This window comes from Citrus sinensis, chromosome 5 (assembly GCF_022201045.2).
Source record: "Citrus sinensis cultivar Valencia sweet orange chromosome 5, DVS_A1.0, whole genome shotgun sequence".
Lineage (NCBI taxonomy): Eukaryota > Viridiplantae > Streptophyta > Magnoliopsida > Sapindales > Rutaceae > Citrus > Citrus sinensis.
In genome coordinates, this window is record NC_068560.1 from 4,973,420 (window position 1) to 5,117,598 (window position 144,179).

At 34.1% G+C, this 144,179-nt stretch overlaps 5 protein-coding genes, 1 long non-coding RNA gene, 4 other non-coding genes and 1 pseudogene across 13 annotated transcripts; 6 read left to right on the forward strand and 5 right to left on the reverse strand.

The window, feature by feature from the left end:
• The first annotated feature begins 10,347 nt into the window (after positions 1-10,347).
• On the forward strand, positions 10,348-16,152 carry LOC102630620 (YTH domain-containing protein ECT4-like). Of its 2 annotated transcripts, XM_006471075.4 has the most exons (10): positions 10,348-10,536; positions 11,279-11,345; positions 11,717-11,778; positions 12,389-12,545; positions 12,948-13,012; positions 13,178-13,531; positions 13,901-14,410; positions 14,910-15,122; positions 15,342-15,515; positions 15,691-16,152. In XM_006471075.4, exons 2-10 carry the CDS (start codon positions 11,318-11,320, stop codon positions 15,844-15,846), a joined length of 1,719 nt encoding a protein of 572 aa, XP_006471138.2. In that variant the 5' UTR covers positions 10,348-10,536; positions 11,279-11,317; the 3' UTR covers positions 15,847-16,152. The 2 variants fall into 2 exon arrangements, with proteins under 2 accessions (XP_006471138.2, XP_024952220.2); XM_025096452.2 differs by lacking the exon at positions 11,717-11,778.
• A 1,025-nt stretch (positions 16,153-17,177) lies between these two features.
• On the forward strand, positions 17,178-21,810 carry LOC102631123 (uncharacterized). Of its 3 annotated transcripts, none has more exons than XR_003064692.2 (10): positions 17,178-17,760; positions 18,284-18,340; positions 19,072-19,149; positions 19,400-19,453; positions 19,705-19,787; positions 20,010-20,109; positions 20,201-20,263; positions 20,637-20,855; positions 20,977-21,115; positions 21,210-21,298. XR_003064692.2 is itself a non-coding variant. In XM_006471077.4 (10 exons), exons 1-10 carry the CDS (start codon positions 17,497-17,499, stop codon positions 21,380-21,382), a joined length of 1,152 nt encoding a protein of 383 aa, XP_006471140.2. In that variant the 5' UTR covers positions 17,207-17,496; the 3' UTR covers positions 21,383-21,810. The 3 variants fall into 3 exon arrangements, 2 of the variants coding, with proteins under 2 accessions (XP_006471140.2, XP_006471141.2); XM_006471077.4 differs by having other exon boundaries at positions 17,207-17,760; positions 21,055-21,115; positions 21,210-21,810; XM_006471078.4 differs by having other exon boundaries at positions 17,209-17,760; positions 19,708-19,787; positions 21,055-21,115; positions 21,210-21,810.
• A 2,551-nt stretch (positions 21,811-24,361) lies between these two features.
• LOC102606731 (heat shock 70 kDa protein, mitochondrial) lies at positions 24,362-27,850 on the reverse strand. The gene is made up of 6 exons (XM_006471079.4): positions 27,666-27,850; positions 27,052-27,116; positions 26,878-26,956; positions 26,221-26,787; positions 25,521-26,141; positions 24,362-25,228 (listed from the first exon to the last, which is right to left on the reverse strand). Exons 1-6 carry the CDS (start codon positions 27,738-27,740, stop codon positions 24,605-24,607), a joined length of 2,031 nt encoding a protein of 676 aa, XP_006471142.2. The 5' UTR covers positions 27,741-27,850; the 3' UTR covers positions 24,362-24,604.
• Positions 27,851-29,242: 1,392 nt separating this feature from the next.
• On the reverse strand, positions 29,243-34,907 carry LOC102607030 (uncharacterized). Its single transcript, XM_006471080.3, has 8 exons — positions 34,776-34,907; positions 33,643-34,274; positions 33,408-33,485; positions 32,634-32,877; positions 31,784-31,877; positions 31,151-31,280; positions 29,849-30,265; positions 29,243-29,629 (listed from the first exon to the last, which is right to left on the reverse strand). The coding sequence occupies exons 2-8, from the start codon at positions 34,237-34,239 to the stop codon at positions 29,432-29,434; spliced, it is 1,758 nt and encodes a 585-aa protein (XP_006471143.2). The 5' UTR covers positions 34,240-34,274; positions 34,776-34,907; the 3' UTR covers positions 29,243-29,431.
• A 14,988-nt stretch (positions 34,908-49,895) lies between these two features.
• Positions 49,896-74,031, forward strand: LOC112497964 (uncharacterized; annotated as a pseudogene).
• Positions 50,128-50,236, reverse strand: LOC127902820 (small nucleolar RNA R71). The gene has a single exon (XR_008055458.1). It is a non-coding gene; the product is annotated as a small nucleolar RNA R71 (small nucleolar RNA).
• On the forward strand, positions 61,169-61,272 carry LOC127902838 (small nucleolar RNA R71). The gene has a single exon (XR_008055476.1). It is a non-coding gene; the product is annotated as a small nucleolar RNA R71 (small nucleolar RNA).
• Positions 74,032-100,912: 26,881 nt separating the features above from the next.
• On the forward strand, positions 100,913-101,016 carry LOC127902906 (small nucleolar RNA R71). Its single transcript, XR_008055543.1, has one exon. It is a non-coding gene; the product is annotated as a small nucleolar RNA R71 (small nucleolar RNA).
• Positions 101,017-112,400: 11,384 nt separating this feature from the next.
• On the forward strand, positions 112,401-112,507 carry LOC127902885 (small nucleolar RNA R71). Its single transcript, XR_008055521.1, has one exon. It is a non-coding gene; the product is annotated as a small nucleolar RNA R71 (small nucleolar RNA).
• An 18,079-nt stretch (positions 112,508-130,586) lies between these two features.
• Positions 130,587-131,121, reverse strand: LOC127902743 (uncharacterized). Its single transcript, XR_008055306.1, has 2 exons — positions 131,030-131,121; positions 130,587-130,943 (listed from the first exon to the last, which is right to left on the reverse strand). It is a non-coding gene; the product is annotated as an uncharacterized LOC127902743 (long non-coding RNA).
• A 5,198-nt stretch (positions 131,122-136,319) lies between these two features.
• Positions 136,320-136,832, reverse strand: LOC127902193 (uncharacterized mitochondrial protein AtMg00310-like). Its single transcript, XM_052441012.1, has one exon. The coding sequence runs from the start codon at positions 136,830-136,832 to the stop codon at positions 136,320-136,322; it is 513 nt and encodes a 170-aa protein (XP_052296972.1).
• Positions 136,833-144,179: the final 7,347 nt, after the last annotated feature.

Below are 144,179 nucleotides of genomic sequence, written 5' to 3' on the forward strand. Positions count from 1 at the left end.
CGGGGAATTAGTAGATGTAAGACATGTACTTGACTTAAAAAAGAATTTAATCTCCTTAGGCATACTTTATAAAATGGATTGTCTTGTTAAGTTAGAATCAGGTACCTTAAAGGTGATGAGAGGGTCAATGGTGTTAATGAAGGGAAGTTTAAGTAATGGCCTATATGTACTTCAAAGTACAACTACTACAAGGGATATTGGGGTCTCAAACCAGAACTTAGATAAAACCATGTTGTGGCATTTGAGGTTAGGTCATATGAGTGAAAAAAGGTTGAGAGAATTGTCAAAATAGGGAGTCTTAGGGAATGATAAGATAGAGAATTTGACGTTTTGTGAAGAATGTGTATTAGGCAAGTCTTCAAGAGTAAAATTCAGTACTGGTGTCCATAACTCAAAAGGAACTTTACACTATATCCATGATGATCTGTGGGGGCCTGCATAGACAACATCCTTAGGTGGGGCTAGGTATTTCATGTCTCTTATTGATGATTTTTCAAGGATGGTGTGGGTTTATGTGTTGAAAAACAAAGATGATGTGTCTGAGAAATTCAAAACATGGAAAACTTTGGTTGAAACACAAACCAACAGAAAAGTTAGAAGGTTGAGGACTGACAATGGGTTAGACTTTTGCAATAAAAGGTTTGAGGATTTCTGTGCTGAGTATGGGATGTAAGGCACAAAACAGTGAGACACATCCCTCACCAAAATGGATTAATTGAGAGAATGAACAGAGCTTTGATTGATAAGGTAAGGTGTATGCTTATTCAACAAGGCTGCCTATGTCACTATGGGCAGAGACTCTATTCATTGTCTGTTATATAGTTAATAGGAGTCCATCTTCTGGAATTAATCTTAGAACTCCAATCGAGCTTTGGATAGGCAAACCAGCTGACTATTCAAACATGAGGGTATTTGGATGCCTTGCATATGCTCAGATAAAGCAAGGGAAGTTGGAACCTGGAGCTCTTAAGGATGTGTTTATTAGCTATCCAAAAAGAGTGAAGTGATATAAGCTCTGGTGCACTGATTTCAAGCCACCAAAAGCCATAATCAGCAAGGATGTGGTTTTTAATGAGGCTGAAATGTTCAAACAATTAGAAGCTTCAAAGACTGAATCCAGCCACCACATGAATGAGAATCATAAGTCTCATTTTGAGGTGGAGTCATCAATCCCAGTTGCAAAACAGAAGACCAGTGTTAAATCAGAATCTGAGGCTGGAAGGAACAGGTCAGAATCAGAGGTTGAATCTGAAGATGATCAAGGTGACAGGAGTTATCAACTTGTGAGAGACAGGGAAAATAGGGTAATAAGATCACCTAAGAGATATGCACATGCAAATTTGATTGCATTTGCATTGACAGAAGCACATGAACTTGACTCAGATGAACCAAAAACATACTCAAAAGCTATAAAAGGGAATGAATCAGAGAAGTGAAAGGGTGCTATGGATGAAGAGATGCAGTCACTGTTCAAGAATCACACTTGGACTCTAATTGAAAAACCACCAAGCAGGAGAGTAGTTGGTTGTAAGTGGGTTTACAAGGTTAAAAAAGGAATACCAGAAGTTGAGCCAAAGAGATACAAAGTCAAGCTTGTAGCCAAAAGCTTCACACAAAAGGAAGGTATAGATTATACTAAAATCTTTTCCCCTGTATTGAAGCATAAACTGATGTTGAAATATCTGAAGCTAGCTCAATTCCATACTCAAGTGCAGTAGGGTGTCTAATGCATGCAATAGTTCTGACCAAACCTGATCTGTCTTATGCAATGAGTGTTTTAAGCAGATATATGGAAAATCCAAGGAGAGAACATTGGAAGGCTGTGGTGTGGATTTTAAGGTATCTTAATGGCACTATAAACTATGGTTTGATATATGGAACTGATAAAAGGAATGAAGTCAATGTGGAAGGCTTTGTGGATGCTGACTATGCTGGAGACCTTGATAACATGAGGTCATTGACTGGATATTTGTTTAGACTGAGTGGTTGCACTATAAGCTGGAAAGTTTCCTTACAAAATGTTGTTGCTTTATCAACAACTGAAGCCGAGCACACTGCTGCAGCTGATGCAATAAATGAAGCTATTTGGCTTAGAGGAATGGTGACTGATCTGGGGTATAAACAAAAGCAAATTACAGTCCACTATGATAGTCAGAATGTTATCCGTTTGAGCAAAAATCATATACACCATGAGAAGACTAAACACATTGACATTAAGTTTCATTTTGTCAGGCTGGAAGTGTCAAAAGGAGTGGTAATATTGATGAAGATACACACTAATGACAATGTGGCAGACATGTTAACCAAAGCTTTACCAGGTGCCAAGTTTGAGTTATATGTGAACTCAGCTAGAATCTACAGGATCTAAGTTGCAGAGAGTGAGTGAAGAAGAGAATGAGGAGTAACATATTTGGATTCAAGGTGGAGAATGTTGATAAGTTAATCACAAATCTGGAATTGTGATTAAATATGACATGTTAGTCTTGTGTTTCGAGACTGGATGATATGTCGGTTGTGTGGCACAAGAGAGCTGTATGACAAGTTTGGTTGATCAGCCGAGTGAATAAGTTAAGCACGTGTTGAGGCACATGACTTTACTGATTCTAAACGGCAAAAGAAGGTAGCGTTTTGGATGAAGTTGCTACACGTGTCTTGAGGCTGGTTTAAACGGCTAGTAAAGCTGTTAAAGGAAGCGGGAAAATTATGGGTTTGTTGCCAACAAACCCAGGGCTATTAAGCTGGCTTATGGGGGTTGTTTCTAGAGTAATCTAAGCGTGTATATAAGGCTTCATGGTATCGTATTTGGCTTGCTTAAGTGTGTAACAGTTTCTCAGATTACTTGTATCTTGTAAACGCCAAATCAATAAAAGCTCTTTCTCTTTTTCACAGTGGATGTAGGTCACTTGGTGGCTGAACCACTTAACTCTTTTGTGTTCGTGTGTGATTGTTTCTGCTTTCTTTAAGCTTGTTATCTGTTGATTCGATTTGGTGATTTCACAAAGTTTTAGTTGGTCATAATTAGTTCTTGGATTAAAGCTAAGTCGAGTGAATCTTGGGGGATTAAGATCGGTTCTTTAACTGGTTTTGGTCCAACATTTTGTATATAAGAAGTTGATAAATGCTTTTCCTTTAGAAGTCTTTGTACAAGACTCTTTTGGGTATTATTGTCTAAAATTGAAAAAAAAATTATAATTGCCATTTTCATTTTTTTTATTTAAAATTATTGTAAAAAAGGGCAGTGACAAAACATAATATATACCGTTTGTGAAAGGATTCAGTAGGAGCAAAGTGCCACGAAAATTTATACCATGTCTAAGGCCCTATTTGAGGGGTTCTAAATCAGCCAGTTCCTTAACAATTCATCTTAGTTTAACATATTGATTGAGAAAGTAAGGAGTAGCAGGCCTTAGCGGCAAGTTGTGCACATGTCCGAGGATTACTAAATTAAAAAATTACACGTGCCATTTTCATTTTAGGTTTATCAATCTATTAGACAGGAGGGTGTACCAAGGTTTTTCTTGAAATTGTTATCAAGGTGAATCTACAGTGATGTGTGTATTTAATAATTCTGTTTCGATTGTCATGCATTTTTTCCCTTATGATCAATGTCCTCTGAAGGTTTTTTTTGTTTCTCTGAGTATGTAAGTAATTTGCTCAGTATGATTATGTTATTGCACTTCAAATATTTTTATTTTTATACCACTTTGTATACCATTTAATTTTTGTTTATTACGCATTAATTCTAGTAGGCTTTGCGTGCAGGATGGAAGAAAATAACAATGATGTACAAGAGATAAGGAAAGATGGCTTCAAGGAGGGTGTTCAAGCGTTTAAGATCAAAAGTTTGGGAATCTTTTTTAAGCTACTTGGAGGAGAAAAAGCAAAATGTAACTATTGTAACAATGACTATGGAGGTCATAGGATTAAAGATGGAACTGTTGGCTTGGAAACTCATTTGGACGTGTGTCCTCTGTTTAAAAAAAAAAAAAAATGATGCCTGAAGTTGATGAAAAGCAACGTGCTTTGGCTTGTGAAAAGGGTGTTGGTGATTATTAAAGAGGCTATTATTAAAGTGCATCCTTATTTTTTCCTATGCTTGTTCTTGTAGAGTTTGGTAAATAGGCTTGTAGGAAAGCATTGATAAAGATGATTATTAAAGATGAGTTGCACTTTAGGTTTCTAGAGGCTAAAGGGCTTTTGGAGTTTATGGCTAGCTATTATCAAAAGTTTGATGTGCCATCTTGAAAGACATTTACAAGAGATATTCTTCAATTATTTGAGAATGAAAAGATGATGTTGAAAAATGTGTTTAGTGCAAATCGTCAAAGGTTATGTATCACTATAGATACTTGTGGATTTTAATTCAGATGTCTAACTACACGGTGATAAAAACTTATTTCATTGATAAAAAATGGGAGTTGCATGAGAAAATAATTAATTGTGCCCTTTTTTCTAATCATAAAGGAGAGGTCATTGGGAAGTTCATTGAGAAGTGTATGATTGATTAGGGATTTCAATGGACAATGCAAGTGCCAATGAAAAAGAAATTAATTATTTAAAGAAAACGTTAAGAATTGGAGTAGGAATTTGTTCGTTTTTAAATGATTTTTATTTGCATGCAAGGTGTTCAGCACACATAACCAATTTGATTGTGAAGAATTTGGATGTGGTAGATTTAGTGTTTGTGTGGGTTTTATTCTTGGTATTTGAACTTTTAATTTGAAAAGAATTTAGGGACATTTTTTCTGGGTTTTTCCAGCGGTAGAATACTAATAATCTTTCTAGGTAATATTTTTTTAGAACACTTGATACTTACAATCTCTTAGTTATCTAGGTAGTTAACGCAAATACATATGAACAAGTTGCTAATGGTCAAGCCTTGCTCTGCACTGTTTTAGAAGAATAATATGCCACCAATTCTGAAAAATAAAATTGGCACGGTGTTTACATAAATTCATACAAAAGAGCACAGCAACTAGTAATACTTCATGGAGTGTACATTGCTTGTATTATTAACTGCTGGGTTAAGAAACTGAAACTCTTCGTCCGTAACTCAAACAAATAGAGAATTATTAGGAAACAATTATGCATTTGGTAAAGTAAATAATACACCAAAAGAGATACCCTGTGTGGAATGGGTTGGAATGAGAATTTGAATGAGTTGGAATTAGAATAAAGAATTAAAATAAGAACAAGTTATGTACTTAAACTGTAGTAATCCAAATCGGGATGAACTGCATTCCCATTGATATATTTACTTTATCTTTAAATTGAATGAATTGTTATTATTTACTAAAATACCATTTGTTAATAGTTATCCCTAGTATTATTTGTATATATTATAATAATAAGAATTAAAATAATAATAATAATAGTAATAATATTAATTAAAATAAAAAATTAATAAATTTTAATAATAATAATAAATTAACGACGATGAGGACAACAACAACAATAATAATAATGAAATTAATAATTAATAATGATGATAATAATAATAATTAAAATTAATAAATTAATAAATTTCAATAATAATGATGAAATTAATGACGACGACGAAGAGAACAATAATTAAAAATGATGAAGGACCTATTTGTAAACAATATAAAACTTTTAGGTATTTTCATAAATCTAATGGGACCAAAATGAGAAAAAAATGATAGAACTTGATTGAGGGCAATTTATAAATTATAAAAATTCAATGGGATAAAATGGGTAATTTTAGGAATTGGAGTTTGATTTGCAACCCCCTTAAGAATGAAATCAATGGAAATGATTGTCAAATTTGTGGGTCCTAGATGTTTTCAATTTCGATTCATACCTTTATTTTGTGAAATAAATATTGTAGTAGTTTTGATTTAGTATTCCAGTCCCTAGTCAGAGAAGTAAATAAACCCTTGATATATAATTGGTTGGTGCTTATTGATTGGGGACACGTACTTTTTACCCAAATTTTTAAATGTATTATTATACTTTTTTTTATGAAGACTCATAATTCATTTGTTTTCAGATGATAAAAAACATGACAGAACTAGTATGCATATAGAAAAAAGAAGTCAAAATTATTGATTGTTAGGCCGATTTTAATTCTGGTTGACTTGGCAGTATAAATTAAATATAAATTTAATTTTTTTAAAATCAAATTGAGTAATTCATATTTGATTGTTGAACTTAATTAGTTAATTATCCAATCTTTCTTAGTACTTTCACAATTTAGCTATTTTAGTGAAAAATCATATGGATTCCTTTCTAAACAAGAAGGAAGTTGGAAAACTAAAAACAAAATTAAGATGTTGGATGAAAACAAGACAGGTTACTAATTTTATGTCTATTAAAATCAATATATGCCATTCAGCCCCATGAAAATAATAACAATAATAGTAATAATAGTAATAATAATAATAATAACAGTAAAAAAACAACATTACTAACAGAGGAGTAATAAATAATTTACTCATTCCCATTTTATTTTTCATATTAATAAAATTAAAACCCAAAAATGTGCAAAAAAAACGTTTCTAAAAGAATTGGACATTTTCTCCAAATGTCTTGAGCGAACTTTCAAAAAGCTTTGCAAACTCAGCATATGCAGTGAAGGGGACAAAATCTTACATACAAAAAAAAAAAAAGAAAGATTGAAAGCTTATAGGGTTCCATATTATTAACCAAATGAGCAATTATATTAACATATAGAGAAGTGCTGTTATGCTGCGAGGTACTGCTCAGCTGCATATCCAATGATGGAACCATCTGTGAGACTGAGAGTCTTTCTTTAGTTGTTTTTGACATGATTTAAACACCTGTACTGTGAGTCTTTCTTTAATTAGTTGCTTTTGCAGTAATCAAAATGACTGCTGCGTATCAGATGATCGTTGTTGACTTCTTCTTGTTGTTTTTGCAACGATCCGAATGATTGTCGCTCGTCAGATGACTGTTGTTCCTGTTGTTGCTCTTTCTTTGATGATTGTATAAACTTAATAAATCCAATACCCCGTTGCGAAGCGAACAAGAAGATGAACGAAAAACATGCAAAGAATATTGCATCTTCAAAATCGAAGAAAGAGAAGACTCCTGCTGAGAGTGAGATTGAGGATGAAGAGGTTCAGGATATGAACGCCGCTGCAGAAACAACCACCGAGGCACCGATAAAAAAAAGTGGTGTTTGATTAACGAAATCAGTTATTTACTTGCTTTAATATATCCAGGGCTTTATGTGGTTTTTGTTTTGATTAATAAATCTACTCTTTGTTTAGATTTAAGCGTTTCGTTTTGGGTACATGACATGATTCTGAGTATTTTTCTTTTGTGCGATTAATTATTCATTTTATTTTAAGGAGTGAGTGCTGGAGATTTTTTTTTCCCATTTTTTAATATATCGCATAAGATCGTCTATAATTCAGGAGAGAAGATCTTAATCTCCGAAAATGAGTGTACCAATAATATTATATTTATGTTAAGCTATCAGATTATATATATATTTATTCTCATGTGCCGATGTCTGTATTTTTTAAAATAAAAATTCATTGCATATAGCATGAAGTGTACTAGTTAGTTAAAAAAAAGAAGAAAGCACTGATACAACATTTGGGGTGTGTGTATATAAAATGATGTGATTCTTAATATGCGGAAACCACAAATGCAAGAATGATAAAAGAGCATTGAAGTTAATTATACAATTCATTTCGTTCTGTATTTTCATTGCTGATAAAAAAATTACAGTGTTTTGAACTTGGCAAAGCAATTGTTTGTTGATAAATATGAAAAATCTGCAATTGATTTTTTTTTAAAAAAAAAAATTCTTTTTTCATTTTTTGTAATGATCTTTCTTATTGAAATGTGAATGTTAATTTATTTAAACAAAGTATTCTTCTCGGGTTCATCATATTTTAAGATTCTCTAATACAATAGCGGATGCATTGACAAAATATTTTGTCCATTGTTTGGATTTTTATGTTTGGTTGGAAGAATTTCTACCACGTCTATATTGTTACCTTTGAGAAATTTATGGTCATAATATTAACGAAGATTTCTCTTTAAAAAAGAAATATTTGAATTTCAGCACATGCACACACTGGTTTTCCTTTATCCTCTCATTAATCGAGCATAGTCTAGTAGAAAATGATTCTTTTTAGCCACAAATTAGAGTGAACTTAATTTTATTTATTTGATTGATTATATCTTTTCTATTAAAAAATCATCAATGTAATACAATAATATCCTATCATGCATACGACTTTGAAATATCACTCATGTTAATAGAATGATTCTCTGAATTTTCATGTTTAGTGAAGCACATAATTTGTCCTTTTATTCAATCATTTTGATGGGATCGGAAATTTAGATGATAAAACCACTATTTCAAATATATAAATTAAGCTTGAAAATGATCATCTTCGATATCATATATACAAATTGGATGGGAAATATCACAAGAAAAATTAAAGCCACCCAATTTACGACCGCATTGTTAGAATATTTCTGACTACTAATTATGGAAAATTTGATTATTAGAGATCATCATTAGCAAAAATCAAGAATTCAAAAATTACTGAAATTATTATGACACAATAGCATATGTTTGTTGAACAATTTAGTTATCTCTTCTCAAATATTATGTACTTTACTTTCGTAATCATAGAATAAATTAATTTACAATACTCAACAGATCATAATGAAGAAGTATCAAATATATATATATATAATTTTTTTTTTAATGGTCATGCCAATGATAGATAAAATCTTTAAAAATAAATAGAGAGATTGTGGTGATTTTGAGAAGTTTTGTTCCTTTCAAATAGAATTTATAAGTTCTATATGGCAGATGCTTGGAAAAAAGATAAAAATTATAACAGGGATAAATTTGGGATTAGATGAGGGTATGTTAAGAGATAGATATTAGTTTAAAATTCTAATGGGTTAACTGAAAAGTGGGAATTAATGAAATAAAAGAAAAGGTCAAATATCACAAATTTTAAAACTATGTTAAATCAAATTTTATGGTCAAGACGATCAAGAGACCGCCGTACATTGACACATTGAAGCACTTATTTAGATACTTTAAATTCTCTCTAATATTCAAATGGTGCCTACTCCATTCACATTTCTCCTTGCACTTAATATTGTAAATGCAAGGTTTCTCCCATTAGACCAAAGACCTATTGGTAAATATCTATTAATACTAATTTCATATCTTTAAAACAAATTAAATTGTTAATTTAAGGAAGAAAAATTACTTTAATTTGACTAGTTTTCATATTATCATAAAGTCATAAACCCTCATTTCCTTGCAACTCACTACAAATTTACAAGCGAAATCTCTGTCGGCACAAATTGATACTTGGAAAAAAGATTAAAATTATAAGAAAAATAAATTCGAGATTTAGTGGGGTATGTTAAGAGATAAGTATTATTTTAAAATTTTAATGAGATTAACTGAAAAGTGAGGAGCAATGAGATAAAAGAAAATTTTAAATATCACAAATCTTAAAACTATGTTAAATCAACTTTTATGATCAACATTATCAAGAGACCTCAGTAAAAAAAAAAAAAAAAAAAGAAAAAGAAAAAGATTTTATTGATTCCACCATATTATAATTTGATCAACCGACACATAAGTCGCAAATAATAAAAGTTTGTGAGCATAACTTTATCAGTTTATCCACTCAAATTATTAATGGATCAATTTGTTAAAAGCTGCTACGTATAATAATTCTGACTTTGGGTTTTGAACATGCCAAACTTGCTTCATTGATTTAAATCCGTTAGCATTCTTCTTTTTTTCATGTACTAATATATTATAATTAGAATTTTATTAATATTTATAATAAAATTTTTTTTTCAAACTTATCTTTAATAAGTGTAATATGATATGGTCTAAATTTATACCCTCACATAATATGAGAGAGATATCTATTAATACTAATTTCATATGTTTGAAACAAATTAAATTGTTAATTTTAAGTGACAAAATTTACTTTAATTTGACTAGTTTTCATATTATCATAATTTTCATAAACCCTCATTTTCCTTGCAATTCACTGCAAATTTACAAGCGGAACCTCTGTCGGCACAGCTCGTCAGTGAGGTTCAAGGACCTATATTAATAGATAGGCCAACTGTGTACTAAATTGTAAATTATTAAACGTATAGGGGTCCAAATTTTATTTCACAATAGAGAAGGTCACGTTTTCCAACACGTTGTAGCCTCGTTAGCACTCTCAATTTCGCCATCCGCCTTTTTCTAAACGTTTTCCATCTATCTGATCCAACGGTCACGATCTCATCCTCCAAAAAGCATGAACAAATCCTCTCCGTCCATTCTCTCCTCGATAAACATTAACTCCCGCAGCTCTTCTTCTCTTTCCGCTCCATCCCCTCCCTCTTTTCCTCTCTTTTTCGACCCCAATACTCTGAACGCCTCGCACTCTCTTCTCCGGAGACCGCTTTTCGTTGGACCGGAAGCGGTTCTCCGACCGGTTTTTTCTCCGGTTCGGCCTCCGTGGTTCCAAGCGGTCCCGATCTGTTAATTTATTTCCGGTTTGTAACTTTTTCTTTGTTGTAATAATTTTTTGTTCTTCGTTTTAGTTCGTAAGTCAAAGAAAAGTCAAACTCGCTTTCTGAAGTAACCATCTTCTGACTTTCAATTTTTCCATATATTTTTAATTTCTTGTTGTAGATATAAATTTGAAGTGAAAAAAAAAAGAAGCTTTATTTTTGCTGGATATTATTTGTGTACTTTTTTTGAATTTTTTTATTTTCAATAAAAAAATCTGATTTTTTTTTTTAAATTGAGTTTCAATTCTGTCAGAAATTTGAAAACTTTTAGTTAAATACTCTCAAAGGAGGTATTTTTTATGAACATGGAGGTCAATTTCCAGCTGTATTATTAAATTTTTTTATCCTTTTTGTATTTTTAAAATATATTGAGCAACTAAACGCAGCTTTCTCTTAAAATTAAAAAATCAAAACTTTTGTATTTGTCTGTCGGTGTATTCAAAATATTCGATTTTGCTTTAACAAAAATCTGAATTTTTTATTTTATTTTTTAATTTCTTGAGAATGTTGTAGAGATAATTAATATTAATATTTCAAAAATCATTGTGAGAAATAAAATCTGGTATCTTTTTTTTTAAATATTGAATCGAATCCTTTTCTGGCAGACACACGTTTGGCGCGTGTTATATTGCGCTGTGTGTGTTTTATGTTGCCGCATTTTATTTAGTTATTTTCTTTTGTGAACCTTAAGAGCTAAGCATTTTTTCCTTTTTTGTTTATATAGGATAGGAGTGTAAGTAGGTGCTTAAAGTTCAAGATATAAATGGCTGGCGAAAAGAATATCATAAAAGGTAACCTTTTAATTTGCTGCAAGCTACTGAAGAAATTGACCCATTTGAGCGTTATTGACTATTTGTTTGAAAGTTAGTAGCTTGTATGGTTAAGATGAATTTATTTTGCTTCTGGGTTATTGAATCAATGTCAAAATGTCTGAGCAATATATGGATTTTGAATGTACGAATTTACTTATTTATGTGATTACACTTAATGAGATGAAAAACATTGTGTTTGGAAGTTAGGTCCTGTTGGCGTTTGCATTGAGCCTTGTTATCTGAATCTTTCTAGTGGCATGAGTATCTTGAAGGGTTCTGTTGTTTGACTGCAATGCAATTATCTAATTTGGTTTTTCTTCCCCTCCTCCACCCCACATTACCTAATGCAGATGAGCCTGTGGCAACAGAATTGAAGGGCAATCCCATAAGTAAATCAACTGGGCAAGATGTGGTATTTCCGACTGGCATCCTTTATAAATTTTCTTGTTTGTGGTTTTGTGCTGTTATGTTCTTGAGTGGTGGATGAAGTTTTGCTAAAACTGATCATGTTTTCGGATTGAATGATTGCCACTGTCTTTTGTGCAGACAATACATTCATAGTTTTTACTTGAACTGTTTATTTGGAAGCTGGAGCTTTCTGCTATGCATGTAATCGTCTGTTATGAATTTGAGTATGAATAACTATGTCTATCCTTTGTGAATATTATAGAACATCTATTCATTTATTTGAATTAGCAGGGGGTAGATTGATTGAATTAGCCTTGTTGCATTTATGCTTCCTATGTTAACTATATGCCCGTGTTGTATCAAATTGGCAGTATTTGCTGGTTTGTCCACAAATATAAGGGATACTTGATTATGGCAATATGTAGTCTTTATATCACTCACTATTACAATATTGTTTTATGTCAATGACTGTATGACAAAACTTTTTTCCACCATTATAGAGGATTTACGCTTGTAGGAACTCATGATAGTTGTCAAACTACTATCTGTATCTCCTACTTCTTTTTTGTATCTTTCAACTTTTATGTTGATTTTTTTTTCCTTTTTTGCTGCAGGCCTCTGGAAAAGATGGAGCAGCATCTGATTCAACAGCCTCCATGGCCACTTCAGGGCATGCTGCTTCTGGCATGAAAGGTGAGATTGATCAAGAATCAGTTGGAGAATATGGTGCTCAAAATCCATCTACTGTCCATTACAATTATTACTACCCAGGTAAGATATTGAAACTATTCTTTGCCTGTAGATCTTGGTCTAAATTAGCAGTCTCAAAGTTAGTTGAACTCAGCAGATGCAATTGTTCAAATTAATTAATGCATCTTTAATATTGATCAGAATGTGTACTGTTGATATGGTTAAGCTTTCTGGGAAAAGCCTTTCACATTTATATCATGAAAGAAAAACTGGAAAATGAATTTTTGAACCATGTGGAAGTTGATTGGATGGTAACTTTAGGTTCATTTACTCTTATTTTGAATGCTAGTGTTAAAACTCAAAGTTTGCATCTTTAGTTTGTGAGTTCTAGTACCGTGCAAAATTCTACAGAATTTCTCTTCCTATTTGGGTATTATTGCCTTAATAGTTGAATTTTGATTATTTATGATTGCCCTTTTGCAGGATCTAATGGATCCTTTTCTCAAGTGGATAATAATGGTTATATTCATACAGATGGCTCACACTCAGTAAGTGACATTCAATAATTCATTTGCAAATTTGTACTATACTATGTTTGATTAATATACATTAGAAATTTACAGTTATATTCTATTTGGTTCTTGTATTTATATTGTGGCTTTACTCATTTTAATATGGTGGCCATTGCTCTTTGGGATGGATTTTTGCTCCAGGGTGTCCACTCTGACAATGGTTCACTTCTCTATTACCTGCCTGGCTATGATCCATATTCTACTCTTGTTGGTGTTGATGGGCAATGTGTTGGTCAACAACCGTACTTCTCTTCCTCAGGATATCTTCAACACCCTGTGTCCTATGGTTCAGAAGTCATGCCGTGTTATTCTTGGGATTCAACATATGTGGCGGATATTCAAAATGGGAATGCCGTTGGCTTTGGAAATGAGAAATATGGTGGTTCTACTGCTTTTGCTAAGTCGAATGGCTTGAACAGTGTGAAAAAAAATGGATGTTTTACTAACAAAGTATCCAAGTCTTCATACACACAGTCTACGAAACCAGTGAGCAAGGTACACATATATTAAAGCTATTTCACCAGAATATCATAATCTGTTTAATGTTGCATGTTTTCTGTAGATATGGCGCATCATGTTAGTCTCAATTTTGGTTAAGCTCACTGTTTTAATGAATCTTTACCTATAACTTGGATAACCATTTTCTTTGTGATTAAAAATGGGGATTTGGAAAATGTCTTATTTCTTGTATATTCTATTCTTTTTATTAATGTATTTGATAGAATCATGAACAGCTCTCTTATTGTGTTATATGTTGTCTATTTTTTCGCTTATTTTTTAGAGCGAGTCTAATGTTACTCCTTTGAGTTACAAGGTTGCTGGAGATCAAAAATCCTTACGCTACCATCAACTTTCATGTTGCAGGTGACTCAACTGGATTCTGATTTATCAGCAGGCTTTTTGAAGGGATCCAACCCACTGGGAAATTTCTCGGCATTTTCTAACCAAAAACAAGGCTTTTTCCCAAATATGGTGAACTACAGCACAAATGGGAGAATGTGGAATGGAAATGATAGATATAAATCAAGAGATAAATTCAGTAGAGCTGGAGGTTTGGGAATGCCAACTGAACTAATTCGTGGTCCAAGGGCAGAAAATAAGAGTGCTTCTTTAGAGATTTCTGACAAAAAAGAAGTGCCGAGTCCCACAGTATCTAGAGATCAATATAACCTACCAGATTTTCAAGTTGAGTATGAAAAAGTGAAGTTTTATGTCATCAAGTCCTACAGTGAAGATGACATTCATAAGTGCATTAAATATGATGTATGGTCAAGTACTCCAAATGGCAATAAGAAGCTAGATGCAACTTTCAATGAGGCAGAAGCAAAGGCAGATGAGACTGGCACAAGATGTCCAATCTTCCTCTTCTTTTCGGTAAGCTGAAGACTTTATATTTTTGGCAGAACCCGACTGAATGACATCATGTAAATGGTTCTTAGCTGTAACTCATATAAATTAGCTACTGTTTACTTTGATTTCTTATCGAACATCTTACTTTCTATAAAACCTCATGTAGAAGGTGCATGCAATTATATTTTGGAGTAAATTCAGTACACCGCGCCGGATATTTCGCCTAATTACAGAAGGTCGACATTAGCTTGGAATAGGCAGAGACCTCCGTTGCTCGATAAATTTTTTATTAGCCAGATTATACTTTGAATATTTCCACTAACTATGTTTGTGCTCCATTATTATATGTTCTATTATTGCTACAAATTCCAGAAGTTAAATATCTATTTTCTGCTTTTCATTGTTGCTAACATGTAAGGAGATGGTCCCCTGTTGATCAATTTCTCATCATAATATGTGGTTCACTTTCTTATTACTTTGTTTTTTTAATTTATTATTAATCATCTACTTTAATTAATCTCAGGTCAATGGAAGTGGACAATTTGTCGGCCTAGCTGAGATGATGGGTAAGGTGGACTTCAACAAAGACATGGACTTCTGGCAACTTGACAAGTGGAATGGGTTCTTTCCTGTTAAGTGGCATGTCATAAAAGACGTCCCTAACACTCTGTTGCGGCATATTACCCTTGAAAATAATGAAAATAAGCCTGTCACTCATAGCAGGGACACCCAAGAGGTATTTTTCAGAGTTCAAACTCTATGTATTGCCAGTTATTCAGCTGCATAACTGAAATCTTCTCTTAATGCTTTATTAATGCAAGTTATTCTGCTGCACAACTGAAATCGAATGTAGCTTTGATCCCTCAAAACAAATCGAGTAGAATTGCTCGTGCTGTTTCATTGCATGCACATGTTGTTTTAGGGCGATGATTTTAATATTTTACCTCTGTGGCAGATTGGGTTAAAGCAAGGCTTAGAAATGCTGAAGATCTTTAAAAGTTACTCAGCAAAAACATCATTGTTAGATGATTTTAACTTCTATGAAAATAAAGAGAGGTCTTTCCATGGCAAGAAGAGCAGTAAGCCGGCCACTCTGCAAATGGATATATTTAATGATGATGATTTCACAGTAAGAAATTTTTTTTTCTTTTATATCTTATTTAAAGTATCGTAAATCTTTTAAGGCCATTTTCTTAAAGTTGATCAATTTCTTGCATGCGTATTTATCGTTCATTGCTATATCTGTTGCATTTGCTTCATATTTCTTTCATATTCTGTAATCACATTTTTCCCTTTTCATGCAGAAGCAAATAAAATCTGCCGAGAAGGAATTTGATGAGGACTCAATATCTATCATCAATCTTACAAAAAATCTCTCCCTCAAGCCGTGCACCCAGAAGAAGAGCGAAGCTGTAAAGAATCCAGTAGAGAAGGCAATTCCTTCCGTCATTGCACCTTAGTTTTTTTTCGAGGTCTAAATTAACAGTAGGTCTAGTTTTTCTTTTGTATTGTACTCGCTTCTTCTTCCAGCTGTGGTTTTTTTTTCTCTCTTTGCTGCCTTTTCTTGTTTGTGGTAATTTGGTTTGTAGAGGCCTTTGGTCTCCTTTGGGCTGGTTTAATTTATTTTGCTAGTTAACACATTGAGTGAGATTTAAAAGTTCAGGAGTTCGTGGAATTTTTTATTTTTCAAGTTTCTGTTTTTTTTTAATTAAAAATTTGTTTAGTTGGAGTTTATATATATATTTGAAACCTGCATTTGAATTTTATTTTATTGGTTATTAATGTTTAGAATATCTCTAAAAGACTCTTCAAATAAGATTTTATTATTTATTTAAAGAACTGCATCAACATTTGAATCAACATTTGAAACTCCTAAAGATATTTCAATTAAAATTTTTTAAATAAATTATTCTCTCTTTAATTTTGTAGAGTTTTTTTTCTCTTCAATTATTTTCTTTTTAATTATTATTATTATTTTTTAAAAATAATTATTTGATTAAAATAATATTAATTTATTTTTATATAAAAAGTTTTTTAAAGAATAATATATTTTTTAATTTTTTTTACTACATAGGTAAGTAAATAATTATTTAAAGAGTAAAATTAAGAGTTTTTTAGAGGCACTCTTAGGCGGTAAAAGTCTGATGTGGCATTAATTCATTGGTTGAATTAAATATCTTTTGGTCCATATGATTTGTTTATATTATTTTATATTTTCATTCAACTAATAAATTAACGTTACATCAGTTTGTACAATATAAATTTGTATAAGAATTTATGGTTGTATTATTACTTTTTAATTATATTACATATTTTTTTTGAAATTATCAGTTACCCATAAAAATTACCTAATATTTTTCCACTTAGTATTTTAACTATTATTATTTTACCATCAAAGCCTTAATATCATTAAAAAATTACTGAAGTCACAAATATTTAGAAAATTTTAAAACGGAATCATTATCTTATTTTCATAAATATTTCTTTTATACACAATATAATTATGTATGAAAATTTCTTTAAAATAATAGATGATAATTGATGTTTGGTTAGCTTTTTCGCAAAGGGATAATGGTCACGGTTTGATTTAATTTCTTCACAAAATGAGTTGAATTCGTTGGATTTGGTTCTCTTTAAGTAAGAATCAAAATAAATTAAATTGAATTTGAATAAAAATAGTTCGATTTTCTTAATTTTTCATTTATAGTTTTAGACTTTAGTCAATGATGATATGTTGTATTATTAATTAATTCAATTATTAAAAAATTACGTTTAATCATTATTTTTTCCTTGACAACAAAAGATGGAATTTATAACTTTGTCAAAATTTTTGAATGAATGTTCTCCAAAATTATTAATGAAGTGATTTTAGGGTAGAATTCAAAAGATTAAAGAGACGGGCTGTTTCTCAGTACTTTATTTTCGAAGAAAAGTCTATTGAACTACTCTTCACCCCGTCACAAAAAAGTTGCTTTTATATTATGTATTCTGAATCCGTACAATCCCCAACGCCTGTATAATGGTGGCGCTCTTAGACCCGCCAACGTTATAACATCACTCAGCTCTTTGGGAGCCGAGAAACGGAGAGAAAGTCGAATAACAAGCAAACAATGACCGAGTTTGCAAAGCGCATTTCTGAATGTTCTGAACAAGCTTCGAAAATACCAGAAGAAAAAGAAGAAGATCATCAAAACGACAGCGTTGAGGAAGAAGAAGAGTACCCAGAAGAAGTTCCAGAAACAAGAACAGTTACTGAAGTCATGAGCACGAATAAACGAATTCAACGTTACTTGATAGCCGTTGAGTATATTGGGACTCGCTTCTCGGGGTCCCAGAAGCAGCTCAATTGCCGCACTGTTGTTGGCGTGCTTGAGGTATTTTGCTCTCTTTCTTTGGTGGGTTAGTTACACAAGTCCTTTTTTTTTGTGGTAACAAAAGCGCTTTCGAAATGACTAAAATCGCTTTTCTGGGGGTCTGTTTTGTTGTGCTAGGTTGAAATAAGTAGAAGTGGTTTTCGGGATATAAATGCAATTTATAATGAATTTGAATGTTTGTGAAAGCACTTTTTTTAGTTGGAAATGCACTTATAAGGGCATCTCATTTGTATTTTTTAAAAAAGGTTTTAAGTCTTCGAAGAAATGCTTCTACTGAAAAAATGCTTTATGTGGAAGCATTTGGATTAAATGCTTTCTCAAATGCACCGTTAATCTCATATTCATAATAAGAAAATGATTTTAAGAATTGAGAATCACTTTTCTAGTTCCATATTTTATAATGTTTAGTTGAAATAAACAAAAGCACTTGAGTTGTTATGTTACACTTGAATGATTCAGTAAGAAAGAAAATAAACTACCAAAAACACAATATTTACTTCATTTTATATTTTCATCTGTGCAGGAGGCATTTCATAAATTTATTGGGCAGCCAGTTTCAATCTCTCTCTCCAGTCGAACAGTAAATATATTGTTCTGCTGATTATTAGTTACTGATTTGGTTTTGATCCTGTTTGATTGAGTGTAGGATGTAATTACAACTCATTGGGTGCCGGTTGGTTGAATTTTTTTCCAACTGAGGGGCAGTAGGTTCAGTTCCTCTGGGGGACACCTGCTTGAGATGTTATATACCAGAACTTTCATGATTATTTGAGGTTGTAGGATGTAGCTGTAGTTCCCATTTTTTTATTCACTGCAACAGTGAAAACTTCTGGTTTTTGGAAGAAATAAAAATACTTCTGATAGGATTGTATGGTTTTGTTCAATAAATTTTGAGATGTATGAATGTGCAGAGTGAAGATGTTCTGGTACTTCTCATAAAATTCTACTGCTTTTTGAGATGTATGTGCACATCAGAGTTAGCTATATTGTTGAGACATAGCAACTTAAGTGGAGTTATATTGTTGAGACATAGCTATTTAAGTTGATTACAACTTTTTCATCTTATTGGTGTCATTTGATTGTTCTTAAAGTTAGGTGTTATTGTGTGAGATTTCGTAAACAATAAAGTCTTAACTTGCTGGGTGAAGAAAGCTTAAATTTGTATCAGCTGCCTGTTTCTATCTTTGTTTTCTCTCTTGGTCCCTCTTTGATGCATGTTCATTTATATTCATCAAGAGCTTAGAAGATTGATTCTCTAGCCCCCTCTTGGAGGTTGTGGCATGACATGATTTTTTTCCCTTACTTCTGTAGGATGCTGGAGTACATGCTGCATCAAATGTTTGCCATGTAGACGTTGAACGCATAAGCAAAAGGAAGCCTGGGGAAGTGGTATGTGAGCTACAAGTTACTTCTACTATGTCTTAATGAAAGAGTAAGCCAGTTTGCTTCTTAACAGTTCTAACATATGGTGCTCTCTATCTAGAGCTCGCTTGATCGGGACTCTCAATATTGGCATTTCTAGTTAAAACATTTTACCAGGAGGAATTTCACTTCTTTTGACATTTATGTCTATTGATGATTGATAATAAATATTAAATATATACTTTTAAATAATATCTCCATCTTTTCTGGAATGCAGCTACCACCTCATGACTCTTCTGTGGTTAGGAGAGCAGTGAATCATTTTTTACAGGTACTTCTTCTAACAATCCTAGAAGTTTCAGAATCAAGATAAAAAATTGCGGCTGTTTACCTCTCTATTCTCTCTTTTGTGAACCGCTGAATGCTTAAAAATTTTAATCTGTTATCATCAATCTAACATTTTTCAGATTTCTTGCTAGAACTCTGTCTGAATTTGAAATTTGAATTTGGTCAAATCATATCCAGCTAAGATGCCTCCGCCTCTCTTCTGCAGATTCTGACAATTTTTTTGTTTTTGGTTAGAAGTCTGAAGGAGATATCATGGTTACCGATGTTCGATGTGTTCCATCTGACTTCCATGCAAGATTTAGAGCTCAAGAACGAACGTAGGTATCATGATCTAAGACATGCTAGTAGAAATTGCATCCTCATTGTGTTATATATTTATAGGTTCATGTACCAAGTTAAGTAGGATGATGCACTGCATGGAATGATTATCATTGCCACCCTCGTTTCTTTAATTCCTTTTCGGTTGCTGCCGAACTCCAAATTAAATGTTGAAATATGTTGTCGAAAAGGTCTCCCTTACTTCTAATCTATGTTTTTAGGTACTTTTATCGCATACTGTCTGGGCCAGAGCCTTTGTCTGTTTTTGAGAAAGATAGGGCTTGGCATGTAACTGAGGAGTTAGATCTTCATGCTATGCAGGTTTTCTGACTATTTTGTTTATTTATTGGTCATCATTTTGTTCTATGGTTAGCTTTGCACACATATTTATTCAGTGAAACTCCTGATGCAGGAAGCATGCAAAGTTCTTGTTGGATGTCATGATTTTAGTTCCTTCAGGGCATCAGGTTGCCAGGTTGTTTCTCATCCTTCAATGCTTTGGCATTGATTTTAACTGTTTTTGCTTCTGGTTGGGTCTTTTTCTGATCACAAAGGCAGCTGATAAGCCCATACAAGCAGACCTGAAAATCACCAAATTGCTACCAAGCTCCTAAAGTTAAATTAAAACTTCCAGGAACAATTAAACCTGTATAGAATTCTTTCTGTTTTGGGAGTGCAAAAGGAAACAATTATAGTAATGACAATTTGTGATACATCAACCAAACTATTATACTTTTTTACTTGGAATGGATGTTTGTACATCTGAATTTTATTGGTAACATGTAGCTTTTCTGGTGCTTAGAATTGGCATGAATATGAAATTAAAGCCATTTCTCGATTACCTACAGGCCAACTCCCCAATTAGAACTTTAGATGAGCTGCATGTTTCTGAGGTGGTATCCACTGCACTTTTCTCATCGATTAATCAAGATTCGCCTGTGCTTAGTTCAATTGACAATAGCATTAAATTAGGGATGCCTAATGGTGGAAGTAATGTATTTGGCATAAGGAAAAAACATCGCTCCTACGAGGTTATAGCCCGTGCGCGTTCTTTTCTTTACCACCAGGTTAGAATTATGCCTTTCCATCTCTGATCTTAAATTACCTGTTTTAACTTTGCTACCATACTTGTGGTCAGAATATGTGCTTTTCGATTTTGGTTGATCTGATCTCGGTACTGACTTACAGGGGATACCAAAAACATTAGTGAAAAGGAAAAAGATACTCAAAAAGTGATCATTTTCATTTCTTGTCAACGTTGCACAGGTGAGACTAATTGTCGGGGTTCTAAAAGCTGTGGGCACCGGAGAATTGACCGTTTCTGATGGTGAGGCCGCCTCCTTATTTATCCTGCGTATCTATGTTCGTAGATTCATTGCAAGCTAATCTTTTTGCGTCTTATTCGAAATGATAAATTTCAGTTGAAAGAATCCTAAAAGCAAAGACGGTGACTGCTGCGAGTCCTATGGCCCCTGCATGCGGCCTATCCCTTGGCTTTGTGAAATATGATCTGCCGGAAGATGATCAAACAGATGCTGCGGAATCTTTAGAAACATGTCCGGATCCAGTGAGCAGGAAGAGACGTCTGCAGTAACAGGACACCCTGTGTGGGGGGAGATGGTACTAACCTCTTTAGTTGAATCTAGTATATACCAGCTTTTTGTTAGTGTTGCGAAAGGGTATGTTAATTTAGTAAACGCATCTTATGTATGCTGCTTGTGATGACTTTTAGGAATTTATTTATTTATTTATTTAAAAGTTAGGGACTAGGGAGGTGGGTCAAGCTCACACCATTTTTTAACTGGTCTCCTTTAAGCTTTGATTCCAGTATCCAGTTTATACCAGCATATAACATTAATTGAAAACTATTCGACCTTCCCCTAGGGAAATGACTTTTAGGATTTAGAGAGCTTCTTATCCATGTAGTTTGAGATGGTTGTGCTTTGTTTTTGTATCTAGAGAATGGATCTCTCTCAGAATATAAAAGAGTTTTGATTGCAAATTTGCATCATATTTTTTCGACATGATTCTCGGAGCTATAGTATCCATTAAAATTTATGAAGGAATCTACTTTGTACTCTCGGTATGTTTAAAAATAATTCTAAAATAAATTATTTTAAAAGATTATTACAACTATTTTATTTTAAAAAAAATTCATTAATGCTACAGACACAATTTTTATTATTATTGATGTTGTATCTGCGATTTATTTTCATTTTCAAAACCTTTTTGTCAAATAATTTTTAAAATATATTTTCAAGTGATTCCCAAAAATTACTATAAGTACATTGGATCATAAAAAATCTCATCTACTAGATATCAAACCCGGCCCTTTATTTACTAAATTTTAATTTTAGACAAAAAAAAAACTATTTTTATTTTAAATTCTTTCTATTATCATTTTGTTTAAATTCTTAAAAAAAAAAACCATAAACTCTTGGATTTAAAAATAAAAATTGAGTCGTTGCTAACAAAAACTAATATTTACCAAAGCTATCTGGAACTCTATCACTATTCAAACTCTTAAATCAAAATCTATATAACAGTTTTCTTCTCATTCACTTATTTATTCCTAATCCTCCTCTCGTCCTATTTTACTTATTTAATTCCATTGTTGACATTTCAGGTCGGTACACGAAAGCTCATTATTTTTTATTCTAATTTTTTCTTTAAACGAAATTTCTTTATTAACATCATACTTTTTGGTTAATTTATCTGGGTATTTATTAAATTGGTTATCTTGCATGTGCTTTAACTTTTTATATGCCAATTATGTACATACTTTGCATGTAATTAAATTGGTGTGGTTTTTGGTTTCTGCTTTTGCTTAAAAAAAGAAAAAGAAAAGTCAAATATGGAGATTTGTTTTGCTTATTTTCAGTTTTTGAATCTGTCAAAGCATGTTAGGAATCATTGTAACTATTAAACTATCGGCACTATTAATAATAATAATATTACATATATTGAGATTATATTCAAATTTTAAATTGATGCTGTAGAATTGACGTATCATTATCCCATGATTATATTCAAATTTTACATGGTTATTGTATTTGATTAAGTTTATAGCGATCAAGCCATACTGTTGTTGTATAAACCACCATGTTTAATACGTGTACTAAGTTTATACACACGTGTATATAGATAATGAATGAATAAAAAGCATCCATCTCCAAGGGCATAGCCATCCAAATGCCATTGTAACTCGAAAAATGAAAATAAATAAATAACGGAACGTTGCAGCTAATGAAATTTTTTTTACCGTGTAGTAGTTAATGAATGAATTTTGTGTGATGAAATTGAAAGATCATGAGATGTAGCTTGAAAATGTAGTATAAAAGAGTGAGAAACAATCGCCTTATTTTTTTACAATCTCTCGTAGCAACCACCGAGGGTCCAATCATCTACATCTCTTCTTCAGTTGTTAGTCAAGTTTTATTTTGTATTCTTCGTTACGTTTATTTTAATTTACTTAAGGGAAATTTTTAACCTACCCCAAATAAATTGACATTTTGCACCGCGTTTCCAATAAATTTGAAGTGTTGCACCACGCCCCCAATTCCGTTATTTTCTCAGTTAAGTTTAACGGTGAAGGGGTAAAATTAAAAGTTCATTCCTTAAATTAATTTTAATGGGAATTCTCTTTATTGCAATTGGAATAAAAATCTTTAAAAAATTAAAGGAAAAATAATAGTGGTGACAATGTACATGTAACAAGAAATTTTTTTTATTGCAATTCAAATAAAAATCTTAAAAAAATTAAAGAAAAAATAATAGTGGTGACAAATGTACATGTAACAAAAAATTTTTTTTATTGCAATTGAAAAAAAACCTTAAAAAATTAAATGAGCTAAAAAATTTGTTTTTTTTTTTCATATAGAGGGGTATTTTTGTCATTTAATCAAAAGTTAGATGAAACCGTTAGAAATAACTGAAAAATTAACAAAATTGAGGGCGCGGTGCAACACGTCAATTTTTTTAGGTGCACGGTGCAAAATGTCAATGTCAATTTATTTGGGAGTAGGCTAGAAATTTCCCTTTACTTAAATTAATATTTGTTCTTTTATGCAGTGTGCTTCTGGCTGTATCTATCGTCATGGATAATGCAACTGAGGAAACAGAGGCAACAGAGCCTCAATCTGGCGTTAGGATAGCTGGCGAAGCGGACCTCAAGCTTGCGGAAGAGATTTTTTCAAAAATCACCGACAGCCGCACTAGTGCTGAATTGGAAGAGGCTATCAAGGAGGAGATGAAGCTCTTGAAGAAGCAGAGAAAAGATTGGCAGAAGCAAAGGCAAAATTGCGGGCTAAGGAGGAGGAAGCAAATGAACAATCTGTGTAACTCTCAACTGTCAGTGTGATTTTAATACTAAAAAAAGAGAAGCCTGAATGTTATGTTCTAGTTTGTTGTTCAATGTAAACGAATGATGATTCAAACAGTAATCAAAGTGAAAAGGGATTAAGTCAAATCTAAAGATTGATTAAATTCACAAGTTAAAATCAACTTACTCCTTGGAAAACACGGGAATAAGTGAGCTGTTGGATTGTTTCCTCTCTAACTGACAATGAGGAACTTAGTTATATAGGAGTCATTTAAAAATAGTGAGATTCAACTACAGAGAAGATGAAGTCTAATAAAACACTACTCTGCTATTTTATTCTGTTTTCTTTATTAATATGGGAGATTATCCCAAATAATAAGGAATGACATCCCAAATAATAGGGAATGGCATCAAAATTTATAGAAGCATTGGTTAGTAAATTCCTCATCAGCAGTCTTCGCTAGATCATGTAGTTTGCTGTCTAAATAGCTAAACTCACTTCTTTACCTCCTCATACTCAGCCTCTGGTGCTTGGTCGCCACCCTGCGAACCTCCAGACGCAGAATTATCACTGGAACCACCAGCCATGTGTTGGCCAATCTTCGAGACAGCTTTGTTTGCAGCATCAAGCTTGGCCTTGATTCCATCAATGTCCTCACCGGCCATTGCTTTCCTCAAATCTGACACAGCATCCTCAATCTCTTTAGCGACTTCACCAGGAATCTTCTCCCTATATTCACCCAAGCTCTTTTCGATGCTGTAGATGGTAGTGTCTGCATTGTTTCTGATGTCAATCAGAGTTTTTCTTTCTTGATCTCTTTGAGCATGTAACTCGGCTTCTTTAACCATCTTTTCGATTTCAGATTCTGACAGTCCTCCAGATGAGCGGATGGTGATCTGCTGTTCCTTGCCAGTGGCCTTGTCCTTGGCAGAAACAGTGACAATACCATTAGCATCAATGTCGAATGTGACCTCAATCTGAGGTATGCCTCTAGGAGCTGGTGGAATGCCCATAAGTTCAAACTCTCCTAACGCCTTGTTGTCGGCTGCCATTTCACGCTCTCCTTGAAGTACCTTGATGCCAACCTGAGTCTGGTTGTCAGCTGCTGTTGAGAACACCTGTGATGAGAAGCATCATCAGTCAAAATGAACATATTGGAACACTATAGAGTTGGATAAAAACATTAAGTTGCAACTTACACGTGGATGAAACCTCAAAACTAGAGCAAATGCAAACCCAAACCTCTCAAGCAAATTATCACCGTAGGATAATGACAAGCGGCTAACGTTACTCAAATGCATACCCATTGTACTATTTTGTCAAAATAAAATATTCAAGCACTACATATTTTCAATAAACATGTTGTAAAGATTCATATGCAATGTTGCAATGCCCTAAACAATCACTCACCTGACTCTTCTTTGTTGGGATTGTTGTGTTTCGGTTGATCAGCCTGGTGAAAATACCACCAAGTGTCTCGATACCAAGTGATAATGGTGTAACATCCAGAAGAAGCAACTCTTTGACATCTCCACGAAGGATTCCGCCTTGAATTGCAGCCCCAAGGGCAACTGCCTCATCAGGATTCACTCCTTTGCTGGGGCTCTTTCCGAAGATCTCTGTAACGATTTCTTGTACCTTAGGTACACGGGTCATACCTCCAACAAGAAGAACCTCATCAACATCCTTGATAGTGATATTTGCATCCTTTAAACAGTTCTTGCAAGGAGCCTTGGTTCTCTCAATCAAGTGATTCACCAAAGTTTCAAATTTAGATCTGGTCAGTGTGATATTTAAATGTTTTGCCCCTGATGCATCGGCTGTGATAAATGGAAGATTAATTTCAGTCTGGGATGTTGATGAAAGTTCTATTTTCGCTTTCTCAGCTGACTCACGAAGCCTCTGCAAGGCAAGCTTGTCTTGAGAAAGATCAATTCTCTCAGTCCTCTTGAACTCACTCACCAAGAACTCCAACAATGCATTATCAAAATCCTCTCCTCCCAAGAATGTATCACCATTTGTTGCTTTCACCTGAAGCAGACAATTATAAGCAATGAAACATAATCAATAAATAAATGAACATAGTTTTTCAATTTAGAAAAACTTGTACCTCAAAGACACCATTAGAGATTTCCAATACTGAAACATCAAACGTTCCACCACCAAGATCAAAAACTGCAATGAGACCCTCCTTGTTGTTCATGCCATAGGAAAGTGCAGCAGCAGTAGGCTCATTAATAATTCTTTGAACATCGAGACCGGCAATTCTACCAGCATCCTTCGTTGCTTGCCTCTGAGCATCATTAAAATAAGCTGGTACAGTGATCACTGCTTTAGAAACAGACTTTCCAAGATAAGACTCTGCTGTTTCTTTCATCTTGGTTAGAACGAATGCTCCGATCTGGCTTGGGGAGTACTGTTGCCCATTGGCCTCGACCCAAGCATCTCCGTTTGGAGCATTGACTATCTTGAATGGAACCATTTTCATTTCTTTTTGAGTTTGGGCATCATTGAATCGCCTACCAATCAGACGCTTAGTTCCAAAAAGTGTATTAGCTGGGTTAGTCACAGCCTGACGTTTTGCTGGTGTACCCACAAGCAACTCACCTTTCTGATTGAAGGCCACCACTGACGGCGTGGTCCTCGTGCCTTCAGAATTCTCAATAACTTTAGGATTCTACATAGAACTTCAAAATTCATCAGAAATGATCTTTATACACCAAAAACTTTAAATTAACAGTTAGCAAAATATTCAGAACAGTCCTACCTTTCCTTCCATGACCGCAACACATGAATTGGTGGTTCCCAAATCAACCCCAATAACATCATTCCCTGCTGGTCTCACACTGAAATAAAGAGTATAAACATGAGTTCCAAACAAACAGTAGTCATAACCCAGGTCCCAAACAAAATAAAAGGCGATCAGCCAGACACAGAGTACCTGAAAGGTCTTGCCAAACTCGCCCAATTTGCAGAAGCCCAGGAGGGTTTGACATTGCACGTCAACTGCAAAAGTATTCCAATTTATAAGAACAAGAATTTCTGTACATAATCTGCTCAATCCGAAACTTTTAACTATCAGAAAGCAATCCTTGCAGCTAACTTTAATCAATCACTTGAAGAAACATACACACTAACCAAACACTATAGATTCGCAAGTCTCATCAATCATCACACTAAACAAATTTTGCAAAAAAGCCCTCAACCAATTTCATACCCTTTTCTTTTTCTCAGAATCAAACACAGAAACCAACATCAAATTTCAGATAATGCGCATCATTTGCTTTAGACTTTAGTAAAACCTGGTTGAATTATTACCAGAAGCTAAAACTTAAACCTTTTTGATAAAAAAAAAAAAATTTGGGGCGCTAAAAAAATAAAAGCAACCAAGTTTAAATGGCAAAAACAAAACTAAATACAAATTGCAAAACATGGGCAAGTTTAAAAAGCCACAAATTGCAAAACACAGGCAAGTTTAAAAAAACACAAATTGCAAAACACGGGCAAGTTTAATACAGATTGATTAATAAATAAATAAAGAAAAAGCAGACGTACGGATTTGCAGGCAGAGAGATGGGCGGAGGCGACATCTCGCCGTCGTAAGGAGCGGAGAATACCGGCGATGGCCATTGAGTAAATATCGACTAATCGATTTGCTTTAGCTCTTTTGAAAGCGAGAGAAAGCTTGTAGCGTTTTAGGTTGCTTTTCCAAGGGTTTAGGGTTTTAGCGTTGCAAATTCGGAGGTTTTTTTATATTTTTATATTTATTTTAATTTTATGTCCAAAAACAGATTTATTTTAAGAGAAAATGATAAACACACCCCCCAACGTTTAGGTAAAGGGATAAAAACTTTCCTAACGTTTCAAAAAAAATATTTATATCCCAATTTATTATAATTTTACCATTATACCCTTCTAGCATATAAAAAAAATTATTAAATTATCTAATTTATCTATATATTGTTAATAAAATTATAAATATACCCTCATTGTCTCATTCTTCTATTTAAATTTTTATCAATAACTAATTTTAAAAAAAGACATCTACACACTTAAAAAAAATTGTAAATAAATTATAATTTTAAAAATAAAATTGGTTATTAATACCATAATAAATAACATAGAAAATTAGTTATAAATATACAAATTTAAATGATTGACATGTGGAGAATTGTTAAATATACAAGTTTAAAGTTTAAATAAAATTGGTTATTAATAACCAATTTTATTTTTAAAATTATAATTTATTTATAATTTTTTTAGGTGTATATATATATTTTTTTAAAAATTGGTTATTGATAAAAATTTAAATACAGGAATTGGGCAATGGGGGTATATTTATAATTTTTTTAATAATATCCAACTTGTCTATTTATAATTTTATTAACAATATATAGACAAATTGGATAATCTAATAAATTTTTTTTTATATGCTAGAAGAGTATAATGGTGAAATTATAATAAATTGTGATGTAAATATCTTTTTTGAAACGTTAGGGAGATTTTTGTCCCTTTACCTAAACGTTGGGGGTGTGTTTATCCTTCTCCCTTATTTTAATTTGTCTCTTAGTTTTTGTACACATTTGAGACACACAAATTAAAAAAAAAATTATGTGTCTCAAAACTTATCAAAAAAATTCATAAAAATTATTTACCACTTAACAATCCTATCACCTCATATATGCGATGGATTATTATATGTGACGGAGCCATTTGAGATTGAAATATGTAAAACAACTAAAAAATGACACTCATTAATAGGATTAAAGTTCTCATGCTGTTTTTTTTTTTAAATAAAAATCAAATATTTAGAAGCAGCGCTGGTCGTTATTGTTGATTTCTTTAGTTTATTTTAATTTTTAATTTTTTGTCCATTTTTTAAGACCCGAACCGAACAATAAATCCAATTGATTCAGAATTTTCTGAAACAGAAGAAACAGTTTGGTTCGCAAAAAAGACTTACCTTTAATTAAAATATGTATAGTTTCTTATTGAACCCCGCATCATTGACTGTAATTTACGAACACATTAAAAGTTGAAGAACGTATCTAATGACTAATAAAAGCACCGTCGTAAATTACTAGGTCAAGGAAATTATTTTTAGAAAGAGGAAAAAAAAGGCTTATTCCACATATTGCAAGGGCTTCTGCACTATATTAAAACACTTCTCAAAATAAAGTGCTTCCCTATTGCTTCCGATAACTTAGATTCAAAACTGCCTGAACCAGTGTGTCATAAGAGCAGAAAGAAATTACTATCAACTTGTGTAATTAGCATAATTTAAGTTACATTTGATCCACTTAGCCAAAGTAGCTGAGAGCTTACTGCATGAAACTCTCGATAGCTGCATGAAAGGAATTAGTATGAGCGGAAACCAGACGCTGAACTAGAGAATGAGGTCCACTCCAGACAGACGTATGATCATTGGGGAAGAGCGTTCCGCATAGTCTCAGGAGCATTGGATTTTCAGAATTGAAGATGCTGTACAATTTAGCCTTTTCTGCCCATTCTTGTGAATTCTGTATCCACATCAAACCATTGAATCAAGATAGCAGACGAGATCAGAGAAAGCTTGATATCATATTCACTTAAATTGTTGCATTTTTAAGTGGCAAACTGACCTTCACCCGAAGACCGGGAGGGCATTTATGCATCATCAAATGTTAAGGATTGACAGCAAGTCCTAATATTATTAAGATAAACTGTCGTAGGCGTATGCCATAAATAAATATACAAACCTTGTGTGCTTGCTTCTGAACAGCTACAGCTTCCTCATCGTGCTCGTCAGAATGAGTTTGGATTCCACCAGAGTTCTCTGGTTTTCCTGGTTCAGATTGTCTCATGGACTCCTCCCCTAATCTTTCACCTATCTTTGACTGCGCTAGGCCTTCACCCTCACCTTTCTTTTGCATATCTATCTCATTCTCTTCATCTCCTCCTTCTTCGTCCTCTTCCTCCTCATCCTCCTCATCATCTTCTTCCTCCTCCTGCTCTTCCTCATGCTTAACTTCCATATGGCTGTACTCTTGCTTTGCACTCTCCCCTTTAACCTCCTCTCTTTTCCCTTCCACCTCAGCGTCTGCATCAAGGTTTTGTGATTCACCCATATCTGATGATGAATCATCACCGCGAGCACTTTCTCCAAGAGAAGATTCCTTCAATAGAAATAAAGAAGAAGAATCCATAATCAGAACATAATAGAGAGGTCATATTTTGTACAACAGTGAAAGAAACATAAAAGCAAAAACCATGTCTTTGACAATATTGAACTCTCAAATACATTTACACATGACCAACGCTTTCTAGGAAGCTTTTGTTATGTAGCATTTTGCCAAAGAATTGGACAGCCCACATCTTTTAGTTTGAAATTATTAAGCATATCCTCTTGTTGCCACAAGTACAAATACAAAATTACAATTTTAACAAAGGAATGTAAACACTTTAACAACTGTACAATTAATTCTTATTTTACTATCTCAATCCCTGTTCTCTGCAATTCAAAACAGATCCGTGTAACGTTGGTGCGCAACACCACATACCTTTAAACTGCCACAGTACATACCGTATGAAAATGAACAAAAAGGAGGGTTACTTGCATATCATCATTGGAGGTTCTTACTGCTAAATATTATCGCACAATCAAACAGAAAAGGTGAAACAAAAGCGATGTTTATTTCCAAATGGCAACCAACTTCTAGATTTATTATTACTATTATTATAATTATTTAGTTATATTAAAATACACATATAAATACATCTTAGAGATCTAATATCCAATAGACTCTAAAAGTACAACAATTAGATGGTCTGCCTCTTCTCCTGGCCATTGAAACTCCCACGTTACTTTCAGCACCCAAAAAGAAATAAAGAATAGAAAAATAGAAGAGAGAGGAGCGACGCAGAATTATTGATAGCGACAGTAACAAGCAAATCTCAAATATCAAAATTACTATAAGACTCGCAAGAATATAAAGTGAAAATCAACTATTTTATATCAATACAAGACTGAGTGCAACCATCAATCAAAAAAATTAATGTACCTCTTGGTTTGGTTCTTGAGTCTCAACAACATCAGTCTGGCCTTGAGCAATTCGAGCATTCTCCTCACGCTCCCTTTTACGGCGCTTTAGAACACAAATTGCACATAAACAATCATGTTTATGACGCCTTCTGCAAATGGGGAAAATTATACAGATGAGGGAAAAGAATAGAAGAATATGAAGACTTTTCAGGTGAACTCTTAGGGAGGAAAAACATAGTGCTGTACTATGGTTTTGAAACTCACCATGAACTCCCAAAAACTTATTGTCCATAAAGTCATGGATCATCAAAGTTAAATTAAAAACCAGAGCTTAAACAAATAAAATGAAATTTAATTCCTTATTTTTCTTCATAGTAAAATCCAATGTGCAGAAAGCAAAAGTAAAGAAGTGAATGAAGAATTCTACATGGGAAAATTTTCCCACAGTTGTCGTCTAAGGTAGGTCTAGAGAAACAATAAAAGTGAATTCATTCTATTTATCTCCTAATTTTTCTGGCAGGAAATATAGCCTTTAATCCATATGCAGAAAGACACTCTGAAATTTGAAATAAATAAAATAATTTTCTATATTTAAATAATAACAACAGTTAGAGAAGTCTAACAAAAAGTATGAGGTTTCAGCCTAACGCACCCATGACGCTTTCCTGACTTTTGCTTCGGTTGACCACCTTTCCCTTGTGCTTTCCCCTGACTGGAGTGAGCAGCATCTTGAATGCCTTCAAGACCTAACACAAAGGAAATGAATAATGATAAGGTAGAATAAAAAGCCTATCACCTAAACCAAATATAAGCAAATCATGCATAAACACATAATATACAGTAGCTGTTAGGGCATGCACGCCTAGTGATAGAAACATTGCCTCCTCACCAAGCACTTGGTATTCAGTCATAAAATTCTATCTCATCAACTCTCTAGTCACCTAAGTCATTTGCAATGCACACAGATGTAAGGTTGAACATCAACCTTTAAAATAGACGTCAAAGAGAATTATTCTTCCGGCATCGAGCTCTTTAAAAATTATATTAGATTCTTGATTCTTGAACTTAATATCATAAGATTTGGAGAAGCATATCATAATGTTTTCCCTACATCCATCAGGCATCTTCTTAGACCTTTGAAACTTCTGATATACTCAAAGAACTAGTCAACCAAAATACAAGATGTTACTAATTCTAGTCAGCATTCTCAAATGCCTGGCACTATTTTAAAAGATGTAATCAAGCATATTCTTACGAACATGAGAAGTTCCCAAGAAAAGGAAAAACAAGAAACCAAAAAAAAAGGGCTTTCCATGTTTTCTGCCAATTTAAGACAACAGCTTCTTTATCCTGGCTAATAATACAGAAAAGAATTAAGGTAAGCTTTTATGCCAATTGCCAAATGATGTTATTAACATCTCTCCTTTCACGTTGGTACAGATAAAGCATGTCTTTTTGCTAGTGAATTTCAGTTCAGAGAAGTATAAATATGAAACGCTCACCTGCACTCCCACTTGATTGCTCAGTGTATAACCCAGCTGCCATCCAAAGCTTCATAAAATTTTTCTTCACACGCTTCATAAGATCTAAGATATAGTCACCTTTGCTGTTATACTTGTTACAGTTCTCCCAGATGTACTCTACATCCTTGTAGACATCTTCTGAATTCATATATTTACCACCATTTTCAAGATTGCTGCATATCGTTCCAAAATCCATAGGGGTATCTATAACATCAAAATAATCCTGGTGCCAAATAGGAAGCCCATCCAAATTAAAGAAAGAAAAATCTTATTTAGTATATGTTGTGACATAATGGAGAAATTAAAGGACATCGAAGTATGCACAATGCTCCCAGCCCCTCAACAAGCAGAAAAAAATGAAAGGAGAAGAAATGAAATAAAAAGAAACATCTCCACAGGCTTGACCAGCATTAGAGCACCTAAAACAGAATAACCAATATTGTGTGTGCACTATGATTAAATAAATTAAAATTTTTCCAAACCGGTATATATTATAATTTCATGCACCAAGGAATATATGAGGCTAGTAATGAAGAGAGAACTTCCAAAACAACAAATTGACTCTCAGAGATAATACAATTTACTTGTCCAATTAAACCTTAAAGATGAACGACACCCAAAATCAGGGAAAATACAAGAGCTTCAATCTTCTTTACAACTATCTCAACAGAGCTCCTGATACGAAATTCACAATTTATAGATAAAGGAAAACAGTAGTATCCAGAAGCATTGCACTTAGAATTTTACACTTACTGGTATTCCCAAAGCTTCAGGATTCACAGGGACATTAAAGGGCTCAGCTGCATCCATTTTCATTACCTTCTTAATCACCTGTAAGAGAATAAACAAAGAAAGCATCTATTAAAAATGCATTAATTATGTTTTATTCAGAAATCGGCAGCTGATTTTCAAAAAACACATAGAACAGCTCCATCGAACAACTTCAACAGAAATGTATATGTATCAACACACAAAATTCCCAACATACCGTCAAGGCAGCATCCAGCTCTTCCTTGTTATATTGATGATCCATGCGAGGTGTCTTCAGTTGTTTTTGATGAGAAGTCTCACTCTGTGCTGCCACAGTATCACTGGTTTTACCAACACTTGAACTACCCAAGGCCCTCGACGATTTAATCTTGATGCTCCCAGCTTTCTTTGATGCATTCCCCAAAACACCCAATCTCATTTCAGCCAATGACATGGCACTATCCTCAATTCTCTCACTACTCCCACCTTGTCTCTCGAAACCCAGTTGCGAGCTACTCTTATCAGTATCACTATGTGACGACTCCACCAATTTTGGAGTCTTCAACTTCACTTTCACACGCCCAACTGGTTTTCCCAAAGCCTTATCAAGTGACCCATCAGGATTTATGCTCGCAACATTCAACGGTTGATCAGTCCCAGTCGAAGAAGGTGTATCAACCTCCATTGTTGACTCATATTCATCATTTCCATACTCATCCACATTATTATCATCATCCTCAGTGTTACTTAAACTAACAACTGGTATTGCCTCATTCTTAACTGCCTTGGTGGGCCCTTTTGATTTTCCTTTCTTGTGCCCTCGCTTTCTCTTCATGTTCTAAGTTCCAAGAATTAGTCTATCCTTGTCCACTACAAGGAACATAAATAATTATTCAAGAAAAGGAACTGGTTATGCCTTCATACCGGCTTTTCTCAATTCAAGTACCCAATTTTCAGTATACTTATGTAAACGAAATTTCCATAGAAAAATTTAAACACTTCAAGCCTAGCAAATTCAGCCTCAATATATAACTCATCAATTAAGCCAATTAAAAACCCTAAATCACAAACTTATTATCCCAAAACACACAGAGCTTTAAAATAACTGGGGTTTAAGGAATTAAACGACAAAATTTAAAAAGCCCTAGAGTCAACTGGAAACAAGAGAACAGTCTATAAGAAAAAGATTACAATTTTGAGATCATAAACAAAAAGTTAAATTGATTGTTTCCGTTATCGAATAAAAAAAGACAGTTTTCTTTAAAGCCCAAAAAAAAAATAAAATTAAATGATAACACATAATTTTCACCTTTTTAGAAGTAATTAATTAAAAAATTAAGACAAACAAAGAAAGATATGCGCAAAACGAACCTTTGAAGTTCGATGAATCCGAAAATAGGAGGGAAAGTGATGTGAGTGCTGTTAATGGGCTTCGGAGAGCACAACGTTTTAACTTTTTAGATGCAAATTTAACTGTCTCTGGCATTTTTGTTTTACATTTATCCCCTCAAAGTTAAATGTTTTACATTAACCCCCTTTATGAAGTGGTTTTTAGAACTTGGCACTCAAACTTCACTTCATTAACAGTTTGGCCCCACAAAATTCCAATTTTGGCTCCGCCCTAGACCCCCACTTCATATTTTTCACCCACAATTCAAAATTAAATTTTTTAAAATTAATTTAACAGGTACTCATGTCCATTTTCTAATATTTAAGTTAACATTGCTTCAGAACACAATTTGCACCCTATTTATCATGGTTCACTTATAGATATTTAGTAATAATTTTGTAGCATGCGTCAAATATTCAAATTCATGTTCACGGTGTTTTTTCAATATAAATGGATTTCAAAGTAGAAATTAATAAAATTTTCCTATATTATTAATAACAATAGTGTAATATATTAAACAATGTGAATGCATTACATAGTTATATGCGAACGATACTCTTTCTAATGGTTTATTTTGGCAGTAAAACTCGATAATGACTCATGTATTTTACTATTCATAACATAGTGTCTTGCATGTATGATAATTAATAAAAGGTTATTATAATAGTGAAAAAATTAATTAAATGTGACAATAGTGATAGTAATCATACCTTTTTCAATCATTTTGTTATTCATTTTATTGTAAATATATGGTGCCTCAACTCTCAACCTCTGTTTGGGAGCCGAGAAATTGATAGAAAATAAAATAAACAACAAAAAATGACAGTGTTTGTAAAGCACATTGCTGAATATTACATTTCTGTACAGGCTTCGAAAATCCCAGAAGAATTAATTCCAAAAGTGTTTTTGAAATGAGTAAATTTGTTTTGGTCTGTTTTATTGCCTGCGGTTGAAGCAGAAGTGGTTTTTGAGATTCAAAGTTAGCTAACAATATCTTTAAGAAAATACTTTTCTGTTGTTTGGAAAAGCGCTTAAAAGTACTTGCTAAGAGCAGTCCAGTTCATGTGTGCTTTTCAATAAGCAATTTAAGTGTTTGTAGAAATTCTTTTACTAAAAAAATGCTTTCTGAAGATTCAATTGGGTTCAAAGCATTCGGAAACGCACCCTGAATGCTTATGCTATATGCTAGACAATATTCAGCATGTCGTGTGACTTAAGTTCGAATATATCTTTAATTTCCTCCAATCTTTCAAAGTATTGTTATATGCTTATTGTTAAAAAAAAAAAAATCGAATAACAAAGATGGAGAAAACAAAAATGAGTAAGAAAATATAGCAACGAAATTAATATACAACACACAATGGGGAAACAAATAAAATTTTATCCCTCTGCAAATAAATTCTTTACAGTCCCTCAAATTCATATTTCACCAGCAATTCAAAATTAAAAAAAAAATTAGCTAACAAGTGCTCATGTTCCTTTTTTAATATTCCAATTAACATAACTTCATAACACAATTCGCACACTATTTATCACAGTCCACTTTTAAATATTCAGCATTTGTAAGATGCCTCAAATGTTCATATCCGTATCCTTTCTTTAATATAAATTGATTTCAAAGAAAAAATTAGTAAAGCTTACCCATATTGTTAATAACAATAGGGTTATATTGTGAATAAATTACACATATGAGCGCCTTACATAGTTATAGTATAACGAAACTCTTTCTAACTTAAAACTAGTTTTAGGGTGTGTTTGACACGTTTTATTGTATTATGTTGTATTGCATTATATTTAATGTTGGTGTATTGTATTATGTTGTATTGCATTATCACTGTATTATAACAATGTTGTACAATATTTGGTGTTACACTGTACTGTATTAATATTTAATTATATTATATTTGGTGTTGCACTAAACTGTATTAATTTTTTTGTGATTAATTTAATTTACATATTTAGAAAATAATATTTATTAGAATATAGAAAAATACTAAATATAGAATTTTTAAATTTTAGAAATTTAATAAATTTTTTTAGTGTAAATGTTTAAAAATATAATAATTATTCATAAAGAATGAAGTTTATAGGCTTACATTTTTGGAAGCATAACATTTTTTTTATTATTTTCTAAATATATAACATGTGAAATAAAGATCGAAGCAAATAATTTAATTAAATAATTGATGGTTGTTGAAGCCAGCAAAAATAAATACATACTCTAAATAAATTGTGTATAGTGATTGAGCAGGGTCGTGTCCACAGAGATCGATAATTATTTAAATCCTTTTAAATGTAAAATGCAAAATGGGGGAATCGTTGACAATAATAAAAATCAAATTAAAATAAAAATAATGCAAATTAAAATTGTAATTAAAATTGGGGAAAACTCTGGTTGAAGGAATTAACTCAGCTTGATTCGACTACTGATCATTGATTCAAATATAAATCATTACTACTTATGAATAGACCGATTATAGCTACTGAGACCCTTTAATAGCCAATCTCTTCTTAACTAGTTGATAACCAAGGTACGACCGTTGGTTATTTCCCTAATCAATAGACAACCCTAGATACGATCATAGGATTTAATCAATTGACAGCCTGAAAAACCAGAGAGACCTAAATCCTAATCAACAAACGTATACGATGGTTCATTTAAATTAGATTGTTTATTCTCATAACACAACACACTGCTATGCTATTTGTCACAAACATTAAAATCTTCATACAATGAATCTTTTAATTGATAATAGATTAAGTTGATAATTAAATAGTGGCCAATTATCTAATTAACAAACATAATCATGACAATAATTCAGAGAATAAACAAATATCCAAAAAGTAATAAAACAATTAAAGCATAAGAAAGATCTCACAGTAGTGATGAATCAAAGCTTCATTAACCTTCAACCAGAATAATAGGTTTAGTTCTTCATAGAGAGAAGAGAAAAATTTAGATCTAGGGTTTCTTTTTCTTTTTTTTTCTTTGACAATAGATTCCTCCCTTAAATTTCATTCCCTCTCTTCTCCTCTAAAGTTCTTTTTAAAATAAAATACTAATATCTAAAATATTGTCTAAATATAAAATTCGTAATTACAAAAATAACAAAAAAGACAAAACACGTTAAACTAAAAACTGCAGGTCCGTAGTTGACAGCACGCGCCACGCCTTATCAATAAAGTTCTTTTGAAGCTCATGATTTCTCCAGGAAAACAATCATCCTCAAGCATTATCTTGTAGCTCAATTTTAGCACCAATCAATAGAATTGCACCTACAAAAATAAAACACAAGTAAATCATTATTATTAAGTGCAAAGCATCGATATTAAAGGAAGTAAACAATGCAAAACTAGTGCATAAATTGCACTCTAACAAATTTCCCCACACCAAGATAATGCTTGTCCTCAAGCATATAACTCAAGACTAATCCTAAATCTCCACTCAATTCTCATCTCAACTCATCCAAAAACAATCTTAAGCAAGCATACCTTAAGAATTTAAGTCGATCAACATTCGAGAGACAAGGATTTTAAAGCATAGGATCTCATAAGTTAATATAAAAGAAAAACATTCAACCACCACGAAGATCCATTCAAAATTCAAGTGCAACAAGATTTAATAGCCCTCTCATTGACTTTACTCCATGCACTCAAAGTGTTTAGGGTATCATTTATGCACTCAAATCAAATCAAAGAATGCTATTACCATAAACTTGCTCATATATCACATCTCAATCCACAAAACATGAATTAAATGCAAAAATCTAAGGGTCTTAGAAAGGTTGTAACGGGGTTAAATGGGTTAAATGAAAAAGAAAGGTCTATGAAAGAAAAAGATATCAAAATGAGAAGAACGAACTCATTGAATGAACCTTATGATATCAAAACGCTTATTTCTACTCAAGTCGCCAAGAATGTAAACATTTTTTCCTTTTTTTTGTTTTTTATTTTTTTTAATCAAACAAAAGAAATGAACCTTGCACAATTTAATTCAAGCATAATGCTTGTTGATCTAATTAAGAAACTTTAATTCAAGGTAGCAAGAGCAACAAAGTATATACAAAATCTATCCAAACAATGAGTCCAAAAATCTCCTTAAATTGAGGCTCAAAAAGAAGGAAAATGGGTAAGTAGATGGAGAGAATTAGATGGGTAATGGTTAAGACTCAAACAAAGATAACAAATAAAGGTCTTCGGGTGGAGAAAAAGAAGAAAAATGCGAAAAAAAAATAGAAAGTGGTTTGCCCTTATCATTTTAATGCATAAAATCCCATAATGCGACTTCAACATGCATAACAAAGCAAGTTCTAGAATAAACAAACTAAGATTGATATTCACATAACAAAAATAATTAGAGCAAAGTGGTTGCTCATAGGCTCAAATCCTCACAAAGTTGATAATTTGCCATCAAATAATGTACACTCTTCAAACGAATCAACCATCAATAGTGGTGCAGAATGAGAAGAAAGTATGAGTGATATATAAAAGGAAAGGTAAAAAGGATAAGAAGCGAGAAAGATGTATGTAGTAATATAAAAAGTGAAAGATAAAATGTGAGTGATGAAAGAGTATGATAAAATAAAAATAGATGTAAATAATTTGAGATAGATGGGAAAAGAGTGGTGAGAAAGAAAAGAAAAGGAAAAAAAATTAAAAATAATAAATGAAGCATACTAACTCCAAAATCATTTAAGGATGAGCAGAGTGAAAATAATACTTCCAGACATCAATATTGCAAAAATCTCTCCCCCACACCAAGAACTTACATTGTCCCCAATGTATGATAATCAAAGCTCACATAAAAAAAAAAATAAAGCGTAAGGATAAAAGATTAAAGGCAATACTTCCCTGAATTGTGAGCTTTGATCCACATAACGTCTATGGGCTTGGCAGAAATAGTGGGATAAATCCCACACTCTCGAAGTATGCGGCCAAATTATGCTCTATCTTGTTCAGCTTGTGCTCCATTTTCTCTAACTGGATGCTCAAAGGTGGTGCAGATGCAGAAGGAATAGTTGGTGGGGCAGCAGTTTCGTCGTCAAACTCGTCATCAGAGGTAGCACCACTCCTAGCATAAAGCTTCTTTGGAAGTTGAGTGGGTCCTGGTTCAGTAAATTGAAATCTCCCCTCCTTGAATTCGACCACACTTGTTCTTTCAAACACAGACATATCCAAAAATTCCTTTTTGCAAGCAGGATGCAAATCATTATTGTCAAGATCAAGCACACATAAGTTTATAGCTAACAGAGTAATGTATGGACCAAGAAATAAAGTCTTATACTGTTTAAGCACACTCTGAAATTGATCTGCTAACCAAAAACCTACATTAGGCCTCACACCATTTAACATGCACTAGATAAAATAAAACTCAGTTTTAGAGAAAACTCCTGAGTGATCTTTTTTTCCTAAAAAATTATATACTAAGAATTGATGCACACATTTCAAAACAGGATCACGTAAGAAAGAGCTCTTTGATTTACTCGGGTCATAGGCATTGTGATCAAAAGATAAATTACGCCAAAGACCATAAAGCTCAAAATTTTTGCTAAAGTCACAAGTTGTCCCTAAATATGCATCACTAGAAGAATAATCATCATCAATGAATCCTAAAGCTAGGTTAAAATCTGTGATAGATTATGAAAAATTTCGTCCCATTAACCTAAACTTTATAACATCCGGAGTATGCAAAGTAAAATCATTCGGTATATTAAATTGAAAAGTAGCATAGAACTCCCTAATCAACTCAACATAACCTAAACAATCAACATCAACAAACTTACGCAAACCAATCTTATCTATCAAAGAATTAAAATTATCCTTAACATTCAATTTTTCAAGAGTCGGGTAATGAATATACTTAGCTAGAAGTATTTTTTGCTTGGAAATATCTTTGTACCTGTTGAGTGTTAGAAAATGCATATTTATAAAGGAGAAAACCGTCATTTTACATTTCAAGTCTTACTAACACCTTTACTTTTATGAATTTAACCTTCTTTTGATTTAATTCCGTTTGTTTTATTTTAATTAAGTATTTTATGTATTTTAGGGGCATCATAGTCATTTCACAATAAACGAGAGATCAGATGGCAAAACGGACATCACTTTTGAACTCAGGATGGTCGAAAACCTTAGGAGGAGCATAAAAGAAAAAATGGCACTGTTCACATGTACGGTACTATTCACGTGTACAGTACTGTATACGTTACTGTTCACGACACTGTTCACATAGACGGACGATGATGTGGCATTGACCGATGATGTGGCATTGACTGATGAGGTGTCACGATCCTGTTGGGATAAAATTCTTATGTACTGTTGATGGTGACGTGGCAGCATATCAGTGGACGAAAAATCTCGCGTACGGTACATGCATCACACAGGATTATTTTCAACCAAACCGTGTTACTGTTCATCTGGGTCAAACCGTGTTACTGTTCATACGCGTGGTCAAACCGCGTACTGTTGACTGATGACGTGGCGAAATCCTGAGCGTCCAAACTGTTTTTAATCCGATGGCCATGATTTACTCCATGTATCTATAAAAAAGGGGCCTCCCCCCCTAATTTGATATCTCTGAATCCATTTTTGGGATCCATTTTCTGTAATTCTCTCTCCATCTTGTATTTTCTTTGTATTTTAATAAATTTCCATTTTGCCCCTAGTTCAATTATGAGTAGCTAATTTTCTTTTAAGCTTGGGTTGAAGGTGAAGTCTCAACATGTGTCATGGGCTTAATTTGGTAAATTTATTTTCTCTTCCCCTCTAATTTTTGTGGATGTTTTGACTTCTCGTCGACAAATAATACTAATCTTGTCTAGTACCGCCTTGGTTTCATCGGCCCCCTAGTACAAGGTTATTATTATTTGGCACGATAAACCCTTAGCACCATATTGATTAGAGCGTGGTTCATGAGGTGTGGATTCCCCCCTCATGATTTAATTGGCATTAATAAGGATTATTTAGCCCATGATGCATGTTGATACGGATCCAGATACCCAAGTACGTCATTTCAATATAATTCTCTTCAATTTATTCTCGCCATTTCAATTCCAATTTGAGAATTTATTCTCACCATTTTAATTTAAGTTTTAGCATATTCCAAATCATTTCCACCATAAATCCAATCACCCATTTACAAAATTAATTCTACACAATTAAAATCCACCTCCTCGTGGGATCGACACTCGTCACCATTAATCTATACTACAATAGATTCGTGCGCTTGCGAGTACATTAAAATTTGCACAACAAATTTTTGGCGCCGTTGCCGGGGAGGTAAGTAATTTTAATTCATAGAATTATTTTTTGTGAATAATTTCTTTTATTTGTTTTCTTGTATTTCTTTTATTATAAAAAAAAAGAAAAAAAGAGTGAATCTATATTTAAAGGTTAGTATTTCTTTTATTTTTCTCTTCTTTAAAATTCTGTAATTTAATTTTTAATTTATTTTTCTTTGTAATTTTTTTATGTTATTAATTTATTTTTAGTTAATTTATTTCACGTATTTGTTTTTGTGTATTTTTATAGAAAGGTTGTAATAGCACAATAAGGTTAGTATCGTAATTTCTCCCTCTTCTTTATTTTTATTTGTTTTGTTCTCATCTTTATTTTTATTTTATTTATTTTGCATGCATGGTCGTAGGTCATTATTACCTAATCTTGAACATATAGACCTTGAATTAGAAAAAAACACTTCGCACACACAGGCACATTAAAAATAAATTTGGAATGGATTTACAAGCACCACAGTAGAGGCCATTTAAGGATTATTTCAGTCCTTTAGCTAATTTGAGCACATCATGTATAAGATACCCAAATGTAGCTGCTAGGAGTTTGAACTAAAACCTAGTGTGCTAAATTGTCTCCTCACATTTTATGGCCTAGAAAATGAGGACCCATATAATCATCTGAATGATTTTCATGCCATTTGTCAAACTTTTAAATATGAAAATTTTTCAGACGATGATGTTAAACTCAGATTATTCCCATTTTCTTTAAAGGATAGAGCTCGTTCATGGTTAAATACTTTACCTGCTAATAGCATTTCATCATGGGAACAAATGGTAACTAAATTTTTGAATAAATATTTCCCAGTGCATAAAACCAATGCTATTCGTAGGGAAATCTCGGAGTTTACCCTGAGAGAAGACGAGCAGTTTTTCGAAACATGGGAGCGATTCAATGGGCTACTCTTAAAGTGTCCACATCATGGGTACGAGAAATGACACCAATGCCAATACTTTTTGGAGGGATTATTGCCGAATGTGCAAGAATGGCTAATGGCAACAAGTGGAGGAGAGCTAATGTCAAAAAGTGCATCAGAGATTTGGGAATTCTTCCAGCGACAAGCGGATAATTCCCAACAACGGAGTCGATCACTCAGGAATACTAGAAGAATTAAGGGAGTAAATGAGGTTCACATTGGCGAGTCAACTTCGGGAATCAAAGAAGTCAAGGAGATGGTTGAAGGTCTTGCTCAACAAATAGCATCGTTATCGACTACTAACTCAACAGAACCACATGACAATGGCTCATACTCAGATCAAGGCAATGCCATAGGTATAATGAGAAAGCCATCAAATTACAACCCATACTCCAACACATATAACCCTGGATGGAGAGACCACCCCAATTTTTCATGGTCTCAAGGACTCCAACAGAATGGACTAGCAGCTTCAGCTCCACCAATGCAACCAATTCCTCAAATTCCTCAAGCCTCTCAGCCCCCATTTAGACCATACAATCAGAACCAGAACTACTCTCAACCCAGACCATGGGAGGATTCATTCCAGAATCTCAAGAATCTTACTCACTCCACGATTGAGCAACAGAATCGCACCATTGATGGACTACGAAATGAGTTGAGAGCAGGCTTCAACTCACAAGCTCAATCAGTTTCAAGCCTCGAGAAGATGGTGGGACAACTTGCTTCTTCAGTTCAGACCTTGGCAATGATCGTTGAGAAAGGCAAATTTCCAAGTCAACCAGTGCCTAATCCTAAAGGAGTACATGAAGCAAGTACCAGTTCACCACAGCAGCATGGAGAAGTCAAAGTAGTCATGACCTTGCGAAAAGGAAAAGAAGTCGACAACAAAGTGGAGATGCCGGCGACAAAAGAAAATCAAATTGTACCTGTGAATGTTGAGGACTCATCACCGGAGGAGAAAGAAGAAAGCAACCCACGAGAATATGTTCCTAAAGCTCCATTTCCTCAGAGGTTAGCTAAAGGAAAAAAGGAAAAATCCATAGGTGAGATTCTTGAAATCTTCAAACAGGTAAGTATTAACATCCCTTTGCTTGATGCTATTAAACAAGTTCCATCTTATGCCAAATTTCTTAAAGACATTTGTACTAAAAAAAGAAATATCATGTTCAAAAGAAGGCATTTTTAACAGAAAACGTTAGTTCTATACTCCAACATAAAATTCCTTTAAAATGCAAAGACCCAGGCTCCCTCACTATCTCATGTAGTATAGGGAACCATACAATTGAGAATGCTTTGTGGGATTTAAGAGCTAATGTAAATTTGTTGCCTTATTCAGTATTTGTGAAACTTGAATTGGGAGAATTACACCCAACTCCAGTGGTGTTACAGCTTACAGATCGGTCCACGAAAATACCTCGTGGTATTGTGGAGGACGTGCTTATCCAGGTAGACAAGTTTTATTTTCCTGTTGATTTCATTGTAATTGACACTCAACCAATATAGGATTCGAGGAAGCACATTCCCATTATTCTAGGCTGACCTTTCTTGGCAACTGCGGATGCTCACATTCAATGCAGGACCGGAAATATGCAGTTGTCCTTCGGCAACATGACTATGGAGCTGAACATCTTCAACATTGCAAAACAACCTCACAATGCAGATGATGGAATTGTTGATGTGGATTTAATAGAAACAATAGTTGATAACACTTTTCTTTCAAACCTTAGTGATGATCCTTTATAAACATGTTTAACTCACTTTGGTTTGGATTTTGATATTGACAGATCGGTTGATGAGGTCAACGCCCTGCTTGACTCAGCACCATCCATGGATACTAATAAATGGAAGTCAAGAGTTGAACAACTAGCACCATAAGAGAAGAAACTCATCCCATCATCAGAATCACCACCGAAACTCGAGCTCAAACCATTACCCAACACATTGGAATATGCATTTTTGGGAGAAGAAAGTACTCTACCGGTAATCATCTCAGCATCCCTCAATGACGAACAAAAAGGTAAGTTGTTGGATGTTTTGAAAGAGCACAAAGGGGCATTATGATGGACCATAGCAGACATTAAAGGTATAAACCCAGTAGACTGCATGCATTACATTCACCTTGATGAAAATACTAAAACTACTAGGGAGATGCAACGTCGGTTAAATCCTAACATGAAAGAAGTTGTTAGAACAGAAGTCCTTAAGCTATTAGACGCATGTATCATTTACCCCATTTCTGATAGTTCATGGGTCAGTCCTGTACAAGTTGTCCCCAAAAAATCAGGAGTCACAGTAGTTACCAATGCTGATAATGAATTGATACCCACTAGAGTAACTACAGGATGGCGTGTATGCATTGATTATAGAAAGTTGAATTCTGTCACACGTAAAGACCATTTTCCTTTACCATTTATTGATCAAATGCTTGATAGATTAGCAGGCCATGAATTTTATTGCTTTCTAGATGGCTACTAAGAGGATATAATCAGATTCCCATAGCACCAAAAGATCAGGAGAAAACTACTTTCACTTGCCCTTTTGGCATATTTGCATATAGGAGAATGCCATTTGGATTATGTAATGCATCTGCTACATTTCAACGATGCATGTTGAGCATTTTTTCTGATATGGTTGAACGATTCCTTGAAGTCTTTATGGATGACTTTTCTGTCTTTGGTGATTCGTTTGATCAATGTTTACATCATCTAACACTAGTTCTGCAGAGATGTATCGAGAAGAACTTGGTCTTAAATTGGGAGAAATACCATTTTATGGTAAAACAAGATATTGTTCTCGGTCACATCATTTCGAGCAAAGGTATTGAGGTTGACAAAGCCAAGGTGGATCTCATTTCTAATCTTCCTCCACCCAAAACAGTCAGAGAAGTAAGATCTTTCCTTGGGCATGCTGGTTTCTATAGACGTTTCATTAAAGATTTTAGCAAAGTTTCTAGACCCTTATGCAATCTACTTGCTAAGGATGTACCTTTTATCTTTACTGATTCATGTCTTATGGCGTTTGAAAAACTAAAGCAGTTGTTGACATCATCACCCATCATTCAGGCCCCGAACTGGAGCTTACCATTTGAACTCATGTGTGATGCAGCTGATTATGCAGTAGGAGCAGTATTAGGACAAAGGGTTGATCGAATTCCTCATGTCATTTACTATGCTAGTATGACATTGAATGATGCACAGTTGAACTATTCAACTACTGAAAAAGAAATGCTAGCAGTAGTGTTTGCATTGGAAAAATTTCCTTCGTATCTCATTGGTTGTAAAATAATTATATTCACAGATCATGCTGTTCTTAAATATCTTCTCACAAAGAAAGATGCAAAAGCTAGACTAATTCGTTGGGTGTTACTTTTACAGGAATTTGACTTGGAATTCAAAGATAAGAAAGGGATAGAAAATGTTGTGGCGGACCACCTCTCTCGTCTCCATTTTGACACAATTACAGAGCCATTAATATTGAATGAGTCATTTCCAGATGAACAATTAATGAGTGTGGAAGTATTGCCTTGGTATGCTGATATAGTTAATTATCTTGTTACAGGTAAACTTCCAGAGCATTGGACCAAGCAAGACAAGGCTAAATTCTTTGCAGAGATAAAAAATTTCTTTTGGGATGACCCGTATTTGTTCAAGTATTGTGCTGATCAAATTGTTAGACGATGTGTCCCAGAAAATGAAATTCAGAATATTCTTTCATTCTGCCATGAACAAGCTTGTGGAGGCCATTTCAGTGCTAAGAAAACAGCAACTAAAGTTTTACAATGTGGTTTTTATTGGCCAACTATATTTCGAGATGCTTACACTTTTTGTTCTTCATGTGATAGGTGTCAACGAATGGGGAGCATTACACGAAGGAACATGATGCCATTAAATCCAATTTTAGTGGTTGAGATTTTTTATGTATGGGATATCGACTTCATGGGACCCTTTCCCCCTTCTTTTGGCCATCAATACATATTGGTTGCTGTTGACTATGTATCGAAATGGGTAGAAGCAATTCCATGCAGAACCAATGATCACAAGGTGGTGATAGGATTTTTGAAAAGCAATATTGTCTCACGCTTTGGATTTCCTCGAGCAATAATCAGTGATGGTGGTGCCCACTTTTGTAACAAAGCATTCAAAGCTCTTTTGACAAAGTATTCAATCACTCACAAAGTGGCGACCCCATATCATCCACAAACCAGTGGCCAAGTTGAGATATCCAATCGAGAAATAAAGCACATATTAGAAAAAACGGTGAGGCCAGACAGGAAAGATTGGTCATTAAGACTTGATGATGCATTATGGGCATACAGAACGACTTTCAAGACTCCGATTGGGATGTCACCTGATTAGTATTAAAAATTGTTTAATTATCAAGCGATAATATGTTATTTTATGCTTATGTTATAATTTATATTTGTGTTTATGTAATATATTATGAATTATGAATTATGTTTTAAATATATTTAATTTTGTGTATTTTTATGTGTTTATTAGGAAAATTATTAATTTCACGTACTTCGAGGCTCCAAACAGATAAACGGAAGTCAAATTTGGATTCCGGAGGTCCGAAAACCTTAAGATCAGTCAAGATCGGCTTAAAATTGGGCTTGTGTAAAAAAAGTTGACTTTTCCTGTTGACCGAGAACTGATTGGATGATGAAATGAGCTTACAATAGATATGAGTGCATGAGATAACTGGCAATCTTGACTAAATCTCAACCGTTCATGATTCAATGGCCATGATTGTGCCACGTGGCAATGGTTGGTGAAGCAAGTTAGAGGATCTGAATCTTTGTATTCGGGGCGACCCGATCCACCTATTAATCCGCCAAATCTCAACCGTTCTTTGGGCAAATCGGACGAGTCAAATGATGCCATGTGTGATGTTGACTTTTGAAGTTTGACCAGCCATTGGATCTTGATCTAAGGGTTGTGAGGAGCACATGCATAAAGCCTATGATGGACCGCAAAGCACTGGATTATGAATTTATTTTTCTATAAATAGGACCTCATTTTTATGTTTTAATGATCTCTCTACAACTCTCTTCTTCTCAAATTCTCTCCATCTCCTTGTAATCTTGATTTCCAGGTGTGTTTTTAATATTTTGTATAATTATTGTCATTAATAAAATTAGTTTTATTTCCAATTTTAGTTGTTTTTATTTCTTTTAATTATAAGTAATTCAATTTTACTACTTCTTTTTATTTTAATTATGCTTAACTAAATAATATTAGTTAGGGGAAGGTGAAACTCTTAAGAAATAAATATGATTTAATCAAATTCTATGTTTAATTTTATAAATTAAATTATTTTTTATTTAATTTTATACATGTTTTATATTTTGAAAATTTGATTTATTGTAGACAAACAAATGAATTTGGCACAATAAATTCTTAAGATCTTAATATAAGGCATGGAGAAATGGTATTTTGACTTATTGTAGACAAATTAAATTTTGGCACAATAAATACTTAATCCATCATAAAATTAAAGGGAAAATAATAATAATTTGTATAATTAATCTTTTGGGTAATAAATCTAAAACAAATTGGCAAAAAGAATTTATTAAGTTTTATTTATTTCTAAGAGTGGATCCATAACCCTAACTAGTTCAATTCCATAGTTTCATTTAAATTAAGTTGTTTATATTCAAGTTTTAATTTCAATTTTTAGATAAAATAAAATATACTAATTAAATCTTTTTTCTGTGGATCGACCTCGGACTCACCGAGTTATAATACAACAAGACACTCTTATACTTGGGAGTTAAAAATTACTTTTAAGTTGTGTCAAGTTTTTGGCGCCGTTGCCGGGGAAAAGTTTTTTATTTGGTTTGTTTTTCCGTTTTTTATTTTTCTCTTATATGTAAAATTTCGTTTGCCCCCTTTTCCTTTTCTTAAATTCTCTTTTGTCCCCATATCTTTCATAATTCTCGTTTCACCCCAACAATTTCCGTTTCTAGCCCAATCTTCTGGTAATTACGTTCGGACCCCAACATCTTTCAACTGTTTCACTTTCATCCCAAATTGCTAATTCTAAACTTTTAAAAATTACAGTTTGACCATAAAATTAAAAATAATTTGCAATAAAATCCCTAGACGAAATTCCTCAACATAATCAAGACTTGGACATATTTGGACATACTTTGGACATATTTGGACTTATTTTGAACCAAACTAACTTTAACTACTAACTTTAATTACTAACTCTTAACTTACTAACTGCTAACTCCTAACTTTTATTTAATTTCAGTTATTTAATTTTCTGCATTTATTTTATTTCGTATTTATTTATTTGTTTTTGCTTTATTGGTGGGTTTAACGACCAAACTAACTACTAACTCTTAACTTTTATTTTCAGTTATTTAATTTTTAGTATTTATTTAATTTTGCATTTTTTATTTTTTTAATTGGTGGGTTCAACCACCATTTTTTTATTTTGCATTTATTTATTTATTTATTTTTTACTTTGTTGGTGGGTTCAACCACCATTTTTGTTATTTAATTTTCTTTTGTATACTTATATTATTTGCTTATTTATTTATTTTATTTTATTTTGTTATCAATTTGTGTAAATATTATCTTTATAACATAACCCTTGCATGAGAGATTGGTCTCGATCTTCAAGTGGCAGGTTAATTCATAGATCTCAATCTCCACCACCAATCATGGATGAGAATGAAGGCGAAAATGTTTTGGGCGAACTTAATCCTCAAATTGATCAGGGAGACAACCAATCTCAACATGGGCATGATCAGAATCAACCAAGGACTCTGAGAGACTACATGAATCCAACCAGAACCGGAGCACCGTCATGTATAGTATTTCCTCCAGAAGCATCTCGATTCAACTTTAAACCAGGTATTATCCAACTTTTACCAACATTTCATGGTTTAGAATTTGAGAATCCGTACTTACATCTAAGAGATTTTGAGGAAGTTTGTAATACATACATGGACCAAAATTGTAGCATGAACATAATTAGATTAAAGCTTTTTCCTTTTTCATTAAAAGATAAAGCTAAAACTTGGCTACAAAACCTTAGATCTGGATCAGTAAGAACTTGGAATAACATGCAAGAACAGTTTTTGAAAAAATTCTTTCCACCTCATAGAACAAATTCTTTTAAAAGGAAAATCACTTCTTTCACTCAAAAAAATGGAGAAACATTATACCAATGTTGGGATAGGTTTAAAGAGTTGCTTAACATATGCCCACATCATGGTTTTGAAACTTGGCGATTGGTCACTTATTTCTACGAGGGCTTAATACCCCAAAGTAGACAGGTTGTTGAAATGATGTGTAATGGTGAATTTAGGGATAAAAATCCTGAAGATGCACTAGATTACCTTGACCAATTAGATGAAAATGCACAACATTGGGATACTGTTGGAACTTTTGAATTGACAAATAAGCAACAATCATCTCCATCTAGTGGAGGAATCAATAACCTTAGGGAAGATCATGATTTACAAGCAAAATTTGCATCCCTAGTTAGGAAAGTTGAAGCTTTGGAGCATAAAAAGAGTGATCAAGTAAAATCTGTTCAAGAAATTGCATGTAACATATGTAATTCGAATGATCATTTCACTCAAGAGTGTCCCACTTTGCTTGCACTTAAAGAATGTCTAAATGATCAAGCTAATGTCATTAACACTTTCAATAAACCAAACCCATATTCACAGACTTATAATCCTGGTTGGAGAAATCATTCGAATTTCAGTTGGAGGAATAATAATAATGCACAATCTTCACAAGCACCACCTCCACAAAATTTTCAAAATCCTCAGCCTTAAGCACCATATGTTCCACCACCCTGGAAAAATCTAGAAGACACAATGCATTCATTCATCAGAAAGTAAGATGCTATTAACAATCAAAATGCACAAACTTTTTCTGATTTGAAAGATACGCTTGCTAAAATTGCTTCTGCACTCACCATTCAAGAAAAAGGAAAATTTCCAGCCCAACCACAACCAAATCCTAAAATTCAACAAAATCCACCCACAGACCAAGTCAAGTCAGTTATAACTCTTCGTAGTTGTAAGGTTGTTGATAGATGTTGTGCAAATTTTAATGTACTCGCAAGCGCACGAATCTATTATAGTATAGATTAATGGTGACGAGTGTCGATCCCACGAGGAGGTGGATTTTAATTGTGTAGAATTAATTTTGTGAATGGGTGATTGGATTTGTGGTGGAAATGATTTGGAATATGCTACAACTTAAATTAAAATGGCGAGAATAAATTGAAGAGAATTCTATTGAAATGACGTACTTGGGTATCTGGATCCGTATCAACATGCATCATGGGCTAAATATTCCTTATTAATACCAATTAAATCATGAGGGGGGAATCCACACCTCATGAACCACACTCTAATCAATATGGTGCTAAGGGCTTACCGTGCCAAATAATAATAACCTTATACTAGAGAGCCGGTGTAACTAAGGCGGTACTAGACAAGATTAGTATTATTTGTCGACGAGAAGTCAAAACATCCACAAAAACTAGAGGGGAAGAGAAAATAAATTTACCAAATTAAGCCCATGACACATGTTGAGACTTCACCTTCAACCCAAGCTTGAAAGAAAATTAGCCATTCATAATTGAACTAGGGGCAAAATGGGAATTTATTAAAATACGAAGAAAATACAAGATGGAGAGGGAATTACAGAAAATGGATCCCAAAAATGGATTCAGAGATATCAAATTAGGGGGGAGAGGCCCCCTTTTTATAGATACATAGAGTAAATCATGGCCATCGGATTAAAAATAGTTTGGACGCTCAGGATTGCGCCACGTCATCAGTCAACAGTCCACGGTTTGACCACGCGGATGAACAGTAACACGGTTTGACCCGACTTTGAACAGTAACGCGGTTTGACCCGGATGAACAGTAACGCGGTTTGGTTGAAAATAATCCTGTGTGATGCATGCACCGTACGCGAGATTTTTCGTCCACTGATATGCTGCCACGTCACCATCAACAGTACATAAGAATTTTAGTCCAACAGGATTGTGTCACCTCATCAGTCAATGCCACATCATCAGTCAATGCCACGTCATCATCCGTCTATGTGAACATTGTCGTGAATAGTAACGTATACAGTACCGTACACGTGAATAATACCGTACATGTGAATAGTGCCATTTTTCCTTTTATGCTCCTCCTAAGGTTTTTGACCGTCCTGAGTTCAAAAGTGATGTCCGTTTTGCCGTCTGATTTCTCCTTTATTGTGAAATGACTATAATGCCCCTAAAATACATAAAATACTTAATTAAAATAAAACACATGTAATTAAATCACAAGAAGGTTAAATACATAAAAGTAAGGGTTGTTAGTAAGACTTGAAATGTAAAATGACAGTTTTTTCCTTTATAAATATGCATTTTCTAACACTCAACACACCCCCCAACCAGCTTATTGCTAGTCCCTAGCAAATGAAGCGAAAATAAAATTCAAATTCAAAATGATTTTTTTTTAAATTTAGAAACACTCGTGTTTATTTAATCAGATTAATGATAGCAATCAAATAAAAGTATAAGCATTATCTCCCGTCTAAAGCAACATCACACTCACATCAACCATCCACATGAATTAGCCCAGTAGACTTTGTTATATCTACTTTCAAGAATGACATGTCAAACCCCAAAATCTCACTGGAAGTAGTGACACTCTCACAAATAAATTAAACCCAATAAAAATAGTCACTCCAATGAATGGTAATTGAGAGAGAAAATAATAAAGAAGTGATATCACATGCTCTCACCAAGATGAAATAAATATACCCTCAGCTTAGAAATAATACGATCTCAAGTCAAATAAAATGTAAGTCAACCCAATTTATTTATCTTTTTTTTTTAAATTATGCATCACTACATCTTTTTAGCCCATATAACTAGTTTCTACTTCAAACTATAGTTCCCTAAAATCAAGAAGGACTTTTATTAGGAAGTAACGTAGGCTAGGGACATGGCTAACAAAGAAGGGAAATAAGGAAAACAAAGTGTATGTTTGAGAAAAATGCAGAGAATTTTTTTTTTTTTGAAAGTTGCAAGGTGGATTTCACCTATTATTTTTATTTTTATTCTTTTGAAACAACAACTTTTATTTTTTTTTTCTCTTTTTTTTTTACATAACTTCACTGAACAAAAAATTATTTATATTTTTCTCAAACATAAATAGGTGATGGAACTTATAAGATATCGGGTAATACTCCAAATCGGAGTGGGTCAAGATGATAAGTTGACAAAGAAAAGGTTTTTTTTTTTTTTTTAAAGGCTCAAAAGGGGTAACTATGGATATTTAATAAAAGGGATGGCTAGAAAGGCTCAAACGGACCAAAGATGGCCTTTCCATCGTCTTTAGGGCTCTAAATAATTATCCATGTCTACTAGTTAGATGAGCCTCCTAATGTAGCAACACATTTTTTTTCTCTTTTTTTTTATTTTACAATTTTTTATTTTTAGGGTTAACTCAAAAGAAATTTAGAGATCGTGTATAAAATAATAAACTGCTAAGCTGTATAGAGAATGGGCAAAAGGGTTACTCTCCAAGAAAGTGATAGGCTCAACAACTCACTTGGCATTTATTTATGACATGTTCATTCCTTCAAGCAACTCATATTTGTCTCCGACATCAACATGTAAAGTAGTAAACATAGCGTAACATCACTTAAGACCAAAGATAATACAAATATTAAAATTTGAAATTAATCATGTCATCCAATGTTAAAACAAATCACACAATTTTTTTTTTTAAACAACATTCTACCCCCCAACCTATTCTAAACATGAAAGGAAAGTATGTATGCAGAGATATGAAAATGATGCATAAAAACTAATTAGAAAAGTTACACTTAAAATGATAGAAAACGAAAATGGTTTTTTTTTTTTAACTTAGAAGATGCGTTTCTAGAGGCACTACTCTCCATATTCAGCCATCTTCGACTCAAAAATTGGAAAATGTATATTTATAGAGGAGAAAATAAAAAGAAGAAGAAAAATGAACATCAAAACTTAATAAAGAAAAAAAAATTTTTTTTTCGAACAATGAAGATGCGTTTCTAGAGTAACTACACTCCATATTCAGCCATCTTCAACACAAAAAGTTAGCAACAGTTAGTTTCTACAATAAAAAATTAGTAAAAACTTAACCAAGATTCCACAATTGTCGACTATTCCCTCCCCCCAACCAGAACGAAACATTGTCCTCAATGTTGTAAAGGAAAAAAGTAGAGTTTAGAAGACATCACCTGGGTGGTGCAACACAGAAGAAAATATTTACAGGCGGAGAGTTAAATCTAATTTGTACTTCTTACTGCGGCTACTGTTACCATCATTATTTGGTCACTCCAACACAAAGGTCCAGGGGTCTGGCTCCGGTTTATAAGCTTGTAACATATCAAGTAGCTCAGTAGCAGTGTGAGCACAAATAAAGAGTTTTTTCACATTAGAAGGAATGAAATAGTTTTTTATTGCATGGTTAAGAAATGCGATAAAGCCATCATAAAAGTTATTGACATTTAACAAACCGATGGGTTTCTGGTGAATGTGTAGATGCGCCCAAGATGCTAGTGTCATAAGTGCCTCTAGTGTTGCAAGATCTCCTGGAAGGAAAATAAAAGCATCAGCATAATTAAGCATTTCAGTTATTCTTTCTTGCATACCTGAGACGACTAACTCTTCTCCAGTTGATGAGTCAGACGAACTGCCCAATGGTTTTAGGACTCTTGGGATGATGCCTAACACTTGACTTCCTCTGATAAAAGCTGCTTCTGAGACCATTTTTTATAACCCTCGATTACCTCCTCCATACACCAAGTGTAATTTTCTCGCTGCTATGCTTCGACCAAGATCTATGGCTGCCTCAACGAACTCTTTATGTTTGCCATAGGTAAATCCAGAAAGCACACAAATGTTCTTGAATTGTCTATTTGGAGTAGCTGCCATTGTGATACTTCTCGAAAAATAATTTGTGAGTGCTTGACAAAAAAAATCACATTTAAGAGTCTTGGTGACAGTGGGTCACAGTTGTGTATGAGGTAACATGTCAGTGTCAAATAACGCGTAAAGCACGTGGCTCGCGAGTCAAAAAGGAAACAGTAAAAAGGAAAAAGTAAACAGTAATAAGAAAAAAGCAAACAGTAATAAAATTATTAAGGACAATAATACACACAATAAAACAATAGTGAAATAAAATAACAGTAAAGTGAAAGGATATTTACAGGTAGTTGCGACTGTGGCTCACATCTTCCTCTGTTTTTACGTCCAGAAAACGGCTTGAACGCCCTCTATGGGTCGAGGATAGGCTTCCCATCCAGTTTTCTTATAAACTGGCAAACAAGGTCGTTTATAGTCAGATTCCCGAGACTATATCGTGCATGCTCTTTCTGGAATAATGGCCATAACTGGAGAATCGCTCCTTGCACATATCCACTGGGATGCGTTTCAAGAGACAAAAGGATATCATCCAATGACTCCTTATTCAAGCCATCCCTAATGAATTGAATCTTATCTTCCCTGTTATCAGACACCATTCCTAAAGAACATGGGTTTTTATTGCAACTCATTCTGGCACACTTATGACAAGCAACAGAAATTCTTCGAGCTCGTTGTTTTCTTGCATAATTTCCTTTACCACAACCAGGCATGAATGCAATAAATTTTGGAGGTAACTCACCTGTCGATCGTACTTTCGCCTCAATTAACCAACGGATATCAGCAGGTATGTTATTCCTCATGAGCAATCGCATGCGTTCGGACCAAGCTTTATAGATCGTAAGGAGGGCATTCTGAGGAAATGAAGGGAATCGCTTGTGAAGCTTCGCTAGAATCTCGTTTCTGTCCATACCTTCGCCTCAGAATATCAGTTATTATGGGAAACTGAAGTAACCGACTTGATTGTCACGGAGTACCGTTATCCGCCACTTCACCGGGGTAACAAACTAAAGCACACAAATAGAAAAACAAATTAAAACACACAATTAAAATCGTCCTCTTATTGAATTTACCTCAAGCTCCAACTGGATGTCGTAAACACTTCTCTCAATGTCTCTGAGTTGGCGTTCTAAACCCTCAACATAGGCTACTAACTCTGGTGGTTGTAGAGCCCAAATGCGTTGTGTTTTACAAAATTGAATCTGCCTTTTGAGATGAGTTTTGACACGTTGAAGTGGTTTAAGAATGTTCAGCAGGAACGGTCTAAGTATGAGACTCATGATTAAAAATGATAAGAGAAAACTTAATGGTAAAATAAACACACTTATGCAAAAACAATTTCAATTAGCAAAAGAATAATAATAAAAAGAAAGAAAGAAAAATCAAATCAACGAAAAGAAAAAAAATCAATTCAAATTTGGTGGGTCACTCAAATTTATTTCGGTGTCTTCGTCATGTGGTTGGTACTCTAGATATGGCTTTAATCTTTGACCATTAACTTTAAACGTGACACCTTTCTTTGGGTCCTTAATTTCAATTGCCCCATGTGGAAAAACAATATGAACAATAAAGGGACCAGACCAACGAGAGCGTAACTTACCTGGGAATAGGTGCAAGCGAGAATTGAATAAAAGCACATTCTGACCTGGAGTGAACGATTTTCTCATAATTTGCTTATCATGGAAGACTTTCATTCGTTGCTTGTAAATCTTGGCATTTTCGTATGCATCATTGCGAATTTCTTCAAGTTCTGCCAGCTGTAATCTTCTTTCTGAGCTGGCTTGCTGCATGTCAAAGTTGAATTTCTTGATGGCCCAATACGTACGATGCTCGAGTTCCACAGGTAGGTGGCAAGCTTTTCCATACACTAGCCTGTAGGGTGACATCCCAATCGGGGTCTTGAAAGCCGTTCTATATGCCCATAATGCATCATCAAGTCTTAATGACCAATCTTTCCTGTCTGGCCTCACCGTTTTTTCTAATATGTGCTTTATTTCTCGATTGGATATCTCAACTTGGCCACTGGTTTGCGGATGATACGGAGTTGCCACTTTGTGTGTGATTGAATACTTTGTCAAAAGAGCTTTGAATGCTTTGTTACAAAAGTGGGCACCACCATCACTGATTATCGCTCGAGGGAATCCAAAGCGTGAAACAATGTTGCTTTTCAAAAATGCTATCACCACCTTGTGATCATTGGTCCTACATGGAATTGCTTCTACCCATTTTGATACATAGTCAACAGCAACCAATATGTATGGATGACCAAAAGACGGGGGAAAGGGTCCCATGAAGTCAATACCCCATACGTCAAAAATCTCAACCACTAAAATTGGATTTAGTGGCATCATGTTCCTTCGCGTAATGCTCCCCATTCGTTGACACCTATCACATGAAGAACAGAAAGTGTAAGCATCTCGAAATATAGTTGGCCAATAAAAACCACATTGTAAAATTTTAGTCGCGGTTTTCTTAGCACTGAAATGGCCTCCACTAGCTTGTTCATGGCAGAATGAAAGGATATTCTGAATTTCACTTTCTGGGACACATCGTCTAACAATTTGGTCTGCACAATACTTGAATAAATATGGGTCATCCCAAAAGAAATTCTTTATTTCTGCAAAGAATTTAGCCTTGTCTTGCTTGGTCCAATGCTCTGAAAGTTTACCTGTAACAAGATAATTAACTATATCAGCATACCAAGGTAATAATTCCACACTCATTAATTGTTCATCTGGAAATGACTCATTCAATATTAATGGCTTTGTAATTGAGTCAAAATAGAGACGAGAGAGGTGGTCTGCCACAACATTTTCTGTTCCTTTCTTATCTTTGAATTCCAAGTCAAATTCGTGCAAAAGTAACACCCAACGAATTAGTCTAGCTTTTGCATCTTTCTTTGTGAGAAGATATTTAAGAGCAGCATGATCTGTGAATATAATTATTTTACAACCAATGAGATAAGATCAAAATTTTTCCAATGCAAACACTACTGCTAGCATTTCTTTTTCAGTAGTTGAATAGTTCAACTGTGCATCATTCAATGTCATACTAGCATAGTAAATAACATGAGGAATTCGATCAACCCTTTGTCCTAATACTGCTCCTACTGCATAATCAGATGCATCACACATGAGCTCAAATGGTAAGCTCCAGTTCGGGGGCTGAATGATGGGTGATGATGTCAACAAATGCTTTAATTTTTCAAATGCAACAAGACATGAATCATTAAAGACAAAAGGTACATCCTTAGCAAGTAGATTGCATAAGGGTCTAGAAACTTTGCTAAAATCTTTAATGAAACGTCTATAAAAACCAGCATGCCCAAGGAAAGATCTTACTTCTCTTACTGTTTTAGGTGGAGGAAGATTAGAAATGAGATCCACCTTGGCTTTGTCAACCTCAATACCTTTGCTCGAAATGATATGACCGAGAACAATACCTTGTTTTACCATAAAATGGCATTTCTCCCAATTTAATACCAAATTCTTCTCGATACATCTCTGCAGAACTAGTGTTAGATGATGTAAACATTGATCAAATGAGTCACCAAAGACAGAAAAATCATCCATAAAGACTTCAAGGAATCGTTCAACCATATCAGAAAAAATGCTCAACATGCATCGTTGAAATGTAGCAGGTGCATTACATAATCCAAATGGCATTCTCCTATATGCAAATGTGCCAAAAGGGCAAGTGAAAGTGGTCTTCTCTTGATCTTTTGGTGCTATGGGAATCTGATTGTATCCTGAGTAGCCATCAAGAAAGCAATAAAATTCGTGGCCTGCTAATCTATCAAACATTTGATCAATAAATGGTAAAGGAAAATGGTCTTTACGTGTGACAGAATTCAATTTTCTATAATCAATGCATACACGCCATCCTGTAGTCACTCTAGTGGGTGTCAATTCATTATCAGCATTGGTAACTACTGTGACTCCTGACTTTTTAGGGACAACTTGTACAGGACTGACCCATGAACTATCAGAAATGGGGTAAATGATACCAGCATCTAATAGCTTAAGGACTTCTGTTCTAACAACTTCTTTCATATTAGGATTTAACCGACGTTGCATTTCCCTAGTAGATTTAGCATTTGCATCAAGGTGAATGTAATGCATGCAGTCTACTGGGTTTATACCTTTTATGTCTGCTATGGTCCATCCTAATGCTCCTTTGTGCTCTTTTAAAACATCCAACAACTTACCTTTTTGTTCGTCATTTAGGGATGATGAAATGATTACCGGCAGAGAACTTTCTTCCCTTAAAAATGCATATTCCAAAGTGTTGGGTAATGGTTTGAGCTCGAGTTTCGGTGGTGATTCTGATGATGGGATGAGTTTCTTTTCTGATGGTGCTAGTTGTTCAACTCTTGACTTCCATTTATTAGTGTCCATAGATGGTGCTGAGTCAAGTAGGGCGTTGACCTCTTCGACCGATTTGTCAATATCAAAATCAAAACCAAAGTGAGTTAAGCATGTCTGTAAAGGATCATCACTAAGGTTTGAAACAAAAGTGTCATCAATTAATGCTTCTATTAAATCCACATCAACAATTCCATCATCTGCATTGTGAGGTTGTTTGGCAATGTTGAAAATGTTTAGCTCCATAGTTATGTTGCCGAAGGACAACTGCATATTTCCAGTTCTGCATTGAATGTGAGCATCCGCAGTTGCCAAGAAAGGTCGGCCTAGAATAATGGGGATGTGCTTCCTTGAATCTTGTATTGGTTGAGTGTCAATTACAATGAAATCAACAGGAAAATAAAACTTGTCTACCTGGATAAGCACGTCCTCCACAATACCACGAGGTATTTTCGTAGACCAATCTGCAAGCTGTAACACCACTGGAGTTGGGTGTAATTCTCCAAGTCTAAGTTTCACAAACACTGAATAAGGTAACAGATTTACACTAGCTCCTAAATCCAACAAAGCATTCTCAATTGTGTGGTTCCCTATGCTACATGAGATAGTGGGGGAGCCTGGGTCTTTGCATTTTAGAGGAATTTTATGTTGGAGGATAGAACTAACATTTTCTGTTAAAAATGCCTTCTTTTGAACATGCATATTTCTCTTTTTAGTACAAAGGTCTTTAAGAAACTTGGCATAAGATGAAACTTGTTTAATAGCATCAAGCAAAGGGATGTTAACACTTACCTGTTTGAAGATTTCAAGAATCTCACCTGTGGATTTTCCCTTCTTGCCTTTCGCTAACCTCTGAGGAAATGGAGCTTTCGGAACGTATTCTCGTGGGTTGGTTTCTTCTTTCTCCTCCGGTGATGATTCCTCAACATTCACAGGTACCATTTGATTTTCTTTTGTCACCGGCATCTCCACTTTGTTGTCGACTTCTTTTCCTTTTCTCAAGGTCATGACTGCTTTGACCTCTCCATGCTGCTGCGGTGAACTGGTACTTGCTTCATGTACTCCTTTAGGATTAGGCACTGGTTGACTTGGAAATTTGCCTTTCTCAACAGTCATTGCCAATGTCTGAACTGAAGAAGCAAGTTGTCCCACCATTTTTTCGAGGCTTGAAACTGATTGAGCTTGTGAGTTGAAGCCTGCTCTCAACTCATTTCGTAGTCCATCAATGGTACGGTTCTGTTGCTCAATCGTGGAGTGAGTAACATTCCTGAAATTCTGGAATGCATCCTCCCATGGTCTAGGTTGAGAGTGGTTCTGGTTCTGATTGTATGGTCTAAATGGTGGCTGAGAGGCTTGAGGAACTTGAGGAATTTGTTGCATTGGTGGAGCTGGAGCTGCTGGTCCATTCTGTTGAAATCCTTGAGACCATGAAAAATTGGGGTGGTCTCTCCATCCAGGGTTATATGTGTTGGAGTATGGGTTGTAATTTGATGGCTTTCTCATTACACCTATGGCATTGGCTTGATCTGAGTATGAGTCATGGTCATGTGGTTCTGTTGATTTAGCAGTCGATAACGATGCTATTTGTCGAGCAAGACCTTCAACCATCTCCTTGACTTCTTTGATTCCCGAAGTTGACTCGCCAATTTGAACCTCATTTACTCCCTTAATTCGTCTAGTATTCCTGAGTGATCGACTCCGTTGTTGGGAATTATCCGCTTGTCGCTGGAAGAATTTCCAAATCTCTAATGCACTTTTTGACATTAGCTCTCCTCCACTTGTTGCCATTAGCCATTCTTGCACATTCGGTAATAATCCCTCCAAAAAGTATTGGCATTGGTGCCATTTCTCATACCCATGATGTGGACACTTCAAGAGTAGCCCATTGAATCGCTCCCATGTTTCAAAAAACTGCTCGTCCTCTCTCTGGGTAAACTCTGAGATTTCCCTGCGAATAGCATTGGTTTTATGCACTGGGAAATATTTATTTAAAAATTTAGTTACCATTTGTTCCCATGATGCAATGCTATTAGCAGGTAATGTATTAAGCCATGAACGAGCTCTATCTTTTAAAGAAAATGGGAATAATCTGAGTTTAACATCATCATCTGAAAAATTCTCATATTTAAATGTTTGACAAATTGCATGAAAATCATTCAAATGATTATATGGGTCCTCATTTTCTAGGCCATAGAATGTGGGGAGACAATTTAGCACACTAGGTTTTAGTTCAAAACTCCTAGCAGCTACATTTGGGTATCTTATGCATGATGTGCTCAAATTAGCTAAGGGATTAAAATAGTCCTTAAATGGCCTCTCCTGTGGTGCTTGTAAATCCATTTTATTTTTAATTTGTTTGTGTGTGCGAAGTGTTTTTTCTAATTCAAGGTCTATAGGTTCAAGATTAGGTAATAATGACCTACGACCATGCATGCAAAACAAATAAAATAAAAATAAGGATGAGAACAAAACAAATAAAAATAAAGAAGAGGGAGAAATTACGATACTAACCTTATTGCGCTATTAAAACCTTTCTATAAAAATACACAAAAACAAATACGTGAAATAAATTACCTAAAAATTAAATTAATAAAATAAACAAAAAAAAATTACAAAGAAAAATAAATTGAAAAATAAATTATAGAATTTTAAAGAAGAGAAAAAATAAAAGAAATACTAACCTTTAAATGTAGATTCACTCTTTTTTTTTTATAATAAAAAAAATACAAGAAAACAAATAAAAGAAATTATTCACAAAAATTAATTCTATTAATTAAAATTACTTACCTCCCCGGCAACGGCGCCAAAAACTTGTTGTGCAAATTTTAATGTACTCGCAAGCGCACGAATCTATTATAGTATAGATCAATGGTGACGAGTGTCGATCCCACGAGGAGGTGGATTTTAATTGTGTAGAATTAATTTTGTGAATGGGTGATTGGATTTGTTGTGGAAATGATTTGGAATATGCTACAACTTAAATTAAAATGGCGAGAATAAATTGAAGAGAATTCTATTGAAATGACGTACTTGGGTATCTGGATCCGTATCAACATGCATCATGGGCTAAATATTCCTTATTAATACCAATTAAATCATGAGGGGGGAATCCACACCTCATGAACCACACTCTAATCAATATGGTGCTAAGGGCTTACCGTGCCAAATAATAATAACCTTATACTAGAGAGCCGGTGTAACCAAGGCGGTACTAGACAAGATTAGTATTATTTGTCGACGAGAAGTCAAAACATCCACAAAAACTAGAGGGGAAGAGAAAATAAATTTACCAAATTAAGCCCATGACACATGTTGAGACTTCACCTTCAACCCAAGCTTGAAAGAAAATTAGGCACTCATAATTGAACTAGGGGCAAAATGGGAATTTATTAAAATACGAAGAAAATATAAGATGGAGAGGGAATTACAGAAAATGGATCCCAAAAATGGATTCAGAGATATCAAATTAGGGGGGAGAGGCCCCCTTTTTATAGATACATGGAGTAAATCATGGCCATCGGATTAAAAACAGTTTGGACGCTCAGGATTGCGCCACGTCATCAGTCAACAGTCCACGGTTTGACCACGCGGATGAACAGTAACACGGTTTGACCCGACTTTGAACAGTAACGCGGTTTGACCCGGATGAACAGTAACGCGGTTTGGTTGAAAATAATCCTGTGTGATGCATGCACCGTACACGAGATTTTTCGTCCACTGATATGCTGCCACGTCACTATCAACAGTACATAAGAATTTTAGTCCAACAGGATCGTGACACCTCATCAGTCAATGCCACATCATCGGTCAATGCCACGTCATCATCCGTCTATGTGAACATTGTCGTGAATAGTAACGTATACAGTACCGTACACGTGAATAGTACCGTACATGTGAATAGTGCCATTTTTCCTTTTATGCTCCTCCTAAGGTTTTTGACCGTCCTGAGTTCAAAAGTGATGTCCGTTTTGCAGTCTGATTTCTCCTTTATTGTGAAATGACTATAATGCCCCTAAAATACATAAAATACTTAATTAAAATAAAACACATGTAATTAAATCACAAAAAGGTTAAATACATAAAAGTAAGGGTTGTTAGTAAGACTTGAAATGTAAAATGACGGTTTTCTCCTTTATAAATATGCATTTTCTAACACTCAACAATAGACCTATGCCTGAACCTTATGAAAATGATGAAAATTCAAAGGGTAAGGAAGGACTAAATGAACTTACACCTAGTGAAGAAATAACTAGTGTTCCACCTGAACCACCATTTCCGCATGCATTGAATAAACCAAAGAAATCAAACCACTCTTCTGAAATTTATGAAATCTTTAAGCAAGTGAAAGTTAACATTCCTCTATTAGATGCAATCAAGCAGGTTCCTTCATATGGCAAATTTTTAAAGGACTTGTGCACTGTTAAGAGGAAATTGAAGGTAAGAAAGAGTGCTTTCATGGTCGAACAGGTAAGTACAATTCTGTCTACTAATAATAAGTTGAAATATAAAGATCCTGGTTGTCCTACCATTTCTTGTATTATTGGTAACCACAGAATTGAGCATGCTTTACTAGATCTTGGTGATAGTGTTAATTTGCTTCCATATTCAGTTTATCTTCAACTTAATCTTGGTGAGTTAAAATCAACTTCAACTACACTTTTGCTTGCCGATAGATCAGTTAAAGTACCAAAAGGAATAGTGGAAGATGTTTTAGTACAAGTTGATAAATTTATTTATCCTGTGGATTTTATTGTCTTGGAAACTGAACATGTTGTGAATAATTACAAACCAATTCCTGTAATTTTAGGTCGACCATTTTTAGCAACTGCTAATGCTTTGATTAATTGTAGGAATGGTTTAATGAATTTATCCTTTGGGAATATGACTTTGGAATTGAATGTTTTCAACATGTGCAGGCAACCTAATGAAGAAAATGAGAATGAAGATGATACTGATGAACAAAAGGAATTGTTTGAATCTTGTATCGAGGAAAATATTCAAAAAGGGGATTTTTCTGAACTTTCTAATGTTTGTTTAGTTAATTCAATTGAGTCAAATAAGCAACTTGAACTTGATATTTCTAATATAAATTCGTTGCTTGATTCTATGCAGACTTCGCAAAATTATGATGACGAGCCAAAATTTGAGGAGCTTGGAAGTATTGAAAAGACAGAACAACAAGAAGCACCTAAAATGGAATTGAAACCTTTGCCTGAAGGATTGAAATATGCTTTTCTTGGAGAAGAACAAACTTATCCTGTTGTGATTTCTTCTACTTTAACAAGCGACCAAGAAGGTAAGTTACTAACTGTTCTTAAAAAGCATAAAAATGCAATAGGATGGATTTTAAATGACATTAAAGGCATTAATCCCTTAATCTGCACATATAGAATTAATTTGGAAGAAAATGCTAAAATATGTCAACAACCTCAAAGAAGATTAAACCCACATATGAAAGAGGTAGTCAAAACAGAAGTCCTTAAATTACTTGATGTGGGAATTATCTACCCTATTTCTGATAGTAAGTGGGTAAGTCCTACACAAGTAGTGCCTAAAAAATCTGGAATCACTGTTGTTAAAAATGAAAAAGGTGAATTAATTCCAACACGAATTACATCTAGTTGGCACATGTGCATTGATTATAGAAAATTAAATGAAGCCACTAGAAAAGATCATTTTCCATTACCATTCCTTGACCAAATCTTAGAAAGAGTAGCAGGACATCCCTACTACTATTTTTTAGATGGATATTCAGGTTATTATCAAATTCCTATAGCACTTGAAGACCAAGAAAAAACCATATTCACATGTCCTTTTGGAACATTTGCATTTAAAAGAATGCCATTCGGGCTTTGTAATGCTCCTGCAACATTTCAAAGATGTATGTTAAGCATTTTTTGTGATATGGTTGAACATTGTTTAGAGGTCTTTATGGATGATTTGACTTTGTTTGGGAATTCTTTTGATGATTACCTTGATAATTTGGAGAAAGTTTTAAAAAGATGTGTTGAAAAAGAACTCGTGTTGAATTGGGAAAAATGTCACTACATGGTTACTTCTGGAATTGTTTTGGGTCATGTTGTTTCTCTTAAAGGAATTGAAGTTGACAAAGCAAAAATTGAAGTCATATCTAAATTGCCACAACCAAAAACAGTTAGAGATGTGCGATCCTTTTTAGGACATGCAGGATTTTATAGGAGGTTTATAAAAAACTTTAGTGTCATATCTAAACCACTTTGTAACCTCTTATTAAAAGATGCACCGTTTGAATGGAATGATGATTGCCAAAATCTTTTGAAAAAATAATTTGTCTTTTAACATCTGCACCTATTATGCAATCTCCTGATTGGTCTTTGCCATTTGAATTAATGTGTGATGCAAGTGATTTTGTTGTTGGTGCTGTTTTAGGACAAAGAAGGGATGGTAAGTCTTTTGTGATTTATTATGCGAGTAAGACTTTGGATAGTGCTCAAATGAATTATTCTACAACTGAAAAAGAATTACTTGCTGTGGTATTTGCATTAAATAAATTCCGTTCATATTTGCTTGGCTCTAAATCTGTTGTGTTTACTGACCATGCTGCTGTGAGATATTTGATGAGTAAACAGGATGCCAAACCGAGACTAATTCGTTGGATTTTGTTACTACAAGAATTTGACCTTACCATCAAAGATAAAAAGGGTGCTGAAAATGTTGTTGCTGATCATCTATCAAGACTCACATCCGAATTCTGCAATGATATAACACCCATAAATGATTCTTTCCCTGATGAATTTTTATTTTCTGTTACTTCAATGCCATGGTATGCTAATATTGTTAATTTTCTTGTTACAGGTAAAATACCTTTGCAATGGAATGCTCAAGAGAAGAAGAAATTTTTTGTTAAAGTAAAGAAATTTTATTGGGATGATCCTTATTTGTTCAAATATTGCCCAGATCAAATTTTTCGGCGATGTATTCCTGATAATGAGGTAAGTAGTGTCATTAATTTTTGTCATTCTGAAGCATGTGGTGGTCACTTTTCTTCAAGAAAAACTACTACTAAAATTTTGCAGTGTGGATTTTATTGGCCTACCATGTTTAAAGACACATATGAATTTTGCAAAAGTTGTGAAAAATGTCAAAAATTGGGATCAATTACAAAAAGAAACATGATGCCCTTAAATCCCATACTTGAAATTGAAATATTTGACTGTTGGGGAATTGATTTCATGGGTCCATTTCCATCATCTTTTAGATTTGTGTATATATTAGTTGCAGTTGATTATGTCTCAAAATGGATTGAAGCAATTTCTTGTCGAAATAATGACAGTAAAACTGTGATTAAATTTTTAAGAGAAAACATTTTAAGTCGATTTGGAATCCCTCGAGCCATTATCAGTGATGGAGGTAAGCATTTTTGTAATAAGTCATTTGAGTCTTTAATGAAGAAATATGGAATTACACATAAAATTGCTACCCCTTATCATCCTCAAACAAATGGTCAAGTTGAATTAGCAAATAGGGAGATAAAACAAATTTTGGAAAAAACGGTTAGCCCAAACCGAAAAGATTGGTCTCTTAGACTTAATGATGCACTTTGGGCTTACCGCACTGCATTTAAAACATCATTAGGAATGTCACCCTATCGGTTAATTTATGGTAAACCTTGTCATTTACCTGTTGAACTTGAACATAAATCACTTTGGGCTATTAAAGCTTTTAATTCAAATTTGGATGATGCTGGTAATGTGCGAAAATTGCAATTGAATCAACTTGAGGAATTAAGGAATGATGCATATGAAAATTCAAGAATTATTAAGGCAAGAACAAAAGCATTTCATGATAAAAGAATTTTTCGAAAAACATTTGAGATTGGTCAAAAAGTGTTGCTTTATAATTCTCGTCTTCATTTATTTCCAGGGAAGTTAAAGTCAAAATGGAGTGGCCCATTTGTTGTAAAAAATGTATATTCATATGGGGCCATAGAAATTGAGAATCCAAATAACGGTGTCACATTTAAAGTTAATGGTCAAAGATTAAAACCATATCTGGAACATCACCCACGTGACAAGGACACCGAAATTAATTTGGATGACCCACCAGTTCTTGATTAAGTCTTTAATGATTTTTTTTGTTTTACTATTATTTTACCGTTTCATTGTTTGATTTTTTTTCTTTAGATTGATGCACTGTACATAGTTTTTTTTTAACATTGTTTTTCTTGTGTAAGCGTGTTTGTTTGACAGTTGTACATTCTCTCATCAATTTTCATTTTACATCATGAGCACCTCAATGAGAAAATATATGTTGGCACATCTTAAAAGATTTCGGCGTATAAAATTTCACTTAAGAGGCCTGATACAAAGCTGTAAATCACATCCACTTTGGGATCTGCAACCACCAGAATTCGTGTCCTATGTTGAGGATCTAGAGGGACAACTCAGAACAGTAGAGAGTGGCATATATAAATTTCAAATGGAGCTTGAGGTTAACTCAATGAGAGGACGAATGTAAGTTCATTTTCCTTTTATATTGTGTGCTTTTTTTTTTTTGCTCGCTTTCACGCTTGATTTGATTTTGTAGATTTGATTTTGGTGTGTTTTGATTTATTTTCCCGTATAAATGGCGGATAACGGTACTCCATGACTTCTTAAGTCGGTATCTTCAGTTTCCAACAATAATTGAAACCCCAAAATCAAACATGGAAGAAATACAACATAAACTCCATAAGCATTTTCCCTCTCTCCCTCAGAATGCCCTCAGGAAAATTTACAAAGCTCGTTGTGAACGACTGCGTTTGTTAATGATCAATGGCATTCCTTCTGATATTCGTTGGTTAATTGAAGCAAAGGTCCGATTAGCAGGTGAGTTTTCTGGTCAATTTGTTTCTTACATGCCTGGTTTTGGTAAAAGTACGTTTGCTAAGAAAAGGAGAGCTAAACGACTTGGATCAAAATGTCATAACTGTGTAAGACTTGGTTGCAAACGACCGGATTGTAAATCTTTAGGAATGGTTTCTGATACTCGTGAAGATAAAATTAAATTCGTTAAAGATGGCATGAGTAAAGAATCGTTGGATGATATCTTACGATCTCTTGAGACGCATCGAAGCGGAATTGTGCAACGTGAGATTTACAATTTGTGGATACTATTCCAAAAACAAAGTGCACAGTTAAGTCTTGGGAATCTGACTCAAAAAGACCCTGTTTGCCAGTTTATAAGAAAACTGGATGGGAAGCCGATCCTCGACCCATAGAGGGCGTTCAAGCCGTTACTGGACGTAAAATCAGAGGAAGATGTGAGCCACAATCACAACTACCAGTAAATATCCTTTCACTTCACTGTTATTTTACTTTAATTTTATTTTATCATTTGCATTATTGCATTTAGCGATGTGATTTTGTATTTATTTGGTTTCTTTTACTGTTTGCTTTTTCTAATCATTACTTTTTTTTACTGTTTGTTTTTGAATTATTGAACCACGAGCTTTCCTCGTCATTTGACAAATATGCCAACCCATTTACAGCTGTTTCTCATTATTTATGTCACCAAGATCTTTAAATATGAGCTCGTTTTTCAAACACTCACAACTTGTTTTTGAAAAATTAGTTCAATGGCAGCATCTTCGAGTAAATAATTCAAAAATATTTGTGTGCTTTCTGGGTTTCACTCTGGAAAGTACAAAGAGTTCGTTCAGGCAGCTGTAGATCTTGGTCGTGTCATAGCAGAGAGGAAACTGCATCTTGTATATGGAGGAGATGAACGAGGGTTATCAAGACTTGTCTCAGAAGCTGTTTTTACCAGAGGAAGCCAAGTACTCGGCATTATCCCAAAACCCATGAAACCGCTAGTGTGCATGTCTGGCCCACCAATTGGAGAAGAATTAGTGGTATCAAGTATGCAAGAGAGAATATCTGAAATGATGAATCATGCTGATGCTTTTATTTTCTTGCCAGGAGATCTTGCAACTTTTGAGGCACTAATTACATTTGCATCTTGGGCCCACTTGAACATTCATCAAAAACCCATCGGTTTGTTAAATGTTAATAATTTTTATGATGGCTTGCTAACTTTTATTAACCATGCAATAAAGAATCATTTTGTTCCATATTCTGTAAAAAAACTCTTTATCTCTGCTTCTACTGCTAATGAGTTACTTGATCTTTTACAAGTTTATACACTAGAGCCATATCCACAGACTGTTGCACTGAATTGGTCGACTAATGATGGTAACAGTAACAGTAGCAGTAATAAGAAGTGCGATTTAGATTTAACTCTCCGTTTGTAAATATTTTCTGTTGTAGTGTTCATGTGATGTCTTCTACACTCTTTCTCTTTCCTTTTAAAACATTGAGGACAATGTCTTTTTCAGGTTGGGGGGAGGGAATAGTTGATAATTGTGGAATGTCTTAGTCCTGGTTATGTGTTTACAAAAAAAAAAAAAAACAATAACAAAATTTTTTTTTTCTGTAAAGACTAACTTAGGACAAATTTGAGTCGAAGATGGCAGGATATAGAGAATGTAGTCTCTCTAGAAACGCATCTTCTTAATCTTAAGGGTGTTGTTAAAAAAAAAAAACAAAACAAATTGACTTTTTCTTCATCTTTGTTATCTACTTTTAAGCTTCTACATCAAGTTCAGGTGAGATCTCCTCTTCTTCTTCTTTTATTATTCTCTTTTATTTTTATTTATTATTATTTTTTTTTTGCATATCTGTAAAATTATAAAATGTTAGGATAATGTTTAGATTAGGTTGTGGGGTGGGGATAATTGACGTATGTTTTAAATATGTGTGTTGTTTTTTCTCTTTTCTCTTTTCTTTTCTTTGCCAAAAAAAAAAAAATTGTTTTTTGTCTAGGATGGTCGTGTAAAGAGTCACGACTTTTGAGACGCATCCTAATAGTCTTGTTGTATTATATTTTGATTTTGAGATTCATAGTAAGTTGTTTTTGTTCCCTTTTCTTTGAACTACTCAAATTTGTGAACTCTCCACTTGGTTATTAAGTTATTTAATTGTTTACTCATTTAACAAGTATTATTGAATCATTCTTCACACACACATTATGACACATACTAGTGGGTTGTAAGTTAAAATTTTACAGCATTTAGTTCTTTTGATTTATTAGGAAAAGTATCTAAGGTAGTAGAAAGTGTATATTTCCAAAAAAAAAAAGTAGAAAAAAAATTATTTTTAATTTTTCTATATCTAGAACCCGAGTAATTAAGTCCGTAGGGGTGTTTCAACACCTAGTGCCCTAAGGTCAACTGGTCTGGGAGTCACTGGCCTAAAGCTTGCTACATGGGTAATAGATATATTGTTTGTTTATTAGAAACCCGAGTAATTAAGTCTGTAGGGGTGCTTCAACACCTAGTGCCCTAAGACCAACTGGTCTGGGAGTCACTGACCTAAAGCTCGCTACACGGGTTAGAAATGTAAAATATAAAAAAAAAGTGTGAATAATCTATTGCCTAAAGATATAATTTCTAATAAATTTTAAAACGAAAATGTTGTTTTTCTTTTAATGAAGCCCCATAAACATTGTGTTAATTACTTGAGCACAAAAGAAGGTTTGATGATATTCTGGATAATGAGTGAACATCAATGTGGTAAAGGAATTTGGGAGAGTTCATTTATTTGGTAATTTAGAGGATAGATGAACAACTATTAACTTGCATGTGAATTTTATAAATCTTAATATAACGCTTTAATTGCTAGAGGGCTAGCAATAAGCTTGTTGGGGGGTGTGATTAGTATTAAAAATTGTTTAATTATCAAGCGATAATATGTTATTTTATGCTTATGTTATAATTTATATTTGTGTTTATGTAATATATTATGAATTATTAATTATGTTTTAAATATATTTAATTTTGTGTATTTTTATATGTTTATTAGGAAAATTATTAATTTCACGTACTTCGAGGCTCCAAACAAATAAACGAAGGTCAAATTTGGATTCCGGAGGTCCGAAAACCTTAAGATCAGTCAAGATCGGCTTAAAATTGGGCTTGTGTAAAAAAAGTTGACATTTCCTGTTGACCGAGCACTGATTGGATGATGAAATGAGCTTACAATAGATATGAGTGCATGGGATAACTGGCAATCTTGACTAAATCTCAACCGTTCATGATTCAATGGCCATGATTGTGCCACGTGGCAATGGTTGGTGAAGCAAGTTGGAGGATCCGAATCTTTGTATTCGGGTCGACCCGATCCACCCATTAATCCGCCAAATCTCAACCGTTCTTTGGGCAAATCGGACGAGTCAAATGATGCCATGTGTGATATTGACTTTTGAAGTTTGACCAGCAATTGGATCTTGATCTAAGGGTTGTGAGGAGCACATGCATGAAGCCTATGATGGACCGCAAAGCACTGGATTATGAATTTATTTTTCTATAAATAGGGCCTCATTTTTATGTTTTAATGATCTCTCTACAACTCTCTTCTTCTCAAATTCTCTCCATCTCCTTGTAATCTTGATTTCCAGGTGTGTTTTTAATATTTTGTATAATTATTTTCATTAATAAAATTAGTTTTATTTCCAATTTTAGTTATTTTTATTTCTTTTAATTATAAGTAATTCAATTTTACTACTTCTTTTTATTTTAATTATGCTTAACTAAATAATATTAGTTAGGGGAAGGTGAAACTCTTAAGAAATAAATATGATTTAATCAAATTCTATGTTTAATTTTATAAATTAAATTATTTTCTATTTAATTTTATACATGTTTTATATTTTGAAAATTTGATTTATTGTAGACAAACAAATGAATTTGGCACAATAAATTCTTAAGATCTTAATATAAGGCATGGTGAAATGGTATTTTGACTTATTGTAGACAAATTAAATTTTGGCACAATAAATACTTAATCCATCATAAAATTAAAGGAAAAATAATAATAATTTGTATAATTAATCTTTTGGGTAATAAATCTAAAACAAATTGGCAAAAAGAATTTATTAAGTTTTATTTATTTCTAAGAGTGGATCCATAACCCTAACTAGTTCAATTCCATAGTTTCATTTAAATTAAGTTGTTTATATTCAAGTTTTAATTTCAATTTTTAGATAAAATAAAATGTACTAATTAAATCTTTTCTCTGTGGATCGACCTCGGACTCACCGAGTTATAATACAACAAGACACTCTTATACTTGAGAGTTAAAAATTACTTTTAAGTTGTGTCATCACCCTACAGGCTGGTGTATGGAAAAGCTTGCTACCTACCTGTGGAACTTGAGCATCGTGCGTATTGGGCCATCAAGAAATTCAATTTTGACATGCAGCAAGCCAGCTCAGAAAGAAGATTACAGCCGGGAGAACTTGAAGAAATTCGCAATGATGCATACGAAAATGCCAAGATTTATAAGCAACGAATGAAAGTCTTCCATGATAAGCAAATTATGAGAAAATCGTTCACTCCAGGTCAGAAAGTGCTTTTATTCAATTCTCACTTGCACCTATTCCCAGGTAAGTTACGCTCTCGTTGGTCTGGCCCATTTATTGTTCATACTATTTTTCCACATGGGGCAATTGAAATTAAGGACCCAAAGAACGGTGTCACGTTTAAAGTTAATGGTCAAAGATTAAAGCCATATCTAGAATACCAACCACATGGAGAAGACATCGAAATAAATTTGAGTGACCCACCAAATTTGAATTGATTTTTTTTCTTTTCGGTGATTTGATTTTTCTTTCTTTCTTTCTTTATATTATTCTTTTGCTAATTGAAATTATTTTTGCATAAGTGTGTTTGTTTAACTATTAAGTTTTCTCTTATCATTTTTTATCATGAGTACCTTACTTAGACCGTTCCTCCTGAACATTCTTAAACCACTTCAACGTGTCAAAACTCATCTCAAAAGACAGATTCAATTTTGTAAAACACATCGTATTTGGGCTCTACAACCACCAGAGTTAGTAGCCTATGTTGAGGGTCTAGAAAGCCAACTCAGAGACATTGAGAGAAGTGTTTACGGCATCCAGTTGGAGCTTGAGGTAAATTTAATAAGAGGACGATTTTAATTTTCTTTGTGTGTTTTAACTTGTTTTTCTGTTTGTGTGCTTTAGTTTGTTACCCCGGCGAAGTGGCGGATAACGGTACTCCGTGACAATCAAATCGGTTACTTCAGTTTCCCATAATAACTGATATTCTGAGGCGAAAGTATGGACAGAAACGAGATTCTAGCGAAGCTTCACAAGCGATTCCCTTCATTTACTCAGAATGCCCTCCTTACGATCTATAAAGCTTGGTCCGAACGCATGCGATTGCTCATGAGGAATAACATACCTGCTGATATTCATTGGTTAATTGAGGCGAAAGTACGATCGACAGGTGAGTTACCTCCAAAATTTATTGCATACATGCCTGGTTGTGGTAAAGGAAATTATGCAAGAAAACGACGAGCTCGAAGAATTTTGGTTGCTTGTCATAAGTGTGCCAGAATGAGTTGCAACAAAAACCCATGTTCTTTAGGAATGGTGTCTGATAACAGGGAAGATAAGATTCAATTCATTAGGGATGGCTTGAATAAGGAGTCATTGGATGATATCCTTTTGTCTCTTGAAACGCATCCTAGTGGATATGTGCAAGGAGCGATTCTCCAGTTATGGCCATTATTTTACAAAGAGCATGCACGATATAGTCTCGGGAATCTGACTATAAACGACCCTGTTTGCCAGTTTATAAGAAAACTGGATGGGAAGCCTATCCTCGACCCATAGAGGGCGTTCAAGCCGTTTTTGGACGTAAAACCAGAGGAAGATGTGAGCCACAGTCGCAACTACCTGTAAATATCCTTTCACTTTACTGTTATTTTATTTCACTATTGTTTTATTATGTGCATTATTGTCTTTAATAATTTTATTACTGTTTTCTTTTTCCTTTTTACTGTTTCCTTTTTGACTCGCGAGCCACGTGCTTTACGCGTTATTTGACACTGACATGTTACCTCATATACAATTGTGACCCACTGTCACCAAGACTCTTAAATGTGATTTTTTTTGTCAAGCACTCACAAATTATTTTTTGAGAAGTATCACAATGGCAGCTACTCCAAATAGACAATTCAAGAACATTTGTGTGCTTTCTGGATTTACCTATGGCAAACATAAAGAGTTCGTTGAGGCAGCCATCGATCTTGGTCGAAGTATAGCAGAGAGAAAATTACACTTGGTGTATGGAGGAGGTAACCGAGGGTTATCAAAAATGGTCTCTGAAGCAGCTTTTGTCAGAGGAAGTCAAGTGTTAGGCATCATCCCAAGAGTCCTAAAACCATTGGGCAGTTCGTCTGACTCATCAACTGGAGAAGAGTTAGTCGTCTCAGGTATGCAAGAAAGAATAACTGAAATGCTTAATCATGCTGATACTTTTATTTTCCTTCCAGGAGATCTTGCATCACTAGAGGCACTTATCACACTAGCATCTTGGGCCCATCTGCACATCCACCAGAAACCCATCAGTTTGTTAAATGTCAATAACTTTTATGATGGCTTTATCGCATTTCTCAACCATGCAATAAAAAACTATTTCATTCCCTTTAATGCGAAAAAACTCTTTATTTGTGCTCACACTGCTAATGAGCTACTTGATATGTTACAAGCTTATAAACCGGAGCCAAACCCCTGGACCTTTGTGTTGGAGCGCCCAAATAATGATGGTAACAGTAGCCGCAGTAAGAAGTACAAATTAGATTTAACTCTCCGCTTGTAAATATTTTTTTCTGTGTTGCACCACCCAGGTGATGTCTTCTAAACTCTACTTCTTTCCTTTCAAACATTGAGGACAATGTTTCGTTCTGGTTGGGGGGATGGAATAGTCGACAATTGTGGAATTTTGGTTAAGTTTTTACTAATTTTTTGTTGTAGAAACTAACTGTTGCTAACTTTTTGTGTTGAAGATGGCTGAATATGGAGGGTAGTGACTCTAGAAACGCATCTTCATCGTTTTAAAAAAAATTAATTAAAAAATTAAAAAAAAATTTCTTTTTCTTTATTAAGTTTTGATGTTCATTTTTATTCTTCTTTTTAATTTCTCCTCTATAAATATACATTTTCTAACTTTTGAGTCGAAGATGGCTGAATATGGAGTGTAGTTCCTTTAGAAACGCATCTTCTTTGAAAAAAAAAAAATTTGTGTGATTTGTTTTAACATTGGATGACATGATTAATTTCAAATTTTAGTATTTGTATTATCTTTGGTCTTAAGTGATGTTACGTTATGTTTGCTACTCTACATGTTGATGTCGGAGACAAATGTGAGTTGCTTGAAGGAATGAACATGTCATAATAAGTACTAAGTGAGTTTTTGAGCCTATTATTTTTCTTAGAGAATAACCCTTTTGCCCACTCTTTATACAGCTTAGCAGTTTATTATTTTACACACGATCTCTAAATTGCTTTTGAGTTAACCCTTAAAAAAATTGTAAAATAATAAAAAAAAAGAAAAAAGAAAAAAATGTGTGTTGTTACATTGGGAGGCCCATCTAACTAGTAGATATGAATGATTATTTAGAGCCCTAAAAGACGATGGAAAGGCCATCTTTGGTCCGTTTGAGCCTTTCTAGCCATCCTTTTTATTAAATATCCATAGATAACCCTTTTGAGCCTTTAAAAAAAAAAACCTTTTCTTTGTCAACTTATCATCTTTACCCACTCCGATTTGGAGTATTATCCGATGTCTTATAAGTTCCATCACCTGTTTATGTTTGAGAAAAATGTAAATAATTATTTTATTTAGTGAAGTTATGCCAAAAAAAAAAAAGAAAAAAAAACAAAAGTTGTTGTTTCAAAAGAATAAAAATAAAAATAATAAGTAAAATCCACCTTGCAACTTCCAAAAAAAAAAAAAATTTCTCTGCATTTTTCTCAAACATACACTTTGTTTTCCTTATTTCCCTTCTTTGTTAGCCATGTCCCTAGCCTACGTTACGTCCTAATAAAAGTCCTTCTTGATTTTAGGGATCTATAGTTTGAAGTAGAAGCTAGTTATATGGGCTAAAAAGATGTAGTGATGCATAATAAAAAAAAAGATAAATAAAGTGGGTTGACTAGCATTTTTGTTTGACTTGAGATCGTATTATTTCTAAGCTGAGGGCATATTTATTTCATCTTGGTGAGAGCATGTGATATCACTTCTTTATTATTTTCTCTCTTAATTATCATTCATTGGAGTGACTATTTTTAGTGGGTTTAATTTATTTGTGAGAGTGTCACTACTTCCAGTGAGATTTTGGGGTTTGACATGTCATTCTTGAAAGTAGATATAACAAAGTCTACTGGGCTAATTCATGTGGATGGTTGATGTGAGTGTGATGTTGCTTTAGACGGGAGATAATGCTTATACTTTTATTTGATTGCTATCATTAATCTGATTAAATAAACACGAGTGTTTCTAAATTTAAAAAAAAATCATTTTGAATTTGAATTTTATTTTCGCTTCATTTGCTAGGGACTAGCAATAAGCTGGTTGGGGGGTGTGTTGAGTGTTAGAAAATGCATAATTATAAAGGAGAAAACCGTCATTTTACATTTCAAGTCTTACTAACACCTTTACTTTTATGAATTTAACCTTCTTTTGATTTAATTTCGTTTGTTTTATTTTAATTAAGTATTTTATGTATTTTAGGGGCATCATAGTCATTTCACAATAAACGAGAGATTAGATGGCAAAACGGACATCACTTTTGAACTCAAGACGGTCGAATACCTTAGGAGGAGCATAAAAGGAAAAATGGCACTGTTCACATGTACGATATTGTATACATTACTGCTCACGACACTGTTCACATAGACGGACGATGACGTGGCATTGACCGATGATGTGGCATTGACTGATGAGGTGTCACGATCCTGTTCGGCTAAAATTCTTATGTACTGTTGATGGTGACGTGGTAGCATATCAGTGGACGAAAAATCTCGCGTACGGTACATGCATCACACAGGATTATTTTCAACCAAACCGCGTTACTGTTCATCCGGGTCAAACCGTGTTACTGTTCATACGCGTGGTCAAACCGCATACTATTGACTGATGATGTGGCGAAATCCTGAGCGTCCAAACTGTTTTTAATCCGATGACCATGATTTACTCCATGTATCTATAAAAAGGGGGCCTCTCCCCCCCCTAATTTGATATCTCTGAATCCATTTTTGGGATCCACTTTCTGTAATTCTCTCTCCATCTTGTATTTTCTTCCTAGTTTAATAAATTTCCATTTTACCCCTAGTTCAATTATGAGTAACTAATTTTCTTTCAAGCTTGGGTTGAAGGTGAAGTCTCAACATGTGTCATGGGCATAATTTGGTAAATTGATTTTCTCTTCCCCTCTAATTTTTGTGGATGTTTTGACTTCTCGTCAACAAATAATACTAATCTTGTCTAGTACCGCCTTGGTTTCACCGGCCCCCTAGTACAAGGTTATTATTATTTGGCACGATAAGCCCTTAGCACCATATTGATTAGAGCGTGGTTCATGAGGTGTGGATTCCCCCCTCATGATTTAATTGGCATTAATAAGGATTATTTAGCCCATGATGCATGTTGATACGGATCCAGGTACCTAAGTACGTCATTTCAATATAATTCTCTTCAATTTATTCTCGCCATTTCAATTCCAATTTGAGAATTTATTCTCACCATTTTAATTTAAGTTTTAGCATATTCCAAATCATTTCCACCATAAATCCAATCACCCATTTACAAAATTAATTCTACACAATTAAAATCCACCTCCTCGTGGGATCGACACTCGTCACCATTAATCTATACTACAATAGATTCGTGCGCTTGCGAGTACATTAAAATTTGCACAACTGTACCTTTCTTTCTCTTGTTGAGTTGTGAATGTGAGGCACCCTCCAAGATTGGATTCAGTAAGTGGCAAAACACTCATGCCTTTTCCATGTTTCGATCTTTGTCTCATAGCTTGGCGTGAATATGAAACTATGTTCCATGGAACCGTAGTGGGAACTACAATCTTGGATTTCTTTGCGACGGGTTGCTTTTTAGATGTTGATGACTTGGAAGTTGATGCTTTCCTCTTCGGCATTGTTACAATAATTTCACTCACGGGTAATGATTCACGTGGCTGGAATGCTGGGCGTTGACTGCTTGCAGGGCTGGTTTGGTCGTGGGATTACTGGTGAGCGCGGCTGCTGCTCTGGTTGCGCGCGGATGCTGGGTGTTGAGTGTTAGAAAATGTATATTTATAAAGGAGAAAATCGTCATTTTACATTTCAAGTCTTACTAACACCCTTACTTTTATGTATTTAAGTTTCTTGTGATTTAATTACGTGTGTTTTATTTTAATTAAATATTTTATATATTTTAGGAGAATTATGGTCATTTCACAATGAACGAGAGATCAGACGGCAAAACATATATCACTTTTGAACTCAAGACGGTCGAAAACTTTAGGAGGAGCATAAAAGGAAAAATGACTGTTCACATGTACAGTACTATTCACATGTACGGTACTGTCTATGTTACTATTCATGAAACTGTTCATATAGACGGATCGATGACGTGGCATTGACCGATGATATGGCATTGACTGATGAGGTGTCACGATCCTGTTGGACTAAAATTCTTATGCACTGTTGATTGGTGACGTGGTAGTATGTTAGTGGACTAAAAATTGCGCGTACGGTGCATGTATATACACAGAATTATTTTCAACCAAACCGCGTTATTATTCAAGCCGGGTCAAACCGTGTCACTGTTCAAATTGGGTGGTCAAACCGCGTACTGTTGACTGATGACATGGTGCAATCCTGAGTGTCCAAACTGTTTTTAATCCGATGGCCATGATTTACTCAACGTATCTGTAAAAAGGGGGCCTCCCCCCTAATTTGGCATCTCTGAATCCATTTTTGGACTCCATTTTTTGTAATTCTTTCTCCATCTTGAATTTTCTACGTATTTTAATAAATTTTCATTTTGCCCCTAGTTCAATTATGTGTAGCTAATTTTCTTTCAAGCTTGGGTTGAAGGTGAAGTCTCAACATGTGTCATGAGCTTTATTTGGTAAATTTATTTTCTTTTCCCCTCTAATATATATGGATGATTTGATTTTTCGTCGACAAATAATAATAATCTTGTCTAGATACCGCCCTGGTTTCACCGGCTCCCTAGTACAATGTTATTATTATTTGGCACGATAAGCCCTTAGCACCATATTGATTAGAGTGTGGTTCATGAGGTGTGGATTCCTCCCTCATGATTTAATTGGCACTAATAAGGAATATTTAGCCCATGGTGCATGTTGATACGGATCCAGATACCCAAGTACATCATTTCAATAAATTTTTCTTCAATTTATTCTCGTCATTTCAATAAATTTTTCTTCAATTTATTCTCGCCATTTCAATTCCAATGTTAGGATAATCTACGTCACTTTCACCACAAATCAAACCACCAATTTAGAAAAAGTAATTCTACACACAATTAGAATCAACCTCCTCGTGGGATCGACACTCGTCACCATTGATCCATTCTACAATATATTCATGCACTTAGGAGTTCAATAAAATTTGCACAACAAGTTTTTAGAGCCATTGCCGGCGAGGTAAGTTATTTTAATTCGTAGAATTAATTTTTGTGAATAATTTCTTTCATTTGTTTTCTTGTATTTTTTTCTTATTAAAAAAAAGAGAAAAAAAGTGAATATGCATTTGGAGGTAATAATTTCTTTTCTTTCTTTATTCTTTACAATTCTGCAATTTAATTTTTAAGTTATTTTTCTTTGTAATTTTATTTTATTAATTTATTTTTAGTTAATTTATTTCACGTATTTTTTAGTGTGTTTTTATAGAAAGGTTTTAACAGCGTAATAAGGTTAGTACTGTAATTTCTCCTTCTTCTTTATTTTTATTTGTTTTATTCCCATTTATTTATGTTCTTTGCATGTATGGTCGAAGTTCATTATTACCTAATCTTTAGCTTATAGACCTTGAATTAAAAAAAATACTGCGCACACACAAACACATTAAAAATAAAATGGATTTGCAACAATAAGCACCACTACATGAGAGGTCATTTAAGGACTATTTTAGTCCCTTAGCTAATTTGAGCACATCATGCATAAGATACCCAAATGTAGCTGCTGGGAGTTTTGAACTAAAACCTAGTGTGCTAAATTATCTCCCAACATTCTATGGCCTAGAAAATGAGGACCCATATAATTATTTGAATGATTTTCATGCTGTTTGTCAAACATTTAGATATGAGAATTTTTCAGATGATGATGTTAAACTTAGACTATTCTCATTTTCTTTAAAGGATAGAGCTCGTTCATGACTCAATACATTGCCTGCTAATAGCATTACATCATGGGAACAAATGGTAATAAAATTTTTGAATAAATATTTCTCAGTGCATAAAACCAATGCTATTCGCAGGGAAATTTTAGAGTTTACCCAGAGAGAAGACAAGCAGTTTTTTGAAACATGGGAGCAATTTAATGGGCCACTCTTGAAGTGTCCACATCATGGGTACGAGAAATGGCACCAATGCTAATACTTTTTGGAGAGATTATTGCCGAATGTGCAAGAATGGATAATGACAACAAGTGGAGGAGAGCTAATGTCAAAAAGTGCATCAGAGATTTGGGAATTCTTTCAGCGACAAGCGGATAATTCCCAACAACGGAGTCGATTGCTCAGGAACACTAAAAGAATTAAGGGAGTATATGAGGTTCATATTGGCGAGTCAAGTTCAGAAATTAAAAAAGTCAAAGCAATAATTGAATGTCTCTCTCAACAAATAGCATCGTTATCGACTGCTAAATCAACAGAGCCACATGACCATGACTCATACTCAGATCAAGCCAATGCTATAGGTGTACTAAGAAAACCATCAAATTACAACCCATACTCCAACATATATAACCCTGGATGGAGAGACTACCTCAATTTTTCATGGTTTCAAGGATTCCAACAAAATGGACCAACAGCTCCAACTCCACCAATGCAACCAATTCCTCAAATTCCTCAAGCCTCTTAGCCACCATTTAGACCATACAATCAGAACTAGAACTACTCTCAACCCAGACCATGGGAGGATTCATTCCAGAATCTCAAGAATCTTACTCACTCCACGATTAAGCAACAGAACCGCACCATTGATGGACTACGAAATGAGATGAGAGCAGGCTTCAACTCACAAGCCCAATCAGTTTCAAGCCTCGAGAAGATGGTAGGACAACTTGTTTCTTCAGTTCAAATCTTGGCAATGATTGTTGAGAAAGGTAAATTTCCAAGTCAACCAGTGCCTAATCCTAAAGAAGTGCATGAAGTAAGTACCAGTTCACCACAGCAGCATGGAGAGGTCAAAGCAGTCATGACCTTGCGAAAAGGAAAAGAAGTTGACAACAAAGTGGAGATGCCAGTTACAAAAGAAAATCAAATTGTACCTATGAATGTTGAGGACTCACCATCGGAAGAAAAAGAAGAAACCAACCCACGAGAATATGTTCCTAAAGCTCCATTTCCTTAGAGGTTAGCTAAATGAAAGAAGAGAAAATCCACAGGTGAGATTCTTGAAATCTTCAAAAAGGTAAGTGTTAACATCCCTTTACTTGATGCTATAAAACAAGTTCCATCTTATGCCAAGTTTTTTAAAGACCTTTGTACTAAAAAGAGAAATGTTCACGTTCAAAAGAAGGCATTTTTAACAGAAAACGTTAGTTCTATACTTCAACACAAAATTTCTCTAAAATGTAAAGACTCAAGCTCCCCCACTATTTTATGTAGTATAGGGAACCACACAATTGAGAATGTTTTGTTGCATTTAGGAGTTAGTGTAAATCTGTTGCCTTATTCAGTATTTGTGAAACTTGGACTTGGAGAATTATACCCAACTCCAGTGGTGTTACAACTTGCAGATCGGTCCACGAAAATACCTCGTGGTATTGTGGAGGATGTGCTTATCTAGGTAGACAAGTTTTATTTTCCTATTGATTTCATTGTAATTGACACTCAACCAATACAGGATTCAAGGAAGCACATCCCCATTATTCTAGGCCGACCTTTCTTAGCAACTGCGGATGCTCACATTCAATGCAGGACTGGAAATATGCAGTTGTCCTTCGACAACATGACTATGGAGCTGAACATCTTCAACATTGCCAAACAACCTCATAATGCAGATGATGGAATTGTTGATGTGGATTTAATTGAAGCATTAGTTGATGACACTTTTCTTTCAAACCTTAGTGATGACCCTTTACAAACATGTTTAACTTACTTTGGTTTGGATTTTGATATTGACAGATCAGTCGATGAGGTCAACGCCCTACTTGACTCAGCACCATCCATGGACACTAATAAATGGAAATTAAGAGTTGAACAACTAGCACCATCAGAGAAGAAACTCATCCCATCATCAGAATCACCACTGAAACTCGAGCTTAAACCATTACCCAACACTTTGAAATATGCGTTTTTGGGAGAAGAAAGCCTCTGCCGGTAAAAATCTCATCATCCCTAAATGACGAACAAAAAGGTCAATTGTTGGATGTTTTAAAAGAGCACAAAGGAGCATTAGGATGGACCATAGCGGGCATAAAATGTATAAACCCAGTAGACTGCATGCATTATATTCACCTTGATGAAAATGCTAAACCTACTAGGAAAATGCAACGTCGATTAAATCCTAACATGAAAGAAGTTGTTAGAACTGAAGTCCTTAAGCTATTAGATGTAAACATCATTTACCCCATTTTTGATAGTTCATGGTTCAGTCCTGTACAAGTTGTTCCCAAAACGTCAGGAGTCACAGTAGTTACCAATGCTAATAATGAATTGATACCCACTAGAGTAACTACAGGATGTAATGTATGCATTGATTATAGAAAGTTGAATTCTGTCACACGTAAAGACCATTTTCCTTTACCATTTATCGATCAAATGCTTGATAGATTAGCAGGCCATGAATTTTATTGCTTTCTAGATGGCTACTTAGGATACAATTAGATTCCCATAGCACCAAAAGATCAAGAGAAGACCAATTTCACTTGCCCTTTTGGCATTTTTGCATATAGGAGGATGCCATTTGGATTGTGTAATGCACCTGCTATATTTCAACGATGCATGTTGAGTATTTTTTCTGATATGGTTGAACGATTCCTTGAAGTATTTATGGATGACTTTTCTGTCTTTGGTGATTCATTTGATCAATGTTTACATCATCTAACAGTAGTTCTGCAGAGATGTATCGAGAAGAACTTAGTCTTAAATTGGGAGAAGTGCCATTTTATGGTAAAAGAAGGTATTGTTCTCGGACACATCATTTCGAGCAAAGGTATTGAGATTGACAAAGCCAAGGAGGATCTCATTTCTAATCTTCCTTCACCTAAAACAGTCAGAGAAGAATTAGACTTGGAATTTAAAGATAAGAAAGGCACAAAAAATATTGTGGCATACCATCTCTCTCGTTACCATTTTGACACAATTACAGAACCATTAACATTGAATGAGTCATTCCTAGATGAACAATTGATGAGTGTAGAAGTATTACCATGGTATGTTGATATCGTTAATTATCTTGTTACAGGTCAACTTCCAGAGCATTGGACCAAGCAAGACAAAGCCAAATTTTTTACGAAAATAAAGAATTTCTTTTGGGATGACCCTTATTTGTTCAAGTATTGTGCAGATCAAATTGTTAGACGATGTGTCCCAGAAAATGAAATTCAGAATATTCTTTCATTCTGCCATGAACAAGCTTGTGGAGGTCATTTCAGCGCTAAGAAAACAGCGACTAAAGTTTTACAATGTGGTTTCTATTGGCCAACTATATTTCGAGATGCTTACACTTTCTGTTCTTCACGTGATAGGTGTCAACAAATGGGGAGCATTACACGAAGGAATATGATGCCACTAAATCCAATTTTAGTGGTTGAGATTTTTAACGTGTGGGGTATCGACTTCATGGGACCCTTTCCTCCTTCTTTTGGCCATCAATACATATTGGTTGCTGTTGACTACGTATTGAAATGGGTAGAAGCAATTCCATGTAGAACCAATGATCAGAAGGTGGTGATAGGATTTTTGAAAAGTAATATTGTTTAACGTTTTGGATTCCCTCGAGCGATAATCAGTGATGGTGGTGCCCAATTTTGTAACAAAGTATTCAAAGCTCTTTTGACAAAGTATTCAATTACTCACAAAGTGGCGACCCCATATCATTTGCAAACCAGTGGCCAAGTTGAGATCTCCAATCGAGAAATAAAATACATATTAGAAAAGACGGTGAGGCCAAACAGTAAAGATTGGTCATTAAGACTTGATGATGCATTATGGGCATATAGAACAACTTTCAAGACCCCGATTGGGATGTCACCCTACAGGCTAGTGTATGGAAAAACTTGCTACCTACCTGTGGAACTCGAGCATCGTGCATATTGGGCTATCAAGAAATTCAACTTTGACATGCAGCAAGCTAGCTCAGAAAGAAGATTACAACTAGCAGAACTTGAAGAAATTCGCAATGACGCATATGAAAATGCCAAGATTTACAAGCAGTGAATGAAAGTCTTTTATGACGCATTTACAATAATGAGTGTAAGGGTTCGAGCCTCCATAAAAGTATTTATGGAGCTTATTTACAATCCTTCCTCAATTAATAAATAATTGAGTAGAGCCAGTCTATTTCTCATGAAATGTGAGTGGAGTGGACAGCCCTCGAATATTTGAGAGGGTTTGAAGAATTTGGGCAGCGCTTCAGAGGAGTACATGCCACGAAGAAGGTCCCAATTGTAGAATCTATTTGTAAATATTAATTGTAATACCTACGGATAGAAAGTTTGGGAAAGACAACTACTCTTAGGAAGTTCTGAAATTAGACCTATTTGTAAAGTTTTAAGACGTTTTGGGCTATAGTATAATTATAAAAAGTTTTAGACCAAAATGTAACTTCAGTAAATAGTGTTACTGTTGCAAAATTCAAAAATAACGGTAATATCACTGTTCCTGAGCGGCTAGCCGGATAATCAAGCGGCTAACCGCTTGAGCGCTGGAATTTGCCTATAACGGCTAGTTTTTGGGCTTTCACTATAAAAACTCAACTCAAACTTCATTTTAAGAATCAATGCACGTAAATATAAGATCATACAACATATATTGAGCTTCCAAAATGCAAATCATCATTGATTGAATCATTGTTGAGCTATTAGTTGCATATCCACTCTTAAAGAGAGTTTTTGTTGTAATTTTCATTTCTTATCAAATTGTGAGTGTGTAAGTGTGGAAAACACTTAGGGTGAAGAGATTTGGGAGATAATCTCTTGGTTGTAAAGGTTCATTGACACCTTGGAAGTCAATTGTAAAAACTTGAAGCCTTGGGAGGCTTGGATAGTGAAATCCTCGAGCTTGGTTGGCTTGGAGGCGTGGACGTAGGCGGGGATTACCGAACCATGTAAAAATCCGCGTGATTGTTTTTCTCTTCCCTTACTCTTTTATTTTTATGCTTGTTTGAATTTATTGTTCTATATTTCATTAAGGCGTTAGATTGATTTATTGTGCGAATCGTATTGTATTATTTTAAAAAACCCAATTCACCCCCTCTTGGGTTGCATTACTTGCATTTCATTTGGTATCAGAGCTTGGTTCTCTTGTTAGGACTTAACCGTCTAGAGTAAAAGATCTATGGCAACCCAAAATGATTCAACCTTTAGGGAAGGACAATCCACAACTAGGCCATCATTCTTTAATGAAAATGACTACCCGTATTGGAAAACTAGGATGAGAATTTATTTACAAGCACTAGATTATGAAATTTGGGAAGTTGTATGTGATGGTCCATTTATGCCTTTGACTAAAAATGAATTCGGGGAAGACATTCCAAAACCTTCACGGGAATGGAATGAATTGGAAAAGAGAAAAGCTTCTCTAAATTTCAAAGTCATGAATGCCTTGTTTTGTGCACTCGATAAGAAAGAGTTTCATAGAGTGTCTAGTTGTGAAAGTGCTAATGAAATTTGGCACAAACTTGAAGTTGTTTATGAAGGCACGAATCAAGTGAAAGAGTCTAAGATTAGTAGGTACACTCGGTAATATGAATTGTTCCAAATGGAACAAAATGAGAGTGTATATTCTATGTATACTAGATTTACGGACATAGTAAACACTCTAGGAGCCCTAGGAAAGACCTTTTCAAATAGCGAAAAAGTTAAAAAAATCATTAAGTCATTACCTAGGGCTAAGGAATGGAGACAAAAAAGGACTGTCATTGAGGAAGCTAAAGATTTGAATATCTTACCTATTGATGATTTAATTGGTTCTCTTATTTCTTATGAGGAAGATTTGGCAGCCGAAAGAGGAAATGAGGAAAAGAAGAAAAACATTGCTCTCAAAGCCACAAAATATGAGAGTGATGGGGAAAGTGAGCCGGATGATGAGGAGTTGGCTATGCTAGCAAGGAGGTTAAGAAAAATTTTCAAGAAAACCGGTGACCGAAGGAAATTTAGAAACTTTAAAAACCAAAAGGAGAAGAAATAGGTAATCATATGTTATGAATGCAAAAAGCCCGGCCATATAAGATCGGAATGCCCACTTCTCAACAAACTCAAGAAGAAAGCTATGGTTGCTACTTGGGATGATAGCGATGAAGATTCAAGTGATGAAGAAGAGTCGCAAGAAGTATCAAACCTAGCACTTATGGCACTAGGAGATGATGATGATCTCAATGAGGTAAGTGATCCAACCTATGATGAATTGTATAATGCTTTTAAAGAAATGCATGATGAGTTGATGAAAATTGGTAAAAAGAATGCATGCCTTAAAAAGAAATTGCTAGAATTTACAAATGAAAAGGATGCCATGCAAAAATGCAATGAGTCATTGAATGAGAAGATTAAAGGATTAGAATTAGAGAATAAAACCTTGCATAATAGAGTTGCATTATCAAATGAAAAACCTAGCACTTCACATGAGCATTTAGAGTCACATGTAGATGATTTGAAAAAGGAAAATGAAATGCTCAAGAAAAAGAATATTGAACTTAGTAATGTTGTTCTAAAATTTACAAATGGGCAAAAGATGTTGGATAACATGCTTAATTCTAAAAAAATGTGTTTTTGATAAAGGAGGACTTGTGTATAAGCCTAACTTGAAGCAAAAGTATTATAAGAATTATTTTGTTAAAGCTACCTCCACAAGTGATCATAAGAGTGTTTTTCATTATTGTAACCAAAATAGTCACATGAAATATAGATGTCCCGTAAAAAGGAATGCATATTATGGTGTCAAATGTATTTGGGTTCCAAAAGGAACCGTTGCTAATGCTCAAGGACCCAAAAGGTTGGGGTACCTACGACATAAGACTTTCTTTGCAGGGCTTGAAGAAAAAGAAAAAGAAATGGTGCTTGGATAGCGGATGTTCTAGGCATATGACTGGAAACTATGCATAGTTCTCAAGTTTCACCAAAATCAAAAATGGTGGAGATGTATCCTTCGGAGATAACTCAAAAGGAAAAATTCTCGGAATTGGAAATGCTGGTAAAATTTCTTCAACTCTAATTGAAAATGTGTGCTTAGTTGAAAATTTGAAACACAATTTGATTAGCATTAGTCAACAATGTGACAGAGGTTATAAAGTTGTTTTTGATAAAATCAAGATGTGTTATTGAGAATGCATGTGATGGGAAAATTTTGTTTATGGGAAATAGATGTGGCAATGTTTACACGATTGATATAGAGTGTGCATCTACTCATGATAAATGTTTTTCGGCATTGCATGATGATGGTTGGTTATGGCATAGAAGACTAGGACATGCTAGCATGGATTTAATTTTAAAAATTTCGAAAAACGATTTAGTTAAAGGTCTTCCAAAAATTAGTCTTCAAAAGGATAGAATTTGTGAAGCATGTCAATTTGGAAAACAAATCAAAACCTCTTTAAAAAACAAGAGTCATATTTATACTTTAAAACCTCTTCAATTACTTCACATAGATTTGTTTGGACCTTCTAGATATGATAGTTTAAGTGGCAAATTTTATGCATTTGTAATTGTAGATGATTATTCTAGATACACATGGGTATTGTTCTTAGCTAATAAGGATGATGCCATTGATGCATTTAGAATTTTCTGTAAAAAGGTTCAAAATGAAAAAGGGTTATTCTATTACTTGTATTAGAAGTGATCATGGTGGAGAGTTTGAAAATCATGCATTTGAAAATTTTTGTAATGATTTTGGCATTGAGCATCAATTTTCATCACCTAGAACTCCACAACAAAATGAAGCTGTTGAGAGAAAGAATAAGTCTATTCAAGAAATGGCTAGGACCATGTTAAATGAAAATGCATTACCAAAATATTTTTGGGCCGAAGCCGTCAACACCGCTTATTATGTTTTAAATAGGGTGTTGATTAGACCTCATCTCAATAAAACTCCCTATGAGCTTTCGAAAGATAGAAAACCCAACATTGGTTATTTCAAAGTTTTTGGATGCAAATGTTTTATTTTAAACACAAAAGATAATCTTGGTAAATTTGATCCAAAATCTGATGTTAGCATCTTTCTCGGGTATTTAAACTCAAGCAAAGCTTATAGAGTTTATAATAAAAGAACTTTAGTTGTGGAAGAATCTATGCATGTTGCGTTTGATGAATCTAACCCCTCCTCTGCGGAGAAAGGAGTTGTTAATGATGATGCAGATGGAGAGTTACAAGAAGAATCATCAAAAGAGAATCAAGAGAATTCACCACAAGAAAATCAAGAGGATAGACAAGAAGAACAAACAAATATGGAGTTGGTGCAACAAGAAGGTAGTTCTCAAACACTCCCCAAGGAGTGGAGGTATGTTTCCTCTCATCCTAAGGATTTAATTTTAGGTGATCCTTCAAGAGGTATCACAACTAGATCATCACTTAGAAACACATGAGAGCATGCTGCATTTATTTCTCAAATTGAACCAAAATCTTTTGCGGATGAGGAAAATGATGAGTTTTGGATTATGGCAATGCAAGATGAGTTAAATCAATTTGAGAGAAATAAAGTATGTGAATTGGTTCTTAAACCGAAACATCAATCCATTATAGGCACTAAATGGGTATTTAAAAATAAAATGGATGAATCCGGTATGGTTGTAAGAAATAAAACTAGATTAGTGGCTCAAGGATACAACCAAGAAGAAGGAATCGATTTCGATGAAACATTTGCACCTGTAGCTAGATTAGAATCCATTAGGATGTTGTTAGCATTTGCATGTCATAAAGATTTTATTTTATTTCAAATGGATGTCAAGAGTGCTTTCCTAAATGGTTATATTATGGAGGAAGTTTATGTGAAACAACCTCCTGGTTTCGAAAATGAGAAATTTCCAAATCATGTGTATAAGTTATCAAAAGCATTGTATGGATTAAAACAAGCACCTAGAGCATGGTATGATAGGCTTAAAAAATTTTTGTTGGATAATGATTTTTCGATGGGAAGAGCGGATACTGCCCTCTTTATTAAAAATAAAAATCAAGATATACTTGTTCAAATTTATGTTGATGATATTATTTTTGGTTCTACCAATGAATCTTTGTGCAAAGAATTTTCCTCTTGTATGAGTAAGGAATTTGAAATGAGCATGATGAGAGAATTGAAGTATTTTCTTGGACTTCAAATCAAACAAAACAATGAGGGGATCTTCATCAACCAAGCTAAGTACGTCAAAGACTTGCTCAAGAGATTTGGTATTGATGAATCAAATACCAAGAATACTCCAATGAGTACAACAATCAAGCTTGATAAAGATGAAAAAGGTAAAGAGGTTGATATTAAAAAGTATCGAGGTATGATCGGATCCTTACTTTACTTAACCACAAGTAGACCCGATATCATGTTCAGTGTATGTTTGTGTGCAAGATTTCAATCATGTCTCAAGGAATCTCATTTGCTTGCTGTTAAAAGAATTTTTTGTTATTTGAGTGGAACCATAGGTATTGGCCTTTGGTATCCTAGAGGAACTCATATAGATTTAACTTGTTATTCGGATGCCGATTTTGCTGGTCACAAGGTCGATAGGAAGAGTACTAGTGGAACTTGCCATTTTCTTGGTCATTCACTTGTTTCATGGTTTAGTAAGAAACAAAATTCGACGGCACTCTCAACTACTGAGGCGGAATATATTGCCGCAGGCAGTTGTTATGCACAAGCACTTTGGATGAAACAAACACTTAGAGACTATGGTATTAATCTTGAACAAATTCCTATCAAGTGTGATAATACTAGCGCCATAAATCTTTCAAAGAATCTCATCAACACTCTAGAACCAAGCATATAGAGATTAGACATCATTTCTTAAGAGATCATGTTCAAAAAGGTGATATTGCATTAGAATTTATCTCTACGGAAAAACAACTTGCTGATATTTTTACAAAACCCCTTTGCGAAGAACAATTTTCAAAAATTTGGCATGAACTTGGGATGATGAAATTTTCGCATTAACATCTCTATGTATGTTATTGAATCTACTAAAATTGTTTGCTTGATGATTTTTAATGTTTATGAAGTGTTTACGAATGTTAGATATATGAGGTGTTTGATTTATTAATTTTCAAATGCTTATGTGCTTTATGAATATATGTTTGTTGGATGGATTATTAGTTTGAATTAACCATCTTTTGGATGTTTAAAATCTTGAATCATGCATTAAATTGGCTCTTGAGATGTTTCGGGATCACAAAATGGTCACAGAATTGATCGAAACTAGCCGGAAAGCAAGTAGAGTGCAGGTGGACAGCAACCAGGCGGCTAGCCACCTGTTCCAAGCGACTAGTCGCTTGGAAAACTGTCCCAAACTCGAGAGCAAGCGGCAAGCGGCTAGCCGCTTGGTCACGGGTTTGGCAATTTGTTTTTGCTTCTTCTTCTTCCTTTGTTAATTTTCTGCACTTGTTTTCTCCTTCACTCAAAACCGTGAACAACCCATCCATTTTCACTTCTAATTTCTTCCTTTTTCATCCATTTTCATGCCCAAATCAACCATTCAAACTAATACCCATGCATTTCATCTTCATTAAACACTTCTCCATCATGATTTCTTCATTTGTTCTTCATCATTACATCCTCATTCCATTCACGTGTGAATAGTGTTCTTCATTTTCTTTCTCAAATCTCTTCATCTTTCACTCATTTTCTTGTTAAAATCAATCATCCAACTTATTATTCATCCATTACTCCTTCAATTTTCAGTCTCAAAACATCATTTCATTAACTCTCCTCATAAAACCCAAAATCAAAAATCTCACTCAACCCGTTTCTCTCTCTTCATTTTCAAGCTTCCTTTAGCCCATTTTTAATTCAATCTACATCATAAATTAGTTTCATTCATCTCTAGGATTGATTTTCTTGCCTCAAACAAATCCATTTCACTCAATTTTTGTTAAACCCGAAATTGCTTTTTTAAGCTCTTTTTCCTTCCAACAATGGCGGGTGGCGACAAGTCCAAGGGAAAACACGTGGCCAAGAAGCGTAAGGATGATCATGGAGATTATTCGGACTTTATGTTGATTCATTTTCCTCAACTCCAACTTCGGAAACATTTTCTCGACCATTTCAAGCCAAGGACGGTAATTACTCCTTATTTTGTCAATCTCAATAATATGAAGAATTTAGAAATTTGTGATAAATCTCTTAAATATTTACTTATTGCTATGGGATGGAAGAATGTGTTGGTCGTTAATGATCCTTACTATGAAAATTTAGTCAAGGTTTTCTATTCGAATATAGATACGGAAGTGTCAAATAGAATTGTTACTAATGTTGGGAGAGTTCACATTGAATTTGATGTTGCTTTGCTAAATTCTATCCTTGGCACTCCAAATGAGGGATTGGAAATATATAGTGTTAGAGCCAAAATTAAACAACCTTGGTTTTCCCTTGAAAATGCTGTTCGAAATATTTGTTGACGGCGTGATTTGTCCACTGCGTTCTGTAACTCACCTTTGAAATCTCAAACCTTGCCCCTTCAAACTCGAATCCTTCATTATGTTCTTCATCATGTGATTACTCCTAGGGCTGGTCATGCGGATGAAGTTAGCCGTTTAGATGTAGCCATTTTGGATTGTATTCTAGAGGAGAGGGTGCTAAATATTGGGTATATTATCCTTCATCACATGCTTAGTACTCCCAACTTAGCCAAAAGATCCCTTCCATATGCTAGTATTATTACCCGAATTCTAGAGTATTTCCATGTCCCTATAACTGAGCCAATCTCCTTGAATTCAAGGGAATTAGGTGATGAATCAATTGCTAATTTGGGTTTTTATTGGAGGGATAATCAATGGCATAAAGATGAAAGAAACAAAAAGGTTGGGGATATTGCTCCTACAGATCATCGTTTCTTTAACAATGTCCGTCCCCCACACTTGCTTCCTAATCTTAGTGCTCCATATCTCTCACAACCTCCACCTTCCGAGGGTCCTTCTCACTCTACTTCAGCTGACTCTGAGGATCCGTTGCAACAGCTGTTAACTAAAGTGGATTCACTTTCTGAGCGGCAAGACAAACTTCAGTCTATGCTTGAAGCTTTTCACCTTCAGTCCATTTCCGAGCGAGAGCGTCTCTTTGCTCAACAGCAGCAGCTTCTTGATGGCCAGCAGTAACTTTTTGCAGCTCTTGGATTTCCACCACCATCCTCTTCATCACATCCACCATCTCCTTAGCACTCTATTTTATTTTGTTATTTGTCACTCTGCACTACATTTATTCATGCATGGTTGTTTTTCATTTGCGGATGATATCTTGTCGTTTGATATTTGGCTATGTTATTTTTAATTTGTGGATTAAGGATGCTTGTTATTTAATCTTCGGATATGTTATATTTGGATGATGTTTTCGGATTGATTAATTATATGCTTAATTCTTATGTGTTGCTTGATAACTTGGTGGAGTTGTTGGTTTGTTATACTTGTTAAACCTTATATGGAAGTGTTTTTAACCACATTGTGTATTTGAGGATTTGTTCATTTTTAAGGGGAGACTCTGTCGAAATTTTTGCTCGCCCAAAATTGGTAATATCTTCATTGAATTATTTTTGGTGATCTTGTTTCAAATTGCATATATCTATTTTTTAAAGCGGGAAATAAATATGATAAGTTTTTGATAATGTCATTTTGGTTAAATTTTTCAGTCTTAACATACATTTTTAGTAATTTTGATGATGAAGGGGGAGAAGTCATGTATTTTGAATTTTGAATATGAAGACATGTAATACATATTTTGTATTTCAAGTATTTATGCATGTTTTTAAAATATTAAGGGGGAGCTTTCGAATTATCTAAACCAAATATTCAGGGGGAGTTTTTGTTTTGAATTTGATTTATATGTTTAATTATATATGCCATGTATTAAGGGGAAATATAAATGTCAAAATACATGAGATGTTTGTCATCATCAAAAAGGGGGAGATTGTTAGCCTAAAAGGCTATACATAATGTAATTTTGATGATAACAAACATGTGCCTTAAGTAAAAATAATAAATATTATATTTCACATTTTCACTAGTTTTTTAAGGATAATATTTATGCAAGTGATCAAGTGAAATCAAGATTGAAGACACTCAACGGACAACGGCGACATCAAGAATATAGTTTAGAGCTCAACGGACAAATTAGTGCGATAAATTCTTGTAAAGCCGGTATGATTTAATTGATGCATGATTTAGCATTTGAGAAGCTCAAGAGATTAATTTAATTAAATACTTTTCATAAACTAAAATGTTTTATTTTTATAAAGTAAAGTATTTTGTGGATTTAAGTAATTTGAACTTAAATGCTAAGATTTGAAATCTTTGATTTTAAATAAGTATTAAATTTCAGAGTTGGATGTTTTTACAAACATTTGAAATGTTTTGGGCCATACTATAATTTATGAATATTTTGGACAAAAGTGAAAGGTTTTGAGAACTTTGAAAAATATGGGTATTATGTTGAAAAGGACCTTTGTGTGTAATAATAAAATCTTTGGGGCCATAGCATAATTTTAAAAAGTTTGGGAAAGACAACTATTCTTAGGAAGTTCTGAAATTGGACTTATTTGTAAAGTTTTAAGACGTTTTGGGCTATAGTATAATTATAAAACGTTTTGGGCTAAAATATAATTTTTAGTAAACAGTGTTACTGTAGCAAAATTAAAAAATAACGGTAATATCACAGTTCCTGAGTGGCTAGCCGGATAATCAAGCGGCTAACAGCTTGAGCGTTAGAATTTTCCTATAACGGCTAGTTTTTGGGCTTTCACTATAAAAACTCAACTCAAACTTCATTTTAAGAATCAATGCACGCAAATATAAGATCATACAACATATATTGAGCTTCCAAAATGCAAATCATCATTGATTGAATCATTGTTGAGCTATTAGTTGCATATCCACTCTTAAAGAGAGTTTTTGTTGTAATTTTCATTTCTTATCAAATTGTGAGTGTGTAAGTGTGAGAAACACTTGGGGTGAAGAGATTGGAGAGATAATCTCTTGGTTGTAAAGGTTCACTGACACCTTGAAATTCAATTGTAAAAACTTGAAGCCTTGGGAGGCTTGGATAGTGAAATCCTCGAGCTTGGTTGGCTTGGAGGCGTGGACATAGGCGGGGATTGCCGAACCACGTAAAAATCCACGTGTTTGTTTTTCTCTTCCCTTGCTCTTTTATTTTTATGCTTGTTTGAATTTATTGTTCTATATTTTATTAAGGCGTTAGATTGATTTATTGTGCGAATCGTATTGCATTATGTTTAAAAACCCAATTCACCCCCCTCTTGGATTGCATTACTTGCATTTCACTTTATGGGTTGAGGATAGGCTTCCCATCCAGTTTTCTTATAAATTGGTAAACAAGGTCGTTTATAGTCAGATTTCCGAGACTATATCGTGCATGCTCTTTTTGGAATAATGGCTATAACTGGAGAATCGCTCCTTGTACATATCCATTGGGATGCGTTTCAAGAGACAAAAGGATATCATCTAATGACTCATTATTCAAGTCATCCTTAATGAATTTAATCTTATCTTCCCTGTTATCAGACACCATTCCTAAAGAACATAGTTTTTTTATCTCATCTCATTCTAGCACACTTATGACAAGCAACATAAATTCTTCGAGCTCTTCGTTTTCTTGCATAATTTCCTTTACCACAACCAGGCATGTATGCGATAAACCAGCGGATGTACTTTGGCCTCGATTAACCAGCGGATGTCAACAGGTATGTTATTCCTAATGAACAATTGCATGCGTTTGAACCGAGCTTTATGGATTGTAAGGAGGGCATTCTGAGGAAGTGAAGGGAATCGATTGTGAAGCTTTGCTAGAATCTCATTTCTGTCCATACCTTCGTCTCAGAATATCAGTTATTATGGGAAACTGAAGTAACCGACTTGATTGCCACAGAGTATTGTTATCTGCCACTTCACCGGGGTAACAAACTAAAGCACACAAACAAAGAAACAAACTAAAACACAAAAAAAAAATTATAATCGTCCTCTTATTGAATTTACCTCAAGCTCCAACTGGATGTTGTAGACACCTCCCTCAATATCTCTGAGTTGGCGTTCTAAGTCATCCACATGGGATACTAACTCTGGTGGTTGTAAAGCCCAAATATGATGTGTTTTACAAAATCAAATCTACCTTTTGAGATGAGATTTTACACGTTGAAGTTGTCTAAGAATGTTCAGGAGGAGCTGTTTAGTTGCGGCACTCATGATTAACAATAATAAAAGAAAACTTAATAGTTAAACAAACAACTTATGCAAAACTAATTTCAATTAGCAAAAGAATAGTAAAAAGAAAGAAAAAAAAATCAAATCACCGAAAAGAAAGAAACATCTCAATTGAAATCTGGCGGGTCACTCAAATTTATTTTGGTGTCCTCTCCATGTGGTTGGTACTCTAGATATGGCTTTAATCTTTGACCATTAACTTTAAACATGACACCGTTCTTTGGGTCCTTAATTTAAATTGCCCCATGTGAAAAAATAGTGTGAACAATAAAAAGCCAAACCATCGAGAGCATGATTTACCTGGAAATAGGTGCAAGCGAGAATTAAATAAAGCACTTTCTGACCTAGAGTGAAAGATTTTCTCATAATTTGCTTGTCATGAAAGACTTTCATTCGCTGCTTGTAAATTTTGGCATTTTCGTATTCATTATTGCAAATTTCTTCAAGTTCTGCCAGCTGTAATCTTCTTTTTGAGCTAGTTTGCTGCACGTCAAAGTTGAATTTCTTGATGGCCTAGTATGCACGTTGCTCGAGTTCCACAGGTAGATGGCAAGCTTTTCCATACACTAGCCTGTAGGGTGACATCCCAATCGGGATCTTGAAAGCTGTTTTATATGCCCATAATGCATCATCGAGTCTTAATGACCAATCTTTTCTGTCTGGCCTCACTGTTTTTCTAATATGTGCTTTATTTCTTGATTGAAGATCTCAACTTGGCCATTAGTTTGTGGATGATATGGGGTTGCCACTTTGTGAGTGATGTAATACTTTGTCAAAAGAGTTCTGAATGCTTTGTTACAAAAGTGGACACCACCATTACTGATTATTGCTCGAGGGAATCAAAAGCGTGAAACAATGTTGCTTTTCAAAAATCTTATCACCACCTTATGATCATTGGTTCTACATGGAATTGCTCTACGTGGAATTGCTTGTACGCATTTCGATACGTAGTCAACAGCAACCAATATGTATTAATGGCCGAAAAAAGGGGGGAAAAGGTCCCATAAAGTCGATACCCCATACATAAAAACTCTCAACCACTAAAATTGGATTTAGTGGCATCATATTCCTTCGTGCAATGCTCCCTATTCGTTGACACCTATCACATGAGAAACAAAAAGTGTAAGCATCTCGAAATATAGTTGGCCAATAAAAACCACATTGTAAAACTTTAGTTGCTGTTTTCTTAGCACTGAAATGGCCTCCACAAGCTTGTTTATGGCAGAATGAAAGAATATTCTCAATTTCACTTTCTAGGACACATCGTCTAACAATTTGATCTGCACAATACTTGAACATATAAGGGTCATCCCAAAAGAAATTCTTTATTTCTGTAAAAAAATTGGCCTTGTCTTGCTTGGTCCAATGCTCTAGAAGTTGACCTGTAATAAGATAATTAATGATATCTACATACCACGGTAATACTTCCACACTCATTAATTGTTCATCGGGACATGACTCATTCAATGTTAATGGTTCTATAATTGTGTCAAAATGGAGACGAGAGAGATGGCCAGCCACAACATTTTATGTGTCTTTTTTATCTTTAAATTTCAAGTCGAATTCCTATAAAAGTAACACCCAACGAATTAGCCTACCTTTTGCATCTTTCTTTATGAGTAGAAATTTAAGAGCAGCATGATATGTTAATACAATTATTTTACAACCAATAAGATAAGATCAAATTTTTTCTAATGCAAACACTACTGCTAGCATTTCTTTTTCAGTAGTTGAATATTTCAACTATGCATCATTCAATGTCATACTAGCGTAGTAAATGACATGGGGAATTCGATCAACTCTTTGTCCTAATACTGCTCCTACTGCATAATCAGATGCATTACACATGAGCTCGAATGGTAAGCTCCAGTTTGGGGGCTAAATGATGGGTGATGATGTCAACAACTGCTTTAGTTTTTCAAATGCCACAAGACATGAATTATTAAAGACAAAAGGTACATCCTTAGCAAGTAAATTGCATAAGGGTCTAGAAACTTTGCTAAGATCCTTAATGAAATGTCTATAAAAACCAGCATGCCCAAGGAAAGATCTTACTTCTCTGACTGTTTTAGGCGGAGGAAGATTGGAAATGAGATCCACATTGGCTTCATCAACCTCAATACCTTTGCTCGAAATGATGTGACCGAGAACAATACCTTGTTTTACCATAAAATGACACTTCTCCCAATTTAAGACTAAGTTCTTCTCGATACATCTCTACAGAACTAGTGTTAGATGATGTAAACATTGATCAAATGAGTCACCAAAGACATAAAAGTCATCCATAAAGACTTCAAGGAATCATTCAACCATATCAGAAAAAATGTTTAACATGCATCGTTGAAATGTAGCAGGTGCATTACATAATCCAAATGGCATTCTCATATATACAAAAGTGCCAAAAGGACAAGTGAAAGTGGTTTTCTCTTGATCTTTTGGTGCTATGGGGATCTGACTGTATCCTAAGTAGCCATCTAGAAAGCAATAAAATTTATGGCCTGCTAATCTATCAAGCATTTGATCGATAAATGGTAAAGGAAAATGGTCTTTATGTATGAAAGAATTCAACTTTCTATAATCAATGTATACACGCCATCATGTAGTCACTCTAGTGGGTATCAATTCATTATCAACATTGGTAACTACTGTGACTCCTGACTTTTTAGGGACAACTTGCACATGACTGACCCATGAACTATGAGAAATGGCGTAAATGATACATACATTTAATAGCATAAGGACTTCAGTTCTAACAACTTCTTTCATATTAGGATTTAACCGACGTTCCATTTCCCTAGTAGGTTTAGCATTTTCATTAAGGTGAATGTAATGCATGCAGTTTATTGGGTTTATACCTTTTTTGTCAGCTATGGTCCATCTTAATGATCCTTTGTGCTCTTTTAAAACATCTAACAACTTACCTTTTTGTTCGTCATTTAGGGATGGTGAGATGATTACCGACAGAGTGCTTTTTTCTCCCAAAAATGCATATTCCAAAGTGTTGGGTAATGGTTTGAGCTCGAGTTTCGGCGGTAATTCTGATGATGGAATGAGTTTATTCTCTGATGGTGCTAGTTGTTCAACTTGTGACTTCCATTTATTGGTGTCCATGGATGGTGCTGAGTCAAGTAGGGCATTGACCTCATCGACTGATCTGTCAATATCAAAATCAAAACTAAAGTGAGTTAAACATGTTCGTAAATGATCGTCACTAAGGTTTGAAAGAAAGATATTATCAACTAATGCTTCTATTAAATCCACATCAATAATTCCATAATCTGCATTGTGAGGTTGTTTGGCAATGTTGAAAATGTTTAGCTCCATAGTTATGTTGCCAAAGGATAACTGCATATTTCCAGTCTTGTATTGAATGTGAACATCGGCAGTTGCCAAAAAAGGTCAATCTAGGATAATAGGGATGTGCTTCCTTGAATCTTGCATTGGTTGAGTGTCAATTACAATGAAATTAACAGGAAAATAAAACTTGTCTACTTGGATAAGCACGTCCTCCACAATACCACGAGGTATTTTCGTGGACCGATCTACAAGCTGTAACACTATTGGAGTTGGGTGTAATTCTCCTAGTCCAAATTTCACAAATACTGAATAAGACAACAGATTTACACTAGCTCTTAAATCCAACAATGCATTCTCAATTTTATGGTTCCTTATACTACATGAGATAATGTGGGAGCCTAGGTCTTTGCATTTTAGAGGAATTTCGTGTTGGAGTATAGAACTAATGTTTTCTGTTAAAAAAACCTTTTTTTTTAACGTGCATGTTTCTCTTTTTAGTACAAAGATCTTTAAGAAACTTAGCATAAGATGACACTTGTTTTATAGCATCAAGTAAAGGGATGTTAATACTTACATGTTTGAAGATCTCAAAAATCTTACTTGTGGATTTTCACTTCTTTCCTTTAGTTAACCTCTGAGGAAATGGAGCTTTAGGAACGTATTCTCATGCGTTGATTTCTTCTCTCTTCTCCGATGGTGAGTTCTCAACATTCACAGGTACAATTTGATTTGCTTTTGTCGCCGACATCTCCACTTTGTTGTCGACTTCTTTTTCTTTTCGCAAGGTCATGACAGCTTTGACCTCTCCGTGCTACTTTGGTGAATTGGTATTTACTTCATGCACTCCTTTAGGATTAGGCACTGGTTGACTTGGAAACTTGCCTTTCTCAACAGTCATTGCCAAGCTCTGAATTGAAGAAGCAAGCTGTCCCACTATCTTCTCAAGGCTTGAAACTAATTGGGCTTATGAGTTGAAGCCTGGTCTCATCTCATTTCGTAGTTCATCAATGGTGCGGTTATGTTGCTCGATCGTGGAGTGAGTAACATTTCTGAAATTCTAGAATGCATCCTCCCATAGTCTGGGTTGAGAGTAATTCTGGTTCTGATAGTATGGTCTAAATGGTGGCTGAGTGACTTGAGGAACTTGAGGAATTGGTTGCATTGGTAGAGCTGGAGTTGCTGGTCCACTCTATTGGAATCCTTGAGATCATGAAAAATTAGGGTGGTTTCTCCATCCAGGGTTATATATGTTGGAGTATGGTTGTAATTTGATGGTTTTCTCATTACACCTATGATCATGTGGTTCTATTGATTTAACAGTCGTTAATGATGCTATTTGTCGAGAAAGACCTTCAACCATCTCCTTGACTTCTTTAATTCCCGAACTTGACTCGCCAATGTGAACCTCATTTACTCCCTTAATTCTTTTCGTACTCCTGAGTGATCGACTCCATTGTTGGGAATTATCTGCTTGTCGCTGGAAAAATTCTCAAATCTCTGATGCACTTTTTGACATTAGCTCTCCTTCACTTGTTGCCATTAACCATCCTTGCACATGCGACAATAATCCATCCAAAACGTATTGGCATTGGTGTCATTTCTCGTATCTATGATGTGGACACTTCAAAAGTAGTCCATTGAAACACTCCTATGTTTCGAAAAACTGCTCGTCTTCTCTCTGGGTAAACTCTGAAATTTCCCTACGAATAACATTAATTTTATATACTGGGAAATATTTATTCAAAAATTTTGTTACCATTTGTTCCCATGATATAATGCTATTAGCAGGCAATGTATTGAGTCATGAACGAGCTCTATCCTTTAAAGAAAATAGGAATAGTCTAAGTTTAACATCATCGTTTAAAAAATTCTCATATTTAAAAGTTTGACGAACAGCATGAAAATCATTGAAATGATTATATGGGTCCTCATTTTCTAAGCCATAGAATGTTGGGAGACAATTTAGCACACTAGGTTTTAACTCAAAACTCCTAACAGCTACATTTGGGTAACTTATACATGATGTGCTCAAATTAGTTAAGGGACTGAAATAGTCCTTAAATGGCCTCTCCCGTGGTGCTTGCTGTTGTTGTTGCAAATCCATTTCAATTTTATTTTTAATTGCAACGTGTTTGTGTGTGCGAAGTGTTTTTTCAAGTTCAAGGTCTATGGGCTCAAAATTAGGTAATAATGACCTTCGACCATGCATGCAAAGAACACAAAAAAATGGGAACAAAATAAATAAAAATAAAGAATAAGGAAATTGAGCAGGGTCGTGTCCACAGAGATGGGGGGATTGTTGACAATAATAAAAATCAAATTAAAATAACAAGAATGCAAATTAAAATTATAATTCAAATTGGGAAAAGCTCTGGTTGAAGGAATTAACTCAGCTTGATTCAACTACTGATCATTGATTCAAATATAAATTATTACCACTTATGAATAGACCGGTTATAGCTACTGAGACTCTCTAACAGTCAATCTCTCCTTTATTAGTCGATAACCAAGGTACGACCATTGGTTATTTTCCTAATCAATAGATAACCCTAGATACGATCATATGATTTAATTAATTGACAGTCTGAAAAACCAGATAGACCCAAATCATAATCAACAAACGCATACGATGGTTCATTTAAATTAGATTGTTTATTTTCATAACACAACGCACTGCTATACTATTTGTCACAAACATTAAAATCTTCATACGATGAATCCTTTAATTGACAATAGATTAAGTTGATAATTAAATAGTTGCCAATTATCTAATTAACAAACATAATCATGACAATAAATTAGAGAATAAACAAATACCCAAAAAGCAATAAAACAATTAAAGATAAGAAAGATCTCACAGTAATGATGAAGCAAAGCTTCATTAACCTTCAACTAGAATAATAGGTTTTCTTCTTCATAAAGAGAAGAGAAAAATTTAGATCTAGGGTTTTTGATAATAGATTCCACCCTTCCATTCTCTCTCCCTCTTCTCCTCTAGAGTTCTTTTTAAAATAAAATACTAATATCTAAAATATTATCTAAATAGTAAATTCAGAATTACAAGAATAACTAAAAAGAGAAAACACGTTAAACTAAAAATTGCAGGTCCGTAGTTGACAGCACGCGCCCACGCCTTATCAACAAAGTTCTTCTGAAGCTCAATTTTAGCACCAATCAATAGAATTGCACCTACAGAAATAAAACATAAGTAAATTACTATTATTAAGTGCAAAACATCGATATTAAAGGAAGTAAACAATGCAAAACTAGTGCATAAATTGCACTCTAACAAATTCCCCCACACCAAGATAATGCTTGTCCTCAAGCATATAATTCAAGACTAATCCCAAATCTCCACTCAATTCTCATCTCAACTCATCTAAAAACAATTTTAAGCAAGCATACCTCAAGAATTTAAGTCGATCAACATTCGAGAGGCGAGGACTTTAAAGCATAGGATCTCATAAGCTAATATAAAAACATTCAACCACCAAGAAGATCCATTCAAAATTCAAGTGCAACAAGATTTAATAGCCCTCTCATTGACTTCACTCCATGCATTCAAAGTGTTTAGGGTATCATTTATGCACTCAAATCAAATCAAAGAATACTATTACCATAAGTTTGCTTATATATCACATCTCAATCCACAAAACATGAATTAAATGCAAAAATCTAAGGGTCTTAAAAAGGTTGTAACAGGGTTAAATGGGTTAAATGAAAAAGAAAGGTCTATGAAAAAAAAGAGATCAAAATAAGAAGAATGAATTCATTGAATGAACCTTATGATATCAAAACGCTTATTTCTACTCAAGTCACCAAGAATGTAAACATTTTTTCCTCTTTTTTAATTTTTAATTTTTTATTTTTTGTTTTTTTTTTGTTTGAATCAAACAAAAGAAATGAACCTTGCACAATTTACTTCAAGCATAATGCTTGTTGATCCAATTGAGAAACTTTAATTCAAGGTAGTAAGAGCAACAAAATATATACAAACAATGAGTTCAAAAATCTCCTTAAATTGAGACTCAAAAAGAAGGAAAATAGGTAAGTAGATGGAGAGAATTAGATGGGTAATGGTTAAGGCTCAAACAAAAATAACAAATAAAGGTCTTCGGGTGGAGAAAAATCAGAAAAATGCAAAAATAGAAAAATGGAAAGTGGTTTGCCCTTATCATTTTAATGCATAAAATCCCATATGCGGCTTCAACATGCATAACAAAGCAAGTTCTAGAATAAACAAACTAAGATTGATATTCACATAACAAAAATAATTAGAGCAAAGTGGTTTCTCATAGGCTCAAATCCTCACAAAGTTGATAATTTGCCATCAAATCATGTACACTCTTCAAATGAATCAACCATCAATAGTGGTGTAGAATGAGAAGAAGGTATGAGTGATATATAAAAGGAAAGGTAAAAAGGATAAGAAGCGAGAAAGATGTATGTAGTAATATAAAAAGTGAAAGATAAAATGTGAGTGATGAAAAAGTATGATAAAATAAAAATAGATGTAAATAATTTGAGATAGATGGGAAAAGAGTAGTGAAAAAGAAAAGATAATAAAAAAAAATATATGAAGCATACTAACTCTAAAATCATTTAAAGATGAGTAGAGTGAAATAATACTTCCAGACATCAATATTGCAAAAATGTCTCCCCCCCACCAAGAACTTACATTGTCCCCAATGTAAGATAATCAAAGTTCACATAAAAAAAAAAATAAAGCGTAAGGATAAAAGATTAAAGGCAAAACTTCCCTGAATTGTGAGCTTTGATCCACATAACGTCTATTGGCTTGGCGGAAATGGTAGGATAAATCCCACACTATCAAGGAAGTTGAGTGGGTCCTGGTTCAGTAAACTGAAATCTCCCCTCTTTGAATTCGACCACACATGTTCTTTCGAACAAAGACATATCCAAAAATTCCTTTTTGCAAGCAGGGTGTAAATCATTATTGTCAGGATCAAGCACATATAAGTTTATAGCTAACAGAGTAATGTATGGACCAAGAAATAAAGTCCTATATCGTTTAAGCACACTCTCAAATTGATATGCTAACCAAAAACCTAAATTAGGCCTCACATCATTTAACATGCACCAGATAAAATAAAACTCAGTTTTAGAGAAAACTTCTGAGTGATCTTTCTTTCCTAAAAAATTATATGTTAAGAACCGATGCACACATTTCAAAACAGGATCACGTAAGAAAGAGCTCTTTGATTTACTCGGGTCATAGGCATTGTGATCAAAAGATAAATTACGCCAAAGACCATAACGCTCAAAATTTTCGCTAATGTCACAAGTTGTCCCTAAATATGCATCACTAGAAAAATAATCATCATCAATGAATCCTAAAGCTAGGTTAAAATCTGTGATAGATTGTGAAAAATTTTGTCCCATTAACTTAAACTTTATAACATTCGGAGTATGCAAAGTAAAATCATTCGGTATATTAAATTGAAAAGTAGCATAGAACTCCCTAATCAACTCAACATAACCCAAACAATCAACATCAACAAACTTACGCAAACCAATCTTATCTATCAAAGAATTAAAATTATCCTTAACATTCAATTTTTCAAGAGTCGGGTAATGGATATACTTAGCTGGAAGTATTTTTCGCTTGGAAATATCTTTGTACCTTTCTTTCTCATGTTGAGTCGTGAATGTGAGGCAACCTCCGAGATTGGATTCAGCAAATGGCAAAACACTCATGCCTTTTCTATGTTTTGATTTTTTTCTCACGGCTTGGCATGAATCTGAAATTGTGTTCCATGGGACTGTAGTGGGAGCAGCAATCTTGTATTTCTTTGCGACGGGTTTTTTTTTAGACGTTGATGACTTGGAAGTTGATACTTTCCTCTTCGGCATTGTCACAATAGTTTCACTCACGGGTTTTGTTTGAATGTGAAAAGCGGCGGCCCTTTGAACCAAGGAGAGTGAGGTTGTTTGCGTGGCTAAAATGCTGGGCGTGGGCTGCTTGCAGGGCTGGTGCAACTGCGGACGTGGGATACTGCGCGGCTTGTGTTGCGGGATGGAGCTGGACGTGGGCTGCTTGCACGCGGGATGGAGCTGGGTTGGTTCACGGACGGGGCGCGGGATGCAGCGCAGCTGGTTGTTCGGGATGCTGGAGTTGGTGACGTGGCTGGAGCGCGGGTTGGTTGGGCTGGAATGCTGCAGACTCGGGATACTGGAGCTGGTGCTGGGGATGGAGATGCGGGCTGCTGGTGACGCTGGTGTTGCACGGGATAGAGTGTGGTTGGTTGCATGCGAGATGGAGATTCTGGATGTAGTGCGCGGCTGGGGACGCGGCTGCTGGTTGCGCTAGGGATTAAAACCCTAAAAAAAAAATCCTTTTTTTTGTTTTTTTCAAATAAAATAAAAAAAAAACCTTTTTTTGATTTTTTTTCAAATAAAATTTAAAATAAAAACCTTTCTATTTTTGATTTTGTTAATTGAAACTAAAAACTAAAATAGACACTTGAGACACAAAAAAATTACAGAAGAACTTTTTTAATAAGTATATGGGCAAGCCTTAAAATCATTTTACTTTAAAATCACAGAAGTACTTATTAGTTAAAACGTGGGCACGCCTAACCAAAAATTTTCTTCTGGCCAAAATAAGCAAAAACATTATTTAAACAATCTGAATCAAAATTAAAAACAAAAGATATAATAAAAACCAAAATAAATAAATCCTTTAGGTTGCCTCCCAAAAAGCGCCTTTGTTTTATGTCTTTGGCTAGACACATTCATGCATCAATCTCTATAAAATGAGACTCTTGAGAGCCACTTCCTCCACAATATTCACTGAAAAACCTTCATAAAAAGGTTTTAAGCGATGACTATTAACCTTAAAAACTTTGTCAGAGGTCGGACTCCAAATCTCAACTGCACCATAAGGAAAAACATTAGTAACAATAAAAGGTCCTACCCAACGAGAACGTAATTTACCAGGAAAAAGTTTAAGCTTAGAATGAAAAAGAAGAACATTTTGACCAACTGAGAACTCCTTTCTCAAAATCATTCTGTCGTGAAATATCTTCGTCTTTTCCTTGTAAAATCGCGAACTCTCATAGGATTCATTTATAATCTCCTCCAGCAGTATTCTATGCATGCACGTGGACAGACTTATCCCTTTAATAGCAGCAATTGTCCACCCAATAGCCTTTTTGTAATCCTTCAGCACTCTAATAAGTTTTTCTTCCTCTAAAGTACTCATGCCTTTACCATGTTTCGATCTTTGTCTCACGGCTTGGCGTGAATATGAAAATGTGTTCCATGGAACCGTAGTGGGAGCGGCAATCTTAGATTGCTTTACGACGGTTGTCTTTTTAGATGTTGATGACTTGGAAGTTCATGCTTTCCTCTTCGGCATTGTGGCAGTAATTTCACTCACGGGCAATGATTCACGCGGCTGGAATGCTGGGCGTGGACCGCTTGCGAATGCGGCTGGGATTTGGGATGCACCACTGCTGGTGATTGCAGGCACGCGGCTGTTGGTTGCTGGATACGTGGGCTGGAGACGCGGGCTGGTTGGTGAGCGCGGCTGCTGCTCGACTGCTGGTGTGCTGACAAGAGCTGCTTGCGCGGCTATGGGAGTGTTGCTGGACGTTGGTGCTGCGCGGGATGCTTGCATGCGCGCTGGGATGACGGGAGCTACTTGCGCATGCTCGCTAGAGATGCGGGATGGTTGCGGATGCGCGCTAAAGATGCGGCTCAAGTTGCACGACTGCTGGGCTCGATGCTGGTGCAGACGCTGGTTGCTTGCGCGTTGGAGACGCGACTCAGGTTGCGCACGGATGGTGGTCGATGGACTGGTGTTCGCGGCTACTTGAGGGACGCTGGTGCTGCGCGCGCGGCTGGTGAAGGCTGGTGCTGCGCGGGCTGGTTGCTAGTGTGCTGGAGAAGAAAACAAATTTTTGTAAATTAGGGATTTTGTGAACAGTGATTTTTTTTTTGTTTTTTTATATACTTTTTTAATGTTTTTTCAAAAAAAAATAAAATAAAAGAAAGAGAAAAACTTTTTTTCTGTTTTTTATTTTTTTAAAAAATTTAAAATAATAATAATAAATAAATAAAATTATATATATATATTTTATGAATCACTTGAGACACTAAAAATTTCAGAAGTACTTTTTTAATAAGCATATGGGCGCGCCCTAAAACCATTTTACTTTAAAATCATAGAAGTACTTATTAGTTAAACCGTGGGCACGCCTTACCAAAAATTTTCTTATGGCCAAAATAAGCAAAACATTATTTAAATAATTTGAATCAAAATTAAAAACAAAAGATATAACAAAAACCAAATAAATAAATCCTTTGGGTTGCCTCCCAAAAAGCATCTTTGTTTTATGTCTTTGGCTAGACACATTCATGCATCAATCTTCATAAATGAGACTCTCGAGAGCCACATCCTCCACAATATTCACCAAAAAACCTTCATAAAAAGGTTTTAAGCGATGACTATTAACCTTAAAAACTTTGTTAGAGGTCGGACTCCGAATCTCAACTGCACCATGAGGAAAAACATTAGTAACAATAAAAGGTCCTATCTAGCGAGAACGTAATTTACCAGGAAAAAGTTTAAGCTTAGAATGAAAAAGAAGAACTTTTTGACCAACAGAGAGCTCCTTTCTCAAAATCATTCGGTCATGAAATGTCTTCATCTTTTCCTTGTAAAATCGCGAACTCTCATAGGATTCGTTTCTAATCTCCTCTAACTCTTGCAGCTGCAACTTCCTCTGCTTTCCCGCTTCATCCGTCCGCATATTACATTGCTTAACCGCCCAGTATACTCTGTGCTCAAGCTCTACAGGTAAATGACAAGGCTTACCAAATACTAAACAATAAGGAGACATACCTATGGGAGTTTTGTACGCGGTGCGATATGCCCACAATGCATCATCTAATCGTATGCTCCAATCCTTTCGATTTGGACTAACCGTCTTTTCAATAATATACTTGATTTCTCTGTTTGATATCTCAGCTTGTCCACTTGTCTGTGGATGATAGGCGGTAGACACTCGGTGGGTAACATGATATCTCTTGAACAAAGCCTTCACCACTCGATTACAGAAATGAGTGCCTCTATCACTTATCACCGCTCTCGGTACCCCAAACTTGGCAAAAATATTAGACTTGACAAAATCTACAACAACTTTAGCATTGTCAGTCTGGGTAGCCTTAGTCTCTACCCACTTAGAAATGTAATCCACTGCTAAAAGAATGTAAGCATTGCCAAAAGATGAGGGAAAAGGTCCCATAAAATCAATACACCACACATCGAATATTTCACACACAAGAATATGGGTAAGTGGCATTTGATTTATATTACTTAAATTACCACTCTTTTGACAATTCTCACATGACTTACAAAACATGTATGAATCACGAAATAAAGTAGGCCAAAATAAACCACATTCTAACATCTTGGATGCTGTCCTTTTGGGACCAAAATAACCACCACATGCGTATGAGTGACAAAACTGAAGAATAAAAGGAATTTCAAACTCAGATACGCACCTTCAAATGACTTGGTCAAAGCAATGTTTCCACAAGTAAGGGTCATCCCAAACATAGTACTTAGCATCGCTCTTAATCTTATCTTTTTGAGCCCTCATCAGATCACTAGGTAGTGTTCTTGTAACTAAGTAATTGACAATGTCAGCGTACCAAGGAACCATACCTTGAGTTACAAAGAGGTGCTCATCTGGAAAATCATCCTTTAAAGATGCTGCATCTTCACTCGTGGTCATTCTACTAAGGTGGTCTGCAACCAAGTTTTCTGCTCCTTTCTTGTCACGGATCTCCAAGTTGAACTCTTAAAGTAGTAGGATCCAGCGGATGAGTCTCGGTTTCACTTCCTTCTTGGCGAGCAAATATTTAAGAGCTGCATGGTCAGAAAAAACAATCACTTTAGTACCCAATAAATATGAACGGAACTTTTCTAAAGCAAAAACAATAGCTAAAAGTTCTTTTTCCGTTGTTGAGTAATTGCACTGAGCACTATCAAGTGTCCTTGATGCGTAATATATCACATGAGCAGCTCTTCCAACCCTTTATCCGAGAACAGCACCAACAACATAGTTACTGGCGTCGCACATTATCTCAAAAGGGAAGCTCCAGTTGGGTGGCTGTATAATTGGAGCTGAAGTCAATAACTCTTTAAGCTTATCAAATGCTACCTTGCATGCTTCATTAAAACCAAACGTCACATCTTTCTGAAGCAATTTACATAAAGGCTGAGCTATCTTTGAAAAATCCTTGATAAAATGTCGATAGAAACCTGCGTGACCAAGGAAAGAATAAACTTCCTGCACACATGTGGGATAAGGTAAAGATTTAATAACATCTATCTTAGCTTTATCTACCTCAATTCCTCTAGCAGAGACTACATGACCCAAAATAATGCCTTGATCTACCATTAAATGACATTTTTCATAATTCAAGACAAGGTTTGTTTCAATGCATCTTTCAAGAACTTTCTTCAGATTATAGAGACAATCATCGAAAGAATCAGCATAGACCATAAAATCGTCCATAAATACCTCTATAGTGTTCTCTACATAGTCTGAAAAAATACTGACCATGCACCTCTGAAAAGTGGCGGGAGCGTTATAAAGACCAAATGGCAGACGTCGGTACGCAAAAGTTCCAAAAGGACATGTGAAGGTAGTCTTCTCCTGATCCTCAGGCGCAACTGGTATCTGATGAAAACCTAAATAGCCATCAAGACAACAAAAGTGAGATTTTCCTGCTAACCTTTCAAGCATCTAATCAATAAAAAGAATAGGAAAATGATCTTTCCTAGTGAGTGAATTAAGCTTTCTAAAATCAATACAAACCCTCCACCCATTCTGAACTCGGGTGGGTACTAACTCACCATAAGAATTCTCAACAATTATTATACCAGTTTTCTTCGGTACTACTTGTACCGGACTTACCCATTTGCTATCCGAAATTAGATAGATTATACCAGCATCAAGAAGTTTCAGAATTTCTTTCTTCACTACTTCCATCATGAGTGGATTCAAACGGCGTTGAGCTTGAATTGAAGGTTTGGCATATTCCTCCAACAGTATTCTATGCATCCACGTGGACGGACTTATCCCTTTAATATCTGTAATTGTCCACCCAATAGCCTTTTTGTAATCCTTCAGCACTCTAATAAGTTTTTCTTCCTTTAAAGTACTAAGCTTTGAAGAGATGATCACCGGAAGTGTCTCATCATCTCCTAGAAACATGTACTTTAGATGACTCGGCAATGGTTTAAGCTCTATTTTCGGTGCCTGCAAAATAGACAGAAGAAGTTTTCCATGAGATGAAGGTAATTCAATATAAGACATATGATGAGTTAAATTTCTCAAAGAATTTAATTCATAAATTGTCTCTTGCAATACATAATTTAAAACAAACTCATTTTCATCCTTTTACAATCCTTTGAGGCCCAAACTGTTATTTGAAGTAGCTACCAATGAATCTTCAACATCCAAATAAAAAACTTCCTGCACTATAGGGTTAATAACATCCATAGAAAATACCGAATGTTCCTCACTAGGATATTTCATGGCATCATACATATTGAACTCTATAACCTCTCCATCAAAATCCATAGTGAGAGTCCCTTTATGTACATCCATTTTAGTCCTAGCAGTCCTAAGAAAAGGTCATCATAGCAAAATTAGGACAGAATTAGAGGAGTTATCCTCTTCCATATCAAGTACATAAAAATTAGCAGGAAAAACCAACTCATTAACTTGTACTAAGACGTCTTCTAATACCCTCTCAGGATATACATTAAACCTATCAGCTAATTGAATTATCATGCTAGTTTCTTTTAATGGACCAACATTCAAAGACGAATAAATGGAACGATGCATGACATTAATAGAAGCTCCTAGATCTAACATTGCCTTCTCAACTCTAACACTACCAATTTTGCAAGGGATAGTAAACATACCTGGATCCTTACACTTAGGAGGTAGCTTCTTTTGGAGAATTGCTGAAACATTCTCCCCCATGTGAACTCTTTCATCTCCTCTTAATTTTCTCTTGGAGGTGCGCAATTCCTCAAGGAATTTAGCATATCGAGGTATTTATTTTATAGCATCTAATAAAGGAATATTTACCTCAACCTTGCGAAATGTCTCAAGGATGTCTTTTTCTTGTTCCTCCTTCTTGGATTTTGCAAACCGACTTGGAAAATGAGGAGGTATCACCACAGGTAGGGGTTTCGCTCTGGTGGGTTGCGCATCTTGAGATTTAGGCATCAATTCATTCTTCTCAAGCTCATCTTTTACATGTTTTGTCACTTTCTTACTAGGCTCTTGCAACTCCTTCCCACTTCTAAGGATGACAGCAATAGCGTTTTGCTTTGGATTCACCTCAGATTGTGAAGGCAATCTCCCTGATACTTGAGACTCTAGATGGCTCATTATAGTCGCCAATTGACTCATTTGGCTCTCCAAATTCTGAATGCTTGTTGTAGTTGCCTACTAAAATTGTTGAGTGTTAGTCGCAAGTGATTTAACAATTTCTTCAAGAGATATACCTGACTTGGAGTTTGACTGTGGAGGGATTGATTGTCTTGGTGGGTATTGTTGCGGGAATCCTGACGGCCTAACTCCATAGCTAAAGTCGAGATGATCCTTCCATCCCGGATTGTATATTTGTGCATAAGAATCATACCTCCTCTGAGGCATGCCTGGAAATCCTCCAACTGCATTGGCTTATTCAACGAGTTCTTCTTGAAGCGTAGGACATATATCAGTTGAATGACCCATATTGGAACAAATGCCATAAGTTTTCACCTGTTGCACATTACCTACAACAAACTTTTCCATAAGAGAAGTGAGTTTATCTAAATGTTGTTCAACAGAAAAAATATTTACCTCATTTACCTTCATTGAAGTGAGATGTTGCCTGCTGTCAAATTATTGTGCATTGGCAGCCATATTTGAGATCAACTCCCTTACTTAAGTAGGGGTCTTGTTCACCAACACACCTCCACTAGCAACATCTATCATACTCCTATCCATCAATGACAGTCCTTCGTAAAAGTATTGAATAAGAAGCTGATCAGAAATCTGATGCTGAGGACAACTGGCACACAATTGTTTGAATCGCTCCCAATACTCATACAAAGTCTCCCCAGGAAGTTGTCTGATCTCACAAATGTCTTTTTTTATGTTGGCAGCTCTTGAAGCAGGAAAGTACTTCTCAAGGAATTGCTTCTTCAAACCATTCCATGCTGTAATCGATCTAGGAGGCAAGTAGTACAACCAGTCTTTAGCTAGCCCATCTAAAGAGAAAAGAAAATCACACAGCTTAATCTGCTCTTCAGTCACGCCTTGTGGCCTCATACTTGAACACACAACATGAAACTCCTTAAGATGTTTATGAGGATCTTCACCTGCAAAACCATGAAACTTGGGTAATAAATGAATAAGACCAGACTTTAATTCAAAATTTACCTCCAAGTCTATATATTGAATGTAGAGTGGTTGCTGATTCAAGTCTGGTTCAGCTACCTCTCTAAGAGTTCTTTCTACAGGTGCAGCTCTATCCATCACTTATTCTTCTGAATCACTAGATGATTCAAGCAAATCAGGCACCATATCTGTTTCAGAAAGCAAAGGCGACGAGGATTGTTGCTTAGCTCGCTTCGTCTGTTGTCTCAACTAGCGAGCTGTCTTCTCAATTTCAGGATCAAACGAAAGTGTACCGAGAAGAACGAACCATACACCATGTAAAACGTAAAAAGGATTAAATAAACGACACCAATCCCCGGCAACGACGCCAAAATTTGATGGTTGTCGAAGCCAGCAAAAATAAATACGTACTCTAAATAAATTATGTATAGTGATTGAACAGGGTCGTGTCCACAGAGATCGATAATTATTTAAATCCTTTTAAAATGTAAAATGCAAAATTGGGGAATTGTTGACAATAATAAAAATCAAATTAAAATAATAAGAATGCAAATTAAAATTGTAATTCAAATTGGGGAAAGCTCTGGTTGAAGGAATTAATTTAGCTTGATTCGACTACTGATCATTGATTCAAATATAAATCATTACTACTTATGAATAGACCGGTTATAGTTACTAAGACCCTCTAATAGTCAATCTCTCCTTAACTAGTCGATAACCAAGGTACGACCGTTGGTTATTTCCCTAATCAATAGACAACCCTATATACGATGATAGGATTTAATCAATTGACAGCTTGAAAAACCAGAGAGACCCAAATCCTAATGAACAAACGCATACGATAGTTCATTTAAATTAGATTGTTTATTCTCATAACACAACGCACTACTATGCTATTTGTCACAAACATTAAAATCTTCATACGATGAATCTTTTAATTGACAATAGATTAAGTTGATAATTAAATAGTGGCCAATTATCTAATTAACAAACATAATCATGATAATAATTCAGAGAATAAACAAATACCCAAAAAGTAATAAAACAATTAAATCATAAGAAAGATCTCACAGTAATGATGAATCAAAGCTTCATTAACCTTCAACCAGAATAATAGGTTTAGTTCTTCATAGAGAGAAGAGAAAAATTTAGATATAGGATTTCTTTCTTTTATAAAAAAATCTCACTTTTCACAATAGATTCCTCCCTTAAATACTCTTCTCTCTCTTCTCCTCTAGAGTTCTTTTTAAAATAAAATCCTAATATCTAAAATATCAAATTCGTAATTACAGAAATAACCAAAAAGACAAAGCACGTTAAATTAAAAACTGCAGGTCCGTAGTTGACAGCACGCGCCCACACCTTATCAACAAAGTTCTTCTGAAGCTCATAATTTCTCTAAGAAAACAATCATCCTCAAACATCATCTTGTAGCTCAATTTTAGCACCAATCAATAGAATTGCACCTACAAAAATAAAACACAAGTAAATCACTATTATTAAGTGCAAAACATCGATATTAAGAGAAGTAAACAATGCAAAACTAGTGCATAAATTGCACTCTAACAACGATACTAACCTTATCACGCTGTTACAACCTTTCTATAAAAACACACTAAAAAATACGTAAAATAAATTAACTAAAAATAAATTAATAAGATAAACGAAAAATTGCAAAGAAAACTAACTTGAAAATTAAATTACAGATTTTTAAAGAAGAGAAACATAAAAGAAATTCTTACCTCTAAATGTAGATTTACTTTTTTTTCTTTTTTTATAAAAAAAATTACAAGAAAACAATTAAAAAAATATTTACAAAAATTAATTCTATAAATTAAAACAACTTACCTCCCCGACAACGGCGCCAAAAACTTATTGTGCAAATTTTATTGAACTCGCAAGTGCACGAATCTATTGTAGACTAGATTAATGGAGACGAGTGTCAATCCCACAAGGAGGTAGATTTTAATCATATGTAGAATTAATTTTCTATGAGGGTGGTTGGATTTGTGGTGAGAGTGACTTAGATTATCCTAAAATTTGAATTAAAATGGCGAGAATAAATTGAAACGAATTCTATTAAAATGAAGTACTTGGGTATCTGGATCTGCATCAACATGCACCATGGGCTAAATATTCCTTATTAATGCCAATTAAATCATGAGGGAGATTTCCACTCCGCATTAACCACACTCTAATCAATATGGTGCTAAGGGCTTATCATGCCAAATAATAATAACCTTGTACTAGGGAGCCGGTGAAACCAGGGGGTATCTAGACAAGATTATTAGTATTTGTCGACGAAAAGTCAAAACATCCACAATAATTATAGGGGAAGAGAAAGTAAATTTACTAAATAAAGCCCATGACACATGTTGAGACTTCACCTTCAACCCAAGCTTGAAAGAAAATTAGCTACTCATAATTGAATTAGGGGTAAAATAGAAATTTATTAAAATACGTATAAAATACAAGATGGAGAAGGAATTACAGAAAATTGAACTCAAAAATGAATTCAGAGATGCCAAATTTGGGGGGGGCTTTTTATAGATACATTGAGTAAATCATAGCCATCGGATTAAAAACATTTTGGACGCTCAGGATTGCGCCACGTCATCAGTCAACAGTACGCACGCGGTTTGAATAATGACGTGGTTTGAACAGTGATGCAGTTTGGTTGTAAATAATCCCGTGTATATCCATGTACCGTACGCACAATTTTTGGTCCACTAATATGCTGCCACGTCACCGATCAATAGTACATAAAAATTTTAGTCCAATAGAATCGTGACACATCATCGGTCTATGCCACATCATCGATCCATTTATGTGAACAGTGTTGTGAACAGTAACGTAGACAGTACCGTACATGTGAATAGTACTGTATATGTGAACAGTGCCATTTTTTCATTTTATACTCCTTTTAAGGTTTTCGACTGTCCTGAGTTCAAAAGTGATGTCTGTTTTACTGTCTAATCTCTCGTTCATTGTGAAATGACCATTATGCTCCTAAAATACTTAATTAAAATAAAACACATATAATTAAATCACAAGAAGCTTAAATACATAAAAGTAAGGATGTTAGTAAGACTTGAAATATAAAATGACGATTTTCTCCTTTATAAATATATAATTTCTAACACTCAACACTTTTGATATGTTTAATGATGATTCAAGGACGACCGTTGGTGATTTTATCATTAGACAGGTGGCTAAGGAGAAGACTGTTGTAGGCTTATGGGGAAATTTGAAAGTCTTTATATGACTAAACCTTGGCAAATAGACTCTACATCAAAAAAAGGATGTTAACTCCAAGAATGGTTGAGGGCTTATCTCTTGAACAACACATAGTTGAATTCAATTAGGTATATTATACCTTGGAAATAATTGATGAGGGATTAGATGATGAGGGTAAAGCTCTTCTTTTAGTTAGTTCCTTGCCTAAGTCATATGAAAACTTTGTTAATGCTTTGATGTATGGAAGACAAACCTTGACTCTTGATAAAGTTAAGATTGCTCTTAAGTTAAGGTTTCTCTTAACACTAAGGAGTTCCAAGTAAAACAAGATGTTATAGAGAACAGTACTAGTGAGGGGTTGACACTAAGGGGTAGATATGATAATAAGGATGAAAAAAAAAGAAATAAGGGAAACAAAAGAACAAATCTAAGACCTAGAAGTGCTTTCAATGTCAAAAGAAAGGCTATTTCAAGAAAGATTGTCCTGAGAGGAAGAATAAGCCTAAAGATTTAAAGAATCAAAGTGGAGATACAATTACAGTGGAAGAGGAAGTATATGAGTCAGTAAGTGTATGTATAGCAACAAATAACAACGAAAAAGGTAAATGGATCTTGGATTTAGAATGCACCTTTCATATGAGTCCTTTCATTGATTGCTTTAGAGAGTAATGTGTCCGCATTAAAAAAAAATGAGAGCAACCACATCTTAGAAATACTGCATAGACATGTGTTAGCCTAAAGGGCTATACATAATGTAATTTTGATGATAACAAACATATGTATTGAGTGATTTAATAAATATTGTATTTCACATTTTTACTAGTTTTTTAAGGATAATATTTATGCAAGTGAATCAAGTGAAATCAAGATTGAAGACACTCAACGGACAACGGCGAAATCAAGAATAAAGCTTAGAGCTCAACGGACGAATTATTGCGACAAATTCTTGTAAAGCCGGTATGATTTAATTGATGCATGATTTAGCATTTGAGAAGCTCAAGAAATTAATTTAATTAAATAATTTTTATAAACTAAAAGTTTTTGTTTTTATAAAGAAAAGTATTTTGTGAATTTAAGTAATTTGGACTTAAATGCTAAGATTTGAAATCTTTGATTTTAATAAGTATTAAATTTCGGAGTTGGACGTTTTTACAAACATTTGAAATGTTTTGGGCCATACTATAATTTATGAATATTTTGGACTAAAGTGAAAGATTTTGAGAACTTTGAAAAATATAGGTATTATGTTGAAAAGGACCTTTGTGTGAAACAAGAAAATCTTTGGGGCCATATCATAATTTCAGAAAGTTTGAGAAAGACATCTATTTTTATGAAGTTCTGAAATTGGACCTATTTGCAAAGTTTTCTGACGTTTTGGGCCATAGTATAATTATAGAAAGTTTTGGGCTAAAGTGTAATTTTAGTGAACAGTAGTACTGTAGCAAAATTCAAAAATAACGGTAATATTACTGTTCCTGAGCGGCTAGCCGGATAATCAAGCGGCTAACCGCTTGAGCGCTGGAATTTGCCTATAACGGCTAGTTTTTGGGCTTTCACTATAAAAACTCAACTCAAACTTCATTTTAAGAACTAACACAAGCAAATATAAGATCATATAACATATATTGAGCTTCCATTTCGTAAATCATCATTTGTTGAATCATCATTGAGCTATAATTTGTTATTCACTCTTAAAGAGAGTTTTATTGTTGTGAATTTCATTTCTCATCAATTTGTGAGTGTACAAGTGTGGGAAACACTTGGGGTGAAGAGATTGGGGATATAATCTCTTGTTGTAAAGGTTCATTGACACCTTGGAAGTCAATTGTAAACATTTGAAGCCTTGGGAGGCTTGGATAGTGAAATCCTCAAGCCGGGTGAGCTTGGAGGCGTGGACGTAGGCGGGGATAGCCGAACCACGTAAAAATCCTTGTGTTCGTTTTCTCTTCCCTTACTCTTTTAATATTGTACTTGATTGAATTTATTGTTTTTGATTTGATTAAGGCGGTAGATTAAATTGTTGTGCGAATTGTATTGCATAAAATTTAAAATCCCAATTCACCCCCCCTCTTGGGTTGCATAACTTGCATTTCATTTGGTATCAGAGCAAGGTGCTCTTGTGTAGACTTAATCGTCTAGAGTTAAAGATCCATGGCAACCCATAGTGACTCAACCTTTAGGGAAGGACAATCCACAATTAGACCACCGTTCTTTGACGGTAATGACTACCCATATTGGAAAACTAGGATGAGAATTTATTTACAAGCTTTAGATTATGAAATTTGGGAAATTGTTTGTGATGGTCCATTTATGCCTTTGATTAAAAACGAAGTTGGGGAAGATATTCCAAAACCTTCAAGGGAATGGAATGAATTGGAAAAGAGAAAAGCTTCTCTAAACTCCAAAGCTATGAATGCCTTGTTTTGTGCACTAGATAAGAAAGAGTTTCATAGAGTATCTAGTTGTGAAAGTGCTAATGAAATTTGGCACAAACTTGAAGTTGTTTATGAAGGCACGAATCAAGTGAAAGAGTCTAAAATTAGTAGGTACACTCGACAATATGAATTGTTTCAAATGGAACAAAATGAGAGTGTGTATTCTATGTATACTAGATTTACGGACATAGTGAACACTCTAGGAGCCCTAGGAAAGACCTTTTCAAATAGTGAGAAAGTTAAGAAAATCATTAGGTCGTTACCTAAGGAATGGAGACCAAAAAGGACTGCCATTGAGGAAGCCAAAGATTTAAATATTTTATCTATTGACGATTTAATTGGTTCTCTTATTTCTTATGAGGAAGATTTGGCAGCCGAAAGAGGCAATGAGGAGAAAAAGAAAAGCATTGCTCTCAAAGCCATGAAACATGAAAGTGATGAGGAAAGCGAGCTGGATGAGGAAGAGATGGATATGCTGGCTAGGAGGCTTAGAAAACTTTTTAAGAAATCCGGTGAGCGAAGAAAATCTAGAGACCTCAAGAACCGAAAGGAGAAGAAGGAAGTAATCAAATGTTATGAGTGCAAGAAGCCCGGTCATATAAGAACGGAATGCCCTCTTCTCAATAAGCTCAAGAAGAGAGCAATGGTAGCCACATGGGATGATAGCGATGAGGAAACAAGTGATAGTGAAGAACATCAAGAAATGACAAATCTAGCTCTCATGGCAATTGGAGATGAATTGGATGATGAACTTGATAAGGTAAATGATCTTTCTACTTATGATGAATTATATGATGCTTTTAAAGAATTGCATGATAATTGGATAAAAATTGGTAGAAAGAATGCATGTCTTAAAAAGAAAATGGTAAAGCTCACAAATGAGAATGAATCTCTAAGTGCAAAGATTACATGCTTAGAATTAGAGAATAAAACATTGCATGATAAAGTTGCATTATCGAATGAGAAACCTAGCACTTCACATGAGCATCTAGAATCATATGTAGATGACTTGAAAAATGAAAAGGATGCTTTACAAAAATGCAATGATTCATTAAATGAAAAGATTAAAGGACTAGAATTAGATAATAAAATGTTGCATGATAGAATTGCATCATTTAAAGGTAAACAAAGTATTTCATATGAGCATGAAAAATCACATGTTGATAAGTTGATAAAAGAAAATGAAGTGCTTAAGAAAAAGAGTAATGAGCTCAATGAAATTGTGTTAAAATTCACAAATGGTCAAAAGAACTTAGAAAAATTACTAAGCACTCAAAAATGTGTGTTTGATAAAGGAGGACTTGGGTATAAGCCTTATTTGAAACAAAAATATTATAAGAATTATTTTGTTAAGGCTACCTCCACAAGTGATCATAAAATTGTTTGTCATTATTGCAATCAAAATGGTCATATGAGTTTTAGATGTTCAGTGAAAAGAAATGCATATTATGGAGCAAAATGTATTTGGGTTCCAAAAGGAACCATTGCTAACACTCAAGGACCCAAGAATATTTGGGTACCAAAATACACAACTTGAACAATTTTTTGTAGGTACCACAATCAAGGAATGGTGGAGAAGTTCCTTGATGAAAGCTTGTGAGGATAATCATTTGAGCATGATCTAGGAGAAAAAGATGAGGCAAGATGATTTAATTGTTTTGGTAATAATTCTTGCCATATTAATTTTGTTGAATGAATTATGATAAATGAATTTGCGAAAATATGCTTGTATGTTTACATGATTGAATTATCATTGTGTTTAACATTGAGTGTTTTATCATGATGCAAGGTTATATATAAATGATGATAGTTTATCAACTCATCATGATGGATTTGTTTGATGTTAATGTTTATGAAGTGTTTAAGCATGATAGTTAAGTGGTGTGTTTGATTTATTAACTTTTGAATGCTTATATGTTTAATTATTGTGTAAATCCCAAGTTTGCACAAGCTGTAATGAATTGGTCATAACTCCTTCTAGAGAACTCCAAATCCATCTCTGTAAAATTTATTGGAAAGCTAACTTAATTATCTTTCCAACGGTATATAGCTTGCATGTTAATTCTGGCTCAATCAATACAGTTTTTATTTCGAAGTTGACCTTTCTGCATTTTCTTAAGTTTTGAATGCTTATATGCTTCATGATTGTATGCTTGATGGATGGATTATTTGTTTGAATTAATTATCTTTTGGATGTTTAAAATCATGAATTGTGCATTAAATTGGCTCTTGAGATGTTTCGGGATCACAAAATGATCACGGAATTGATAGAAACAAGCCGAAAAGCAAGTAGAGTGCAAGTAGACAGCAACCAGGCGGCTAGCCGCTTGGAAAACTGTCCCAAACCCGAGAGCAAGCGGCTAGCCGCTTGGTCACTGGTTGGGAAATTTTTTTTTGCTTGTTCTTCTTCCTTCGTGATTTTTCTGCACATGTTTCTCTTCTCTCACCAAAACCGTGAACATCCTCTCCATTTTCACCTCCATTTTCTTCCTTTTTCATCCATTTTCATGCCCAAATCAACCATTCAAACTAATACCCATGCATTTCATCTTCATTAAACACTTCTCCATCATGATTTCTTCACTTATTTTTCACCATTTCATCATCATCTCTCACGAGTGAACAGTACCTCACCATTTCTCTCTCAAAATTCTTCATCTTTCACTCATTTTCTTGTTAAAATCAATCATCCAAATCATTATTCATCCATTACTCCTTCAATTTTCGTTCTCAAAACTTCATTTCATCAACTCTCCACATTAAACCCAAAATCAAAAACCTAACTCTACCCGTTTCTCTCTCTACATTTTCAAGCTTCCTTTAGCCCATTTTTGATCCAATCTAACTCATATGTTAGCTTCATTCATCTCTAGGATCAATTTTCTTGGCTCAAACAAATCCATTTCACTCAATTTTTGTTAAACCCGAAATTGCATATTTAAGCTCTTTTTAATCCACTTTTGATCCAATCATCACCATCCATTATCTTAAATCATCTCTTGGATCAATATAATCGGTTTAAAATCATTCATTTCACTCATTATTTTACAAAACCGAATTTGTGCATTTTGGGTATATGCACCTACATTTTCATATGCATAATTATGGATTGTGGATGATGGTTGTTTAATATTTGGATATGTTATATTTGGATGATGTTTTATGCTTAAGTCTTATGTGTTGCTTGATAACTTGGTGGAGTTGTTGGTTTGTTATACTTATTAAACCTTATATGGAAGTGTTTTTAACTATGTTGTGTATTTGATGATTTGTCCATTTTAAGGGGAGACTCTGACGAAATTTTTTCTCGCACAAAATTGGTAATATCTTTATCGAATTATTTTTGATGCTTTTGTTTCAATTGTATCTATCTATTTTTTTTATGATAAAGGGGGAGATAAAAATGATATGTTTTTGGATAATATGCATTTTGGATAAATTTTTTAATTGGCCATATATTTAGGGGGAGCATATAATATGATTTTGGATAATATGCATTTTGAGCATTCTTTTGATGGCATGATGGTTCATGATCATTTAATGGTTAATTGGATATTTGGTTATTATATATATTTTTTTATTAACCATTGACATATTATTGATCTTAGCATGAATTTCTAATAATTTTGATGATGAAGGGGGAGAAGTCATGTATTTTGAATATAGAGACATATAATATGTATTTTGATATTGAAGTATTTATGAATGGTTTTGAAATATTAAGGGGGAGTTTTTGTTTTGAATTTGATTTATATGTTTAATTATATATGCCATGTATTAAGGGGGAGTATAAATGTCAAAATACATGAGATGTTTGTCATCATCAAAAAGGGGGAGATTGTTAGCCTAAAGGGCTATACATAATGTAATTTTGATGATAACAAACATATGTATTGAGTGATTTAATAAATATTGTATTTCACATTTTTACTAGTTTTTTAAGGATAATATTTATGCAAGTGAATCAAGTGAAATCAAGATTGAAGACACTCAACGGACAACGGCGAAATCAAGAATAAAGCTTAGAGCTCAACGGACGAATTATTGCGACAAATTCTTGTAAAGCCGGTATGATTTAATTGATGCATGATTTAGCATTTGAGAAGCTCAAGAAATTAATTTAATTAAATAATTTTTATAAACTAAAAGTTTTTGTTTTTATAAAGAAAAGTATTTTGTGAATTTAAGTAATTTGGACTTAAATGCTAAGATTTGAAATCTTTGATTTTAATAAGTATTAAATTTCGGAGTTGGACGTTTTTACAAACATTTGAAATGTTTTGGGCCATACTATAATTTATGAATATTTTGGACTAAAGTGAAAGATTTTGAGAACTTTGAAAAATATAGGTATTATGTTGAAAAGGACCTTTGTGTGAAACAAGAAAATCTTTGGGGCCATATCATAATTTCAGAAAGTTTGAGAAAGACATCTATTTTTATGAAGTTCTGAAATTGGACCTATTTGCAAAGTTTTCTGACGTTTTGGGCCATAGTATAATTATAGAAAGTTTTGGGCTAAAGTGTAATTTTAGTGAACAGTAGTACTGTAGCAAAATTCAAAAATAACGGTAATATTACTGTTCCTGAGCGGCTAGCCGGATAATCAAGCGGCTAACCGCTTGAGCGCTGGAATTTGCCTATAACGGCTAGTTTTTGGGCTTTCACTATAAAAACTCAACTCAAACTTCATTTTAAGAACTAACACAAGCAAATATAAGATCATATAACATATATTGAGCTTCCATTTCGTAAATCATCATTTGTTGAATCATCATTGAGCTATAATTTGTTATTCACTCTTAAAGAGAGTTTTATTGTTGTGAATTTCATTTCTCATCAATTTGTGAGTGTACAAGTGTGGGAAACACTTGGGGTGAAGAGATTGGGGATATAATCTCTTGTTGTAAAGGTTCATTGACACCTTGGAAGTCAATTGTAAACATTTGAAGCCTTGGGAGGCTTGGATAGTGAAATCCTCAAGCCGGGTGAGCTTGGAGGCGTGGACGTAGGCGGGGATAGCCGAACCACGTAAAAATCCTTGTGTTCGTTTTCTCTTCCCTTACTCTTTTAATATTGTACTTGATTGAATTTATTGTTTTTGATTTGATTAAGGCGGTAGATTAAATTGTTGTGCGAATTGTATTGCATAAAATTTAAAATCCCAATTCACCCCCCCTCTTGGGTTGCATAACTTGCATTTCAACATGTACTCACACATAATAATAACAATAATAATAATTATGTGGTGAAGATATTCTCATTTTAACAAAATGAGAATGTTATCAACAAACAATAAAACACAATTCCCAATGTAATAAAATTTATATTTTTTTTGTATTTTAGTGTGCAGGATGCCCTCAATAGAGAATGACTATATATATATTAAAGTTAGGGATTAGCTAAAAGACAAAATAAACACAGACTCTAATGCACTGTATTTTGTTATGTAGTATATTAAAATTATTATTTTTTATCTTTTAGCTAATCCCTGACTTTATTAAAATCAGAGGTTCTTGATTGAAAAACTACTATATATATATATAATGAGGCTAATGTAATTTAATCTAATGCAGTCTAATATTAATAGTTTGTGTAATTTAATCAGCATATTAAATGTAGCCTAAAGAATTAAAAGCAAAAGTGACTCAATGTTGCAAACTTGTTTGTTTGATCAACTAGCAAAAAGACTTGAGAAAATTGAGAACAAACAATAGAGAACAATATTAGTGGATTACGGTCTACGGATCATGATGAAAAGCATTTATGTGACCATACATGAAGCAACTTAAGGCTTAAATATGTTATCACTATTTTTTATATATTGCAAAATACCTAAAAGCCCCTAAGGTAAAGTAATGATGGGAAACAATGCCATGTGCAGAGTCATCGATATAGGAAATGTAAGGCTTATGATGCATGATAAGACCATGTTGGAGATTAAATATGTCAGGCATGTGTCTAATTTGGAAAGAAATTTGATTTCTCTGGGAATGTTTGACCAAATAGACTAGAGCAAGAGGCTTAAATCATATAACCTAAGGGTAATGAATGGCTCTAAAATTAAAATGAAAGGTACTAGGAAGAATAGTGTATATGTTCTGGATAGTGAAGTAATAGTTGGTGAATCTAGAATCTCTATTGATAGTGATATTGATAAAACCAAACTTAGCATCTTAGGCTAGGAGATATGAATGAAAGGGATCTCAACGAACTTGAAAGACAATGTGTATTAGGTGGGGATAAGATTGAAAGTATAGGTTTCTGTAAAGACTAAGTGTTAGGGAAATCTAAAAGAGCTAGCTTTAATAGATCCGTCTGAAAGTCAAATAATATTCTAGACTATATACACTCTGACCTTTGAAGACCAGCTTAAGATCTATCCTTCGGTGGAAACAAATACTTTGTGAACTTCACTAATAACTTTTCAAGAAAAGTCTAGACCTATGTTTTGAAAAATAAGGATCAAGTGTTTGAAAAATTCAAGGAATGGAAAAGTCTGCTTGAAAATCAAGTAAGAAAGAAGGTTAAGAAGTTGAGGATAGATAATAACTTAGAGTTTTCTAATCAATAGTTTCGGAGCTATTGTGCAAATTAGGAGATAACTAGACACATAACAGTGAGGCTGACACCTCAAAAAATTGGCTGGCTAGAAGGATGAATAAGACACTTACGGAGAGGGTAAGATGTATGCTCATTCAATTTAAGCTATCAAAGTCGCTATGCGTAAGAGATATTGATGATCGCAGCCTATCCAGTGAATCTAAGTGTCTCATCAACTATAAGCTTTTAGATACCTTTTAAAATGTAGGCTGGTAAGCCAGTAAGTATGAAAACCTTAGAGCATATGTTCAAGTAAATCAAGGGAGGCTTACGCCAAGAGCAGTAAAAGGGTGTTAATAGGTTATCCGAAAGAAGTGAAAGGATATAAAATATGGTGCATTAATCTAAATCCTCCTAAGTAATGCACAATCAGCAGGGATATCATCTTTAATGGAAGTGAAATGGCAGTAAAAAAGTAGCATGTTGAAGTAACAAACAATAATATAAAGCCTTTTGAAATATTAGAATTTAAAGTGGAGCCACCTAATCATAGGAACATTGAAGAAGCTGCAGCTTCTGAAGATAGTGTAATCAATTCATATAGAACTCAGGAATCTCAATAAAAAATTTAATCAGAATTATGTCCTTAGGAAGAAAGTTATAAACTTACGAGGGATAAGAAGAAAAGACATATAAAGCCACATAAAATGTTTGGTAATGCAAATCTGATTGCTTTTCCTTTAGTTGCTGCACATGATGTTATGATGAAGAACCTAAGACCTTTAAAGAAGTTGTACAGAGTCATTTTAAGAATAAATGATAGAAAGTTATGGAGGAAGAAATAAACTCTCTGTATAAGAATGAAACTTTGGAATTGGTTAAGAGGCCTGCAAACAAAAGAGTGGTTGGATGTAAATGGATCTTCAAAGTGAAAGAAGGCAGGACTGGATTTGAAGCCCTTAACAGCAGTTCAAGACATGGAGCTGGATCAACTTGATGTCAGGACTACCTTCTTACATGGTAAACTTCAAGAAGAAATACTTATGTCCCAACCTAAAAGGTACAAACACTTTGAATAGAAAGATCATGTTTGCTTATTAAAGAAATCATTGAATTGGTTAAAACAATTCCCAAGGCAATAGTACCTAAGGTTCGATGAGTTCTTGGTGTCAAATGGGCTCAAAAAATGTAATTATGACTGTTGTGTTTACTTTAAAGTAATGAAAGGCAATGTTTATGTGTACTTGTTATTATATGTTGACGACATGTTATTAGCAAGTAAAGGCAGAGGGGTTATTGAGAATTTAAAGTTGCTGCTCAATCCAGAATTTGACATGAACGATCTGGGCCAAGCTAAAAAAGATATTGGGCATGGAAATTAAAAAGAATAGGAGGACTAGTTTGCTATTTCTGTCTCAAGAAAATTGTTTGAAGAAAATGTTAGATACATATGGAATGATTGACTCTAATCTAGTTCAGACATCTTTGGCTTCATATTTTAGACTTAAAAGTTCAGTGTGTCCAACTGTAGATGAAGAGAAGCATGAAATGGTCAGAGTTCCCTATAAAAGTACAGTGCGGTGTTTGATGTATCCAATGGTCTTAACTAGGCCTGATATTGCTCCCGCTGTGAAATGAATCATGAGGTATATGGAATCACTTGGGAAGGAGCATTAGAGGGTTGTGAAATGGATTATAAGGTATCTTAATGGCACTTTAAACTGTGGACGGGTATATGGGAGATGTAAAGGTAGAAACGATAGGTTGTGGGGCTATGTAGACTCAGATTATGCTAGTGATTTGGATAGAAGAAGGTCGTTGACTAGTTATGTTTTACGCTCAATGGATTTGTTGTCAATTGAAAAGCTATATTACAACATGTAGTTGCTCTCTCAACTACTGAAGCTGAGTATACAGTTGCACCAGAAGCTTTAAAAGAAGCTTTATGGCTCAAAGGGCTGGTATATGAGTTGTGGATATACAGAAGTCAGTACTTATTTTTTGTGATAGCTCTAGTACTATACATTTGTGCAAGAATCCAGCACATCGTGAGAAAACTAAACATATAGATATCAAGCTACACTTTATAAGGAATGAAATCTCGGAGGCTGCTGTAAAAATGGTAAAAATACATACCGTACAGACATGCTTACCAAAGTTGTTCCGGTTGCTAAGTTCAAGTTATGCCTGCCCTGGACCTAGCCGGTTTAAGTAACTTATGAAATTACTTGATGTTGGAGAAGGAGCATGAATGAGCAGTGTTAATTTAAGATGGAAAATTGTGAAGGTTACTGGTGAATCACACTCAGTAGAATAAAACAGCAGTGTTTTGAGGTGGCTTTGGTAGTTAAAAATAACGAGACACAATACATGATTCACTTGTAAATTGTTAACATCAAAATGGTACTCGTTTTTAGTCGTTTGGCATTTTACTTAATTGATGCACGCGGCAGTCATGTGATAGGAGTTTAGCTGAGTCCGGTAAAGTCGTCATCCGTATGTCAGCGAGCTATACAATCTGGGTTTGACGGTGGCTAATCTCATCATTCTCTCTTTAAGCCATTCATGACTGAATGAAAGAATGCAAAGTACAAGAGAAGAAAAATGACGAAGAAGAAGAGACCGAAATGGTGGGTTCACTTAAATTTGATTTAATAATAATTGTGTTTGGTTAAGAATATATTGGGTATATAGGTAGGCTCATAAAGTAAAAATTAAAAAGTTTAAATTTCAGAAGTGAGTTTATTCAGTAAATAGGTTTAATAATTAATAATTTAATGGTTCCAAATAATCTCACCCCACTTTATTTTTTTTTTAATAACACCCCCATTTTATATTTTTTTACCTGTAATTATAGTTTTATCCTTAATTTTTGTTTGAATTTTTTAGCAGTTGGTTCATAAAAAGCAGTGTCCACCAATGGCATTTATTTCATACATGAAATCAATTATCTCATTTGGAGCTATAAGAAAATTGAAACATATGGATTACATTTACTCTTGCGAATACTGTCTTCCACTACGTGATGGCCCATACAAAGAACACTCTTACTCCTTAATTTAACATCGTCCACTTTGCTGCAGATTTCTGTTTTTTTTTTGAGATCTTCCTCTTCGGAGTTCTCGAATCCTCCTTCATTAATCAAATTCGAGCATTTCATCGTTTTGGCGACCAACTAAATCTTCTTCTCCACATATTATTAGGAACAGAGTAACTAAATTAATCAATTTTGTTTTTCTTTATAGCTTAGTTTGATCCAAATTAATCCAATTTTTAAAGCTGAATTTGGTTCCGTGTGAAGTATCCTTTTGTTAATGCTTCTTTTCCAACATCAAAAACGCAATGGGTGCAGGAAGATACAAACAATGAAGAAAATTGTTATTCTGGGTGTAAGACTACTATCTAAGATTCAAATAAAACATAATAAATACAAAATTAAGGTAAAATTAATACTATAAATCTGATCATATTTCCCAAAATAAGCAATATCTTCCTAAATTAATAATTGACAAATTTATTGAGGTTTGATAATATTTTATTAATCGCAATGTCAATATGATATTGACTTTGGATTACAACACCTAATACGAGAGAATCACGTGAAGCGATATTGAAAGAGATTTTATTTGACTATTTGCTTAATAATTAATATAAAAGGATATTACACCTGAAGGAATAAATTAAGTAGCATCTTAATTTATGATTGTAATCTGTTGATTTTGATGCTGATCTTGAATGATGATATGTGCTAGCTGTCCATGATCTTCAGACATGGACAATTAATCTGTTTTATACATATACAATAGTCACGGACGATAAACTATTATTCCCAACAAATTAAAGGAAATGTATGTCGAGTCATTTTAACTATGTGTTATCTTCAATTATCCTTTAATTTATTACAAATTATTGTATCAATGAGATGCGGGGAGGTTGTCAATTTCTCCCCAATTGAAATTAATATATACTATTTATTCGCAGCATAATTTTACAGTATTATCCTTATTTTCAAATACATTTTTATTTATATTTTTCATAAATTATATAACTCATATAAATAGAAATTAAAATAAAAATTTTAAGGATTAAAAATAAAAAACATAAATGATACGGTATTTTTTGTATTATTTTATGTAAAAAAATCTTATAACAAGTATATATTTTACAATAAATATATAAAACAACAAAAAGTATAAGAAAAATATCTTAATATTAATTTTTTTATTTACTTCAAAACATATATTTCTTATTTTTAATATTCACAAAGTTTTATTTAATTTATAACAAGTATAAATAGAAGTGTATTTGTAAATAAGGATAATATAGTAAAATTATGTTGCCATGGGAATTATTGACTACTATGAAACAGTAGTAGCGTAAGTGGTATATATTTATTTTAGTAAGGGAAAAAATTGGCAATCTCCCTTTTATTTAATTAAATATAACATAAAAAGGGTAACATTGTAATTAACCTGTATGGTTAGGATTTCCCTTATATTGAGGGATAATAAGAATATCAAGATTGTCATTAGCAAATGTCATCATCAACAGTACGGAGACGAGGAAATATTAGGAAGATCCTCTTCCACCAATCATTATACGTGAAAATTTCATATTAGAAAACTTAATCATAAATACACATATTAAAATAAGGATTAAATAATAAAGTTCAACTAAAGTTGATCCTCTCCTTACCTGAACTTCTCCTAAATAGAAATTCATGCGCTGATTGATGATTAATAAATAAATAAATAAAATTAACTCATATCCATCCACTATTATTAAATGACATATAATATAAGATTATTAAAGCTCAAGAGAACTCAGATAAAGAAAAAATCCTAATATTTCTATAATCTTCAAATCAGAAAAGATATCGGCTTCTGGAATCAAAATTTCTAAGTAATTAAAGTTGCTTTTTCGACTTCCTGCTTTTGGTTTGATTAATATACATGTAATGTATATGTAAAGAATTAAGTAGCCGAGAGTGCGAAGATGGGTGATTGGGGAGTAAGTAATTACAAGATAATATAATAACAAAAATAGACTCTTTTCTTTCAAAATATTATTGTTTTAATTTGGAAATTTTGTTATTTTTCTGAAACATTTTTCAGTGCCTAAAATATTTTGTAAATTAAAAGAAAATTGAAGATATATAATCTTGACTCAATAAATATATTTCTTTAATTTCCGGGCATTGACAGTTTAAAATTGAGGTTTTTATTCTTAAATTGAAGTTATTTATTGTTTCAATCCATTAATTAATAGATGCTCGTAATTATTTACAAATAATGGTAAGATGATGGGATCATATATATAACGAAAGGTCTTTAACTCCACATTCATAGACAAAATTTTGTAACTTCGCATTATTTAACAAAATAATTAACAAATTAATAGTGATTATGGCTGAAGATTATGTTGATTAGCCCAAGCGTACTAAACGGCATGACTATTTTAAAGGTTGAAATTATAAATTTACATGCATTGCGCATTTTAATAAATTATGATCCAAGATCACTTGCTAGCTCCAAGAATTAGTTAGCCATTATTTGGAGTTTGTTTTAGTAAAAGATAATCAAGAAGAGAAAGCTTAATAAGCTAACAAGGATAGACAAACTTAATTAATGTTAACACATAGACAAGCAACAATATTTATTTATTTATTTCCTTTTTCAGGAATACACGATACACGTAAATAAACAAATAAAATCTCTTATATATCTCAAGAGATTTTATCAGTTGAAATGAACCAAACCGACAGTCACATAATTGACAGAACAATTGGTAAAAGTACCCATCACTTTATTCAATTAAACATAACACAAAAGAGTAACAGTGTAATTAACCAGTGTAGTTAGGGTTTCTCCCATATTGAGGGACAGCAAGAAGATCAAGATTGTCATTCACATTGTCATCATCAGTGGTACTGAGAAGAGGAAATAGTATAAAGATGATAATCTCCGACCAATCGTTATTACCTAAAAATTTCATAACAGAAAAATTAATCATAAATATATTAAAATAAGAATTATAAATGAAATTCAACTGAAATTAGCCTAAAAACCTGCGCAGGTAGTTTCCATAATCTTCAACTGAAAAGCTATTCACTTCGGAATCAAAATTACAAAGTAATGAAGTTGCTTTTGAGAGTTCTTGATTCTGGTTTGATATGATACGCATGGGGGGTATATATAGAGAATGAAGTAAACGAGAGTGCCAGGGTGGGTGGTTGGGGCGTAGGTAACTCCAAGACAAACTATTAGCAATAACAGTCTTTTTTTAAAAAACGTTATTAATTTAATTTTGAAAATGTGGCCAGAACTGCCAAAATGTGGCTGTTTTCAGACACAATTGTCAATGGCTCACATGATGGCTACAGTAATTTGTTTGTATTTGCTTTGACACGACAAATATATTCCTTTAATTTGCGGGCAATAACAGTTTTAGGTGATTCTAGTATTAGGTGCTGTAATATATATATGTGTGTGTACATATTGTGTGTGTACATATATCAAAGATAAGTGAATTTGTTATCATATTGAAGTAAGGGATGAGCTAAAAAATTTAAAAGCACAAATTTCAATACAATAGAGTGCATTTTGTCCTACATTATATTAAAATTAAAATTTTTATTTTATTTTACCTTATTCCTTACTTTTAACATGGTAAGATTTTTTTTTTTTTTTTTGAAATTGCTCTATATAGGAAAACTCTCAAGTGCAGATGTCTGCACGAATTTTCTTACGGATTTGGTACTTCATAATGATATAAAAGTTTTTTATAAAGCTGTTAAAGCTCAAATGAGAGAGAGAGGGAGGCCAGACACCGGCATAATAATTTGTGCAGATTTGAGACTTCGTAATGGTTGAAAAGGCCTTCGCGCCATTGTTAGATCCTGAATTTGCATGACGCCCCACAAGCAAAAAGGATTCTGGATTTAGTATTGATCTAGCCCAAAATCTTGGACTTTATTAAAGTTCAAAAAATATATTAAGAAATATAATTTAATAATATAATCATTATACTATTAAATCATATGTCTTAATAGTTTTACCCAACTTTAACAAAATTCAGGATCCTAAATTAGAACATTTCTAATATACATACATACATACATACAGACATACAACACACACACACACACACACAAAAATTTTAAAGTGTAGGAAAAATCGGAAAAACTTTAAAACCGTGATGTTTAATAGCATTATGAAATTAAACTTTGAAATCACACAATATTAATTTTAAAACTTTCTTGTACTTTAAAATCGTGGATTGGAAAATTTCCCTATATATATATATATTCTCCTTTATTTTCTGTGCAATAACAGTTTATTGGCAATAATTGTAATGGTTATAATAAATATATAAATTCAAGTGGCTGACAGTCCATACCTACTCATGGAACCTTCCATGGATTAGGCTTATTAATTTGGGTTTGGAAAATTTTTATCTTAGATCAAGTTTATGATTCAACATCCTTAAATTACACTTACTTTTACACTATTTTCTGACCTCTGGATATATAATTAATCAATGGATAGGATTAGATCTAATTAATTATATTGACTATATTTATAAATAATTAATAATATTGATTTTTGGGCTTAGATTTTTTTCTCTCCAATTTACTCACTCCTTAATTCATTTTCTTTAATCTCTCTTGTCATCTTCTTCACGGTTTAACAGTATAACAAAAGCTTGTTGCAGAGAAAAATAGAAAAATTACGAATTGCTTCAAAAAAATAGTCTTTTATGCCTTTTTTTGTTTGAAGAAAAAATATTTGTTTTCAATCTCTATTATTGTCAAATTGAACACAGTGAAACCCTAGAAGGCAAAAGCTGCATTTCGCATGCGAGCTTGTAAAAAGTAAAATGACAAATATTATGTAAGCTTAAGCAGCCATTATTGATCTATAATTTTAGTTGTCTATGAATTTTGGATCAATTATTATTGGCTTGAATAAAAATAAATAATTTTTGTTGAAAGAATTTTTCCCCATAACCACACTTGAAGATCAATCATCGCATATGTGTATTAGAAAATCAAAACGTTCTTCAACTTCAAGTCAGCTGATTTTACTGAAATGTTTTTACAAATGCATGAAAATATTGTCAACAGGTTGGAAGTGAAACAATTAATGAGAAGACGAAACAAAACACAAAGTAAGATATAAGCAAAAAAAAAAAAAAGAATAAAAACTATGGAGGGAAAGTAAATAAGTAGGAGAGAGAAATGTTAATTAAGAATTACTAATTATACACCGTTCATAAATTATTATTAAATATCTATGTTACTAAATCAACCTAATCCAAGTCACCCATTAGTTACAAATCTAAGGACTAATAAATGATGTAAAATTAAATGTAATTTTAAGGGGCCATTGATCCGTCCTCAAATATAAAATAAGTGAATCTGTTACCACATCAAAGTAAAGCACAAGTTAAAAGACAAAAAACTATATATTTCAATATAATGCGATTTATTTTTCCCTTAGTGTAATGAAATCTGTATTGTTTTTATCTTTTACATTGTCCTATAGTTGTGATCATAGGAAGTTGGTTAGCATCTCTTGCTCCCAAATGTGTATGTCTTGTGAGGGTGGTGGTTTGGGGTTGGGGAATTTATTTAGTCTTAATTGTGTAGCTTCGCTCACTACTGCCTGGAGTATTTTCACTACTCACTAAATCTGAAGCTGATTTGTTAGAGCTCGCTTGAAGTTGTCTCTTCACTACTCTTGGATTCAGACACATTGTCTGTCTTCTATTGGGATCCGTTTGAAGATTGTAATGCCTCATTTGATTGTGGGTTGCCATTGGTAGATTGGGAACGGCTTGTCAGTTAATCTGTGGACAGATCATGTGAGGTTTACACAGTCTATATCACAATTTATCGGCAATGATAATTTAAATTTGTGTGCGCCAGTGAGTTCTTTAATTTAGAATGGCAAATGATAGATCCCTTCTATGTTTCGTGAGATGTTCCCTCAACTTATTCATGGAATTGTGGCCACTCTGTGAGTGCTGAGCTCCATTTACAAGATGCTGCGGCTTATTTTGAGGATTGTCATCAAGTTCAGCCTTGGGGCTCTTTAATTTGGGTGATTTATTCCTTCTCAGTTTTGTTGTGGCGTTTGTTATATAATCATTTGAATACACAAGACAATCTTTGGCGCCCTGATTTTTTCATTGTTTCTTGCTGCCCCCTCTGTAAGAATGACGCAGAGATGGCTTCTCATTTGTTCCTCGGTTGTCCTTATGCTCAGCATCTTTGGCGTTGGCTTGTTGCCGCGTTCAGGTGGTGGTTCCCTGTTATGGTGATATTCAGCAGCTTCGGGATTTGATCAAATTTCCTTCCATTGCTATTTCTGATGCTGCTCTTTGGCGTGCTGCCACCTTTACTATGATTTATTATGTTTGGATGTCTCGCAATAAGCTGCTCTTTGACAATGAGTCTTGGCCTGTGTAGCGGGAACAAACTTTGGTGATTGCTCATTTGCATGTTATCAAGAAATTCATCCCTGGCACTTGTTGATGTTCATTACCTATTCATGCTCTTTTGTGTATGCATGCTTCAATTTCTCGTTATTGCCACCGTTTTTCAGAATTCTACTACACCATTATGGATTAAAATAAATACTGATGGCATGTCAAAGGGAAATCCAGGCTCTGTGGCTTGTGGATCTGTTTTCCGTGGCTTCAATGGGGCTTTTCATGGTGGTTTCTCTATGCCTTCGGGGGTTCAGACTTCTTTCTTTCTTTCTTTTATGTGCTAAAATTTTAGCTATTGTGAAAGCAATAGAGATTGTTGTTGTGAAGGTGTGGACTCATGTCTAGAATTTGAAAGTGATTCTAGTGCTGCTCTTGCATGCCTTTCCAAAAAAGGGTTTAAGCCGCCTTGGGGACTGCGAATCCAATGGCTCAACTGTATGAATGTGATTTGTGGTATTCACTTTTATTCTTCTCATATTCATCATGGAGGTTATTCAGTAGCAGATAGTTTAGCTTCCTTGGGACGATCCGCCAAACTCTGTTTTTTTTTTTTTTTTTTGAAAAGGAATACTAACTTTCATTCAAACAAAAGAGTTGAATACATTCATAATTTCGATTGGAAAAGAACCCAACCAAACAATAGCTTCTAAGTGATCAAAGGCTAATCTATCCAATGAGTGGGCAATCGCATTACAAGATCATGGTGTATAATGACATTTAACCTTGCGGAGATCCTTAAGCTTGTTTTGAATCTCTGAAATGACCCAGTAAATCTCATTCTTGCTACCCTTTTTGTTGTTAATTAAATCAGCCACCATTTGAGAATCAGTTTCAATAATTAAAGAGGATAACCCTGCATCCACAGCTGCTTGTAAACCCCATCTTACTGCTTCAGCTTCCGCATACGATACATTCCCATGAAGCCTTGAAGTCTTAACAGCAGCAGCTATGATATTCCCCGTTGCATCTCTAATCACTGCTCCCAATCCTGATATATTTTTTTCCTTGCTTATGGCTGCATCAACGTTCACCTTGAACCAGTTTTGCGGTGGAGGAATCCAAGCTTTGGCTGTTTTCTTCTCTTTGTCAACTCCACAAGTCAGTCCTAAAGGCTTTACTCTCTAATAAGCTTCTAACAATGCTTCTGCCTTTGTTACTGACATCTGATAACCAGGCTTCTTTGCTTCAAATAAGAGTTTATTTGTTGCTGTCCAAATAGTCCAGCAAGTGACAGCTAACAGCTCGAAATCTGCTTTGTTCATTTTCTTTGCTAGGTCTTGGAAAACCGTAAGCATATCTGGGCCTACCATATCCTTAAAGCTTTCTGCAAATTTGGTGTGTTCCCAGGTTTTCTGGGCTGCCTTGCATTCCACCAAAGCATAAAAAATGTTCTCAGTTCGGTTACCACAAATTTGATAGAAAGGCTCATGCAGCACCTTTTTCCTCCATAAGTTCACAGCTGTTGGAAGCAAATTTTGAGTATCTCTCCATAGAAAGATCTTGATTTTTTCTGGGATGTTGAGAGTCCAAATGACTTTCCACTAGTTGCTGCTGTTCACTGAGCTGCTTGGGGTATCTGGAACCTTCAGCTTGAGGGCTATTTGGTATCCGCTTTTGACAGGGTATTCTCCTTCCCTGTCATAATGCCAGATTACTTGGTCTCTGCTATGATTTATGGGCAGGGGGATATTCATAATTGCATCTGCATCTTCCTACACAAATTATTCATAAAGCAAGGCTTCTTTCCATTGGTTATCATTTGTTATTAGCTCAGAGACTGTAGTTTTACTTGGAAGTGTTGGTAATGAGATTGGTTTAAAAGTAATTGGTTGAGAAATCCAAATATCTTTGTAAACCATCACCTAATCACCCCCACCAATCCTCCATTTGTAGCCTTTGAGGATAACTTCTCTACCCCATAAAATGCTCCTCCAGATATAAGAAGGTTTTGAGCCTACGGTTACTTCCATGAATTTCCCATACTTGAAGTATTTGGCTTGTAAAACTTTAGCCACCAGTGATTTGGAATTCTGAATAATCTGCCACCCTTGCTTCGCTACCAATGCTTGATTAAAGCTCGAGAAGTCCCTGAAACCCAAGCCACCACGACTTTTAGCTTGACTTAACTTATACCAGCTAGCCCACTGTATGGTTCGCTTATCTTCTTTACTTCCCCACCAGTACCTAGCAATTGCTTTCTGGATGTCGTTACAAGTGCCCACTGGTAATTTGAAAACACTCATGGCATAGACTAGCAACGCTCGTGCTACTGCTTTGATGAGCACTTCTTTACCCCCACTCAAATAACATTTATGCTCCCAACTTGATATTTTGCTCAGGATCTTGAGCTTTATCTCATTGAAGAAGGATTTCATTTTTCACCCAATCATAGAAGGTAGCCCCAAGTACTTCTCATGCTTTGAAAGTTTGAAACCACCTTGAGCTTGAATAAGTTCTTAATGGTCGAAATTTGATCATCTTTCACATTGTGGCTGAAAAATATTAATGACTTGTCGAAATTAAAAATCTGCCCGGAAGCCGTAGCATAGCAATAAAAAATTCCTTTGAGATGCATACAATCCTCCTTCGAAGCTCTTGCAAAAATGAGACTGTCATCAGCGAATAACAGATGGGAAATGGTGATATTGTTGCCGAATTTCAGCCCATGTATCAGCCTCTGACTTTCAGCTTGCATAAGGAGATTTGAAAAAACCTCTGCACATAAAATGAACAAATATGGAGAGAGAGGACACCCTTGTCTTAGCCCTCTTTGAGGCTTAATCAAACCCCTCGGCACACCATTAATGAGGACTGAGAAAGATGTTATGGTTATGCAGCCCATTATCAGCTCTACCCACTTATTAGAAAAGCCTAGCTTCAATATTGTTTTCTCTAAAAATTGCCACTCCACCCGATCATAGGCTTTGCTTATATCAAGCTTTAATGCCACTAACCCATTCTTTTTCCCCTTACTATGTCTGATTTTATGCAAGCATTCATACCCAATAATGATATTGTCAGTGATTAATCTATTGGGAATAAAAGCACTTTGTGCTGGGGAGATAACATGCTAAAGAATATGTTTCAACCGATTAGCTATGGCTTTTGTAATAATCATATAAATAACATTGCATAGACTAATGGGTCTGAAATCAGTAACTTTGCTAGGCTTTCCTATTTTCATAATTAAAGCAATGTAGGTGTGATTTAATGGAGCAATGGTAGCTTTCTCGTTAAGGATATGCAAACAGGTACTGACGACTCCTGTTTTGACTGACTGCCAATGCCTTTGGAAGAAAACAGCATGTAATCCGTCCGGTCCCAGAGCTTTGGTGGGGCACATCTGAGCTAAAGTCTCTGTTACCTCCTCATCTGTAAATGGTTGATCAAGCTCATCATTCATTGCAGCACTGACTTTTGGATTTAACCACTTTAAAGCAGCTTCTAATTGATCTTGAGTTGGATTCGAGGTAGAAAATAAATTTGCGAAGCATCCGCCTTGGGGACTGCGAATCCAATCTCTGTTAAAAGTTGTCTTTCTGAAGATGCTTTGGGGTTGCCTTAATATAGGTTTCGGTAGTCTTTTTTGTACATCATTTTTCTCTTCTTGCCTAAATATAGATTTTTCATCATGCAATAACATTTTTAAAGCCATTTACATAAAAAAAAAGAAGGAACCGACAGTGTCAAGTGTGTGGGTAGTAGACGAAAAATCAACGACTGATGTTTAATTTAGATTAGTGGAAACAGATTAACGCCTATGGTTCAATTGTGAGAATAACGGGGGAGCTTTGATTCATGCAGATTTGATAATTGGTGTGTAAATTCTAATGCTATGGGTGTTAAAGTGCAAGTGTGCACAACAAGTAATATAATAATGAGTATTCAAGATCGTCTCTGTAGGGATTGATGTTATCAGATTTGCTACAATAATTCAGACAAGGCAGTTTAGATTAAATTAAAATAAAATAATTAAAGAAACTAATAAGCTAACTAAATTAAAAATGCATCTTAAATCTAACACAAAGATGCAATCAATAAGAAATGAGTAGTTGAGTGATTAAACTCACTTAATGGTTTTGACTATTTTTCTAATTAAGAACATGCTGCTACAACATTTACTACAGCACTGGGCAAAATCCCTCATGCATCTTCAGTTGTCGCCTGTTGGATATCTTATATGCAATCAAAATTCCCATTGCAAGGAGGAATCGACATTTATCACTTCCCATTAGATATAGCATTATGCATTCTAGGTTCCAATCACCCTGTAAGAGGAATCCCTATGTCTAGCTCTTCACTAATCTTATATCAAGTATGGCCCGTTTCAAATTGAGATTAACTCAACTTGGAAAACTCAATCTAAAATCAAGTATTATCTTAATTTGTTCCACTAAGTTAGACATTTTTTAGGCTCCTTCTAAGCTAGTATCTACTAAATGGGTGATCAACCGAAATAGGAAATTAAAAAAAATACAAATAAGACAAATTGTTGCAACAAACACAGAGTAACACGCATATGTCAGTCAAACATCCATTAAGATCATTTATCACTCAATCACAATAAAATTCAGTTCATGATTTGCAAAAGAAAAATAAATAAAAGAGTTTTAGCCATCACATACATCCCCATGAATAAATTAAAAAAAAAAAGAACAAGAAGGATTGATTTTCAATGGATCTCTGTGTTTTCTCCTCTAGTGCAGCCTTCAATCTCTCTCTTGAATTTTGTTTTTCTTTTGTTTCTTTGTAGTTTTTCTCCTTGGGTGACGGCTCTCCTCTTTTCTTTGTGTATATGCTCCTTTTATAACTTAGAATTAGGGCAACTAGATGTCTAGGGCGCGTATCTTCCATTTTAGGAACTCTATATTACAATCTTCTAAGTATCTCACGCGAAATCTTCTCTGTTAATGCTCCAGATTGCTACAACAACAAAGCTATAGCAACAGTGCTACAGTAGTGGCTTCAACACCTATACTGTTTCAGACTTGTTTCAATTCTTCTATAACCATGTTTTATCCTTATTTTTGCATGCCTATTGTAACAGAATTCCTCCTTTGAAATTAGAGCTTCCGGTCACCTACAATTATGCTTAAGATCTAAGCACACAAATTATTCTAAAACAACACAATTTATTAAAAATAAACTAAAATGGATATTCATGCAAAATATAACTAAAATGTAATAAAAACATGTCATTTACTCTCTAAGTAATCTTGATTTAAATCTAAAAGTGACATGATAACTCTCATTTCATAGTGTTATCAATATCCTTTATATTAATTATCAAAGAAATACAATATCTTTTAATCACTTCAAGTGATTCTAGTATTTATGTAATCAAATTTCGTATTTATGACATTGCCGGTGATATTATTCCCATTTAATTATTAATAATAATATTTTTTTTTAAAGTCAATGGTAACTGTTAGAAAAGAAAAATAATAATAATGTTTCAATTTCCAAATAATATTTTAATTTTGCACTTCTCAAAAAAGGAAATCTTATTTTTAATTAGATGAATGAATAAATCGCGAATTCGCATTAACAGGATATGATCCATGCTATTGTTAACTGAACAAATAATGGTTAAAAATATATTAACAGTTATGAAATGCCGAATTTTACTTTATTTCATTCTGATGTCACGGGAGAGTATACACACACACACACTTTTAGGTGCAGATGTCCTCAAACTTTCACGCGAATTTAAAATTTCCCAATAATGTGAAATCTCTATATACATATATACGTGTATATATATATATATCTACAAATAAATACCACCTGTCATACTATTTAGAAAGTGTTCTTCTTGAAAAAAGCCGGTGCCTATTGGCTTTGTAAATAGGATTAAAAGCTTGAACAAGAGTAATGCTACTAGTCATGGAAAAAAGGCCCCAAAAAAATAATTCAGCAGGTGGCACAAAACCTTTAAAAGCTCAGGTGAGTTAAAATCAAGAGAAGACCCTTCTCTGACTCAAAACTCTTTATTAGAGCCATAACTGATGGATTCAAGATTGTAATGTCAAATCTCAGAAAAGGCGTTTAAGGGCTACAGAAAAGCCATTGAGGACATCCTGCGTCCTCAATGAATTAGCCAATGTTCGTTTTATTCATAATCCTTCATTTGCTGGTATTTCGGAACCGAGGGTGGATTTTGATTCAATCCCAAGTGGTTTCGGCATCGTATTCATCTTTTTTCACTAGCGGTCACTGGTAATCCTACTTCAAAACTTTGGGCTTTAAAGGATGAATCTATTGCTAATGACAGTGTTCTCTCCTGTACTGCTCAACCGGTGACAGAAAAGGTTCAGCTTGAGAATTGTTGGTGCTGCTTGTCATTTGTTTATTCAAGTGTTCTCTTCATAAATAGACGCATCTTACTAGCTGAGCTTCGGGAGATTCATGCTAACAAGTCAATGTTATTAGCTTAGGCTCTAATCAAAGGGTTATTAGATCTCGCTCTAATCAAACAACTCAATGAGGAGAATTTTGCTCTAATCCAAACAATTCAATGAGATTTTTAATAACGCGTTTAAGCGAGATTAGAGAGGGAGTTATAAAAGAGGAGTTTTATTAGATAATTGAAGATGAGGTTATTAAAACAATAAGAGACCTCTCTGTTGTTTCTTCCTAGCTCTTTGTTGAGAGCCCCTTTGTAACCAAAAACAAAAAGAGACTTCTCTATTTATAATACAGGAAACTTACTCCCCTGGATTAACTTATAAAGGAAAATTAAATCACACTACTAAAGAAATAGTCTTTAAGTTTAATGAAAGTGAAGGAGGGTATGAAGATGAACAGAAAAAAACAGCTCTCTAGCAACTTGCGGTACCGATTGAAGAAAAGGGAAACAAAACAATGATTGAAGAGTTAACGTCCGTTTGTTAATTTTAGAATTTTAGATCACCCGAAATGATAAGTTTTCATGTTTAAGAATAGATCAAATTCTATCCATAAAATTATTTAATTTCCATTTATCAAAATCTCCTATAAATCTTGGGAAAGATTAGATGAGTAATTTCTGGCAATCTTTGTGCTTGTTTCTCTAACCAGGTTCCCGGCAATGCTTCAGAAAATGTACCAAAATCACGATCATCAAATCATGTGATTCCATCCCTAGAGGCGACTAAATTTATCTCATGAGAGCTATTCTCTTCATTTGGTTTCATTGTGCCCTATTGTCAATGGAGAAACTGAAGCAATCTTTTTGATTAATCATATTAATATCCCGAGTGCGGACGAACATAGTCCTTAAACAGATACCTAATCAATTTCTTAAGGTCATTATTTATAGAGTTTGCATTTTATGGCAAGTCTAGTTAAATTGGAAGTTTATTTATTGCATATCTTGTAATAGGGATTAATTTATTAATTCCCTAATTTAGTGAGATTCCAATTTATTAGGAATATTTGTTTCCTAATTTAATTAGATGTCTAATTTAGCAAGTTAATTAATCGTGGGATTCTATAATTGGCATATGAGATGTATTTAGAGTAAGAAGTTGGTTCAAACAGGAAGTCATTAAATGCTCTAGATATTTCTTGAGAGACAAGCAAGGCAAGAAGATCAAATTTATTCCTATTCAGATTCATAGGAATTATAAGAGGAAAGAAACTCTTATTTGGAAAGAATCCAAGTCTTTTAAGACTTGTTATTTTGGTGAAACTCTAGTGCCTATATAAAGAGAGGTATTTCACAATTGAAGTTTGATTGCACAACACAGAGCATAAAGTAAATAAGCAAAATTCAGCCTCCTCCCTAGAGAATCCGGATTTGCGCATAATGTTGGGTTGATTTGTTTTCTTATCTGCTTTTCATCCCTGTGGAGAGTCTACGTGGATCTTGGATCACTAGACGCTGAAGAATTGAAGAATTGCTATTGATCACTTTACGAAATGCCTTGAGGATCATAAATCAAGAGGGGTAGCAATTATTCAAGAGAAGCAGATTCGGTCTAAGGTTGAGTAAACTGTATGGTAATAAACTATAAGTGAGAGTCTTAAGTTTGGTAAATCCATAGGTTGTAACATCTCAACTTAGTGAATTGCTTTTCATCTGGGCGTGGCCTCATGGATGTAGAATTGATTAATCCGAACCACGTAAAAATCTCTATGTCATTTATTTTCTACATTTTATTGTGTTTATGGAAAATTAATATTTTTGACGTGGATGAACAGTAATCATAAATAGTAATCACGAACAGTAACGGTGAACAATTTTTCGAAAAATTAATTAAGTTGTTAATTTTTTGTTTTTAATTACCTACATCTATTTGTAATAGATCTAAATTCCTTTCACAATTGATTTGAAAAGTTCTCTGTAAGAAATTGCTGGAATTTTTCTATGGGTTCTCATAAAATGCATTTATATTTTGGCAGGCTTTAAAAGTGTGCAACTTTTATTTTAGGCACCTAAGATGTGTCATACTCAATATGTTGATTGTGATCAAAATCATTAGATATATTTCCCTTAATTCTGAAAATGCAAGATATGATCCATTAATCTGTTCGTGATTGTTCTTTGTCTTTTGCTTTTCCTGTTATCTTACGTCCTTGGGATTTATGATTGCCATCTTTTTGTTATTTTTTATTAAATGTCTGTTGCTATCACTATGGATGAAATTTTATAGTAGAAAATTATCCAAGGATTTGGTGGTGAAGGTTGGATTCTCTTTTTAAGTTTTAATCCAGCACTTCCATATTCAACAAATTCAAAATATTATGCACAGGCCATAATAATTTAATAAATAATTATTATTTACGATGAAAACAAATTAACAGCCAAGTTATTTTCGTGTTATCATTCATTTTATTTATTTTTTATTTTTGGTTTTGACCACGAGGTATCCTGGGGAGGGCCCCAACTGTACGAGGCACATTTAAGCCCGTACCACAACCCAGACTATAAGTCCCCGCTCAAACCGAGAGGCACAGGTTCTCCCAACAAAGGTGACTTCCCTGCGACTCGAACTGGGGAGCAAACTCAGTCAAGCCACTTAAGGGGACTACATTGCCAGTGGAGCCAACACTTTGTTGGTCTAGATTGTGTCAATATTTGAGTTCATTAATACGGGGGAGTTCTTTATTAAACCTGATATTGATACAATTCTACTAATTAATACTCGATAAACTGGTAGCCTCAATTAAATAATAGTTTTATTGGTCCTCACTTATGGTCAACGTGGTAAATTAATAATTCGATAAATTTTCAAAATAATAAATTTTTAAAAAAAAATCATATTTCTCGTCGGACCCACATACTATATGAAATAATAATGATTTAGTTTGTACCTAAATCCATATAAAATGTCTATATGGCTCTCATAAAATATGTTCTCAGGACCTATTGGTAATGTTGTACTTTTAAAATAATTGATATTAGTTGTATTAAAAAAATAATCAGCTATAAAGAAACTCAGTTAGACACTTGGTAAAAATTTATTTTTAAAACCACTATGAGCTTTAAAAGATGTTATATGTGTTTAGTAAATCTTACTATTATACTGTTGTAAGAATGTAAATAACTAAAATATATATAATGTTGAATAAAATTTATTTTCACATTTATAAATATGTGTATGAAATTGTTTTATTGTATATATAATAATTGATAATTAAAATGAATATTTTGTGTTTTTATTTTTTTATTATCTCAATTACCAAATAATAATCTTTTTTAAAAATTAATGATTTTATCTTCTAATTAATAAATATAA

Coding starts and splice junctions, on each gene's coding strand:
- LOC102606731 (XM_006471079.4), bottom strand. CDS start 27,740: ATGGCCATCGCCGGTATTCTCCGCTCCTTACGACGGCGAGATGTCGCC. Junction 27,117..27,665: donor ATCTCTCTGCCTGCAAATCC/GTACGTCTGCTT, acceptor ATACTTTTGCAG/TTGACGTGCAATGTCAAACC. Junction 26,957..27,051: donor AGTTTGGCAAGACCTTTCAG/GTACTCTGTGTC, acceptor TCTTTATTTCAG/TGTGAGACCAGCAGGGAATG.
- LOC102631123 (XM_006471077.4), top strand. CDS start 17,497: ATGACCGAGTTTGCAAAGCGCATTTCTGAATGTTCTGAACAAGCTTCG. Junction 19,788..20,009: donor TTTAGAGCTCAAGAACGAAC/GTAGGTATCATG, acceptor CTATGTTTTTAG/GTACTTTTATCGCATACTGT. Junction 21,116..21,209: donor AGAATTGACCGTTTCTGATG/GTGAGGCCGCCT, acceptor GATAAATTTCAG/TTGAAAGAATCCTAAAAGCA.
- LOC127902193 (XM_052441012.1), bottom strand. CDS start 136,832: ATGAAATCCTTCTTCAATGAGATAAAGCTCAAGATCCTGAGCAAAATA.
- LOC102607030 (XM_006471080.3), bottom strand. CDS start 34,239: ATGAAGAGAAAGCGAGGGCACAAGAAAGGAAAATCAAAAGGGCCCACC. Junction 33,486..33,642: donor AGCTGGATGCTGCCTTGACG/GTATGTTGGGAA, acceptor ATTCTCTTACAG/GTGATTAAGAAGGTAATGAA. Junction 29,630..29,848: donor TTCAGAAGCAAGCACACAAG/GTTTGTATATTT, acceptor ATGTGGATACAG/AATTCACAAGAATGGGCAGA.
- LOC102630620 (XM_006471075.4), top strand. CDS start 11,318: ATGGCTGGCGAAAAGAATATCATAAAAG. Junction 13,532..13,900: donor CTACGAAACCAGTGAGCAAG/GTACACATATAT, acceptor TTCATGTTGCAG/GTGACTCAACTGGATTCTGA. Junction 15,516..15,690: donor TTAATGATGATGATTTCACA/GTAAGAAATTTT, acceptor CTTTTCATGCAG/AAGCAAATAAAATCTGCCGA.